This window comes from Furipterus horrens, unplaced genomic scaffold (genome assembly GCF_987537825.1).
Source record: "Furipterus horrens unplaced genomic scaffold, mFurHor1.1.pri manual_scaffold_5, whole genome shotgun sequence".
Classification (NCBI taxonomy): domain Eukaryota; kingdom Metazoa; phylum Chordata; class Mammalia; order Chiroptera; family Furipteridae; genus Furipterus; species Furipterus horrens.
Window position 1 is genome coordinate 122,718,468 of NW_028327175.1, and position 143,510 is coordinate 122,861,977.

Here is a 143,510-nt window from a genome sequence, read left to right on the forward strand (position 1 = left end):
CCATCAATCCCACCCCCCTTAGCTCATGTTCTTGGGTCGTGCATGTAAGTTCTTTGGCTTCACCCTTTCCTATATTATTTCCAACTTCTCCCTGTCTATTTTGTATCAACCGATAATGCTTCTTAGTCCCTGCACCATTTCCCCATTTCTCTCCCTTCGTCCCAGCTGATAACCATCCAAATGATCCCCATACCTATGATTCTGTTCCTATTCTGGTTTGCTTAGTTGGATTTTGTTTTCATTTTTTAGATTCAGTTGTTGATAGTTGTGAGTTTGTTGTCATTTTAGTGTTCATAGTTTTGATCTTCTTTTTCTTAAGTAAGTCTCTTTGACATTTTATATAATAATGGCTTGTTGATGATGAGGTCCTTTAGCTTCACCATGTCTGGGAAGCACTTCATCTGCCCTTCCATTCCAAATGATAGCTTTGCTGGATAAAGTAATCTTGGTTGTAGGTTGCTTTTCATCATATTGAATACTGCTTGCCAGTCCCTTCCTGCTTGCAAAGTGTCCCCTTAGAAATCAGCTGATAGTCCTATAGGCACCTCTCTGTAGACAACTCTCCGCCTCTCTCTTCTTGCCCCCAGGACACTGTCTTTATCTTTCACCTTTGGCATCTCAATCATGATGTACCCTGGTGTGATCCCTTCTGGGTCCAGCTCACCCAGGACCCTCTGTGCTTCCTGAACCTGTATGTCCATCTCCTTCACAAAATTTGGGAAGTTTTCCTCATTTTTTTCAATCCTTTCTTCCTCATTCTGCATTGGTTGACTGTTTTTTTCTTCTTCCTTATGTTCCAAATCATTGATTTGAACCCTGGCTTTCTTCCCTTCACCATTGCTTTTGTGTGGATTTTCCGTCATTTCACTTAGCATAGCCTTCACTTCTTCTCTTATGCGTTTGTCATACTCAAGCATATCTATCAAGCCTGTGAGCATCTTTATCACCACTGTTTTGAATTCTGCGTCTGTTATGTTGTCTATCTCCTCATCTATGAGGTTGGCTATCTCCTCGTCGCTTAGTTCTCCCACTGGAACCTTGATCTGTTTCTCCTTTTGGGCCATACTCCTCTGTCTCCTCAATCTGATAGGCTCCTCTGTTTGTTTGCCTCTGTGTCCCAGGTAGAGCTGTCACTCCTGTTACATTTAAGGGGCGGAGCCTTAGGGATTCATCAGTATAGGGTGACCTGCTTCACCAGGTTGTGGCACTGTATGTGGGGGAGGGGTCCGAGAGAGAGCAATGCCACCAGTCCAGCACTTGCCCCTTTTCCAGGCACCTTTTCCACTTCCTCAACTGACTGGCGCCTCTCTTGCTGCTGCCCTGGCTGTCATTCCCAGAGTGGGTGAGTCTGTGGACATTCTAGTACCGTGGGGTCCCTTTAAACTAGTGGACTCTGCTGAGATGGCAGTTTCTGCCTCCTCCCAACCTCCACTGGTCTGCACAGTCAAAAGCAATGCGGCTTGATTTTCCCCGGTGCTGGGACCGTGAGCTGCAAGGTCCAGTGAGGAGCTGGGAATGCTCCCCAGGTGTCCCTCCTGACTTTTTAAAACGTGGGACCGCACTTTTCGCTGGCTCGCCACCACTGCTGCCACTGCTGCCACCACACCGCATCCTCTCCACCCTGGCTCCGCCCCTCCTACCTGTCTGGATGAGTATTTCTTCTTTATATCTCTGTTTGCTGGACTTCCATGTAGTTTGATTTTTTGGAACTCCTGGTTGTTTTATAGTTTTGAGGTAGTTGCATTCCTTCTTAGTTGTGGAGGGAGATGCAGCATGCCTCGGCATTTTCTTGACTTCCTCAATATCTTCTTTTAGTTATTTGAGCATTGAGGTGGGGGAAGAGTTGTTTTAAAGTTTTTTGTCTAGTAGGTCTGCTATCTAGTCTTTCACTGGAACATTTTCTTTTTCTTTTATTCCTTGAATGAGCTATAATTTTACACTTCTTTGTATGCCTTGTGATATTTTTTAATTGAAAAGTAGACATTTGAATCTAATAATATAGTAATTCTGAAAATCAGATTCTTCCCTTTCCCCAGGGTTTGCTGTATTAGTTTTGTTTTACTTTGCTTGTTTTTAAAAATTATTATAGGCTGTCTACAATCAGCCTGAGATCTTAAAATTTTAAGATCCTAAGGTCTTAAGATCTTAGGGCATGTGTGGTCCCTTTCTAAATTTTTGTGTATGTTGTTCCTTTTGAATAGCCTAGGTCTTTTCTAAATTTTCTTTTTATTTATTGATTTGAGAGAGAGAGGCATATTGATTTGCCATTCTACCTATTTATGCTTTCATCGGTTGATTCTTGCATGTGCCCTCAGAAGGAATCAAACCGACAACCTTGGCATATCCAGATGACGCTCTAACCAGCTGAGCTACATGGCCAGGGCCTGAATGTCCCGGGTCTTTAATGTCTGGCTCGCAGAAGGGAAAATAGAGAAAAATAAAAGAGGGGTGGAAAAGGCACCAACCCTTTAAATCTCCTGGAATTTGCTTTAGCTAGGGGTGAAGGGGTTTTCACAATGGAGTGGGGCAACAATGGCTGCCTGTCTCTGTGCTTGGACCCCTGAGATCAAAAGTTGCAATCAATAGAGAGCACTGATCCCCATTATTTTGGGGATGGGGTCTTACTGCCCACTCTGGCCTCTGAAGTCTGCATGTAAACTACTCTTGAATGCACACACAGCTTCCTGACATGAGATTGGGGGAGTGGAGTATTGGCAGCTGCTGCAGTGCTAAAAGCTGAAATAGACTGAAATTAACTTCGAATACACTCCAGAGCTCACAAATAGTTACATCAGACAGATTATGCTAGTACAATTGCTATCTAGATGGGAAGAAGTATTTCCAGTGCTTCCCAATTTCCCCAGGATTCTTGCTCTAAAGCAGTTATTCATTTGGTTTCTTAGGTGGGCTCTGTAATGAACCAGGCAATGTCCTATGCTCTAGAAATAGAGTGATGAGCAAAAGAGACAAAAATTTCTGCTCTCATGGAGATTATTTATTCTTAGGAGTCAGACAATAGAAAAACTACATGAATACATAATATAACTTCATGTAATGATAAGTGCTTTAAAAAATATTTGAGTATCTGAAGCAGACACTGTGGTTGCCCCATTCGTGTCCATCAGTGTTTAACATTCTGATACAAGCTGACCTGATTTCTATCTTTCAGCACCTGCAGCTGATTGCATAATGGCTCTTTCTGGCTTCTGGAGCCTCCTCTGCCTCGGTGAAGGGAAGGTTGGTAGCTCCAGAGAATTAAGGCTTCTCAAGAGAGCACTCCTTAATGAATAGCTTATGTGAGCTGTGGATAAGAATCTAGCCCCCTTGCCTGTTGTCACTCAGGAGAATAATGCTGAGGCATGTTCTACACTGGCTTCCAGAGCTCCAGCTGTCCATGGTGGTAACTTGTTTCATCACACATCTTTTATGGGCTCCTTCCTGTCTTCAATTCCCTACCAATGTTTCCTGGATTATCTCCCAAATAAATTACTTGCACATGAATCCATGTCTCAGGGTCCAAGAGTAAGGGTAGGGGATGGGTGGGAGAGAATGACTGCAAGCCTATAGATAGATACCCACCTGCTGTCACCCAGTCACGTGAACACCATTGGCTGGTCATTGAGAAAGGCTCTACAGACTGGATAGCAATTCTCAGATTTTTACTTATGTCTTTAAAAATAGCGTGCCCTTGGCCAGCCTTCAGAGCAAAGAGGGGCCTTGATGTCTGAACTATAGCAGCTTCCTGTGATGATCATGATACCAGTAACCTGGCAAGTGCCAGTAGCCTGGCTGATGCCTGGAGTGTGAGCAGGACTGGAGTGGAGAAGATGCAGGAGAAGCATGGCATTGCCTGGGTAACCAGGCTATTGTGGCAGGTGATAAAAGATCCTTCCCACCCTCCATCCCAGGATGTGGTGGAAGGAAGTTGTTGGCTGATCATGCAGGGCTAGAAAGGGTGACTGGCTAAGGGAAAAAGTCCTTCTGTTCTCTTCTGGGAAGATGAAGACCTGTCAGTCTAACCTGGGAAAAAAAACAGACTGGTTGGGGTGCTGGACCCTCCTAAAGTGCACGGAAGTTTGAGCACTGGGCTGGTTCACAGGGGTAGCTTATATAAACCAAGGGAATAGAAATATACTCTCTTTTTAAAAAATATTTTAAAAATTTATTTTTAGAGAGAGGTGAAAGGAGGGAGAAAGAGAGGGCGAGAAACATAAATGTGTGGTTGCCTCTTGGGCGCCCCCAATCCAAGACCAAGCTTGCAACCCAGGCATGTGCCCCTAACTGGGGATTGAACCAGTGACCCTTCACTTTGCAGGCTGGTACTCAATCTATTGAGCCACACCAGCCAGGGTGATACTCTTTTGCACCCACAGCATGGATGTGTGTGCTGGTGCTTTGTGGGACCGGCTGGCTTTGGAAGCCGCATGGAAAATGGCGGCTCTGAAAAGGAGGGAGCCTGTGGTTTGACAGTGGCAGGAGAGAAGCTGAGCTGCTTGGAGGACGACTCAGTGGCCACTTACAAGTCTCAAAGGACAGTCTTTTGAATGGGAGAATGAGCTCTGGAGGCAACCTGGGACTGGTTTGACAGAGGGTGGTGGGATTTTCTCTGGATTTTCTGGAGGGGATGGGCTCGGAGGCAGGAGCCTGCTTATCCTCCCAGATTGTGCAGCTTCTGAATAAAAGGCCTCTTTCCTTTTCTCACCATATCTCTGCTTCCAAAATTTGTCTATGGCTGGCAATGGGCAGCCAAACCCCACTTTTGTTACATAACAATCAGAGTGTAAAAGCTTTTACCAAAAAAAAATCCCAGCTTATCCATTAAACTGCTCCCCCACACCCTGGTTGGTACACTCTCATCCTGGGATGGAAGCCTTATTCCTTTTTCCTCACCTCTTTTCCTGCTAACAAGTACAGGTACTTTGTTTTAAACTACTTACTGTGTTTTTCTTTCTTTTTGATCACAAACATCATTCATATTTTTGTATAATAGTTTTAAATACAAAAGATATATAGAAGAAAACTAAAATAATCCTGTAGCAGATTAAAATGGAACACAAATTCTTTGACACACCTCCCACTGATACATGGTATCAACAATGTCCTCTCTCTTTGAATGTGGATGAGTTCTGTGACTTTTTGACCAATTGAATATGGTGAAAGTGCTTTTGCAATAGTTTCCAAATTAGAACATTAAGAGAATGGAAACTTTCAATTCTTGTTTCTTGGAACACTTGCTCTTAAAATCTAACCACTATCCTGTGAGAAACCCAAGACACATAAAGAAGTCATATGTAGGTACTCCAGTTGACAGCCCCAACTGAGCTCCCCATCTGCACCCAGCACCAGCTACTGGCAGTGCAAGTGATTCATTTTGAAAGTCCAGCCCAACTAACCCTTGGATGACTCCAGCCCATCTCTAACTGACTGCAACCATGTGAAATCTTTTAGTGGGAACTGCAGAGGTCAGACAGCCCACAGGACCATGAGACAATAATAGTTGCTTTTTCAAGTTGTTAAGATTTGGAGTGGTTTGCTATGCAACAGTAGGTGATTGGAACACACCCAGAATCCTACCATCCAGAAATAACCACTATTAACATTTTGGTTTCCCCACACATGCATATTTTTAAACAGATAATTTTTTTAAATGTACAAAATTTTAATGATGTTTTTCAGAGAGCAAACATGTAGTTGCTTTGGTTATTAAGAAAGTAGAACTAGCCCTGACCAGTGTGGCTCACTTGGTTGGGCATCATCCTGCAAAGATAAAGTTTGCTGAATTGATTCCTGGTCAGGGTATGTGTGGGAGGCAGCCAATTGATGTTTCACTCTCACATTGATGTTTTTCTCCTTCTCTTTTCCCCTCCCTTTCCCTCTCTCTAAAAATAAAATCTTAAAAAAGTAAAACAGAACCAGGGGCAAGAGAAAATGTGTTAGAATAAAAAAATAATTGGCTTGGGGAAATACATTAGCAGTCACATACAAAGTATGGTTTGGTGTTCTATATATTTTATGAAAGTATGTTCCTGTGTCTTTTTTTTTTTTTTAAAGTATATTTTATTGATTATGTTGTTACAGTAGTTCCAATTTTTTCCCCTTTACTCCCCTCCACCCAGTATCTCCCTCCCCCAGCATCCCCCCCCAAGTCCGTACCCATGGTTCGTAAAAAATAACTATCCCTCCCTCTCAGATATTAAGACCCTTTGTAATCTTGTAAAGGACAATGGGCGAAGGTCTCAAGCTCCTCTAGCTGCTTCAAGCTGGACATGGTCGTCGTCCTACCTACCCTTGGGTCCAGAAATCCCTAATAATAGTGGGGGTGTGGAGGGGAGGGTGGCCTTCCCACATGGGGAAGGATTGTGCAGACTCCAGGTCAGTTGGCTGTCTCCGGACAACGGCGTGCTTGGTTTAGCAGGTTGGCATCCTTGTTGTGTTCTGGGGGAACAGATTTGGCAAAAAGGGTTAAAAAGCATCATTCAATCCATAACTACTAGGTGACAAAAGGCAGGGATTAATTTTTCAATGTTCCACATTAGGAGAAAAAAAAAGGTGGGGGGGCTTCTTTGGAGGAAGGTGTGCTAGGCACATCTCGCCTGTCCAAAACCCTTTTGCCCATTATATTTAGTTTGGGCTGAGGGAAATAGTTTATGTTTCCCCCTTCTCAGACCTCTGGGCCCTTTCTGTCCAAGCCATTAGGATAGAAAAGAGAATTCAGTTTTAAAGTGAAGCCCACAGACCACCCTATTCTTCATCAACCCAGCCATTTAGTTCAGCCAAACCGTTGAGTCTCAGGAGGCAGCGCTGCAGAGAGGATTAAGTGAGCCTTTTGCGTACAGACAATCACTCAGGTAATGCGGTCATAGGCTTATGCCCTTTGAAAACAGAAAACACATGTTAATTTATGTAACATAGCCAACAAACAAGTCTCTAAATCTGTAAGACTGTCTTATTGGGAAGACATCCAGTTGCAAGGCACTTGACATTCTACTTGCCTGCAACTTGAATCTCTTTGGTGATATCACAGATATGGTTTAATTTTCAAGTGAAACCATTTTTTAAGTGAGAAGAAACTTTTAAGACGGTTAGCTGCCCTACTTTACAGTCTGCCACTGATCATTGTGATTTTCCTTGAATAATGATTTTTCTCCCTAAGATTACTCTCCTTGTCTTTAAAGGGGCTACATTAAGTCCATTTTTAATTTATCCTGTTCGTTTGCATAAACATAACAAGAGCAGCAAATGATCACTTATGATCTTTAGTTCTGTTTTGCTGGAACTTACCCAAGGAACATTTAGGGTGGCCCTCAGTCTGCTCTTCAGGGCACAGAAGCTGGGCCACATACCTGGCATTCATCCTTGCCTGTACACACCTGTCCTTTCCAAGTCTTTATGGTTTTCCATTGTGCCTTAAGGTCCCTTCTAGCCATCTTTCAGGAAAACAACCTTCATTCTTTCCCTGGAGAGATTGCTGTGGACCGCACAACCAACCATGGCAGCAGGCCTTTTATTTCGCGGGCTTTTATTACCTTTGAAAGTCATTCCCAGTCATTCCCATGCCCATTTGCTTGAAATACTTTTTTCCATCCCTTTACTTTCAGTCTGTGTAGATCTTTTGTTCTAAGGTGGGTCTCTTGTAGACAGCATATATGTGGGTCATTCTTTCTAATCCATTCAGCTACCCTATGTCTTTTAATTGGAGCATTTAATGCATTTACATTTAAGGTTATTACCGATAAGTACTTATTCACTGTCATTTTTCCCCTTTGTACTTGTGTTCTTCTCTGTCTCTCTCTGTTTCTTTATCTTCTTAGAGCAGACCCTTTAGCATCTCTTGCATTGCTGGTTTGGTGGAGATGTATTCTTTTAGCCTTCTTTTGTCTTGGAAGCTCCTTATTTCACCCTCCATTTTGAATGAGAGTTTTGCTGGGTATAGTATTCTAGGTTGTAGACCTTTGTTTTTCATTGCTTGGAATATTTTTTGCCATTCCCTTCTGGCTTGTAGTGTTTCTGCTGAGAAATCTGATGATAGCCTTATTGGAGTACCCTTGTATGTTATTAGTTGTTTTTCTCTTGCTGCTTTTAGGATCCTCTCTTTGTCTTTGAATGTTGCCATTTTAATTATGATGTGTCTTGAGGTGGGCCTGTTGGGGTTCATCTTCATTGGGACCCTCTGTGCTTCCTGGACTTGCGTGACTCTTTCTCTCGTCATGTTAGGGAAGTTTTCTGTCATTAGTTTTTCAAAGAGGTTTTCTATCCCTTGCTCTTCTTCTTCTCCTTCTGGAATTCCTATGATACGGATATTATTACGTTTCATGTTGTCCTGCAGCTGTCTTAGAACCTCTTCAGTCTTGTTCAGTCTTTTTTCATTTTGTTGCATTGTCTGGGAGTTTTTGTGTAGGTTGTCCTCCAGCTCGCTGATCCGATCTTCTGCTTCCTCTAGCCTGCTTTTAATTCCTTCTACTGTGTTCTTCAATTCAGAGATCGTATTCTTCATTTCCTCCTGGCTCTTATTGATAGCTTCTATGTCCTTTTTCATGCTCACGTAATTTTCTGTGAGTTCCTTGTAGTTTTTCTGGAGTTCTTTGAAGTTTCCGCTGAGCTCATTCAGCTTCTCCATAATCCATGTTTTGAATTCCATATCTGATAGTTCGCTCCCCTCTATTTCATTTAGCACTCTTTCTGGGGATTCTACCTTTCCTTTTGATGGGAGGTTGTTTCTCTGTCTCCCCATTTTTTTGACTCTTATTGTTTGTTGGTGCTTCCTAGAATGATCTGCACTTCCTGGATCTGCCTCTGGTGGCGTCAGATCATGTACCAGTCTGGCCCTAGGCAGCCTGTTGGAGACTTCCAGGGATCTACTGCTGTTGTCTGTCTTCTTTGATTGTTAATCTGCTCAATCTGTGATTAGCTGTCAGGCTTAAGGACTGTGGGTGTGGCAGCTTAATTCCCGTCGGCAGGGCTTTTGCTTCCCCTCAGGCTGACGCCACTTGGAGGGGAATGGTCTACCCGCAGTACTGGGGATGAGTCAGCACTGGGACCCAGTCGGCTGCTCCTCCAGTTCTTCCCTCAAAGCCACCGTGCCAAACTCTCCCCAAGTGTCTCCAGTCCTCTCTGCCTTCCCTCTGCTTGAGCCCAGGGTAAGTGGTGGCCAAAATATTTTCGTATGTGATCCACTTAAGAGCTCTTTTTCTCCTGCTGTTTCTCTCCGGCTAGCAAGAAACCCTGTGGCTTTTCGCTTTTCACAGCTGATACTGTTTTACTTTCCACTCTGTTGCTGTAGACTGGGAAGCCCAGCTGGGGGTTTAGACCCTGCCCTTCTCAGGGGGAATCCCCGGCTGCTGAGCTGTTTCTCAGTCCCTTCAGCTGCCACCCATGTGAGCCCAGCCAGCCCTTCCGCGTCTCCGCACTCCCTACCGGTCACGTTGTGATGTAGCGGCCTTTTCTGTCTCTCCGTGGTTATAAGACTTCTTTCCAGCTAGTGTTCGTTGGTTGTTCCAGATGATTTCTCCAAAATTAAGTTGTAAACCCAGACTGGTCCTGGGAGGAGGTTAGTGTAGCTTCCATTTACTCCTCCGCCATCTTGGATCTCCCCTGTGTCTTTTAAAAAAAAGTATTATTTTTAATTCTCACCTGTGGGAGGCTATGTTCACTGATTTCAGAGAGGAAGGGAGGAGATAGAGAGAGAGAGAGAGAGAGAGAGAGAAACATCGGTCGGCTGCCTCCCATATGTGCCCTGACAAGAAGGTTAAACCCAAAACCTAGTTATGTGCCCTGACCAGGTATTGAATTCTCACACTTTTGGTGCAAAGGATGATGCTCCATCCAACTGAGCTACCTGGACAGGGCACTCCTGTGTCTTTAAAACAAATGTAGAAGAGACTATATGGAATGTAAAGATATATCACAGACTAAGACATCATTAAATTATTCCTTTGTTGTTGGATATTTAGGCTGTTCTAGTGTTGCACTATTAAGAACAATGCTGTAACGCACAAGCTTATACATGCATCTTTGTACTTATCAGCTATTTCTTAGGATAAATTCTTGGAAATGAAAATTCCTGGGCAAAGGGTTTGAGGCTTAAAAAAAAAACAGAACAAAATAATATTCAGAAAGCACTAGGTCTCAGACAGACATGCTGTGTCTCCTTCCACAACTAAGAAGGAATACAACTACCTAAAAACTAGAAACAACTAGAGGTTCCAGAAAATCAAAGTGCATGGAAACCCAGCAAACAAAGATATAAAGAAGAAATACTCATCGAGACAGGTAGGAGGGGCGGAGCTGGGCGGAGAGGACCCAGTGGGGTGGTGGCAGCCACGGCAACAGCAGCAGGCCAGCGGAAAGCACAGTTATATGTTTTAAAAAGTCAAGAGGGACACCTGGGGAGCATTCCCAGCTCCTCACGAGACCCGGCAGCTCACGGTCCCAGCACCGGGGAAAATCAAGCCTCATTGCTTTTGACTGTGCAAACCAGTGGGGGTTGGTATGGAGGCAGAAACTGCCGGTCTCTGAGCAGAGTCCGCTTATCTGAAGGGCCCCCACAGACCTAGAATGTTGGCAGACCCACCCACTCTGGGAACCACGGCCAGGGCAGCAGCTAGAGGGGTACCAGTCCGGTGCAGAAGTGGGAGAAGTGCCTGGAAAAGGGCGAGTGCTAGGCAAGCGGCATTGTTCCTTTTCAGACCCCACCCCCACATACAGTGCCACAACGTGGTGAAACAGGTCGTCCATTACTGATGAATACCTAAGGCTCCGCCCCTTACAACGTAATAGGAGTGACAGTTCTGCTTGGGATACGAAGCAAACAAACACAGGAGACTTCTGGCCAAGATGGAGGCCTAGACTGACATGCTCCATCTCCCTCCACAACTAAGAAGAAATACAACTACTGCAAAACCAGAAGTAACCAGAAGTTCCAGAAAATAAATGGAAGTCCGACGTATGAAGTTATAAAGAAGTGGTGCTCATTCAGACAGGTAGGAGGGGCGAAGTCAGGGAGGAGAGGACAAGCTGTGCTGTTCGTGGCAGCAGCAGTGATGGTGGCAGGACAACAGTAAGTACAGGTAGCTGTATTTAAGGGGAGGTGAGAAACGCTTGGGGAGCACCCCTGCTGCAGACCAGACCTGTCATCTTTCGATTCCAAAGCTGGGGAAGACAGACCTCCATTGCCTTGGACTGTGAGGCCTGGAGGGGGTGATGATGGAGGAGGAGGCTTCCAGTCTTTCAGTGGAGAATGAATGGCAGGAATCCATCTTGGACCTCCACCCCTGCAGAAAACGCCACAGCGTGGTGAGATGGGTTGCCTGGTTGTGACGAGTGCACGGGGCTCAGCCCCCTATAGCATAGGAGGTGTGGCAGCCCTGCCCAGGAAGCAAAGGTAAACACAAAACGGTCGGGATGGCATAGATCATGATAGAGATCCGGTGACGTAGCTGACCAGGCAGCAAATAGCTAATTTAACAAAGCAGCAGATAGAAAATCTTTCTGAGGCTCAGTTCAGAACTTTGGTTATAAAAATGCTTCCAGACCTAACAGCAGGTCTTAAACGAGATGGGGAAGGAATGAAGGCTAGTCCTGCTGAAATGAACAGAAATACATTCAAAACTAGAGGTGAGAGAAAGAAAACCAGGGATCAAATCAACAAATCGGAACATAGGGAAGGAACAAACAGTCAACCAGTGCAGAAAGAGGAAATGAGAAGTGAGGAAAACGAGGAGAGGCTCAGGAACTTATCAGACAGCTATAAGCGGGTCAACATCCGAATCATAGGGTTGCCGGAAGGTGAAGAAGAAGAACTAGAAATTGAAAAATTATGTAACAAATAATGAAGCAGAACTTCCTGAACTTGGGGAAGGAAATAGACTTACAGGTCCAAGAAGCCCAGAAAATTCCAAAAAAACTGGACCCAGGGAGAACCACACCAAGACACATTATAATCAAAACGTCAAAAATTAAGGATAAAGAGAATCTTAAAAGCAGCAAGAGAGAAGAAGAAAATTACATACAAAGGGGTCCCAATTAGACTATCAGCTGATTTTTCAAAAGAAACTCTGCAGGCAAGAAGGGACTGGCAAGAAATATTCAAAGTAATGAAAAGCAAAATCCTACCACCACATTACTCTATCAAGTGAAGCTGTCATTCAGAATAGAAGGGCAGAGAAAGTGCTTCCAGAACAAACTAAAACTGAAGGAGTTCATCAGATCCAAACCACTGTTATATGAAATGTTAAAAGGACATGTTTAGGAGAAAGAGGATCAAAACTATGAACATTAAAATGAAAACTGTATCACAACAACCAACAATAGAAACTAGGGAACCAAAACAAAGGCAAACTAAGTAGGCAATGAGAAAGGGAAAAGAATTATAAGTATGGGGAACATTTTGGGGGGAGGTCAGCCGGGAGGGGGAAGGGGGAAAGGAAAGGAGATGGTACAGGATTTAAGAAGCATAGTAGGAGGGAGTGGAGCAGATAGGAAGATGTTGAGAAGAACTATATGCCCAACCAACGGGCATGGACTAAGGTTGGGGGGGCACTGGCGGGAGGGATGTCACTGGGTGAAGTGGAACAAAGGGAAAAGAAATTGGGACAACTGTAACAGCATAATCAATAAAGCATATGTATATATATATAAAGCACTAGGTCTCTCTGTATCTGAGTTGTCCTTATTGATGGCTACAGTGGAGGAAAAGTCTGGTTGACGGGCACTCTTGTTTCCTTGGGCAGGAGGGAAAGACATTTTGCAAAGTGTGCTTTCAGGGAGACACAGAGGGGTGACCTCCCACACTTACATGGCCTGTATTAATGTTTAGAACACACATTCCAGGAGGCAGGCCCTAAGCCTATTCATCTTGCTTTTCATAATGCTTTAGCTAACCCAGAAGCAGGTGGGCAAGCAAACAACACCTTTGAAACAGTGCTTTCTCTGGTTTGGGCTAGGAAGCTGTGTAGGGAGGGAGCACAGGCTGTGTGCAGCCCCAGGAGGAAGGTCAAGCAAGGCCATGTGCTTACTCAGCCACACCCTCTTCCTTTGAGTCTCTTAACATATTTCTGCTCCTATTACTTCTCTTTTCAAGTCTTTCCTGGCGTTGGTGGTGCATGCAGCCATGGGGTTCTTCCTGCCTCCAGCCATGGCTCACAGAATCCTTCTGCTAACAGGTGCACCAGAACCTGGGGTGGGTAGGGGGTTGGATCTTAGGACGAGGAGGAGGGAAAATTTTGAGTCTGTGAGTAGGGAAAAGGGATGTAAAATATCTGGAGTTAGATTTGGGAGACACAAAGGGTATTTGGGGAAGAATAAGATTCGTGAAGAAGCAGAAAGTAGAGCTAGAACAAATTCAGGTTACCAGAGAAGTTTGGATGAGTGACTAAATTTATAGACTATGCAAGGTGTGTGTGTGTGTGGGGGTTGGCTGCCCCTTCACTTCACAGATGAGGAAACTGAGACCTAGAAAGCTGAAATGACATGCTAAAGGGTGCACCCTCCCACTTTACCTCCCGTTCTACTTTTCAAGGACCCAGGTATAAGCATTTGTTGAATGACAGATGGATCAAATAATTTCAGTTTGTTTCCTTTTATGCCCTTGTTTTGTGGTAAATGAGCCAAAGAAGGGAAAGAAATGCTTGAGAATCTCATAGGAAGGAAGTTGCCTAACTGAGAGGCTTTAGGAACTTGGGTATTAGGCAAATCAGCAGGGTAAGAACATAGGGTGGAGCTCAAAGAGGAGATGGAAGCACCCCACATTGGTGGTCTTAGGCCAGGGGTCAACAAACTATGGCCTATTGGCATAAGGCAAGGGTTCCACCACAAACTTTTGTGTATTCTGTGAGCCTTAGGTTGCAGATGAGCATTTGAAATAGATTCATGATTGGGAACACTAATTTTGAGTCCCAATGAAGTGAAATGTTATTCCCCCAAGAATTTCATTTGTGTCATTACAAACTTGTATTTAAAAAGTGTACTCAATTATTACATCTTGATTTCCTTAATGAAAAATTTGTGGAAATGCATCTGCTCTCTTGTTATATATGTGCCTACATAATGTACTCTGTTTGCTGATTGTCCCACAAAACCTAAAATATTTACTGTCTGGCCCTTTATAGAAGAAGTGTGCTGACCTCTGTTCCCAGCTATCAGAGGTGGATCTGGGAGGCAGACATCTCCATGCTGGTTTAGGATGAATCCTGGCTGGATGATGCATGATGCAGGAGGACGAACTGCTTTCTTAAATATGTCCTTATCTCCTGACACTCACCCCTTTGATTTCCCTCCAGCTTTGGCGTTATGCCATGGATTCAACTTGGACACTGAAAACGCGGTGATCTTTCAAGAGAACGCAAGGAGCTTTGGGCAGAGCATAGTCCAGCTTGAGGGATCCCGGTAAGGGTCACAGGTGGAGCTCTCTGTTGCACATGGTTTCCCTGTAAGAATTTATATCTCAAAAAAAAAAAAAAATTGCAATTTCCTTTTCTTCCTGTTTTTTTATTTTTTAAGTATATTTTATTGATTATGTTGTTACAGTAGTCCCAATATTTTCCCCCTTTGCTCCCACCTGCCCAGTACTCCCCTCCCCTCCATCAATCCCACCCCACTTAGTTCATATTCATGGTTTGTGCATATAAGTTCTTTGGCTTCACCCTTTTCTCTATCATTCTTAACGTTACACAGTCTATTTTGTACCAACCGATTATGCTTCTTAATCCCTGCATCATTTCCCCATTTCTTCCCCTTCCCCCTCCCAGCTGATAACCCTCCAGATGATCCCCATACCTATGATTCTGTCCTATTCTAGTTTGCTTAGTTGGATTTTGTTTTTAAATTTAGATTCAGTTGTTGATAGTTGCGAGTTTGTTGTCATAGTTTTGATGTTTTTCTTAAATAAATCCCTTGAACATTTCATATAATAAGGGCTTGGTGATGATGAACTCCTTTAGTTTTACCTTGTCTGGGAAGCACTTTACCTGCCCTTCCATTCTAAATGATGGCTTTTCTGGATAGAGTAATCTTGGTTGTAGGTCCTTGCTTTTCATCACACTGAATACTTCTTGGCAGCCCATTCTTGCTGCAAAGTTTCTTTTGAGAAATCAGCTGATAGTCTTATAGGCACCCCTTTGTAGGTAACTCTCTACATTTCTCTTGCTGCTTTTCAGATTCTCTCTTTTATCTTTCACCTTTGGCATTTTAATCATGATGTGTCTTGGTGTGGTCCTCTTTGGGGTTAGCTTGTTTGGGACTCTCTGTGCTTTCTGGACTTGTATGTCTATTTCCTTCACCAAATTTGTGATGTTTTCCTTCATCATTTTTTCACGTAAGCTTTCAATTTCTTGCTCTTTCTATTCTCCTTCTGGCACTCCTATGATCCAGATGTTGGCATGTTTAAAGTTGTCCCAGAGGTTCCTAAGCCTCTCCTTATTTTTTTCAATTTTTGTTTCCTCACTCTGTACTGGTTGAGTGTTTATTTACTTTTTAAAATGTTTTTATTTATTTATTTTTATTTTTTAAATGTATTTTTATTGTTTTTCTATTACAGTTGTCCCATTTTCCCCCATTGCTCCCCCCTCATCCAGCACACCCCTTCTCCCACAGTCAATCCCCACCCCGTTGTCTATGTCCATGAGTTATTTATATTAGTTCCTTTACTAAACCCTTCCCCTACTTACCACCCCCTGCCCCCGTGATAACTGTTACTCTGTTCCTTGTTTAATGTCTCTGGTTCCATTTTGTTCATTTGTTTTTGTTCTTCATTACTCTCCTGTATTAGGTGATATCATATGGTATTTTTCTTTCATTGCCTGGCTTATTTCGCTAAGCATAATTATCCCTAGTTCCATAAATGTTGTCGCAAATGGCAGGAGTTCCTTCTTTCTTTTTGTTGGATGGCATTCCATGGTTTAAATGTACCACAGTTTTTTGATCCACTCATCTACAGATGGCACTTAGGCTGTTGCCAGCACTTGGCTATTGTAAATAGCGCTGCTATGAACATAGGGTTGCATATGTTCTTCTGAATTGGGATTTCAGGATTCTTCAGGTATAATCCTAGCAGTGGAATTGCTGGTTAAAAAGGCAGTTCCATTTTTAGTTTTCTTTTTTAGGAAATTCCATACTGTTTTCCATAGTGGCTGTACCAGTCTGCATTCCCATCAATAGTGCACTAGGATTCCTGTTTCTCCACATCCTCATCAGCACTTGTTTGTTGATTTGTTGATGATGGCCTTTCAGACTGGTGTAAAGTGGTATCTCATTGTGGTTTTTATTTGCATCTCTCTGATGGCTAGTGATGTTGAGCATTACTTCATATGCCTATGAACTCTCTGTATATCCTTGGAGAAGTGTTTGTTCAGTTCCTTTGCCCATTTTTTGATTGGGCTGTCTGTCTTCTTGGTGTTGAGACTTGTAAGTTCCTTTTATACTTTAGAGATCAATCTCTTGTCTGATGTAGCATTGGCAAATATTTTTTCTCATACAGTTGGTTTTCTTTTCATTTTGCTGATGTTTTCTTTTGCTGAGCAGAAACTCTAGTTTGATGTAGTTCCGTTTGTTTATTCTTTCCTTTATTTCCCTTGCCTTAGGAGATATATTGGTGAAAATATTGCTATGTGGGATATCTGAAATTTTCCTGCTTATGTTTTCCTCTAGGACTTTATGGTGTCATGGCTTACATTTAAGACTTTGATCTGTCCTGAGTTTATTCTGGTGTATGGTGTAAGTTGGTGGTTTAGTTTCATTTTTTTGCACATCCCTGTCCAGTTCTCCCAACACCATTTGTTGAAGAGGCTCTTCTTACTCCATTTTATGTTTCTTCCCTCTTTGTCAAATATTATTTGACCATATAGACCTGGGTTTATTTCTGGGCTCTCTCTTTTGTTCCATTGATCTATATGTCTGTTCTTATGCCAGTACCAGGCTGTTTTGATTACAGTGGTTTTGTAGTATAGTTTCATGTCAGGTATTGTGATTTCTCCTACAGTGTTCTTCTGTCTCAAGATTGCTGTGTCTATTTGAGGTCTTTTTGGTTCTATATAAATTTTTGAAGTATTTGTTCTATGTTTGTGAATTATGTCACTGGTATTTTAATAGGGATTGCGTTGAATCTATACAGTATTCCCTCACTTATTGCGGATATTACCTTCTAGACATCTCCCCCTCTCCCCTCGCCCGTGATAGGTGAAAATCCGCTAAGTAGGAACCTTACATTTATTTTAGTATTTATATATTTTAAGGCTTTATAAACCCTTCCCACGCACTTATAAACTGTACCCAGTCCCTTATTAACCTTTCTCATTCTCTTATTAACCTTTTCCCCACTTTTATAAACACTACTTATGTTCTTAAACATATTCTACACTCTTAAACCTATGTAACTAACAACATATGTATGCAATACTGCAAAATCCCGCGATATAGCAAAAAATACGCGATAAATAATTAAATATAATATTTTAAAAACTCCTGTGAAACAGTGAGGCCACGATAAGTGAACCAGAATTTAGAGAGAAACTATTGTAAATTGCTTTGGGTAGTATCGACATTTTAATGATGTTGATTCTTCCCAACCACAAACATTGTATATGCTTCCATTTATTTGTATCTTCCTTAATTTCTTTCTTCAGTGTTTTTTTTTCTTTCTTTTATTTTTTGTTTTTTCAATTACAGTTGTCCCATTTTTCCCCCATTGCTCCCCCCACCCAGCCCATTCCTTCTCCCACAATCATATCCCTCCCCGTTGTCCATGCCCATGAGTCATTTATACACGTTCCTTGATTAGACCCTTCCCTTACTTATCCCCCTTCTCTCCCTCCCCCCTCCACCCTACTGACTACTATTCTAGTCTTTGTCCTATTTAGTTCGTTTGTTTGTGTTGCTCTTTAGTTTCCTGTATTAGGTGGTATCATATGATATTTTGCTTTCTTCACTAAGCACAATTCTCTCTAGTTCCATCCATGTTGTCACAAATGGCAGGAGTTCCTTCTTTCTTTCTGCTACATAGTATTCCATTGTGTAAATGTACTACAGTTTTTTGATCCACTCATCTACAGATGGGCACTTAGGCTGTTTCCAGCACTTAGCTATTTTAAACAGGGCTGCTATGAACATAGGGATGCATAAGTTTTTTTGAATTAGGGTTTTAGGGTTTTTCGGGTATAATCCTAGCAGTGGGATTGCTGGTTCAAAAGGCAGTTCCATTTTTAGTTTTTTGAGGTAATTCCATACTGTTTTCCATAGTGGCTGCACTAGTCTGCATTCCCACCAACAGTGTAGTAGGGTTCTTTAATCCGTCTTGAGTTTATTCTCATGTGTGGTGTAAGTTGGTGGTCTAGTTTCATTTTTTTGCACATCCCTGTCCAGTTCTCCCAGACCATTTGTTAAAGAGGCTCTTCTCACTCCATTTTATGTTCCTTCCTCCTTTATCAAATATTAGTTGACCATAGAGGCCTGGGTTTATTTCTGGGCTCTCTATTCTGTTCCACTGATCTATATGTCTGTTCTTATGCCAGTACCAGACTGTTTTGATCACAGTGGCTTTGTAGTATTGTTTGATGTCTGGTATCATGATTCCTCCTGCTGTGTTCTTCTGTTTCAAGATTGCTTTTGCTATTCGGGGTCTTTTTTGGTTTTATATGAATTTTTGGAGTATTTGTTCTAGGTCAGTAAAATATGTCATTGGTATTTTAATAGGGATTGCACTGAATCTGTAAATTACTTTGGGTAGTATGGTCATTTTGATGATGTTGATACTTCCCATCCAAGAATATGGTATTTGCTTCCATTTATTTGTATCTTCCTTAATTTCTTTCTTCAATGTTACATAATTTTCAGTGTACAGGTCTTTTATCTCTTTGGTTAAGTTTATTCCTAGGCACTTCATTTTTCTTGTTGCTATAGTAAATGGTATTTTCTTTTTTGCTTCTGTCTCTGATATTTTATTGTTGGTGTATAGAATGCCTTAGATTTCTGTATATTTACTTTGTACCCTGCTATTTTGCCAAATTCACTTATTATATCGAATAGTCTTTTAGTGGAGTTTATAGTGTTTTCTAGGTATACTATCATGTCATCTGCAAATAGTGATAGTTTTACTTTTTCTTTCCCAATTTGGATGCCTTCTTTTATTTCTTTTTCTTGTCTCATTGCTGTGGCTAGGACTTCCAACACTATGTTGAATAGAAGTGGAGAGAGTGGACAGCCTTGTCTTGTTCCTGATTTCAGGGGGAATGCTTTCAGTTTTTGTCCACTGAGTATGATGTTGGCTTCAGGATTCTTATATATAGCCTTAATTATGTTAAGGTATGCTCCCTCTATTCCCATTTTGCTGAGTGTTTTCAACATAAATGGGTGTTGTACTTTATCAAATGCTTTTTCTGCATCTATAGATATGATCATGTGATTTTTGTCTTTCATTTTGTTTAGGTGATGTATTATATTTATTGATTTGCGAATATTAAACCATCCTTGCATCCCTGGGATGAATCCCACTTGATCATGGTGTATGATCTTTTTGATGTATTGCTAGATCCTGTTTGCCAATATTTTATTGAGGATTTTAGCATCTATGTTCATCAGCGATATTGGCCTGTATTTTTCTTTCTTTGTTGTGTCTTGACCTGGTTTTGGGATTAGAGTAATACTGGCTTCATAGAAAGAGTTTGGGATTTTTCCCTCTTCTTGGATTTTCTGGAATAGTTTGAGGAGGGTAGGAGTTAGTTCTTCCCTAAATGTTCTGTAAAATTTGCCTGTGAAGCCATCGTGTCCAGGGCTTTTGTGTGCAGGGAGATTTTTGATTTCTGTTTCAATTTCCTTCTTTCTTATCGGTCTGTTGAGACTTTCTACTTCTTCTTGATTCAGTTTTGGAAGGTTATATGTTTCTAGAAATTTGTCCATTTCTTCTAGGTTGTCAAGTTCCTTGCCATACAGTTGTTTGTAGTAATTTCTTACAATTGTTTGTATTTCTGTGGTATCAGTCGTGATTTCTCCTCTTTCATTTCTGATTTTGTTTATTTGGGTCTTCTCTCTTTTTTTCTTGATGATCCTGGCTAGAGGCTTGTCGATTTTGTATATTTTTTCAGAGAACCAGCTCCTAGTTTTGTTGATTTTTTGGATTGTTTGTTTAGTATCTATGTCATTTAATTCTGCTTTGATCTTGATGATTTCCTTTCTTCTTCTTGCCCTAGTCTTTGTTTGTTGTTGTTGTTCTTGTTCTTGTAGCTTTAGGATTAGATTTTTTATTTGAGATTCTTCTATCCTTTTCAGATATGCCTGTATTGCTATGAACTTCCCTCTTAGGAGTGCTTTTGCTGTGTCCCATAGGTTTTGAGCTGTTGTGTGTTCATTGTCATTAGTTTCTAGAAATTTCTTGATTTCTTCTTTGATGTCATTGTTAACCCATTCATTATTTAATAGCATGTTACTCATTCTCCATGAGTTTGGGTGTCTTTGATTTTTTTTCTCTGAGGTTGGTTTTTAGTTTCAAGGGATTGTGGTCTGAAAAGATGCTTGATATGATTTCAATTTTCTTGAATTTCTTGAGGCTTGTTTTGTGTCTTATCATGTGGTCTATCTTTGAAAATGTCCCATTTGCCTTTGAAAAAAATGTATATTTTGCTTCTTTGGGGTGAAAGGTTCTATATATATCAGTTAAGTCCATGTGGTTTAGTGTGTTGTTCAATGCCTGTATATCCTTGGTTTTTCTTTGCTTCAATGATCTGTCTATTGTTGATAATGGAGTGTTGAAGTTCCCTACTATGAGTGTGTTGTTGTTAATATCCTTCTGGTGGTCTTCTAGTATTTTCTTTATGTATTTGGGTGCTCCTATGTTGGGTGCATATATGTTTATCAGTGTTTTATCTTCTCGATGGATTGTTCCTTTAAGTATTATGAAATGTCCTTCTTTGTCTCTTTTTATTGCCCTTGCTTTGAAATCCGTTTTGTCTGATATGAGGACTGCTACCCCAGCTTTTTTTTCTAGTCTGTTTGCTTGGAATATTTTTTTATATCCCTTTACTTTCAGTCTATGTAAATCTTCTGTTTTGAGGTGTGTTTCTTGTAGACAGCAAATATGTGGGTCCTGTTTTCTTATCCATTCCGTTACCCTATGTCTTTTAATTGCAGCGTTTAATCCATTTACATTTAAGGTTATTATTGACTTGTATTTATTCATTTCCTTTTGTACCTCTGTTCCTCTACTCTCTTTTTGTTTTTTCTCTTCTTTTTTCTTAGAATATTCCCTTTAGCATCTCTTGCAATGCTGGTTTTGTGGAGATGTATTCTTTTAGTCTTCCTTTGTCTTAGAAACTCCTCATTTCACCTTCTATTTTGAATGAGAGCCTTGCTGTGTAGGGTATTCTTGGTTGTAGGCCTTTGTTTTTCATTGCTTGAAATGTTTTTGACCATTCCCTTCTGTCTTGTAGTGTTTCTGTTGAGAAATCAGTCGATATCCTTATTGGTACTCCCTTGTAAGTTATTTGCTGTTTTTCTCTTGCTGCTTTTAGGATTCTCTCTGTCTTGGAATGTTGCCATTTTAACTATGATGTGCCTTGGAGTCGGTTTTTGGGGGTGCCTCTTTATTGGAACTCTCTGTGCTTCCTGGACTTGCGTAACTTTTTCTCTCATCAGGTTGGGAAAATTTTCTGTCACTATTTCTCCTATCAGTTTATGTATTCCTTGTTCTTCTGATCCCTCTTTAATTCCGATTACTCCTATATTGTTCTTCCTTATGCTATCCTGTAACTCCCTTACCTCTTCTTCATACTTTTTAAATCTTTTTTCATTTTGCTGTATCATCTGAGAATTTTTTCCTACATTATCTTCTAACTCACTAATACGATCCTCTGCTTCTTTTAGTCTGCTTTTGACAGATTCTACTGTGTTTTTCAGTTCAGAGATTGCATTCTTCATTTCTTCCTGGTTCTTGTTGATAGTTTCTATGTCTTTTTTTATGCTGGTGTAGTTCTCTGCAAGTTCCCTGTAATTTTCTTGGAGCTGTTGGTAACTTCCTTGGAGGCTGTCATAGTTGTTTTTGAGGTTGTCGAGTATATTGAGTTTCTTCACCACCATTGTTTTGAATTCCATGTCTGACATTTGGGCTATGTCTATTCCATCTACCTCTCTTTCTGGGGATTCCTCTTTTCTTTTCATTGAGAGGTTGTTTCTGCGTCTTACCATGTTGGATTCTTCTTGTTTGTTTTTGTTATTTGGATTTGTCTGCTTTGACTTCCTACCTTTGTGGTATGAGATTCTTTATAGGAGATCTGGGGGTTTCAGTGGTACAGTCTCTTTGATCTCCTGAGCCTGATGTTCTTGGGGTACCTTTTATGTCGTTCGTTTATGCTGTCTGGTTATATATTTCAGATGCTTTTTGTTAGGATCTTCCTTTTGGCTAGTTGATTGAGAGTCACTCTATCCACTTTATCTCAAATTCTTTTGTGGAGATTTCAGTTCAGCCTTTGTGTGTTGTCTTGTTTTTCTGTATCCACAGCTGGTCTAATGAGGTGGGTCAGAGGTTCCTGTTCCTTGCAGCAGTGGGCCCCTGCACAGCGCGTTCCTTCGGTGCCCCTTGGAGCTAGCTAAGGTGTCCTTGCAGGCACGCCTGTGAGCCGGTAAGGTGGCCCAGAGAGCTAGCCTCAGGCCTGCCGCGCAGTGCTCCGGGAGTTTCCCAAGGTGGCCGGGGAGCTAGCCTCAGGCCTGCCGCGATGCGCTCTGGGAGTTGGTCTCTCCCCTCTTAGGGTGGGGCCCCGAACACTTGTGCTCAGCAGAAGTGAGTGCCTGTGAGTCGCTGCTGCCTGCTGTTCCGGCGCCTCAGCCACCCATTGTTCTGGCAGCCGCCCACCGTTCCCGCACCTGCCTGGGTGGGCACAAGCAGAGCCTGAGCAAATGCTTTGCGCTCCACCCTGGCACTCTGGCCTGGCGCCCACTGGAGCTGGCCGGGGCGACTGTGCACAGTCTTCTGCTATCCAGTGGGCCCTCCCTGCGCCTGTTGGGGCACTGATCTTATGTCTGTTGGGGTGTGTCCGAGGGGCACCTGGACTCACGGCCCTGCGCACCTGGGCCAGTGAATGAGGGCACTTCCCTATGCGCACCCGTGACCCAAGTGGAGGGTTGGGGAGTGGGCGAGTGTACTTCTGCGCCTGCGCTCCTCAAGAATGTCCTATCACCCCCAAACTTTCCGCCACTCTCCGCAGTTCACAAGAGAAAAATACAAAGGAAAAATTACGATTTCACTTGCTCAGCAGAACACTGTCTCCCGTCTTCCAACGCCAATGCTGTCTGGTCGAGTCCCGTCTCGGCGTCTCTGCCAGCAGGCAGAGATCCGCTTTCCTCCTGACTCCCCTCTAGGGAAGTCTGTGGTCACCAAAAAGCCTTTGTGTCCTTTCAGCCACAGCTCATGCAGCCACCCCAGTTAGGAATCCTGTTTTGTCCCTTTTTCTTCCACTATCCTCACTAAACAGGTTGTTCCCAGATGGTTTTTCTCTAATCCAAGGCTCGACTCCTGCCAGTGTCCAGCTGCTCACTGAGATGTTCTGTCTGCAATTAGTCCAAACTACAGACGCATCTCAGGAGCCTGAGAGTGCAGCCTCCCCTCACTCCTCCGCCATCTTCCCTCCAATTTCTTTCTTCAGTGTTATGTAGTTTTCCAAGTACATGTCTTTTACCACTTTGGTTAAGTTTATTCCTAGGTACTTTATTTTTCTTGTTGCCAGTGTAAATGGATTTTTTTCTAGTTTCTATCTCATATTATATTTTTGTTGTACAGAAATCCCTTTGATTTCTGAATATTGACTTTGTACCCTGCTATTTTGTCAAATTCACTTATTATATCGAGTAGTATTTTAGTGGAGTCTATAGGGTTTTCTTTTTCTTTTTTTTAAGGTATATTTTATTGATTATGTTGTTACAGTAGTCCCAATATTTTCCCCTTTGCTCCCCTTTGCCCACTACCCACTTTCCCCCAGCAATGCCCCCCCAATTAAATTTAGATTCAGTTGTTGATAGTTGTGAGTTTGTTGTCACTTTAGTATTCATAGTTTTGATCTTCTTTTTCTTACATAAGTCCCTTTAACATTTCATATAATAAGGGTTTGGTGATGATGAACTCCTTTAGCTTTACCTTGTCTGGGAAGCACTTTATCTGCCCTTCCATTCTAAATGATAGCTTTACTGCATAGAGTAATATTGGTTATCTGACCTTGCTTTTCATCACATTGAATACTTCTTGGCAGCCCATTCTTGCTGCAAAATTTCTTTTGAGAAATCAGCTGTTAGTCTTATAGGCACTCCTTTGTAGGTAACTCTCCGCTTTCCTCTTGCTGCTTTTAAGATTCTCTCTTTTATCTTTCACCTTTGGTATTTTAATTATGATGTGTCTTGGTGTGGTCCTCTTTTGGTCAGGCTTGTTTGGGACTCTCTGTGCTTCCTGGTCTTGTATGTCTATTTCCTTGACCAAATTTGTGAAGTTTTCCTTCATTATTGTCTCACATAAGCTTTCAATTTCTTGCTCTTCCTCTTCTCCTTCTGGTACCCCTATGATTCGGATGTTGACATGCTTAAAGTTGTCCCAGAGGTTCCTAAGCCTCTCCTTATTTTTTTCAATTCTTGTTTCCTCATTCTGTACTGGTTGACTTTTTTTCTTCCTTATATTCCAAATCATTGATTTGAACCCTGGTTTCCTTCCTTTCATCATTGGTTTTGTGTGGATTTTCCTTCATTTCACTTACCATAGCCTTCACTTCTTCCCTTATGTGTTTGCCATATGCAAGCATATCTGTCAAGCCTGTGAGCATCTTTATCACCAGTGTTTTTAAATCTGCATCTGTAAGGTTGGCTATCTCCTTGTCACTTAGTTCTCCCGCTGGAATCTTGATTCATTCTCTTTTTTGGGCCTTATTTCTCTCTCTCCTCATTTTGACAGGCTCCTGTGTTTGTTTGCCTCTGTGTCTTAGGTAGAGCTGTCTCTCCTGTTACATTGTAAGGGGCGGAACCTTAGGTATTCATCAGTACAGGGCAGCCCATTTCACCACGTTGTGGTGTTGTGGGTGTGGGAGGGGTCTGAAAGGGAACAATGCCACTTGCTCAGCACTCACCTCCTTTCCAGGTACTTCTCCTCCTTCTGTATGGGACTGATGCCTCTCTAGCTGTTGCCCTGGCCCTTGTTCCCAGAGTGGGTGGGTCTGTGGATGTTCTATGACTGTGGTGGCCCTTTAAACAAGAGAAATCATCTGAAAGACTGGTGGTTTCTTCCTCTGCTGCAACCTAAATGGTTTGCACAGTCAGAAGCAATGATGCTTGATTTTTTCTGGCACTGGGACCATGAGCTGCATGGTCTGGTCAGGAGCTGGAAATGCTCCCCCGGTGTCCCTCCCCATTTTTTAAAATGTGTGACTGCGCTTTCTGTCAGTCTGCCACTGCCGCTACTGCTGCCGCAGCCCCATCGGCTGCTGACACCACACTGCATCCTCTCCACCCCGGCTCTGCCTCTCCTACCTGTCTGGATGAGTATTTCTTTTTTATATCTTTGTTTGTTGGACTTCAGTGCAGCTTGATTTTCTGGAACTTCTGGCTGTCTCTAGTTTTGAGGTAGTTGTATTCTTTCTTAGTTGTGGAGGGAGACCCAACATGTCTGCCTAGGCCTCCATTCCTGGCCAGAAGTCCTATAGGGTTTTCTATGTACACTATCATGTCATTGCAGATAATGATATTTTTATTTCCTCTTTTCCAATTTGGATGCCTTTTATTTCTTTTTCTTGTCTGATTGCTGTGGCTAGAACTTCCAAGACTATGTTGAGTAGGAGTGGAGAGAGTGGACATCTTTGTCTTGTTCCTGATCTCAGGGGGAATGCATTCAGTTTTTGTCCATTGAGTATGGTGTTGGCTTCAGGATTCTCATATGTGGCCTTTATTATGTTCAGGTATGCTCCCTCTGTTCCCATTTTGCTGAGTGTTTTCATCATAAATGGGTGTTGTACTTTATCAAATGCTTTTTCAGCATTTATTGATTTTATCATGTTATTTTTGTCATTCATTTTGTTTATGCTGTGATTATGTTTATTGATTTGTGAATATTAAACCATCCTTGCATCCCTGGAATGAATCCCACTTGATCATGGTGTATGATCTTTTTTTTTTTTTTTTTTTCAGATTTAATGTGTTTTATTGATTAAAATATTACATTTGTGCCAATTTCCCTTCCCTCTGCTCCCCTCCACCCGGTGGCCCCCCTCCCTCCAGTTGTCCCCCCCCTTTTAGATTATGTCCATTAGTTGTGCATACAGTTCCTCCCAATCTCTCTCCATCTATTCCATTCCCTCCTACCATGATCCCCAATTCCTATATCATCTCCCTCCCTCTCCCCACTCCCCCTCCCTGTTGACCTCCCCGCACTATGCTTCCCTTACCCACAGTTCCTTTTCCACTCTCGTTGCCTGTTTCGTTTGCCTTTGTTTCATCTCCCTAGCTTCTGTTTTTTAAACCAGTCCCTTTAACATCTCATATAACAGTGGTTTGGATCTAATGAACTCTTTCAGTTTTATTTTGTCCTGGAAACACTTTCTCTGTCCTTCTGTTCTGAATGACAATTTCGCTGGATAGAGTATTCGTGGTTGTAGGTTTTGGATTTTCATTACTTTGAATATTTCTTGCCAGTTCCTTCTTGCCTGTAGTGTTTCCCTTGAGAAGTCAGCTGATAGTCTAATTGGGACCCCTTTGTACATAATTCTTTTCTTCTCTCTTGCTGCTTTTAAGATTCTCTCTTTATCCTTAATTTTTGACATTTTGATTATAATGTGTCTTGGAGTGGTTCTCCCTGGGTCCAGTCTCTTGGGAACTCTCCTTGCTTCCTGGACCTGCATGTCTATTCCCTTCCCCAAGTCTGGGAAGTTCTCCTTTATTATATTTTCACTCAATTTTTCAAGTTCTAGTTCATCTTCCTCATTCTCTGGCAAACCAATGATTCTTATGTTGGGCCTTTTATAGCTGTCCCAGAGGTTTCTGATCCTCTCATTGTTGCTTCCTATTTCCTCTCGCTGCATTGGTTGACTGCTTGTTCCTTCTCCATATTCCAGTTTGTTGAAATGAACTCTGGATTCCTCACCATCTGTCTCGTATGTGGTTTTGTTCCTTTCGTTATGAAAGTTTTTCGCTTCTTTCATATCTTTTTCCTGCTCTTTTGTGAATTCTGTAAGCCACCTGATAACAATGGCCCAGAACTGAGCCTCTGACAGGTTTCTTATCTGTTCATCTGTCAGGTTCTCTATCTGCTGTCTGGTGAGTTGTGCCACCGGGATCTCTATATTTGTCTGCCACATTTTGACAGATGCGTTTTGTTTTCCTGGGCTGGCTGTCCGGGGCGGTGCCTGTGTACGCGTCACAAATTAGCGACCAGTGCCAGTCTGCGACCTATTTCGCAGCCCTGTGGTGCTTTCTGTGGGGGCGGGGGTCCAAGATGGATTCACACAGTTATTCAGCTAGGAGACCGGGATCCGTCCTCCCGCCCCCCTGGGCCTCACTGTTCAAGGCGATGCTGCGGCTGCTCTCCCCAGCGCTGGAGTCGCCCACGCCAGGGGCTTGATTGCCTCCGGGATTTTTCGCTGCCCCGCCCGCCGCTCTGCAAACAGCTTTGCCTTCTTTAACTCTTACCTGCCCAAATGGCACCGCTGGTTTATAACTTCATATGTTGAGCTTCCGTGTAGTTTTATTTTCTGGAATTTCTAGTTATCCTTTGTTTTGAAGTAGTTGTATTCCTTTATAGTTGTTGAGGGAGACCTAGCGTGTCCGTCTAAGCCTCCATCTTGGCCGGAAGTCCCCGGTGTATGATCTTTTAATGTGTTGCTGGAACCAGTTTGCCAATACTTTTTAAAGGATTTTAGCGTCTATGTTCATCAGTGATATTTCTTTGTTCATTGTGTCTTGACCTGGTTTTGAGATTAGGGTAATACTGGCTTTAGAGAAAGAGTTTGGGAGTCATCCCTCTTCTTGGATGTTTTGAAATAGTTTGAGAAGGATAGGCATGAATTCTTCCCTAAATGTTTTGTAAAATTTGCCTTTGAAGCCATCTGGTCCAGGGCTTTTGTGGGTCTGGAATTTGTTTGATTAGTGTTTCAATTTTCCTCTTTGTTATCAGTCTGTTCAGGCTTTTTGCTTCTTCTTGATTCAGTTTTGGAAGGTTATATGTTTCTAGAACCTTGTCCATTTCATCTAGGTTGTCAAGTTTCTTGTCATACAGTTGTTTGTAGTAATTTCTTATAATCCTTTGTATTTCTGTGGTATCGGTTGTGATTTCTCCTCTTTTATTTCTGATTTTGTTTGTTTGGGCCCTCTTATTTTTTTTGATGAGCCTGGCTAAAGGCTTGTCGATTTCAAAGAACCAGCTCCTACTTTTGTTGATCTCTTGAATTGTTTGTTTAGTCTCTGTCATTTAATTCTGCTTTCATCTTGAAGATTTCCTTCCCTCTACTTGCTCTGGGCTTTGTTTGTTGTTGTTATTCTAGTTCCTGTAGCTTTAGGGTTAGATTTTTTATTTGAGCTTCTTCTATCCTTTTTATGTAGGCCTGTATTGCTATAAACTTTCCTCTCAGGACTGCTTTTTCTGTGTCCCATAAGTCTTAAGCTGTTGTGTGCTCATTATCCTTTGTTTCCAGAAACTTCTTGATTTCTTCCTTGATGTCATTGTTAACTCATTTATTATTTAATATCATGTTATTTATTCGCCATGAATTTGAATATTTTTGAGTTTTTTTCTTGAGGTTGACTCCCAGTTTCAAGGCTCTGTGATCTGAGAAGATGCTTGATATAATTTCAATTTTCTTGAATTTGTTGAGGCTTGTTTTGCGGCCTACCATGTGGTCTATCTTTGAAAATGTTCGACGTGCACTTGAAAAAAATGCATATTTGCTTCTTTGGGGTGAAAATTTCTATATGTATCAACTAAGTCCATTAGATCTAGGGTGTTTTTCAATGCCTCAATATCCTTGGTGTTTCTTTGTTGACAATGGGGTGTTAAAGTCCCCTACTATGAGTGCGTTGCTGTTGATATTCTTCTTGTAGTTTTCCAAGATTTTCCTTATATATTTGGGTGCTCCTATGTTGGGTGCATATATGTTTACCAGGGTTATATCTTCTTGATGGATTGTTCTCTTAAGTATTATGAAATGTCCTTTATTGTCTCTTTTATGTATTTGCTGTGAAATCTGTTTTGTCTTATATAAGTATTGCTACTCCAGTTTATTTTTCATCTTCACTTGCTTGGAATACTTCTTTCCATCACTTCACTTTCAGTCTGTGTAGAGTTTTTGTTTTGAGGTGTGTCTCTTGTACACAGTGTATATGTGGGTCATGTTTTTCATATTCATTTTGCCACCCTGTGTCCTTTGATTGGAGCATTTAATTTATTTACACTTAGGGTTATTATTAACAGGTGTTTATTCATTTCCCTTTGTACCTGTGTTCTTCTCCCTTTCTCTTTTTCTTCTTTTTCTTTCTTTCTTTTTTTACTGTGTGGTTGCCTTTCATGTGCCCCTAACTGGGGAACTGATGTGCAACCTAATTATGTACCCCAACTGGGAATCAAACCAGCGGCACCTGGTTCGCAGGTCGACACTCAATCCACTGAGTCACAGCAGCCAGGGCTTTTTTCTTCTTTTTCTTAAAGCAGGCCCTCTAACATCTCTTGCAATGCTGGTTTGGTGGAGATGTATTTTTTTAGTTTTCCTTGGTCTGGGAAACTCCTCATTTCACCTTCCATTTTGAAAGAGAGCCTTGCTGGGTAGAGTAGTCTTGGTTGTAGGCCTTTGTTTTTCATTGCTTGAAATATTTTTGCCATTTCCTTCTGGATTGTAGTGTTTCTGTTGAGAAATCAGTTGATAGTCTTCTCGGAGCTCCCTTGTATGTTATTTGCTGTTTCTCTCTTGCTGCCTTTAGGATTCTCTCTTTGTCTTTGAATGTTGGCATTTTAATTATGATGCGCCTTGGAATGGGCCTTTTTGGGTTCATCTTCATTAGGACCCTCTGTGCTTCCTGGACTTGCATGATTTTTTCTCTCATGAAGTCAGGAAAATTTTCTGTCATTACTTTTTTCAATCAGGTTTTCAATCCCATGCTCCTCTTCTTCTTCTTGTATCTCTATGATACGGATATTGTTTTGTTTCATGTTCTCCTGCAGTTCTCATAAACTGTCTTCATTCTTTTTCAGTCTTTTTTCATGTTGTTGCAATGTCTGGGAATTTTTTCTATGTTGTCCTCTAATTCACTGATCTAATCCTCTGCTTCATTTAGCCTGTTTTTGATTGCTTCTACTGTGTTCTTCCGTTCAGAAGTTGTATTGTTCATTTCTTCCTGGTTCTTATTGTTAGTTTCTATGTCATTTTTTATGCTGCTGTAGTTCTCAGTAAGTTCCTTATAGCTTCCCTGGAGTTCTTTGTAGTTTCCCTGGAGCTCTTTGTAGTTCCCTTGGAATTCGTTGTAGTTTTCTTTGAGTTTGTCTAGTTCATTCAGCTTCCTCATTACTATTGTTTTGAATTCCAAGTTTGATGTATTGCTTGCCTCTATTTAATCTACCTCTCCTTCTGGGAATTCCTTCTTTCCTTTTGGTGAGGTGTTGTTTCTGTTTGGTGGCGTGTTATTCTGCCTCTCCATTTTGGGTGGTTGGTCTTGTTTTTTTCTGCTTCTTAGATTGATCTGCTTTTATTTTCTGTCTTTGTGTTGTGTTCTTCTTGTTTACAGTTGTTGAGCTGATGCCTCCCACTGGCACCACTTGGAGGGGAGTAGTCTGCTTAAGTGATTTCTCCCATAGCACTGGGGATGACTCTATACTGGGATCTAGTATGTTGCTCTCCTAGCCCTTTCTCTAGAGCCAGTACCCAAAACTTTTACAAAGTGCCTCTAGTTTACTTCACCCTCCTTTGGCCTCAGCCAGGCGTGAATGCACTCCCTCGCGCTGACCCATTTCACACTGGGTGGGTGGGTCTAAGGCTCTTCTGTGCACCCGTATCGGGGCCTGCAGTGGGCGGACTGGTTGTGCGAGTGTTCTGGCAGGCTGGGGGAACCTGGGCGCGCTGGCAGGCAGCTTTGTTGTGCGCCTGTTGGGGTGGGCTGGGTGCACATGGGCATGCCTGTTGGGGCGGGCTGGGGGCACCTTGGTGTGCCAGCAGGCGGGTTGGTTGTGCGCCTGGGTGGGCATACCAGGGCATTTTTGATGTGCAAGCTTGCATGACCCAAGGGGAGCATTGGGGAGTGGGCGAGTGTGTTTCTGCGTTCCTCAAGAATCTTGCCCCACACCTAGCCTCTCCTCCCCTGTCTGCAAAAAACAATCAAAAGAGAAAAATAAAAAAGAAAAACACATTCACAAACACACACACAAAAGTACGCTGTTCCTTGCCTCTCAGGGCCAGATGCCACCTGGCTCACTCCTAGCTCTGACAGTGGGCAGAGCCTTGCTCTCCTCCCATCTCTTCTCAGAGGAAACCTAGGGTCATTAAAAAATCTCTGCACACTGCCAGCTGCAGCGTGGGGAGCCTAGCCAGCCAGAAATCCTGTCTCATCCCTTTCTCTTCTGCTATCCTCACCAGACAGGTTGCTCCCAGACGGTCTTCTCTGATTCAGCAGTGCCAAGGCTCAACTCCTGCCAGTATCCAGATGTTAACTGAGACGTTCTGCCCACAATTAGGCCTAAACTACAGACAGGTCTTGGGACCAACCAAGCGCAGCCTCCCCTCACCCCTCTACCATCTTCCAAAGAAGTCTTTTATATCTATTTCTTCCTTATGTTCCAAATCATTGATTTGAAACCCGGTTTCCTTTCCTTCATCATTGGTTTTGTGTGGATTTTTCTTCATCTTATTTAGCATAGTCTTCACTTCTTCCCTTACCCGTTTGCCATCAGGGCAGACTGAGTTCGGTTGATGCCCTGGGCACAGAAGAAAATATTGGGCCCCTTAAAAAAAGAGAGAGACAGGGAATATAAAAATATTTATTTATATGCACAGGAAACTATTTTTTAAACCGTATATGAAACAAGTACATATCCACAAACTAATTTTCAGGGCCCTTCCTAAGTCAGGGCCCAGGGTGCATGCCCAGTGCACCTGCCATTAAATCTGCCTCCGTAAATTGCCATACTTATGCACACCTGTCAATCCTGCAAGCATCTTTATCACCAGTGTTTTGAACTCTGCGTCTGTTAGGTTGGCTATCTCTTCATCTCTTAGTTCTTCCACTGGAACCTTGATCCGTTCCTTCTTTTGGGCCATACTTCTCTGTCTCCTCATCTTGACAGGCTCCTGTGTTTGTTTGCTTCTGTGTCTTAGGTAGAGCTATTGCACCTGTTATATTTAAGGGGCAGAGCCTTAAGTATTCGTCAGTACAGGGTGACCTGTTTCACCACGTTGTGGCGCTGTATGTGGAGGAGGGGTCTGAGAGGGAACAATGTCACTTGCTCAGCACTCGCCCCTTTTTCAGGTGCTTCTCTCACTTCTGTATAGGACTGGCACCTCTGTAGCTGTTGCCTTGGCCATTGTTCCCAGAGTGGGTGGGTCCGTGGACATTGTAGGACCGTGGGGGTCCTTTAAACAAGTGGACTCTACTGATAGACTGGCAGTTTCTTCCTCTACCCCAATCCTCACTGGTTTTCACAGTCAGAAGCAATAATTTCCCTGGCGCTGAAACCGTAACAGTGCAGTCTGATCTGGTGCTGACAGTGCCCCCCAGGTGTCCCTCCCCACTTTTTAAAATGTGTGATTATGCTTTCCGCTGGCCTGCCACTGCCATCGCTGCCGCCGCCACTGCCACTGCTGCCACCACCACATCATGTCCTCTCTGCCCCGGCTCTGCCCCTCCTATCTGTCTGGATGAGTATTTCTTCTTCATATCTTTACTTGTTGGACTTCCATGCGGATTGATTTTCTGGAACTTCTGGTTGTTTCTAGTTTTGAGGTAGCTGTATTTCTTCTTAGTTGCGGAGGGAGAGGAAGCATGTCTGTCTAGGCCTCCATCTTGGCCGGAAGTCTGTGTATGTAATTTTAATAGATTTTTTCTAGATTGACCTCTATAGAGGTGGCAACAATTTACACTCACAACATAAATTTATGGAAACACTTACTTTACTGCCCATTTACCAATCCAGTGTATTATCAAACTCATTGTTCTTTGCAGATTGAACAAGTGAAAAATGGTATCACAATTTAGCGTTAAATTGCATTTCTTTATAAATGAGAGATTATTTTCTTTTCTGTGAACACTTAAAAAATCTGTTGTCCATTGTTCTACTGGATTATTATTATTATTATTACCATCATTTTTCCCTACTGGTTTGTAGGAAATATGACTATATTGAAAAAAGTAGGCTGGGGTATGAGTTGCTCATCTCTCCCCTACTAGTTTATCATTTGTATTTTAACTTTGCTCCTGGTAGTTAATTGCAGACAGAAATTTATTTAAAATGACTGTGTGGTTGAATTTAACCATATTTTTTTACTAATTTTTTTGATGTTTGATCTTATTTATTTGTTACTCTTAGAAAGCCTCAGTTTTGACTGGACTCAGACTTAGAGGTAGCTCTCAGAGAGGACAAACTACATATCGTGGCACTGTGTTTCTGGCATTTTTATTTGGTTTCCTTCATCCTTTTAGACAAAAGGCTCTTCTTTATTTTTCTTAGTACGTTGTTTCTTCAGAGCAATTTGCTGACGTTTGTGTTGCAGGACACATGGAGTAACAAGATGCTGAATCTTGGGTGCTTTGGTCCAATGTTTCTTACCTTCTTTGTTTAGGGACTTTCTCAAAACATATTGGTGGATATCATCTCATTTAGACAGATTGAAAAGTTTGTGGGTTCTGTTGGCTCTTTTGGGCTCCAGGCGATGAGGCACAATAATGTCAGTGAGACCAGAAATAATTTCCCCCCCATTTTTTTACAATGACCAAGCTGAGAAAACTAAGATCAACATCCACAATGCAACCCCAAACAGGTTTGTGCTTTCACTCTCCAGTTCTCCTTGGTCTATAACAGGAATGCCCTTTATTCAGTAGCAGATGAACACCATAATGGGTCGAGATGCCCTGTTTCATGGGGAAACCTTGTTTGTCATTCTCACTACTGATTGGAATGACAACTCATTCTTTCTTCACCCACAGCATCAGCAGCAACTTCTGTGGCTGTATGCTTCTCATAAAAGGTACAAAGTTTGCATTTATCATCCACTTCAATGAGTTTCCAGAAGCCAGTGGTTGGGAAAGAGATGTTCAGCTTCATCCTGAAGCAGCTGACCACCTCTGAGGTGCCACAAAAAAGAGAAAATTTAACCATTTTTAAATGATCTATTTGTTTTTGTAACCAAGCAAACTGGGGCTTGGCCACTTGGTTCCTTCAATCTATGTGACTCAACAATTTGTGCTGAAGGGAACAGGTTTTTATTAACAGCGTTCCATCCTTGGGAGGGGGGGCTGAGAGCACTCCTGTTCAGAGTCCTCGTCTCCCATCAGACCCAAAACTTCCCTTGCTCCCCAGAAGGCTACAAGCAAAAACCATGCCCCAGAGTTCCCCATCCCTTATCTGTCCATCAGCTGGTCACATGAACAGATCTCTAGCTTCTCTAGAACATGCATTTGTGGGTTTCAGCGTTGCCATACTCTCAGAGCAGCTCTCTCCTTCAGGATCTGTTGTGTGCTGTCCTCAGCCTCCATGTAGTGGTTCAGGAAACCATGTGCTATGTTACACTGGATCATGGTGGAGTCCAGGGTGGAACATGACCCAAGAGAGTGACTTCTCCAAATGTCTTTCAGAGAAGCGGAAGTCTGCAACTCAGCATTCCTGGTCACAGTTTAGTTCCAACTATCCCTCACGTGTCTGTGCTTGTCTTGGCTGGTCACCATGGCTCCATCAACTCTGCCCCCATCTTCTAAAGGCAGACTTCCTGGCAGATTCCCAGGCAGGCAGACCTTGTGGTTGCCTTCTCTGTAGACATCTTCTGAAGACCTCCTCTGACCTCGTGGCTCTCTCTTGACCTTTGGCCCACCATAATTTAAATTCTCTGCTTGGGACTTCCTATGTAACCTCATGTCTGGCCCTTCCTATGGCGCGTTAGTGTCCGCCATTTTTGTCAGGTCCCCAATGTCTTTGACCATCTTTCAGCTGCCATTTTTAGTTAGGGCAAGAGTTCCCAGTGATGCACAGGCATCCAGGGAAGGCATTGTGCACCACCCCCCTCCACTTCATGAGTCACTGGAAGTCACAGTCAAGCACAATTCTGCAGCTTCTGAGATCTTCCTTTCAGGAAGTCACGGCTATTAACTTGCCTTTGTTATGTAATGTTTCTTAAATGCTGTACCATCTGCTCTCCCTACTTCCAATCCTGCCTGTAGGCAGGATTACAGGGGTATTCCCCTATTATCAGGGGACCCGTGCTCTGTACCCCATTACATATTGTGGCATTCTTAGAGGGATCCTTCCCACTCTAAGATTTTAAAATTTCCAACTTTTTCCTTTGTTGAATCTTCCTCCTGTTTCTCAGAGTTGGGGAGTCTCTGAGGGTCTCACACTTTCCTTGGGGTGGCAGATATTCTTCTGTGATCTCCTTTTCTCTCCATATGCTAATTTTCTCTTATTCCTGTGCTGATCTGTACCCACTTCTCACCCCAGGGTGGTGGTTGGAGCCCCGCAGGAGATAAAGGCTGCCAACCAAACAGGAGGCCTCTATCTATGTGACTACAGCACAGCTACTTGTGGACCCATCCAACTGCAGGGTGAGTCACTGGCCCTCCCTAGCCCAGGGCAAGGGTTCTAGTTGTGCATATACCTGGACAGGCATTCCTTTTGTTCTGGGGAGTCTGTGGTGGGAGCCCCTGGGGTCCAGCTTCCCAGCCTCTGTGTTGTAGGTAGACCCTATCCCAGACACCCTCAGGTACTCCCTTCATGATCTTTTCCCATGACCTGGGTGCCCCCTTGACCTGTTAGACCTCTGTGTCTCCCAGGTTGAGGCGAACCCTGTTCAGCTCTTATATAGGCCCTTTATCTCCCTGAATGTAACCATGCACTTTTGTGTCTCCTCAGTACCTCCGGAGGCTGTGAACATGTCCTTGGGTCTGTCTCTGGCATTTGCCACCAACCCTTTCCGGTTGCTGGTAAGTTGCCTCTGGGTCACTGGAGTGTTCTGAGGGGAGGCGTGGACACCTGGGGATGTTGGGGCCGGGTTAGAGGGTGGATATGCTGAAGTAAAAAGGATAGGAAGTAGTGACCTACACACTGTCTCCCAGGCCTGCGGCCCCACCCTACACCAAACTTGCAAGGACAACACCTATGCAAATGGCTTATGCTTCCTGTTTGGATCCAACCTACTGCAGCCACCACAGAGGTTCCCAAAGGCCCTCAGAGGTAAGCTGTGTTTGGCATAGAATACAGATGGGCAACAGGAGACTGGAAGACAGGGGAAGAACTGAGCTGGAGACCACTCTGGGGTATGACTTAGTGGTCTAGGTGCAGAAGATTTCAATAGAGAAAGAGAGAAACTTGGGGGAAGTGCTAGGGTCTTGCACTTTAAGAAGTCCTGATGTAGTCAATTATCTTTGTGAGAAGATGTTGCAACCATTGTCCTTAGTCTCCTGACCATAGTGCTTGAAACTTAAATGATGAGGCCCCTGTCCACTTCTCTAATTTATCTCATATCTTCTACCTCAGTTGTTGCACTCTAGCCACTCTGGCTGTCTTTCTTCTCCAAGAACTACACAAAACTGTCCCTGCCTCATGGCCTTTGCACTTACTATTCCTTCAGCTTGGCATGTTCTTCCTTGAGATCTCAGCTGTCAATGCACTATTATCATTTTGTTACTGAGCAAAAGGGGGTTCTTTCACATGGTGCCTTGGTATATAACCCAACAGTTAATGCTGAGGAAAACAGGTCTTTATTTACAGCATTACAACCCTCGAGTGGGGTACTGTGAGCATTTCAACTTAGAGCCCAGTTTTCCCATGGGACCCAGCACTTCCCTTGCTCCCCAAAAAGCTATGAGCCAAAAAACATGCCTAGAAGTTCCCCATTCCTTATCTGTCAGCTCTCTCCTTCAGGATCTGGTGTACAATGTCATCAGCCTCCATAGAATAGTCCAGGATGTCATCAGACTCCCTGATCATTGTGAAGTCCAGGTTTTAACAGAATCCTTTCTGCCTATCCTGAGTTCTAAAATTTCAGGCTTTGGAGTCTGCTGAAGTAGGTATAAATAAAGCAGCAGCATGCTGGCTTTCTTACTAGCCCAGGCCACATGGCCTCCCTTTCCTTCTTTCAGACTACATGGCTCTCCTTTTCAAAACCACATGGTTCTTCTCCACCTCCTTGCAAATTGTGTGGCTTTCTCTTTTCAAAACTGCATGGCCTTCTCACGCTTAATGGCTGCTGCCTTATTTTTAAGTCCCTGACTGAGGCCTGTGATGCAGTGGGCAGGGTGACTGGTTATGACCATTAGTAGAATCTTGCACAGGCCCTGTAAGCTCTTTTGTCACCATTCTGTGACTAAAGCCCCTCCCATCTCCTTGGCACTTTGGAAAGACCAAAGCCATTTGCATAGTTAAGACACTAACTACTGTAAGAAAAAAGGACATAGTGACTCCCAAACCAGTGGAAAATCATTAGTAACAAAGGGAAAATGTAATTAAAGGATCTTAAGGGCAAATATAATTAGAGGGTCTCAAGGGCAAATGTAATTAGAGGATCTCTTGAGAAGGGAGTTGACAGTATTAGTATATTTATAAATCACAATAGGGGCATTTAGATAATCGAGTTAGATTGTAACTCTGGAGTAACCAGTAATGGAGAAATGGGGGAGAAGGAGAGGGGTGGGGGAGCTAATCATGTTAGGGAGGGGGAGCTAATCACATTACTATAAAACCAATTTTTCTTAGTCTACTTGCCGCACACATTCTCCTGGCTCAGGGTGCGCTCGACTCTGCAGACTCGTGAATAAACGCCTTGCTTTGCCGCTCAAGTCCTGTGTCCTGGTTTTTATTGTGAGCGTTTCTCACATTACCCACCATGGATATGCAAAGGCATCTCTTAAGAAAAATGGCTGTGCCCCACGGAGTTCCATCCCTCAAATTTGGGGGACCCCTTTCTTCACCTGTAAAAATCTCAGTTCAAATGTCATCTCTTCAAAGAGGCCTTCCCTGAGTGACCCTTCTAATCATTCCTACCTTCACTCCCTACCACATTGTCCTACTTTACCATTGTCATATCTACATTTCCATATTTTACATGTTTCTTGTCTGTCCTTTCTTCCGGAAGGTAGGCTCCATGATAGCAGGAATGTTGCCTAGCTTGTTCACTGCTTTATGCTCTTCTACCTACTGCTGCATAACAAATTGCCCCTGAATTTAACAGCTAAAAACAACAAGATTAATTATCTTGCAGCTTCTACAAATCAGGAATCTGGGCACACCTTAGCTGGGTGCCTCTGCCTCAGGGTCTCTCCTGAGATAGAAGTTGTCAAATTAGAGCTGTGATCTCATCTGAAGGCTTGACTGGGGGAAAAAATCCACTTCAAAGCTCACTTACAAGGTTGTTGGATTGAGGGATTCAGTCCTCACTGGCTGTTTGCTAGAGGCTTCACTTAGTTGTTTGTCATATGGGCCTCCCCAGACAGCAGCTCACACCATAGCAGCTGGCTTCCCTCAGGATAGGTGAACAAAGAGTGCGGGAGAAGAGAAAGCAGGCACCCACAACAGAAATCACAGTCTTTTTATAATCTAGTCACAGAAGTAACAGCTCATTACTTCTGCTATTCCTTTAAAGTGAGTCAAAAAGTCCAGCTAAAACTCAGAAGGAGATTATGCAAGGGTGTTACCAAACACCAGTTCTCCAAACATTGTTGATTGAAGGAGAGTGAGTGAGTGGGGTGGATCTTTTTTTAAAGCTGCTTTCTGCCACTGATTTCTTTAACTGCTTGGCCATCTTTTTGTCTACAAGTTGGTTCTGGAACCAAGTTCAGATAAGTCTTCTTTTTAGTTTTTTTCCCTTAAGCTCTGCTCCTTTGTCCCTCACTCTCAACAGATAACTTTACCTCCTTCTCCACCCTGGTAGTTCCATTTCCATTCCTGGATTCTGCCAGAATTCTTTTAGGCCCATCCCCTTTGTATCTGTCAGGATCTCTATTGGAACAGATAGCGCTGTCGGCTGTCGGCAGCCGTCCGTCTCGAGAGACGATGGTGTAGCTTCTTAAGAGTCTATCTGCACCGCTGAGAATGGCTGTGCAGTCCGACTCGGGAGTGACATGGTATCTGTCTCCTCCCGTGTTGAATCGACATCTTGCGATGACGCTGAAGCTACAGAGCCTGGGCAGGGTGATATGGAGGGTCTGCTGTTGCCCATGCAGCAGACCCCCCCTCTCTTCGCAGCTGAAGGGTCCAAGGGAAAGACGGAGTCGATACAGCTTGGCTTCAGGTGCGCCGCAGGAGTTGCCGGTGTTGACTACAACGTCAAACCGCCTTAGGGACTCCGGCTCCGGATTTTCTGTCGGGGTTTAATCCCTTAGCCTTTCCCCTGAAGAGGTATGCCGCAAGGCAGCGGAGGTTTTTTGGAGTCAGAGTTTTCCTTCTCTGATGTATGCAGAGGCTACAGAAAGACATAATGTACATGTTTATAGCACACTCCAGTTAAGATCATTTGAAGAGGGTTTATTTACACAGGGACTAATTATAAAGGTGTGGTAGGGTCTAAGGGAACTACAAGGGACAGTCCAGGAACCCAGGGCCAGCAGCATCAGAGCTGTTACCACCCCTAAACTGATAAGACAAGGAGAGGGAAAAGTCACCAGAACCCAGAGGAAAGAAAGTTGTGTGGAGTAGGCCTCCCTGAGAGGGGTGGTGATCTTCTGTTGAGGGACACAGCTGGCCTAGAACAACCTTGCAGGGAGGGAGCCAAGAGAATTCTCTGATCTCACTTTCTTCCCACCCTCCAGTCTCCTCTTGAGGCTCCTAATTGGGAAAATCCAACTAGAAGCCAGAGGGTATTAAAAAGAACATTAAAAAAAAAAGCCCTTTTTATATGGACCATGTGGGCCCACCTCCCAGGCTGCTGAGCAGAGTCGGGGAAGGTAGAAAGTGGATTGCTGAGGGGCAGAAGGGAGAATATCCAGCATACCTTTATATGTGATATTTCTTGTTTTCCCTGTAATTTGCTTCTTCCTTTGTATTCCTGGCAAATTATTTCTCTCGTTCTTCATGAGGTGGCTCTAATGTCACCACTTTCCCTGACTCTCTTGGGCAGAATTAACCATTTTTTTCTCATACCAATTTGTCCACATTTTTATTTAACTTGAATCATGGGTTGAATCTGTTTACCTTTTAATTTCAATGTTCATCAGATAATTGACATGCAGAACCTGAACCTGGAGACTCTAGTACTTAATCAATTCATACTCTTTTTTCTTTCCTCCAGATTGCCCCCAGCAGGATAGTGACATCGCCTTCTTGATTGATGGCTCTGGTAGCATCAGCCCATCTGATTTTCAGCAGATGAAGGAGTTCGTCTCGACTGTGATGAATCAATTCTCAAAGTCCAAAACTTTGGTGAGGGCCCATGGATAGGTTAGGTAATAGCCCATATAAGGCTGGCAAGGACATAGAAACCAGGCCGCCATTTCCCCCTTCTACTTCAGTTGCAGACTTTGACAAATTGCCAGTTGACCACAATTTTCTTTCGTGATTCTCTTTCTTGCTCTGTCTGGATGCGGCCTGAGTATTCTTCCAGGTCTCTGTAAATTGGGCGGCTCTGACTGATAGGGCTTAGCATGGGCGTTGAAACCCACATGTCATCTCTGACTGAGTTGTAGTACTGAGAGGTGAGAGCTAATGGCAGATCTTTTCCTGGTGAGACAGAAGGAGGGAGACAGTGTAGAATATGAAGGAATTTGGAGACTGGAGTGTTTTAAGATTTCTGTAGGGCTTTCTGGGAGATGGCTAAGGGGGAGAAGAAGCATCTTCTTCAGTGTAATGCCAGGTGCCCTTTCCCAGTTCTCTTTGATGCAGTACTCTGAAGCGTTCCGGACTCATTTCACCTTCAAAGATTTCAAGGATAACCCTAACCCTCAACAACTGGTGACGCCAGTAAGACAGCTGACTGGAAGGACATACACTGCCACAGGAATCCGCAAAGTAGTGTAAGGTCTTCCCCTCTTTGCTTAGGATGTAAGAAGGAGGTAATATATTTAGCTGGGTTTTTGAAGGATGGGGGCAGTTCTTCAGACAGGGTTGGCGTAAAGGATATTTCTGGTGGAGGGAACAGCATGAATAAATGTGTGGAGAAGGGACTGTTCATGACAAAAGAACTTGTGACTAAAGGTGGGAATAGAGCGGGAAAGGGAGAAGAAGGCTGGAGGGAGGCTAGAAAGACCAGTTGAGGCCAGGTCGCTATAAACAACTGAAAAGCCAGAGGGGATCCAATGAAGGTTTTAAGTAGTAGGGAGATGAAACCACACATTGTTTTGGAAAATTCATTCTGTGAATTTTCCGTGAAGTAAATTTTCTGAGGGTGAGTGTAGTGGCAAGGGTGGGGGTTGGGATAAAAATATGGAAGATGAGGTAGAGAGCTGTTGTATCAAACCAGGAGGTTTGATGAGGGTCCAATTTTGCTTATTTTAAAAAATATACATATATACTTTTTAATTTAAAAGGAATAATACTCAGTTAAAAAAACCAACCTATGCAAAAGTATGTAAAGGCAAAGTGAAGGTGTTTTCCCCCTCCACTCTTCTCTCCTTTCCTGCTGCCTTTCCAGGTGTGGGGAAGCCACATCTCAGTGTTCATCTCAGGGGAGCCCAAGCCTGTCCCAGGCAGTGCCCTGCTGCATCTGCATCTGTGACTGCTGCACTCCCTCCCTAGGATTAAGAGTATCTCCACCTGCTCCCATTTGACTTTTCCCTCCTCTTCCCTGGACAGAAGAGAGCTGTTTAACAGCAACAGCGGAGCCCGGGAGAATGCCCTTAAGATCTTAGTTGTCATCACAGATGGAGAAAAGTATGATGATCCCTTGGAGTACGAGCATGTCATCCCTGAGGCAGACAGAGAGGGTGTCATTCGCTACGTCATTGGGGTAGGAAATGTGGTTCTCTGGCCTGATGCTTCTGTGGAGGGTTTCTGCTCAGATACACTGTCCCTTCAATTAGCAAATGTCAATAAAATCAAAGTGGGGCAACAGTCACGTCTAGTCCATTTGTGTGTGTATCAGTTAACTATTGTCACAATGATGTGGTGTAAAAAACTAACCCGAAATTCAGTCATTTAAAACAATAAGTGTATATAAGCCAGCTGGACAATTTTTCTGGTCTCAGCTGGGTGCACTCGTGCACCTGCAACCAGTGCCAGGTTGGTTGGCAGCCCTGCTGATCTTGGCTAGGCTCTCTCCATTTCTGAATGTTTGTCTGCTGGACAGGAATGCTGGGAACAGCAGGGGTAACTTAGCTCTTCTGCTCTGTGTCTCGTCCTCCAGCGGGCTAGCCTGGGCATGTCCTCATGGTGAAGGCAGAGGAATAAAAGAGTAAGCGGAAGCATTGCGAGCACTTTTTCAAGCCTCTGTTTGCATCACATTTAATAACATGCAAAACATGTAGCTGAACTGAGGGACAATGGGGCGGGGGTAGATTACTCTGCCTATTCTGCCAAGAATAGGAGGGCACAGAAAAGTTTTGGGGAAATGGCTTGGATACAGGAATGGGTAAAGGGTTGGAATCACCAATGTAACTGAACTACCACATACAGTACCTTGTGTGACACAGAAAAAGGTGCGTGACTTGCTAAGTAGTAAACACCTTCATAGAAAGAAAAAGTCTCCCCTTCCTCTGGAGAAAGGTCAGCCAACACAGGAGGCATGGCACAGCAAATGGACCAAAGACTGGATTTCAGTCACCAGTTGCCCCCTTGACAGAATTCCTTGCATAGTGTACAACCTACTCTACTGTCCTTGGCAGCCCTGTCCCGGGGGACTTCTGGTATATTCCCTCTTGTGACACATATTGTTTCAGATACTTTTCCTGAGAATTTTCTTTGCTGGATAACATTTCTACCCTAGACAGTGTCTGATTCAGCCTCTGTTCCTTGACAACAGGTGGGATCTGCCTTCAACAATGTGAAATCCCGTGAAGAGCTTAATACCATTGCATCCAAGCCACCTCGTGATCACGTGTTCCGGGTGAATAACTTTGAAGCTCTGAAGACCATTCAGAACCAGCTTCAGGAAAAGATCTTTGCAATTGAAGGTAAGCTAAGGCTCTGTACTTCTGGAACAGCACCAGAGGGCAGCCCCTCACCCCAAAACACATATTTCTCTCTAGAAACTAGAACCTCCTAATCCTTAGTATCCTGACCCTCAGCATCAACTCTCGCTACTTCCTCCCAGTCCCAGCAGCTCTGGCTTCACTTGGTCTGTTCCTTTGGAATAGAAGAATTTAGGCTTTTCTCTCTAATTTTGCAAACTTGGCCACAGGCTGAAAAATTTGAGGGTAGAGGAGTCAAATCTGACACAGTGTTTTTCTAAAAATTTGGATATGTTGCCAGCGTTTGTTGGGTTCACTGCTGTTTTTCCAGTGCCTACAGTAGTGCCTGATGCATGGAGTGTCCTTGATAAGAGTTTGTTGAATAAAATGATTTAAAAATTGGGGAAGGTTCATATACAAACTGGATTTATGACTTCTCTTGAAAAGTTTGGAAGATTATATACCTTGAAGACCACATTCCCACTGGCAAAAAGTGGATGGAGCCAAAGAGCCACCATCCTTTTAAAAGGCGCATATGCTTTTCAGTTCAACATAGCTCTCACCTGAGCCTCCTTTTGTCTGGCCACCATAGAATTTGTGTGTGTGCGTATTTTTAAAAAAAGGAATATAAAACTATTGACCACTGTTTACCAGTATTTACAATAAAGTAAACACTACACAGTTGGGTAACATTCTGTTTACTACAAATTTTTATTTTCCTGGCTTCTGCTGAATGAGCAACCTAAATGCTGAGATTGAGCCCTACATGTCAAGAATGAGCTGGGGCAAAGAGAAAACATGCAGGTCAAGAGTTTGAATTATGAAAGTTTGTTCACCAATTCCAGCAGGTCTTATTTATTTATTTTTTAAATATGTTTTATTGATTATATTGTTACAGTTGTCCCAACTTCTTTTCCCTCTGCTCCCCTCCACCCAGTGACCGCCTTCCCTCCAGTTGTCCCCCCCTTTTAGTCCATGTCCATTGGTTGTGCATATAGTTCTTCTCAACCTCTTCCTGTCTACTCCATTCCCTCCTGCTATGCTTCTTAATTCCTGTACCACCTCCCTCCCTTTCCCCCTTCCCCCTCCCTGTTGACCTCCCCCTGATATGTTCCCCATACCTATAGTTCTTTTTCCACTCTCGTTGCCTGTTTAGTTTGCCTTTGTTTCAATTCCCTAGCTTCTGTTGTTGGTTCTTGTGATGCAGTTTTCATTTTAGATTTCATAGTTTTGATCCTCCTTCTTCTAAACCAGTCCCTTTAACATCTCATATAATAGTGGTTTGGATCTGATGAACTCCTTCAGTTTTACTTTGTCCTGGAAGCACTTTTTCTGCCCTTCTATTCTGAATGATAGTTTCACTGGATAGAGTAATCGTGGTTGTAGGTTTTTGCTTTTAATTACTTTGAGTATTTCTTGCCAGTCCCTTCTTGCCTACCGAGTCTCCTTTGAGAAATCAGCTGATAGTCTAATTGGGACCCCTTTGTAAATAATTCTTTTCTTCTCTCTTTATCTTTAATTTTTGACAGTTTGATTATAATGTGTCTTGGAGTGGTTCTCCCTGGGTCCAGTTTTTCTGGAACTCTCTGTGCTTCCTAGACCTGTAAGTCTATTTCCTTCCCCAAGTTAGGGAAGTTCTGCTTCATTATTTTTTCACATAATTTTTCTATTTCTAGTTCTTCTTCTTTGCCCTCTGGCAATCCTATAATTCGAATGTTCATTCCCTTATAGCTGTCCCAGAGGTTTCTGAGCCTCTCCCCATGTTCCTCACTTTTTGTTTCCTCTTTCTGCACTGGTTGACTGTTTGTTCCTTCCCTATGTTCTGATTTGTTGATTTGATCTTTGGATTTTATTTCCTCACCACTTGTCTCATATGTGTTTTTGTTCATTTGAGTATGACTAGCTTGCATTTCTTCCCTGTCTTGTTCCAAATCTTTTGTTAACTCTGTAAGCCACCTTATGACTATAGCTCTGAACTGAGCCTCAGAAAGATTTCCTATTTGCTCATCGGTTAGGTCCCTCATCTGCTGCCGGGTGAGCTGCATCACTGGGATTTCAATCATGGTCTGCTTCATCCTGACAGTTTTCTCTTTACCTTCGCTTCCTGGGAGGGCTGTAGGGGGCGGAACCCCGTGCATTCATCACTACCTGGCGACCGGGGACCTTTTTCACCGCTCTGTGGCGCTTTGTGTGGGGGTGGGGGTCCAAGATGGAGCCTCTTCCTCCATTCCCACGCCCTCTGGGCCTCACAGTCCGGGGCAATGAGGGTCTGCCTTCCCCAGTGCTGGAATCGTGAGCTCAGGGGTCTCATTTGCAGATGGGATTGCTCCCCTGGTGTTTCTCTCAGTCCCATCGCTATCCCCGCTGCTAGCACAGACAGCACCGCCCGACTTTTCTGCTCTGGTCGCCCCTCCTAGCCGTCCAGATGAGCACCGCTGGTTTATAACTTCATACGTTGGGCTTCCATGTTTTATTTTCTGGAATTTCTGGTTATCTTTGGTTTTGAGGTAGTTGTATTCCTACTTAGTTGTGGAGGGAGACAGAGTGTGTCAGTCTAAGTCTCCATCTTGGCCGGAAGTCCAGTTTTGCTTCTGATATGGTTACTTCTGAACTGTTCAATTTAAACTGCCTACATTATATTTAGATTGCCCAATTAATTAAAATTATCTATTTATATTTGAAGGTTAAAGCTTCAAGAAAGATTTCAATTGACCTTGAAGTGATTTATTTCTTAGGTTGCTGAAAATGATGGCATCCCAGAAACATGAGCTTATCTATATTGTGAAATGCTGTTTTGTTTTGGTAAATGTTTAAAAAAGAAAGAAATGAAAACTATTTACATATGTATTTTATGTGTACACATAAAAAATCCCCAAGTAAACAAAAAAACCAGAATGATTCTTAGTCATATATGAGTTAAATACAAATTGTGATGGAGTAATGACTATGGAGATTTTCCCCAACATTTAGAAAAACTATTTTCTAATGCAGAGGAAAAAATATACTATGGTATCTAATGTTCTTTTCTAATAAAGAAAGCAGCTACAGAAAGCTTTTGTTCAAAGGGGCCCATGCATAGATGCAGTCTCCCTATAAAAACTCCCCTAACACTACTTCAAAACAAACATACCAAACTTGATTTTCATTAGAATGTAGTTATTTCTTCGTGCTAACAAACCAAAAAACCAACACCCAGATTCATATGCACATAATTGCTTGCACTGGGGAAAGCAAAGCAAATAATTACTGGACAAGAATGCTAAGTTAGTCTCTCTTCATAAAAAGCAAGTATAATTTGAGGACACTTCACAGCTTGCCTTTTTTGCCAGCACCAAATCTGCCTCACCTGAATCTTTCTGTCTCTTGAGAACATAAATTCTCCTGTCTGTGGCACCAAGATTCCTTCAGCATCAAGACATTTGGCAAAGCCTCTTGGTTTATCAGCAGCATGTCTTCTCTTCTTTTTTTTAATTTTTTTAATTTTATTTTAATTTTTATTTTTTAATTTTATGTTTTGGTTATTCAATTACAGTGGTCCCATTTTTCCCCCATTGCTCCCCCCTCCCAGCCCATCCCTTCTCCCACAATTATATCCCTCTCGTTGTCCATGTCCATGAGTCATTCATATACGTTCCTTGACTAGCCCTTTCCCTTACTTATCCCCCTTCTCTCCCTCCCCCCTCCCTCCTACTGACTACTATTCTAGTCTTTGCCTATTTAGTTCGTTTGTTTGTGTTGCTCTTTAGTTTCCTGTATTGGGTGATATCATATGGTATTTTTCTTTCTTTGCCTGGCTTATTTCACTAAGCATAATTCTCTCTAGTTCCATCCATGTTGTTGCAAATGGCAGGAGTTCCTTCTTTCTTTCTGCTACATAGTATTCCATTGTGTAGATGTACCACAGTTTTTTGATCCACTCATCTACAGATGGGCACTTAGGCTGTTTCCAACAGGATCCAACAATACATCAAAAAGATCATACACCATGATCAAGTGGGATTCACCCCAGGGATGCAAGGATGGTTTAATATTCGCAAATCAATAAATATAATACATCACCTAAACAAAATGAAAGGCAAAAATCACATGATCATATCTATAGATGCAGAAAAAGCATTTGATAAAGTACAACACCCATTTATGTTGAAAACACTCAGCAAAATGGGAATAGAGGGAGCATAGCTTAACATCATTAAGGCTATATATGAGAAGCCTGAAGCCAACATCATACTCAATGGACAAAAACTGAAAGCATTCCCCCTGAAATCAGGAACTAGACAAGGCTGTCCACTCTCTCCACTCCTATTCAACATAGTGTTGGAAGTCCTAGCCACAGCAATCAGACAAGACAAAGAAATAAAAGGCATCCAAATTGGGAAAGAAGAAGTAAAACTATCACTATTTGCAGACGACATGATAGTATACCTAGAAAACCCTATAAACTCCACTAAAAGACTACTTGATATAATAAGTGAATTTGGCAAAATAGCAGGGTACAAAATAAATATACAGAAATCTAAGGCATTTCTGTACACCAACAATAAAATCTCAGGGACAGAAGCAAAAAAGAAAATACCATTTACTATAGCAACAAGAAAAATAAAGTATCTAGGAATAAACTTAACCAAAGAGATAAAAGACCTGTACACTGAAAATTATGCAACATTGAAGAAAGAAATTAAGGAAGATACAAATAAATGGAGGCAAATACCATGTTCTTGGATGGGAAGAATCAACATCATCAAAATGGCCATACTACCCAAAGCAATTTACAAATTCAATGCAATCCCTATTAAAATACCAATGTCATATTTCACTGACCTAGAATAAATCCTCCAAAAATTCATATGGAACCAAAAAAGACCCCGAATAGCAAAAGCAATCTTGAAACAGAAGAACACAGAAGGAGGAATCATGATACCAGACATCAAACAATACTACAAAGCCACTGTGATCAAAACAGTCTGGTACTGGCATAAGAACAGACATATAGATCAGTGGAACAGAATAGAGAGCCCAGAAATAAACCCAGGCCTCTATGGTCAACTAATATTTGATAAAGGAGGAAGGAACATAAAATGGAGTCAGAAGAGCCTCTTTAACAAATGGTGCTGGGAGAACTGAACAGGGACGTGCAAAGAAATGAAACTAGACCACCAACTTACACCACACACGAGAATAAACTCAAGATGGATTAAAGACTTAAATGTAAGCCGTGATACCATAAAAGTCCTAGAGGGAAACATGGGCAGGAAAATTTCAGATATCACACGTAACAATATCTTCATGGATACATCTCCTAAGGCAAGAGAAATAAAGGAAAAAATGAACAAATGGGACTAAGTCAAACTAAAAAGTTTCTGCTCATCAAAAGAAAACATCAGCAAGATGAAAAGGAAAGCAATCATATGGGAAAACATATTTGCCAATGATATCACAGACAGGGGACTGATCTCCAAAATATATAAAGAGCTTATACAACTCAACATCAAGAAAACAAACAACCCAATTAAAAAAGGTCTTCTCTTCTTTGATTTGCTGTCATCAGATTCACTGCGGATAAAGATTTTCTTTTGTACCGTCTTTTTTTTACCAGTGTTTTGAGAATTAAGAAATGCTTCAGTTAACTCAGGACAATCTAAATTTTCTTCAGGTTCCCAAGTATTGTCAGCATCTGTGAATCCCTTCCGCTCCAGGAAATACTCCATGGTCCCATTCATTAAGTGTCAGTCCAATACTTTCTCTGCTACTAATTCTTTAGGCTCTATCTCTACAACATTTTTACTTTTTCCATTTTGTTTCTTTCCTATTTTTGCAATATAGTTTTATCAAAGGCCATTTTTTGAATCCTCACTTGAGGACATGCTTATTGGTTTTAGAGAGCAGGGAGGCAGGGAGAGAGAGAGTAACATCATGTGATAGAGAAACATGGATTGGTTGCCTCCCATAAACACCACCACTGGGCATCGAACCCACAGCCTAGGCATGTGCCCTGACCGGTGATCCAATGTGCAACCTTTTAGTATACCAGAGGATGAGCCACACTGGCCAGGACTGCAATGTAGTTTTATTGGAGGAAATTTTTTTTCTTTTATTGATTCTAGAGAGAGGGGAAGGGAGGGAGAAGACAGGGAGAGAAACACGATGGGTTGCCTCTGGCATGCACCCGACCAGAGACAAACCACACCCATGCATGTGCCCTGATCGGAATTGAACTGGAGACCTTTCGATTTGCCAGACTTCATCCCACCAACTGAGCTGCACTGGTCAGAGCGGGAGGCCATTTTTTATTGCACACTTGAAGAGCTGCTATTTTCCACCTCTGAGTTGCTCCAGTCCCACTGAGTCTAGGGCTCTGCACGCCTTCAGCTCCAGCCACATCCGAGGGGGAGGGGGCTGCGGGCTGGCCACCATGGCATTTGAATTTCCAGCCCCTGTTCTAATGTAGAAAGTTCTCCTCCTTGCAGGTACTCAGACAGGAAGTACCAGCTCCTTTGAGTATGAGATGTCTCAGGAAGGCTTCAGTGCTTCCATAACCTCCGTAAGTGGTGCTTGTTAAGTTGTGGGAGTGATAAGAAGAAGGGGGAGAAGAGGCACAGGGTTGGGGGCTCTTCTTTGTAATGGCTATTTTGGGGAGGCACCTTTTTGGTAGGCAGCAGTGGCCCTTTCTTGATTCTTTGTCATTCTTGTTTGTTTGTTTTTTTTAACTTGAGATATAATGGATGTATGGCATGATATTAGCTTCTGGTGTACACCATAATGTTATAATCAGGTTGTTTTATAATATATATAAAAATCACCATAGTAAGTCTAGTTAACATCTGTCACCACACATAGTTATATTTTTTTTTCTTGGGATGAAAACCTTTAAGATTTATTCTCTTAGCAATATACAATAAAGTATTATTAACTGTAGTCACTATGCTATACATTACATTCCCAGGATTTATTTATTCTATAACTGGAATTTTGTATCTTTTGATCCTTTTCCCCATTTGGCCCACTTCCCATCCCTTGCCTTTGGCAACCATCAACTTGTTCTCTGTATCTATGAGTTATTATTATTATTTTTGATTCTACATATAAGTGAGACCATATAGTATTTATTTTTCTCTGTCTGACTTATTTTAGCCATGTTGTTGCAAATGACAGGATTTTCTTCTTTTTTTATTACTGAATAATATTCCATTGTGTATACCACAGTTTCTTTATCCATTCACCCACTGATGAACAATTCAGTTACTTCTATGTCTTGGCTATTGTAAATAATGCTGTAGTAAACATGGGGTGCAGCTATCTTTTTGAGTTAGTATTTTCATTTCCTTCAGATAAATACCTAGAAGTGGAATTGCCAGATCACATGGTAATTCTTCTTAAAATTTTTTGAGAACCCCCATACTGTTTTTTTTTTTATAATGATTCCACCAATACATTTTCACAACAGTGCACAGGGGTTTCCTTTTCTCCACATCCTCGCCAACACTTGTTTTTTGTTTTTGTTTTGTTTTTGTCTTTTTGATGATAACCATTGTAACAGGTGTGAGGTGATAGCTCATTGTGGTTTTGATTTTGTTGAGTTATGTTGAGCACTTTTTCATGTATCTCTTGGCCATCTGTATGTTTTCTTCTTGGAGTTTTATGATGTCAGGTCTTATGTTCAAATAGTTAATCCATTTTGAATTGATTTTTGTGTATGGTGTAAGATAGCGTTCCAGTTTTATTTTTCTTTTTTTGCATGTAGCTGTCCAGTTTTCCAAATACCATATTTTTTGAAGAGACTGTCCTTTCTCCACTGAATATTCTTGGTGTCTTTGTTGTACATTAGTTGACCACATATGCATGGGTTTATTTCTGGGCTCTCTGTTGTGTGCCACTTACCTATGCGTCTGTTTTTTGTCAGTTCCATACTGTTTTGATTACTAGAGCTTTGCAATATAGTTTGAAATCAGGAAATATAATGCCTCTAGCTTTGTTTTCTTTCTCAAAATTGTTTTAATTCTTTTTTTTTTTTTTTTGTAGTTCCATACAAATTTTAGGATTGTTTGTTCTAGTTCTGTGAAAAATGCCATCGCACTTTTGATAGGGATTGCACTGAAGCTGTAGAGTGTTCAACCCTGTTCTATTCTCTTTCCCAGAATGGTCCCTTGCTGGGTGCTGTGGGGAGCTTTGACTGGGCTGGTGGAGCCTTTCTGCATATGCCAGGAGATAAAATCACCTTCATCAACACAACCAGGGTAGATTCTGACATGAATGATGCTTACTTGGGTAAGTGGTGAGGACAGGGTTACTCTAAGAAAGGGCCAGGATGTGTTATAACTTAAATATGTTATTGGATCCTTCATCAGCCCTTGGAATAGTTTTAAAGACATGAATTTCAAAATTCTATTTTAATTATGTTAACAAAGAGGAATATAGTGCGGGGTCAAGTTACTCCAACCTACCAACACAGGGCTGCTGCTGCTCAAGGGACAGGCCTGCTAGAGGGGGCAGTATCTGCAAGTAAAAACTCTTCTCTTGGATCATCATCTTTAGGTTATGCTGCCGAAGTCATCTTGCGGAGTCGGGTGCAAACCTTGGTTCTGGGAGCACCTCGATATCAACACACTGGCCTGGTGGTAATGTTCAGACAGAACGCTGGAGCCTGGGAGACCAACGCTGTTATCAAGGGAAGCCAGGTGAGTTCAGAGCATGTGAATTATAAATGTGCAAATAGAGGTAACCTGGGGGCTGAGAGATTCTAGAATGCGCATTGCCAGGTGTCATGAGTGGCAGAGTTTTATAAAGGAGCCTTCAGAGGGCTTTGAGCTGGAGACTCACAGGCTCAGCTTTGCATTTGAGAATATTCTAACAAGAGTAAAGAATGACATTTGGCCTGTACAGAGCTCTCTATGAATCTGCCTATATCGTGGTTGGCAGCCGTCCGTCTCGAGAGACGATGGTGTAGCTTCTTAAGAGTCTATCTGCACCGCCGAGAATGGCTGTGCAGTCCGACTCGGGAGTGACACGGTATCTGTCTCCTCCCGTGTTGAATCGACATCTTGCGATGACGCTGGAGTGTCCTCTCCAGTGAAGCTGAAGCTACAGAGCCTGGGCAGGGTGATATGGAGGGTTTGCTGTTGCCCATGCAGCAGACCCCCCCTCTCTTCGCAGCTGAAGGGTCCAAGGGAAAGACGGAGTCAATACAGCTTGGCTTCAGGTGCGCCGCAGGAGTTGCCGGTGTTGACTACAACGTCAAACCGCCTTAGGGACTCCGGCTCTGGGTTTTCTGTCGGGGTTTACTCCCTTAGCCTTTCCCCTGAAGAGGTATGCCGCAAGGCAGCGGAGGTTTTTTGGAGTCAGAGTTTTCCTTCTCTGATGTGCCCTGACTGGGAGATCGAACCAGCGACACTTAGCTCACAGGCCGACGCTCAATCCACTGAGCCAAACCAGCCGGGAGCTGGTATTTAACAGTACATAGTCAATATAAACACGTTTGTTATTAAAACATTAAAATAATTAAAATAATTTCATATATGTCAGAAAATAGCTATTTTTGGCCCCCACCTTGCACATGTCTCCACTATTCTTTGAACTTCCCCAGCAACTATTAAGTCAGGCAGGGCACCTCAGGGAATCTCTAGGACCTACTCCAGCTAAGTCCCTGGTCAGTGCCTAAGCAATCTTAGGAGTTTAATGTTTTAAATATCACCCCTGCAAAATGCAGTGTGGTTGCATCTGATGTGCGGAATCTTATGTGGTGTGTGAGGCAAAAATATTTAATCAAAATCATCATTGCAAATTCCTGAAATAGAACTGTTCCCATGATATTGTGCCTGCAGCTCTTTGTGTGTTTCTTTAATTTTCATCTGTGGTTCTCTTTGACCTGCAATTAATGAAATGCATCATATGTGGTTGAAACCAGTTTGCTCTGATACCTGAACAATATTGTCATAATTCTTTGTCAATAGTCAAATTCTTTATATGCTCTTTAAAGGTTTTACCAAGACATATTAAAGATTGATGGCATCAGTGCCTGGCACATATAAGGGGTAGGATGGGGGAGAATGTGTAGGGGAATTCCACAAAGTCAAGTGTGGATGTGTTGCTTCTTCTTTGTTTTGTGTGTGTGACCCAGAATCACATGGGGAAGGCTGGGTGGTAAACTTCCCTACCACACATAAGTATTAAACATGCAAATTAAAATCAAGGATGATAAATACTTAAACTGGAACAGCCTGAGTGTATGAGAGCAAAGAGGAGGGGCACCCACACTGCATCCTCTCCACCCTGGCTTCACCCCTCCTACTTGTCTGGATAAGTATTTCTTCTTTATATATTTGTTTGTTGGACTTCCATGCAGCTTGATTTTCTGTACCTTCTGGTTGTCTCTAGTTTTGAGGTAGTTGTATTCCTTCTTAGTTGTGGAGGGAGGCACAGCATGTCTGTCTAGGTCTCCATCTTGGCCAGAAGTCGCACTTGTGAGATTTTAATGAACTCCCCTCCATGTGGCTTCAAGCTACCAGCACACAGGCCCCACCAACACTTTTAATCTTCAGCTCTTCTGCTGTAGAATTTGCCCTTCACAGTGACAGGCTGTTTTGGGAGCTTTCCCTTCCCCAGAACTTTGTAGTAGCCCGATCGCACCACATCAATGATGGGAGCAACTCCGGTCTTGCTTTTCGCAGCATTTACCCGTCTGCTCACTGACCAAGATCTACAGTTTGTCAAGGATGACAGTGGGGCAGAAGCTCTGGTTCCTCTTTAAGTGGTAATGCCTCATACCAACTTTCCCAAAGTAGCCTGGGTGATATTTGTCAAAGTTGATCCTGTGATGATGTTAACCACCAGCATTACCTCAGCCTCCCAGGTGCTTCCTGTGCTTGCCAATGTGGCCATGGCCATGGCTCATGTGGCCTCTAAGTTTCTGGGTCTTTCTCAGTCTGAGTGGCATGTTGGTGGCCAAGATACAAGAACTCCAGTACTATGTTGAATAAAAGTAGTGAAAGTGGACATCCTTCCCTTGTTCCTGATATTAAAGACAAAGCTTTCAGTTTTGCCCCTTTGAGTATGATGATATTTCTGGGTTTGTCATATATGGCCTTTATTATGTTGAGGTATGTTTTCTCTATCCCCACTTTGCTGAGAGTTTTTATCATAAATGGGTATTGGATTTTGTCAAATGTTTTTCTGCATCTATTGATTTGATTGTATGATTTTTATCCTTCATTTTTATATATGTTTCATGTTAATTGATTTGCAGATATTGAATCAAATTTGTATTCCAGGAATAAATCCCGCTTGGTCATGGTGTATGATACTTTTAAAGTATTGCTGGATTCAGTTTGCTAATATTTTCTTGAGGAATTTTGCACCTATATTCATCAGGGATAATGGTGTATAATTTTCTTTTTCTGTATATCTTTGTCTGGTTTTGGTATCAAGGTAATGCTGGCCTTGTAAAATGAGTTAATACCCAATGATTCCACTTCTGGGAATTTATCTTAAGAAACCTGAAACACTAATTCAAAAGAATATAATCACACCTATGTTCATTGCGGCATTGTTTACAATAGCCAAGATTTGGAAGCAGCCAAAGTGTCAATCAGTAGAGTACTGGATAAAACATTTATAGTACATTTACACTATGGAAAATTAGTCAGCCATAAAAAGAAGAGAATTTTACCCTTTGCAACAGCATGAATGGACCTGGAGAACATTATGCTAAGTGAACTAACCCAGACAAAGACAAATACCTCTTTTTTTCTTTTCTTTTTTAAAAATAATTTATTTATTTGTTTATTTATTTGTTTGTTTTTCAATTACAGTTGTCCCATTTTCCCCCCATTGCTCTCCCCCACCCAGCCCACCCCTTCTCCCACAATCATATCCCTCCCCGTTGTCCATCTCCATGAGTCATTTATACACATTCCTTGACTAAACCCTTCCCTTACTTATCCCCCTTCTCTCCCTCCCCCCTCCCCCCTATTGACTGCTATTCTGTTCTTTGTCCTATTTAATTTGTTTGTTTGTGTTGTTCTTTAGTTTCCTGTATTAGGTGATATCATATGGTATTTTTCTTTATTTGCCTGGCTTATTTCACTAAGCATAATTCTCTCTAGTTCCATCCATGTTGTCGCAAATGGCAGGAGTTCCTTCTTTCTTTCTACTACATAGTATTCCATTGTGTAAATGTACCACAGTTTTTTGATCCACTCATCTACAGATGGGCATTTAGGCTGTTTCCAGCACTTAGCTATTGTAAACAGTGCTGCTATGAACATAGGGGTGCATAAGTTATTACGAATTAGTGTTTTAGGATTTTGGGGGTATAATCCTAGCAGTGGAATCTCTGGTTCAAAAGGCAGTTCCATTTTTAGTTTTTTGAGGTAATTCCATACTGTTTTCCATAGTGGCTGCACCAGTCTGCATTCTCACCAACAGTGCACTAGGGTTCCCATTTCTCCACATCCTCGCCAGCACTTGTTTGTTGATTTGTTGGTGCTGGCCATTCTGACTGGTGTAAAATGGTATCTCATTGTGGTTTTTGTTTGCATCTCCCCATGGCTAATGATGTTGATCATTTTTTCATGTGTCTATGGACCTTCTGTAGGTCCTCTTCGGAGAAGTGTTTGTTCAGGTCCTTTGCCCATTTTTTAATTGGGTTGTTTGTTTTCTTGATGTTGAGTCATATAAGCTCTTTATATATTTTGGAGATCAGTCCTCTGTGATATCATTGGCAAATATGTTTTCCCATATGGTTGGTTTCCTTTTCATCTTGCTGATGTTTTCTTTTGATGAGCAGAAACTCTTTAGTTTGACGTAGTCCCGTTTGTTTATTTTTTCCTTTATTTCTCTTGCCTTAGGAGATGTATCTGTGAAGATATTGTTACGTGGGATATCTGAAATTTTCCTGCCCATGTTTTCCTCTAGTACTTTTATGGTGTCACCGCTTACATTTAAGTCTTTGATCCATCTTGAGTTTATTCTCGTGTGTGGTGTAAGTTGGTGGTCTAGTTTCATTTCTTTGCAAGTCCCTGTCCAGTTCTCCCAGCACCATTTGTTAAAAAGGCTCTTCTCACTCCATTTTATGTTCCTTCCTCCTTTATCAAATATTAGTTGACCAAAGAGGCCTGGGTTTATTTCTGAACTCTATTCTGTTCCACTGATCTATATGTCTGTTCTTATGCCAGTACCAGACTGTTTTGATCACAGTGGCTTTGTAGTATTGTTTGATGTCTGGTATCGTGATTCCTCCTGCTGTGTTCTTCTGTTTCAAGATTGCTTTTGCTATTCGGGGTCTTTTTTGGTTCCATATGAATTTTTGGAGGATTTGTTCTAGGTAAGTGAAATATGTCATTGGTATTTTAATAGGGATTGCATTGAATCTGTAAATTGCTTTGGGTAGTATGGCCATTTCGATTATGTTGATTCCTCCCATCCAAGAACATGGTATTTGCCTCCATTTATTTGTATCTTCCTTAATTTCTTTTTTCAATGTTATGTAATTTTTCAGAGTACAGGTCTTTTATCTCTTTGGTTAAGTTTACTTCTAGGTACTTTATTTTTCCTGTTGCTATAGTAAATGGTATTTTCTTTTTTGTCTCTTTCTCTGATATTTTATTGTTGGTGTACAGAAATGCCTTAGATTTCTGTATATTTATTTTGTACCCTGCTATTTTGCCAAATTCACTTATTATATCGAGTAGTTTTTTAGTGGAGTTTATAGGGTTTTCTATGTATACTATCATGTCGTCTGCATATAATGATAGTTTTACTTCTTTCCCAATTTGGATGCCTTTTATTTCTTTTTCTTGTCTGATTGCTGTGGCTAGGACTTCCAACACTATGTTGAATAGGAGTGGAGAGAGTGGACAGCCTTGTCTAGTTCCTGATTTCTGTGGGAATGCTTTCAGTTTTTGTCCATTGAGTATGATGTTGGCTTCAGGCTTCTCATTTATAGCCTTAATGATGTTAAGGTATGCTCCCTCTATTCCCATTTTGCTGAATGTTTTCATCATAAATGGGTGTTGTATTTTATCAACTGCTTTTTCAGCATCTATTGATATGATCATGTAATTTTTGTCTTTCATTTTGTTTCGGTGATGTATTTTATTTATTTATTTGCGAATATTAAACCATTCTTACATCCCTGGGATGAATCCCACTTGGTCATGGTGTATGATCTTTTTGATGTATTGCTGGATCCTGTTTGCCAATATTTTATTGAGGATTTTAGCATCTATGTTCATCAGTAATATTGGCCTGTAACTTTCTTTCTTTGTTGTGTCTTGACCTGGTTTTGGGATTAGGGTAATACTGGCTTCATAGAAAGTTTGGGATTTTTCCCTCTTCTTGGATTTTCTGGAATAGTTTGAGGAGGGTAGGAGTTAGTTCTTCCCTAAATGTTTTGTAAAATTCGCCTGTGAAGCCATCGTGTCCAGGGCTTTTGTGTGCAGGGAGATTTTTGATTACTGTTTCAATTTCCTTCTTTGTTATTGGTCTGTTGAGACTTTCTACTTCTTCTTGATTCAGTTTTGAAGGTTATATGTTTCTAGAAATTTGTCCATTGCTTCTAGGTTGTCAAATTTCTTGCCATACAGTTGTTTATAGTAATTTCTTACAATTGTTTGTATTTCTGAGGCATCAGTCGTGATTTCTCCTCTTTCATTTCTGATTTTGTTTATTTGGGTCTTCTCCCTTTTTTTTTCTTGATGATCCTGGCTAGAGGCTTGTCAATTTTGTTTATTTTTTCGAAGAACCAGCTTCTAGTTTCATTGATCTTTTGGATTGTTTGTTTAGTCTCCATGTCATTTAATTCTGCTCTGATCTTGATAATTTCCTTTCTTCTTCTTGCCCTAGGCTTTGTTTGTTGTTGTTGTTCTTGTTCTTGTAGCTGTAGGGTTAGATTTTTTATTTGAGATTCTTCTATCCTTTTCAGATATGCCTGTATTGCCATGAACTTCCCTCTTAGGACTGCTTTTGCTGTGTCCCATAGGTTTTGGGCTGTTGTGTGTTCATTGTCATTAGTTTCTAGAAATTTCTTGATTTCTTCTTTGATGTCATTGTTAACCCATTCATTATTTAATAGCATATTTTTCTCCATAAGTTTCGGTGTCTTTTTTTTTTTTCCCCTGAGGTTGGTTTTTAGTTTCAAGGCATTGTGGTTTGAAAAGATGCTTGATATGATTTCAATTTTCTTGAATTTCTTGAGGCTTGTTTTGTGTCCTATTATGTGGTCTATCTTTGAAAATGTCCCATGTACATTTGAAAAGAATATATATTTTGCTTCTTTGGGGTGAAAAGTTCTATATATATCAGTTAAGTCCATGTGGTTTAGTATGTTGTTCAATGCCTGTATATCCTTGGTGTTCCTTTGCTTCAATGATCTGTCTATTGTTGATAATGGAGTATTGAAGTCCCCTACTATGAGTGTGTTGTTGTTAATATCCTTCTTGTGGTCTTCTAGTATTTTCTTTATGTATTTGGGTGCTCCTATGTTGGGTGCATATATGTTCATCAGTGTTATATCTTCTTGATGGATTGTTCCTTTAAGTATTATGAAATGTCCTTCTTTGTCTCTTTTTATTGCCCTTGCTTTGAAATCCATTTTGTCTGATATGAGGACTGCTACCGCAGCTTTTTTTTCTAGTCCGTTTGCTTGGAATATTTTTTTATATCCCTTTACTTTCAGTCTATGTAAATCTTTTGTTTTGAGGTGTGTCTCTTGTAGACAGCAAATATGTGGGTCCTGTTTTCTTATCCATTCCATTACCCGATGTCTTTTAATTGGAGCATTTAATCCATTTACATTTAAGGTTATTATTGACAGGTGTTTATTCATTGCCCTTTGTACCTCTGTTCCTCTCCTCTTTTTTTCTTCTATTTTCTTAGAACATTTCCTTTAGCATATCTTGCAATGCTGGTTTGGTGGAGATGTATTCTTTTAGTCTTCCTTTGTCTGAGAAACTCCTTATTTCACCTTCCATTTTGAATGAGAGCCTTGCTCGGTAGAGTATTCTTGGTTGTAGGCTTTTGTTTTTCATTGCTTGAAATATTTTTGACCATTCCCTTCTGTCTTGTAGTGTTCCTGTTGAGAAATTGGTCAATAGCCTTATCTTAGTTCCCTTGTATATTATTTGCTGTTTTTCTCTTGCTGCTTTCAGGATTCTCTCTTTGTCTTTGAATGTTGCCATTTTAATTATGATGTGCCTTGGAGTGGGTTTTTTTGTTTGTTTGTTTGTTTTTTGGTTCCTCTTCATTGGAACTCTCTGTGCTTTCTGGACTTGCATAACTTTTTCTCTCAGCAGGATGGGAAAATTTTCTGTCACTATTTCTCCTATCAGTTTTTCTATTCCTTGTTCTTCTGATCCCTCTTTAATTCCAATGATTCTGATATTGTTTTACTTATGCTATCCTGTAATTTCCTTACTTCTTCTTCATAACTTTTCAATCTTTTTTCATTTTGCTGTATTGTCTGGGAATTTTTTTCTACATTATCTTCTAACTCACTAATACGATCCTCTGCTTTGTTTAGTCTGCTTTTGAGTGATTCTACTGTGTTTTTCAGTTCAGAGATTAAATTCTTCATTTCTTCCTGGTTCTTGTTGATAGTTTCTATGTCTTTTTTTATGCTGGTGTAGTTCTCTGCAAGTTCCCTGTAATTTTCTTGGAGCTGTTGGTAACTTCCTAGGAGGTTGTCATAGTTGTTTTTGAGGTTGTCGAGTATATTGAGCTTCTTCATCACCATTGTTTTGAATTCCGTGTCTGACATTTGGGCTATGTCTATTCCATCTACCTCTCTTTCTGGGGATTCCTCTTTTCTTTTCATTGAGAGGTTGTTTCTGCGTCTTACCATGTTGGATTTGTCTTGTTTGTTTTTGTTTTTTGAGTTTGTCTGCTTTGACTTCCCACCTTTGTGGTATGAGATTCTTTATAGGAGATCTGGGGGTTTCAGTGGTGCAGTCTCTTTGATCTCCTGAGCCTGACGTTCTTGGGTTATCCTTTATGTCGTTTGTTTATGCAGTCTGGTTATATTTCAGATGCTCCTTGGTAGGATCTTCCTTCTGGCTAGTTGATTGAGAGTCACTCTATCCACTTTGTCTTGAGTTCTTTTGTGGAGATGCTGTTAAAAACATAAACACACAGCCCAGGCAGCAGACTCACACCCTCAAAAATATCCCGCACCCTCTATCCCGCTATTGTCAGCCAACGAGCCAGTATTAATATAAATGTAGAGAGATTAGAGCTTTTATACTATAGATAAGAGTTGTTTTTAGGGAGGAAAAATATGATTTTTGAGAGAGGGGATGGTAGGTTAATAATAGTTGAGACTATGCAAGACAGTAGGTAATATTTACATTGTATGTTAATAATGATAGAAGAAAAGGAGGGAAGAATGCAGAATATAGTAAGAAAGTGGGATTGTATAGTATTGGATTTATATAGTAATTATATTCTATTTATTTAGAGTGAAAGGGAGGCTAAACTAGACACACAAACAAATAAACAAAAATTAAAGAGGAAGGATGAGAAGGAGAGATTGTATGAAACAAATTAGAAATATAGGTCCCCCCCTTAGGAAAGAAAAAAAATAAGAATTATAATTAAAATTAAATTTAGAATTAAAAATAAGAAATGAAAAAAATTTAGAGTAAAATAAAATACAAATAAAAAAACTAAGATAGAAATAGAAATTTAAAAAGTATATAAAAGGAATGTTTTTACTCAGTTCAGCCTTTGTGTGTCGTCTTCTTTCTCTGCGTCCACAGCTGGTCTAATGTGGCGGGTCAGAGATTCCTGTTCCTTGCAGCAGCGGTGTGCGCCCGCGGTGGCCAGCACGGCATGTTCCTTTGGCGCCTGTTGGAACTGGCCGAGGTGCTTTGGCGCGCGTGTGCCCCTGCATGCACAAGGCGGCCCAAGAGCTAGCCTCAGGCCTGCCGAGCTGCGCTCCCGGAGTTGGTCTCTCGCCTCTTAGGGCGGGGCCCCGGACACTTGTGCACAGTGGGAGAGAGCGTCTGTGAGTCGCTGCCACCCACTGTTCCTGCACCCACCTGGGTGGGCACAAGCAGAGCCTGAGCAAATGGTCTGCGCTCCGGCCTGGCGCCCACTGGAGCTGGCCAGGGGTGTCTGCGCACGGTGTTCTGCGTGTCCAGTGGACCCTCCCTGTGCCCATTGGGGCACTAATCTTATGTCTATTGGGGTGTGTCCAAGGGGCACCTGGATGCGCGGCCCCGCGCACCTGGGCCAGTGAATGAGGGCACTTCCCTATGCGCACCCCTGCGACCCAAGGGGAGGGTTGGGGAGTGGTTGAGCACACTTCTGCGCCTGCGCTCCTCAAGAATGTCCTATCACCCCCAAACTTTCCACCCCTCTCCGCAGTTCACAAGAGAAAAATATAAAGAAAAATTACATTCTCACATGCACAGCAGTATGCTGTTTCTTGTCTTTCAGCGCCAATGCCACCTGGTCGAGTCCCGTCTCTGCCAGCAGGCAGAGATCCGCTCTCCTCCCGATTCCTCTCTGGTGAAGTCTGTGGTCACCAAAAAGCCTTTGTGTACTTTCAGCCTCAGCTCGCAGCTCGGGTAGCCACCCCAGTCAGAAATCCCATCTTGTCCCTTTTTCCTCTGCCATCCTCACTAAACAGGTTGTTCCCAGATGGTTTTCTCTAATCCAGCAGTGCCAAGGCTTGACTCCTGCCAGTGTCCAGTTGCTCACTGAGATGTTCTGTCTGCAATTAGTCCAAACTACAGATGGGTCTCGGGAGCCTGAAAGCGTAGCCTCCCCTCACTCCTCTACCATCTTCCTATTTCCCTCTTTTTTTTTCTTGATGAGTCTGGGTAATGGTTTTTTTCCCCTCACCCAAGGATAGGTTTATTGATTTTAGAGTGAGAGAAGAATGGAAGGGGAATGAGGATGGGGAAAGAGAGAGAGAGAGAGAGAGAGAATGAAAAGACAGAAAGAGAGAGAGAGAAACATTGACACGACAGAAAAAAATCAATTGGTTGCCTCTTGTATGCATCTTGACTGGGGATTGAACCCACAGCGTAGGTATGTCTCCTGATGGTAATCAAACCCATGACCTTCTGGTGTATGAGATAATGCTCCAACCAACAGAGCCACCTGGCCAGGGTTGAAATTTTTCTTGTTTCTTGGGTAGGACTGTATTGCCATGAATTTTCCTCTTAGAACTACTTTGGCTGTTTCCCATAAATATTTTGATTGTTGTGTCTTCATCTTCATTTGTCTCAGGGTATTTTTTGTTCTCCCCTGATCTCATTGTTAACCCATTTATTGTTTAGTAGCATGTTACTTAGACTCCGTGGGTTTGTGTGTTTTTTAGTTTTCTTTTTGTAATTGATCTCTAATTTTATACCATCATGATTAGAGAAGATGCTTGATATGATTTCAATCTTAAATTTATTGAGACTTGTTTTGTGGCTTAACATGGGTTCTATCCTGAAAAACGTTCCATGTTCACTTGAAAAAAAATTATCTTCTGCTGCTCCTGATTCTAAAATATCAATTAATCCCATCTAGTTTAATGTGTCATTTAGGGCCACTGTTTTTTTGTGGACTTCCTGCCTGGATGATCTATTGATTTATGTCAGTGGGGTGTGCAAGTCCCTTACAATTACTATATTACTGTTGATCTTTCCCTTTATGTTCATCAATGTTTGCTTTAGATATTTTGGTGCTCATACATTGGATGCTTAGATGTTTATGAGAGTTACATCTTTTCATTTGAATTATCCACTTATCATTATGAAATGCCCTACTTTGTCTCTTGCTACAAGCTTTGTTTTAATGTATATTTTGTCTGGTATAAGTATTGCTATGCCAGTTTTAAAAATTTCCACTTTCATAAAGTATCTTTTTCTATACCTTTACTTTGTATGTCTTTTGATTCGAAGTGAGTCTGTTGTAGGCTGCATATTTTTTTAAATAATTTTTTTTTATTTATTGTTTTTTCTATTACAGTTGTCTCACTTTTTCCCCCATTGCTCCCCCCAGCCCTGCACACCCCTTCTCCCACAGTCAATCCCCACCCCGTTGTTCATGTCCATGAGTCATTTATACTAGTTCCTTGACTAGACCCTTTCCCTTTATTCCCCCTTCTCCCCTCCCCCCTCCCTGTAGGCAGCATATTTATGAGCCTTGTTTTATTTTTCTGTCTATTCAGCTATGATATATATTTTTATTGGAGCATTTAGTTCATTTACTTTTAAAGCAATTATTGATAGGTATGTAGTTATTGCCATTCTATTGTTTTCTGATTGTTTTTGTAGTTCTCTGTTCCTTTCCTATTTGCTTGCTCACTTCTTTTGTATGTTGATAACTTTCTATAATGTCATGTTTGGATTCCTTTCTCTTTATTTCTTGCATATCTCTTGTAGATTTTTGGTTTGTGGTTATTGTGTGTTTCATGTATACTAAGCTATATTTATAGCGGTCTATTTTAAGTTGATTGTCATTTAAGTTCAAACCCATTCTAAAATTACTACAATTTTTACTCAACCTGTGTGTCTTTGTTATTATTTTTTATTTCTTGTCTTTTTTTATCCCTTAATTTATTATTGTAATTATGCATGATCTTCCTACTTTTATCTTTTAACTTTGTGCTAGCTTTATAGTTGGTAGATAAACTGCTTTTACTAAATGTCTTTGTTTTGATCTTTTCTTAAAGAAGTTCCTTTAATATTTCTTGTAATAGTGGGTTAGTGGTGGTGAACTTTTTAAGGTTTTTCTTGTCTGGGAAATTCTTTATTTCTTCTTTGATTCTAAATGATAGCTTTGTTGGGTAGAGTAACCATGGTTGTAGGTCTTTGCTTTTCATCACCTTAAATATTTTGTGCTACTCCATTCTGGCCTGCTCCATTCTGTTAAGAAACCAGCTGACAATCTTATGGGAGCTCCGCTTTCTCTTGTTGCTTTTAAGATTCTCTTTTGTTTTTAACTTTTGGCATTTTAATTGTGATGTGTCTTGGTGTGGTCCTGTTTAGGTCTAACTTGTTTGGGACTCTCTGTACTTCCTGGACTTGTATGTCTATTTCCTTTGCCAGGTTAAGGAAGTTTTCATTCATTACTTCTCCAAACAGACTTTTAGTCCCTTCCTCTTTCTCTTCTTCTGGTACCCTTATGTTGTGAATGTTGGTATGCTTGATGTTGTCCCAGAGGTCCCTTAAACTATCCTTATTTTAAAATTCTTTTATCTTTCTGCTATTCCGATTGGATGTTTTCGGCTACCTTTCTTCCAGATTGCTGATTTGATCCTCTGCTTCATCTAATCTGTTCTTGATTCCCTCTAAAGTATTCTTCATTTCAATTATTGTATTCTTTATTTCTGACTAGTTCTTGTTTTCTGTCTCCTTGTTGGAGTTCTCACTGAATTAATCTATTCTTCTAAGTTCATTTTTTTGAACTCTGCATCTGATAGATTGCTTGTCTCCATTTTGATTCTTGATGTGGAGTTGTGTTCTGATTTTTTTCATCTGGAACATGTTTCATTAACACCTCATTTTGGCTGACTCCATGTTTGTTGCTATGTATTAGGTAGGGTTGCTGTGTCTCCCAATCTTGAGAGAATGGCTAATGTAGAAGGTGTTCTGTGGGCCTCAGTAGTGCAGTCTCCCTGGTCACTTTAATCAGGTGCTCCAGGTGTTTGTGTGTTCCTTCCTGCTGTAGTCGATCCTTGATTGCTGTTGGCATGTCTGTGTGTGGGGCTGACCCTTAGGTTGATTTTCTGTGAGGACTGGCTGTGACTACAATGGGTAGCTATTGTACTAAGGCTCGCCCCACAGAGTAGATGTCACTTTAGCAGGTCTCTGGTGCAAGCCTCATCTGCCCTTTGGATGTGTTATTTGTGTAATTGTTTTTGTGGTGCTCTGGTGTGTTCTGAAGCTAGCCACTGGGTGTGTTGGTTATGGAGCCTCTTGGGATGGGATCTAGTGTAGGCCAAAGTCAGCCTGCACTTGTGATGGCCTTGGGGTAACCTGGTAAGAGCTATAAAGTAATCTGCTGTTGGCTGCCACTTGTGCTGTGCTTGGAAGTGTTTGGGAGAGTCTATGTTGTGAACCAAGGCTGGTTGCTACTTGTATCAGGCTTGGGACCCTTTGGTGGGCATCATGATGCAAGCTGAGATAATCTGCCACTTGTGCTGGGCTTGTAGCTGCTTAGTTGAAACTATGTTTCAAACCAAGACTGGTTGTCCCTGTGCCAAGCTTGGGCCAGTTAGCAATAGGCAGAGGTATGCTTAATTTGTTTGGGGTTTGTGGATCTTTGAGAGAATTTGGAAAGTCCATAGCATGAGCTGAGATAGGCCACTTGTGGGGAGGAGCTGCTGGAGGAAGCTAGTGCCAGGTAGGTGAGTTGGGTGAGGCTGGTTCTCAGGGAGTCACCAGGGTTGGGGAACAGTGTTACGCAGGTTAATGGAAAGCTCATATTTGGTGCCTACCAGTGCTGAGCCCACTGGGTTGGAGGAGCCCTCAACAAGGAACAAGAGCGCCTATCTGCACTTCTGTCCCTGGAGAGAGTTGCCTTGACCCCTGCCTCTCCAGTCCTCACCCTGAAGTTAATTGATTTAGTTCCTTTTTATGTGTCATTGGCACTTCTGAGCTGCTTCCCCTATGCTGGAACTTAGAAGGGATGGTTTTGTGAGCAAGTGAGTTTGTGTATGGGTTGTTTAAGAGCAGTGTCTTGGTATCTAGCAGTTCTTTGTCTTTCTCGAACATAATCCAAAACTGGTTTTCACAGCCAGATATTGTAGGGGCTTCTCTTCCTGGCACCAGTGCCCCAGGCTGGGGCTGGGACCCCTCACTCTTCAGAGAAGACCTCCACAGACAAGATATCCCTCCCAATTCTTAATCACCACACCATGGGTGTGGGAACTGCCAATTCTGCATCTTCACCCCCACTACCAATTTTGACATGGCTTTTTCTTTATATCCTTAATTATAGGATATAACTTGTCTTCAGGTGGTTCAGCTAGTCTTCAGGTGATTCTCAGTGATGGTTGTTCTATAATTTAGTTGTATTTTTAAAAATATTTTAGTTATCTATTTTTAGAGAGAGGGAAAGGAAGGGAGAAAGAGAGGGAGAGAAATATCAATGTATGGTTGCTTCTTGCACACCCCCAGCCGGGGACCTGGCTTGCAACCCAGGCATGTGCCCTGACTGGGAATCGAACTGGTGACCCTTTGGTTCACAAGCCAGCACTCAATCTGCTGAGCCACACCAGCAGGGCTAATTTAGTTGTAATCTTGATGTGATCACAGGTGGAGGTGAGAACAAAGTTTAACTACTCTGCTATCTTGACCAAAAGCTTTTATTCAACTAATTTTCAATAAAGGCACAAACACAATTCAACGGATAGTTCAGTAGTGTTGGAATAATTGAACATGTATAGGAAAAAAACAAAATAAAATAAAAACCTCTACCCATATTTTATACCATATTAAGATTAATGTAAAATACATTGTAGAGCTTAATGTAGAATCTAAAACCACAATACTATAGTCAAGATCAGAGTGAAAATAAATGACATAGAGCCTTAAAAAAATCTAAAAGATCATGAATTTAGGAGCTGGTTCTTTGAAAAGATAAACAAAATTAATGAACCTTTAATTAGACTCATCAAGAAAAAGAGAGGACCCAAATTAGTAAAATAAGATACCACAGAAAACTCCCAGCAAACAAAAATCCTGAACTAGATGGTTTCACAGGCGAATTTTACCAATCATTCAGAGAACTAATACCTATTCTTCTCAAACTATTCCAAAAAGATTCAAGATGAGGCAAGGCTTCCAAGCTCTTTTTATGAGGCCAGTATTATCCTTATTCCAAAACCAGGTAAAGACAAAACAAAAAAAGAAAACTATCGCCTAGTATCCCTGATTAACATTGATGCTAAAGTCCTCAACAAAAACAAGATCTAGGAATACATATAAAAAAATCAGAGGCGATTCCTATGGGCCACCATGAGTGACCAAGAGTCTCTGTTCCCCACCTCCCCCTTTCCCCCTTTCTTGCTTCCCACTAAGCAAAAACCAAACCAAAACAAACCAAAACAGAACAAAAATCATAACACTATGATCCAGTGGGATTTGTTGTGGGGATGCAAGGTTGGTACAATAGTCACATATCAATAAATGTGATACATTACATAAACAAAAGGTAAGATAAAGGTCATGTGATCATATCAATAAATGCAGAAAAAGCATTTGATAAAACCCAGCACCCATTTATGATAAAAACTCTAAGCAAAGTGGGAATAGAGGAGTCATACCTCAACATAATAAAGGACATATATAAAAAAGCCTACAGCCAACATCATACTCAATGGGCAAAACTAAAAACATTTTCTTTAAGATCAGGAACAAGACAAGGATGTCCACTTTCACCACTCTTATTCAATATATCGCTGGAAGTCCTCAGCCAGATGATCGGACAAGAAGAAATAAAAGGCATCTAAACTGAAAAGGAGGAAGTAAAACTGTCCTTATTTGCAGATGACATGATAGTGTACATAGATAACTCTATAGGTTCCACCAAAAAATTACTAGACCTAATAAATGAATTTGACAAAGTAGTGGGTTACCAAATCAATACTCAGAAATCAATGGCATTTCTATATACCAATAATGAACTATCAGAAAGAGAAACTAAGAAAACAATTCTATTTACTACTGCAACAACAACAACAACAACAACAAAAAGAATGAGGTACCTAGAAATAAATTTAACCAAGGAGGTAAAAGACCTGTATTTAGAAAACAATAGGACATTGAAGAAAGAAATTAAGGAAGATATAAAAATAAATGGAAGCATATACTGTGTTCATGGATTGGAAGAATTAACATCATTAAAATGTCCATACTACCCAAAGCAATCTATAGATTCAATGCAATTCCTATTAAAATACTAATGGCATATTTCACAGATCTAGAACAAATATTCCAAAAATTTATATGGAACAAAAAAAGACCTGAATAGCCTCAGCAATCTAGAGAAAGAAGAACAAAGTTGGAAGTATTACACAATACCCGATATCAAACTATACTATAAGGCCAACTGTAATCAAAACAGTCTGGTACTGGCATAAGAACAGATACATAGATCAGTGAAACAGAATACTAGAGAGCCCAGAAATAAACCCAAGTCTTTATGGTCAGTTAATATTCAACAAAGGAGGCAAGAGTATACATGGAATAAAGGCAGTCTCTTCAATAAATGGTGTTGGGAGAACTGGACTAGTACACTAGTACTTGCAAAAAAAAAAAAAAAGGAAACTAGAACATCATCTCACACCATACACTAGGATAAATGAAAAATAAATAAAAGAGTTAAATATAAGTTACAATACCATAAAAATTATAGAAGAATACATAGGCAGCAAAATTTCAGATATCTTGTGTAGCAATATTTTTGCTGATGTATCTCCTAAGGCTCTGGAAACAAAGGAGAAAATTAATAAATGGGACTACACCAAATTAAAAAGCTTCTCACAGGTAAAGAAAATATCAGCAAGATAAAAAGGGAACCCACTGTGTGGGAGAACATATTTGCCAATGATACATTGGACAAGGGTCTAATCTCCAAAATAGATCAAGAGCTCATATGACTCAACACCAGAAAGACAAACAATTCAATTAAAAAATGGGCAAAGGACCTGAATAGACACTTCTCCAAGGAGGACATATAGAGGGCCCATAGACATATGAAAAAATTCTCAACATCACTAGCAATCAGAGAGATGCAAATAAAAACCACAACGAGATACCACCTCATACAAGTCAGAATGGCCATCATTAACAAATCAACAAACGACAAATTCTGGCAAGTACATGGAGAAAAGGGAACCCTAGTGCACTATTGGTGGGAATGAAGATTGGTGCAACCACTCTGGAAAACAGTATGGAGTTTCCTCACAAAATTAAAAATGGTCCAGCAATTCCACTTCTGGGAATATACCCAAAGAATCCCAAAACACTAATTCAAAAGAATATTTGCACCCCTATGTTCATAGCAGCATTATTTATAATAGCAAAGATTTGGAAACAGCCTAAGTGCCCATCAGTATATGAATGGATAAAAAAGCTGTGGTACATTTGCACAAAGGAATACTATCAAGCAGTAAAAAAGAAAGCATTCTTACCATTTGCGACAGCATGGATGGAACTGGAGACTATATGCTGAGTGAAATAAGCCAGTCAATGAAGGACACATACCATACGATTTCACTTATAACTGGAATCTAATGAAAAAAAATAAATGAGTGAGCAAAATAGAATCAGCGGCACAGAAACATGGAACAGACTGACGGCAGTAAGAGGGGAAGTGGGAGGTGGGTACTGGTTGAAAGAAGGTGAGGGGATTAGACAAAGGACATATATGCATGGCCCATGGATATGAAAAATGATGTGGGAATTGACTGTGGGAATCAGGTGGGCTGGGGGGAGGGAGGAGAAAGGTGGAAAATTGGGGCAACTGTAATAGCATAAACAATTAAAAAGACTAAAAAACTAAATAAACTAACTCTTTCTTGAAAAAAAAAACACTACAATACTTGTGGAAGAAAACATAGGAGGAAATCTTCATGGCCTGTGTTATGCAAAGCATGGTCTAGAAAGACACTGTTAAGAGAATGAACAGATAAGCTACAGACTGGGAAAAGTATTTGTAAGTTTTATTTTTTATTATATGTCTGACAAAGGACATATGTAGAATATATAAAGGACTCTTAAAATTTAACAATAAGAAACAATCTAAAAAATAAGCAAAATATTTGAACAGATACCTCACCAAAAAAAGACATATGAATGGCAAATAAGCACCTGAACACGTGTTCCATGCTATTAGTCATTAAGGAGATGCAATTAAAATTGCAATAAGATACTACTGCTCATGTATTAGAATAGTTGACATAAAAACAATAAACTGGCAAGGATGTGCAGCAACTAAAACTCTCTTACTTTGCTGTCAGAACAGAAAATGGCATGCCTATTTTGGAAAAGTTTGTCAATATCTTATAAAGTTCAATATGCAGTTACCACACCAGGAATCCTTCTCTTAGATATTTACTACTTACCTAGGAGAAATAAGAACAGATATTTGCATGAAAACCTTTGTGTGAATGTTTATAGTGGATCTATTTATAATCACCCAAAACTAGAAACAACCCTTGTGTCACTCTGCTGGGGAATACCAATCAGAAGTAAAAAGGAATGGATTATTGGTACACGCTACACCATGGATAAATATTTTTAAAAATAAGTTAAAGGAAGATTTTGTTTATTTATTTTTAGAGAAAAGGGAAGGTAGGGAGAAAGAGAGGGAGAGGAACATCAATCGGCTGCCTCCTGCACACTCCCTGACTGGTGACCACATCTGCAATCCAGGCGTGTGCCCTGACGGGGACTCAAGCTGGCAACTTTTTGCTTTGCAGGATAAGGCCCAACCAACTGAACCACACTGGTCAGGGCACCATGGATGAATCTTAAATGCATTAGTCTAGTGAAACAAGCCAGACCTGATAGGCTACCTACTCTATAATTTCATTTATAATGACATTTTGGAAAAGGAGAAGCTATAGGAATGGAAAAAAGATCAGTGGTTTCCAGGGATTGAGGGAAGAGGTTGATTACAGTGGGGCATGAGGGAATACTTTTGGGATGAGGAGACTGTTCTATATCTTGATCATGGTGGTGGATACGTGACTATGTGTTTTGTCAAAACTCATAAAACTACTCTAAAAACACTGAATTTTATAGTAAGTTGTACCCCCCAAAACCTGACCTAAAAACATAAAAATCTTACTGACTTTAGGATGAAGCTTAAATGCCTTTGTTGGTCTGTCAGGCCTCTCTCAATGCTGTGTGGGGCAGGAGTCAGATTGCAGTGAGCCACATCTTCGTCTCCTGCAGTTTTCCTTCCTAGATCTTGCCCCAGTTTGAAATTGCTGTAGACACCTCCCTGTTTACCTGTTACTATTCCCTATGCTCCACCCTGCTGCATCGAGTGCCCTGAAAGGCTCTGTGTCTCCAAACCCTTGTCTGTTGAATGAATGAATGAATGAATGAATGAGTGAATGACTAAACTGATGAATCCTGTGGGTGAATTCTACATATTGACATTGAACATAATTTTAAAAGGTAGACATTATTTTTCAATGTCACACAAAAATATTCCTGTAGTAAGTTATTTTTAATCCAAGCCAGTTGATTCCTTATTAGCCAGACTGCCAACTTTGATTTATTACCTCCACCAAAGACTTCCGAAGTACAGTTATTGAAAATATATCCTATCTGCTCTTCCAAGGCTTTTCTGTCTGTAGTTTCCAATCCAACTTCTCCTTTGCTATCTTAATAATCTCCCTGCAACACCATTTGGGGTAAAATCCTTACCCACAGCCCATCATCTCTATAATATGCCACTCTCTCTGTCAGCACATTCAGATGAGATTTTATCATGAATCATATAGAGGATCTCACATTTACTCCAAAGGGCTTTCCCCAGCAGGCATGATATTTCTTCACAGGGAGAAAACTCCCACCCTCTGACTTACGTGGGAAGAGTTACACGATCCTGGCCTCATCTCTTTCAGATTGGCTCCTACTTTGGGGCCTCCCTCTGCTCCGTGGATGTGGACAGAGATGGCAGCTCCGACCTGGTCCTCATCGGGGCTCCCCATTACTATGAGCCAACCCGGGGGGGGCAGGTGTCGGTGTGCCCCTTGCCCCGGGGGGTGAGTGGCTGATGATGAGACGTGGGCTGGGTGGGGCCTGGGTGTGGGGTGGAGGGGCTGCCCACGTTGGGAACTGACGCTGGTTTTGTTCTGCAGAGGGCTAAGTGGCGGTGTGAGGTCATTCTCCGTGGGGAGCAGGGACACCCCTGGGGCCGCTTTGGGGCAGCCCTGACAGTGCTGGGGGACGTGAATGGGGACAAGCTGACAGATGTGGCCATCGGGGCCCCGGGAGAACAGGAGAACCAGGGTGCGGTCTACCTGTTTCATGGAACCTTGGGACTGGTCATCAGCTTCTCCCACAGTCAGGTAAGACCCCACCACTGTCCCTGTCAGGACAGTAACCTCTTTACTGACCTGTCCCTTATAATTCAATGTTCCCACAGCTGCCAGATTCGTTCTCCCATTACTTCTTTTAGAACCTTTAAAAATAATAACACACTTCACAGAAACCTCAAGAACTCCTCAATTCTAGATTAATTCTTACCACAATGACAGGAGGTGCATGGGGGCACCAACACTCGCACTGTACACTGAGTAGATTAAGACGTGGGGGTGATAAATGGCAAGCTGGAAGTGTTGGGATGGAGGCATTCCTTTTTTTCTGAGTCTCAGTCTTGGAAGGGTAACCAACAGTCCTGGCTTGCTTACATCTGTCCTGGTTTTCGACTGAAAGTCTTTCATCTCAGGAAACCCTTGCAGTTGGTCATCCTCGCATGGCTGCATGCTTCATGGGGTTGTGACCTGTGCAGTCATGCAGGGCTCCGCTCTCAGGAAATTTAGAAAAATTTCAAATTTACAAGCAAAGTTGAAAGAATTGAACACTGAACACCCATATTTACAGTCTAGACTGTACAATGAACATTTTCCTAGATTTACTTGATCACATACCCACTCTTTTCAAAGTAAGTTGTAACATCAATCCACTTCACCTGCAAATATTTCAGCATGTACATCATTAACTAGAAGTCAGTATTTGTTTACTGTTATTTTTATTTTTTATTTATTTTTATTTTATTTTTTAAATTTATTTTTATTGTTTTTCTATTGCAGTTGTCCCACTTTTTCCCCCATTGCTCCTCCCCTACCTAGCCCTCCCTTCTCCCACAGTTAATCTCCACCTCGGTGTCCATGTCCATGGGTTATTTATACTAGTTCCTTTACTAAGCCCTTCCCCTACTTACCCCCTGCTCTCCCTCCCCTTCCCCCCTTATAACTGTTACTCTGTTCCTTGTTTACATGCCTCTGGTTCCATTTTGTTCATTTGTTTGTGGTGTTCATTAGTCTCCTGTAATAGGTGATAGCATATGGTATTTTTCTTTCATTGCCTGGATTCGCTAGCATAATTCTCTCTAGTTCCATCTATGTTATCGCAAATGGTAGGAGTTCCTTCTTTCTTTCTGCTGCATAGTATTCCATTGTGTAAATGTACCACAGTTTTTTAATCCATTCATCCACAGATGGGCACTTAGGCTGTTGCCAGCACTTGGCTATTGTAAATAGTGCTGCTATGAACATAGGGGCGCATAGGTTCTTTTGAATTGGGATTTCAGGATTTTTGGGGTATAATCCTAGCAGTGGAATTGCTGGTTAAAAAGGCAGTTCCATTTTTAGTTTTTTTTTTTTTTAGGAAATTCCATACTGTTTTCCATAGTGGCTGCACCAGTCTGCATTCCCACCAGCAGTGCACTAGGGTTCCCATTTCTCCACATCCTTGCCAGCACTTGTTTGTTGATTTGTTGATGCTTGCCATTCTGACTGGTGTAAAGTGGTATCTCATTGTGGTTTTTATTTGCATCTCTCTGATGGCTAGTGATGTTGAGCATTCTTTCATAAGCCTATGGACCCTCTGTATATCCTCCTTGGAGATGTGTTTGTTCAGGTCCTTTGCCCATTTTTTAATTGGGCTGTCTGTATTCCTGGTGATGAGACATGTAAGTTCTTTATATATTTTGGAGATCAGTCCCTTGTCTGAGGTATCATTGGCAAATATGTTTTCCCATACAGTTGGTTCCCTTTTCATCTTGCTGATGTTTTCTTTTGCTGAGCAGAAACTCTAGTTTGATGTAGTCCCATTTGTTTATTCTTTCCTTTATCTTCCTTGCCTTAGGAGATGTATTGGTGAACATATTGCTACATGGGATCTCAAATTTTCCTGCCTATGTTTTCCTCTGGGACTTTTATAGTGTCATGGCTTATATTTAAGTCTTTGATCCATCTTGAGTTAACTCTGGTGTGTGGTGTAAGTTGGTGGTCTAGTTTTGTTTTTTTTGCACATCCCTGTCCAGTTCTCCCAGCACCATTTGTTGAAGAGGCTCTTCTCATTCCATTTTATGTTCCTTCTACTTTTGTCGACTGTTACTTGACCATATAGACTGGGGTTTATTTCTGGGCTCTCTCTTCTGTTCCATTGATCTATATGTCTGTTCTTATGCCAGTACCAGGCTGTTTTGATTACAGTGGCTTTGTAGTATAGTTTGATGTCAGGTATTGTAATTCCTGCTACTGTGTTCTTCTGTCTCAAAATTGCTGAGGCTATTCAAGGTCTTTTTTGGTTCCATATAAATTTTTGAAGTATTTGTTCTAGGTCTGTGAAATATGTCACGGGTATTTTAATAGGGATTGCGTTGAATCTATAAATTGCTTTGGGTAGTATGGACATTGTAATGATGTTGATTCTTCCCATCCATAAACATGGTATATGCTTCCATTTATTTGTATCTTCTTTAATTTCTTTCTTCAGTGTTATGTAGTTTTCTGAGTACAGGTCTTTTATCTCTTTGGTTAAGTTTATTCCTACGTACTTTATTTTTCTTGTTGCTATAAAAAATGGGATTTTTTTCTAGTTTCTATCTCTGAGATTTTATTGTTGGTGTACAGAAATGGCTTTGATTTCTGAATATTGACTTTGTACTCTGCTATTTTGCCAAATTCACTTATTAGGTCCAGTAGTTTTTTAGTGAAGTCTATAGGGTTTTCATTTCATGCTATCATGTCATCTGCAAATAATGACAGTTTTACTTCCTCTTTTCCAATTTGGATGCCTTTTATTTCTTTTTCTTGTCTGATTTCTGTGGCTAGAACTTCCAAGACTATGTTGAATAGGAGTGGAGAGAGTGGACATTGTTGTTTTGTTCCTGTTCTCAGGAGGAATGCTTTCAGTTTTTGTCCATTGAGTATGATGTTGGCTTCAGGTTTCTCCTATATAGCCTTAATTATGTTGAGGTATGCTCCCTCTATTCCCATTTTGCTGAGTGTTTTCATCATAAATGGGTGTTATACTTTATCAAATGCTTTTTCAGCATCTACTGATATGGTCATGTGATTTTTGTCTCTCATTTTGTCTATGTGGTGTATTACTTTTATTGATTTGCGAATATTAAACCATCCTTGCATCCCTGGGATGAATCCCACTTGATTGTGGTGTATGATGTTTCTAATGTGTTGCTGGATCTGGTTTGCCAATGTTTCATTGAGGATTTTAGCCTCTATGTTCATCAGCGATATTGGCCTGTAGTTTTCTTTCTTTGTTGTGTCTTGACCTAATTTTGGAATTAGGGTAATAGTGGCTTCATAGAAAGAGTTTGGGAGTCTTCTCTCTTCTTGGATTTTTTGGAATAGTGTGAGAAGGATAGGCATTAGTTTTTTCCTTAATGTTTTGTAAAATTTGCCTGTGAAGCCATCCAATCCAGGGCTTTTGTGTGCTGGGAGTTTTTGATTACTGCTTCAATTTCACTCTTTGTTATCAGTCTGTTCAGGCTTTCTGCTTCTTCTTGATTCAGTTTTGGAAGACTATATGTTTCTAGAGATTTGTCCATTTCATCTAAGTTGTCAAGTTTCTTGCCGTACAGCTCTTTGTAGTAATTTCTTACAATCCTTTGTATTTCTGTGATATCACTTGTGATTTTTCCTCTTTCATTTCTGATTTTGTTTATTTGGGTCCTCTCTCTTTTTTTCTTGATGAGTCTGGCTAAAGGCTTGTCAATTTTGTTTATCTTTTCAAAGAACAAGCTCCTACTTTTGTTGATTTTTTGAATTGTTTGTTTAGTCTCTATGTCATTTAATTCTGCTCTGATCTTGATTATTTCCTTCAATCTACTCGCTCTGGGCTGTGTTTGTTGTTGTTCCTCTAGGTCTTGTAGCTGTAGGGTTAGATTTTTTATTTGAGATTCTTCTATCCTTTTCAGATATGCCCGTATTGCTATGAACTTTCCTCTCAGGACTGCTTTCGCTGTGTCCCATAGGTTTTGGGTTGTTGTGTGTTCATTATCCTTTGTTTCCAGAAACTTTTTTATTTCTTCCTTGATGTAATTGTTAACCCACTCATTAATTAATAGCATGTTATTCATGCTCCATGAGTCTGAATGTCTGAGTTTTTTTCCTTGAGGTTGATTTCTAGTTTCAAGGCATTGTGATCTGAGAAGATGCTTGATATAATTTCAATTTTCTTGAATTTGTGGGGGCTTGTTTTGTGTCCTACCACATGGTTTTTCTTTAAAAATGTTCCATGTGCACTTGAAAAGAATGTATATTTTTCTTCTTTGGGGAGAAAAGTTCTATATATATCAACTAAGTCCATTTGATCTAGGGTGTTGTTCAATGCCTGCATATCCTTGGTGTTTCTTTGCTTCAAAGACCTGTCCATCATTCACAATGGGTGTTAAATTCCCTGTTGTTATTCTTCTTGTAGTCTTCCAAGATTTTCCTTATATATTTGGGTGCTCCTATGTTGGGTGCATATATGTTTACCAGGGTTATATCTTCTTGATGGATTGTTCCCTTGAGTATTATGAAATGTCCTTCTTTGTCTCTTTTTATGGCCTTTGCTTTGAAATATGTTTTGTCTGATATAAGTATTGCTATCCCAACTTATTTTTCATGTCTATTTGCCTGGAATACTTTTTTCCTTCACTTCACTTTCAGTCTGCATAGATCTTTTGTTTTGAGGTATGTCTCTTGTAGACAGCATATATGTGGGTCATGTTTTCGTATCCATTCTGCTACTCTATGTCTTTTGATTGGAGCATTTAATCCATTTACATTTATTACATTATTATTGACAGGTGTTTATTCATTTCCCTTTGTACCTCTGTTCCTCTCCCTCTCTCTTGTTATTCTTTTTCTTAAAACATTCCCTTTAGCATCTCTTGCAATGCTGGTTTAATTATTATGTGACTTGGAGTGGACCTCTTTGGGTTCATCTTTATTGGGACCCTCTGTCCTTCCTGGACTTGCATGACTTTTTCTCTCCTCAAGTTAGGGAAATTCTCTGTCATTACTTTTTAAATCAGGTTTTCAATCCCATGCTCCTCTTCTTCTCCTTCTTGTATCTCTATGATATGGATATTGTTTTGTTTCATGTTGTCCTGAAGTTCTCTTAAGCCCTATTTATTCTTTTTAAGTATTTTTTCATGTTGTGCATTGTCTGGGAATTTTTTTCTACATTGTCCTGTAACTTACTGTAATTCTCTGCTTTGTTTAGCCTGCTTTTGGTTGTTTCTACTGTGTTCTTTAATTCAGAAATTGTATTCTTCATTTTTTCCTGGTTCTTATTGATAGATTCTATGTCCTTTTTTTATGCTGGTGTAGTCCTCAGTAAGTTCCATGTAGCTTCCCTGGAATTCTTTGTAGTTTTCTTTGAGTTTGTTGAGTTCATTGAGCTTCCTCATTACTGTTGTTTTGAATTCCATGTCTGATAGTTTTCTTGCCTCTATTTCATCTATCCCTCCTTCTGGGAATTTCTCCTTTCCTTTTTGTGGAGTGTTGTTTCTGTTTGTTTGGGTGTTATTTCATCTTGCCATTTTGGGCACTGGTCTTGTTTGTTTCTGCTTCTTAGATTGATCTGCTTTTATTTCATGCCTTTGTGGTGAGACCTTCTGTGGTAGGAGTCTGTGTGATTCAGTGGTGCAGACTCCTTGATCTCCTTAACTTGATGCTCTTGGGATGCCCTTTATGCCTTTTATTTGGAGTCTCTAGTAGTATTTAGTTTTGTTCGTTGTGTTGCTCTTTGGTGGGTTCTTTCCTTAAATTAGCCGACAAGAGTCACTCTGCCCACTTCTGACAGTTGTTGAGCTGCCTCTGGCTGATGCCTCTTAGAGGGGAGTAGTCTGCTTATGAGATTTCTCCTGTAGCACAGAGGTTGAGTCTGCTCTAGGATCTGGTCTGCTGCTCCTCTAGTTTTTTTTTCCAGAACCAGTGTAAAATTTTCCAAAGCTCCCCTAGTTCATTTCACCTTCTTTCAGCTGCAGCCCAGTCGAGCGTGGCAAGTGCACTTTTTCCTGCCAGTCGGCAGGTATGTCGGGGCTGCAGGATGGGTGTGAGGATGGGTGGGCATTCCCTTGTGCTGGTATGCAGGCTGGGGGGCATTCCTCTGTGTGCCAGCAGGCAGGCCAGGGGTGTTCTTCCATGCTGGCTGGGGCTGTGTGGGTTGGTGATGTTTCCCTGCGCTGGTGGTGCGCAGGCCGAAGGCGTTCCCTCATGCTGGCTGGCATGTGCATGGGCCGGTAGCTATCCCCTGTTCCTGTTTACTGTTATTTTTAATATTAAATTTACAAACAGGAAATGCACAAATCTTTAGGCATTCAATGATTTTTGACAAATGCATGCACCTGTTATAACTCACCTATCAAAATACAGAACACCGTCATCACTCCAGAAAGTTCCCTCCTGCTTCTTCCCAGTCAATTTCTGACCCCACTCTGTTCCAGCAGAAACTACTGTTTTGATTATTTTTTTCCACAGATTAGAATTTCCCATTCAAGAACTATGTAGGCCTCAGTACTTTTTTTACAGGCTCTTTAGTTGCAGCCAAAGACCTCTGCCTTACCTATTTCTCTCTCTGCCTTGGAGCCTCTTTTCACAATTGTGTGAATATTATAATTATGCCTCTTCTCATTGGTACCTGTTGCTTCTCTGTGTAAATGGAGTTTGAAGGCTCTGGTTTGACTTTGTTTTTATTACAAAAGCTTTACATACTTGTATAAATTTATACATCTAAAGTAAACAGTGAAAGCCCTACTTCCCCTCATCTGTACCATAACTCACTTCACAAAGGAAAACAAGAGTAAGGGGAGGGTACTTTATGTGTCTGAACGCATGCACACATACCTCACAGATTTTGGAATTAAAAACAAATGCAAAAAGGATCATGCTATCCTATTGTTCTATTGTTTGTGTTTTTCACTTGCTTTTTCCCCTATGATTGGGGCAGTGAGGGAGTGCTTGGTGTCTGGACAAGCAAATAGGCTGTGGATTTCCCAATTACCATGTTATATATAATTTCAAAACAAAACTCCACCCCAACAGAATACAATAGTTTCTTCCTCAAAAAATTTGAGTTATGATATACGTGAAGTAAACACACAAATCTTAACTGATGAATTTTTACATATCTGTGAACCTGAGTAAGAACCGCTTAATATTAAGATAGAGTAAATTTCCAGCACCCCATGCTTCCTTTCAGTTGACAAAACCACTTTAAAAATCAAGGTAAAGTATACATGACATAAAATTTACCATTTTAGAGTGTATAGTTCAGTGGCATGAAATACATGACAAAAACACTAAATTTCTTTTTATTTGGCTGTTAGTCTTTCAGTGTAACTCTTACACATAGACTAGTGAGTCAAAATTGTTTTAAAGGCTGATTATGAAAAACAACAATTTTCACACCTACGGTGTGATTTCCTCTTTATTTCCTCTAGTCTTGAAGAAACCACTTTTAGCTCTTTCAGTGATTCTCCATACTTGACATGATTATTTTGCTACTTCTTGATTTTTGTTTTAGCATTGACTTCTCACCACAGGAGTTGAGGACTGAGCTCTTTCAGACCACTTTGCCACATATTCACATGCCTTCCACCCCTCCCCCACTCCTTATATTTATGTGATAATTTTGGTTAAATCAATATTCAATGTTTGCGCTATCCTGACCATGTAAATGAGATTCAGCTGAGTCAAATGGTATGCTTATGCTATGCTACTTTTTTCCTGTAAACTATTTGCTTTCTCTCAAAAACCCAGGTAATTAATGGAAACTTTGGGTGCCTTCTCAAGACTGTGGTTTAAAGCTAAATACTTGACTTGATTCCTGAGAAATTGTGGGAAATGAGACTTGACTGGAGCCCAGACAATCTCTCCTTGAGTCATCCTGGGCAACCGAGCTACACACTTCCCTTTTTTTCCCATTCCCTTTCTCCCCTCCTCTTTTCTATTCTCAGCGAATTACAGGTTCCCAGCTGTCCCCCAGGATCCAGTATTTTGGTCAGTCACTGAGTGGGGGCCAGGACCTCACAATGGATGGATTGGTGGACCTGGCTGTAGGGGCGCAGGGACATGCGCTGCTGCTCAGGTGAGAACCTCTTTCGGAGCATACCAGGTTACTTTCCTTTTAAGGAGCAGCTTCACTGTCTGAAGATCCTTGATGGCTCTTTGGTGTCTCTACAGGTCCCAGCCTGTGCTGAGAGTTGAGGTGACCATGGACTTCACACCCAGGGAATTGGTGAGGAGTGTATTTGAGTGTCAGGAACATGTGGTGAAAGGCCGGAATGCTGGGGAGGTCAGAGTCTGCCTCCGTGTCCACAAGAACACACAGGGCCGACTGAGAGAAGGTGAGACCGGGGGGCTAAGTCTCAATAGGTTAAAAGACTGGAGGCATTAACAGGTAGCCCAGCCTTCTCAACCATTTTGGCAGTTCAGAGCAAAGTGCTCACAGGCTCCAACAGCCTTCTCCAAGCTTGGCTGGAGTAAGCAGCTGATTCCCCTGCTGGGTTGGGAGGCCCAGCAAACCCATTGAACAAGTGAGCATGTAGCACTCCCTTATTGTCTTCAGTTCTCCAGATAACCAAGGGCCCCACACTTGTGAATTAACTGGGATATTTTTTATTTTTTAACTGAGAACTCATTTAAAGGAGAGTTGGTGTTGATGAAGATAAATACAAATCCACAAAGCATTCAGACATGCATTTTATCACAACAAACTTGTCTTCTTCCTTTGTTTTTATTTCTAAGGACTGATATTGTGCTTAAGGTAGGGGAATAGTAGTGGTAGTACTAGAGAGAAATAGGGGGAAGTCATAAAAGTAGGTTTCTAGCAGTAATCTTACTGGGCTGAGGAGACAGCAGTCAGAATTTGGGGCAGCCAGCATGGCTAGAAATTGAGAGCAAAGTCTTGGCGAGTAGAGGATTGCAGAGAAAGAATCCCCAAATCTACATAGAAATTCCTCTCAAAGCATCGGCTGACTCTTAAGCCATGCATATTCAGGCCAATACTCCAAGGACCTCAGTAGAAGACAGCAACTTCAGAGCTAAAGAGTTGAGCAGAAATTCAGCAGCTTCCCATTGCTGGGGAAACAGAGATTTGGGAGGGGCCTTTATAAACAACTTAGTCTTTCTCTTGGGACAATGTCCATTATATTCATCAATCAGGAGAAACAACAGACAATAAAAAGAGACTCACAGGTGCTTCATAAGTTAGAGTTATCAGATAGGAGTTTAAAAATAACTCCAATTAACGTCTTCAAGAAAAAAGTGGAAATGATGTAGAACTTCAGAAAAAACTTGAAATTCATAAAATAGAGTCAAATGGAAACTCTAGCATGGGAAAAACACACTGACTGGAATTAAGAATTCAGTAAATAAAAAAAAATTCAGTAAATAAATTTAATAGGAGATTAGAAGCAGAACAGAGAATTAGTGAACTGGAAGGTAAACCAATTTAAAGCATCCAGATTAACATACAGAGAGAAAAAAGAAAACTATGGGAAGAAACCATTGGAGACATATGGGATATGGTGAAAGATCTAATACACATGTAATTGGAATTTCAAAAGGAGGAGAGAGAGAGAGAGAGGGAGAGAATAAGGAAGAAACAACAGTTAAAGAAATAATGGTGAAATTTTTTCTAAAACTGATGAAAGACATCAAGATTTGCTACCAAATCAAAGCAGGATAAATATAAGGAAATCATACCATGTACATCACACTGGTGTACGCACATTATACAATGTACTATGCCAAGACACAAACTGCTGAAGACCAAAGACAAAGAAAAAATTTAAAAACAGCCAGAAAATTTATGCTTAATTTTCTAGTATGTATCAGAATAGCTACCATTTATTGAGTACTTACTATGTGGCACTGTGCTAAGTGCTTTATAGACACTATTTCATTTCATTCTCACCACTGGGAAGGTACAATTATTGCCCTCAGTTTAAAAATAAGAAATTGAAACTTGAAGTGGTCTTCTCTGGCCAAGGTCATACAGCTGGGGGCAGAGGAGCTGGGCCTCACACTGCTGCCTGCCTGACTTCCAAGTCAGGCTTCTCACCACGGTGATGCCCTGCCCCTTCAGGAGAGATCCAGAGCACCATCACTTATGACCTGGCTCTGGACCCAAGTCGCCAACATCCTCGGGCCATTTTTGATGAGACGAAGAACAGCACACGCAGACAGACACAGACCTTGAGACTGAGTCAGAAATGTGAGACACTGAAGCTACAGTTACCGGTGAGCCGCCACACTCCTGGGTCCTCCAAGCATGGGGTGGGCTGGGAAGCTGAGAAGGCAGACCCGCCAAACCACCACTGTCTCTCAGGATTGTGTGGAGGACTCAGTGACCCCCATTATCCTACGCCTCAACTTCTCCCTGGTGGGGCAGCCCTTGTCCTTTTTCGGGAACCTCCGGCCAGTGCTGGCTGTGGATGCCCAGAGACTCTTCACAGCCTTGGTGAGTCTGTGTTGCAGGGACATGGAAGGGACCAGAAGCCAAGATTGTTGAAATTCATTTTATTTCATTTCAAATAATTTTATTTCAATGTTTTGTTTTATGGTTTCATTTCACATTACTTCATTATTTCCTTTCATTACATTTTATCATATTCTACTTTTGCAGTTTCCCTTTGAGAAGAATTGTGGCAATGACAGCATCTGTCAGGATGACCTCAGCATCAACTTTAATTTCATGAAGTGAGCGTCTTTTCCTCGTTGCTTCCTCTGAGCCTGCAGCAGGACTCGGTGCCCTGTGTTCTCCTGGCTGCGGAGGGAGCCTGGCACAGAGCAGCTGTTTGGGGAGTGTTTGTGTAGCTGCCCCATCCACTGTCTTCTCTTTCCAAGTGCCCACGCCTCCTTCCTGCCAAAGCAGGCTTCCTGCAGGGAAGTCCTCAGCTTCTCATATCCTGGCTTGTTCCCCCCAACAGCCTGGACACCCTGGTGGTGGGTGGTCCCCGAGACTTCAACGTGACGCTGACTGTGAGAAATCAAGGTGAGGACTCCTACAGGACTCAGGCTGCCTTCTTCTACCCACCTGGCTTGTCCTATCGGACAGTGTCAGGGATCCAGGTAACTAAATTCTTCTCAGACTCCATCTGACTTTGCTTTCCTGGTCCCCATGGCTGCTGGTTGATACCCCTACCCCTGCCTCCCTTGCCTTCCAGAACCAGCACTCATGGCGATCCTGGCGTGTGACCTGCGAGTCTGACCCCTCCACCAAAGGGCCTGGGACCTTGCAAAGCAGCATATGCAACATAAACTACCCCATCTTCCCAGGCAACTCAGAGGTCAGATTGAGGACTCCTCACCCTTTCTCCTTTGTCTTCTTCTGAGTTCTCCTCTTCTTCTTTTTTTAAGTAGAGTTTCCCTTTCCCCCCCTGAGAAACAGCTTTATTGAGATATAATTCATATACCACACAATCCACCCATTTAAAGTGTACAAACTCAGCAGCTCTTAGGTTGTACACAGAGTTGTGCACCTATTACCGCAATCAATTTTAGAATATTTTCTTACCCTAGGAAATGACTCTGCTCCCCTTAGTCATCAGCCACAGTCCTTCTATTTCTTCGAGCCCTAGGCAACCACAAACCTACTTTCTGTCTCTAGATTCACCTATTCTGAAAATTTCATATAAGTGGGACCATATGGTGTGTGGTCCTTTGTGATTGGCTTTTCAGTCAGCATCATGTTTTCAAGATTCATCCATATTGCAGAACTTCATTCCTCTTTACTGCTGAGTAATATTCTCTTTTATGGATGCACCACACTTTATTTATTCATTTTTCAGTTAATAACCATTTGGGTTGTTTCGTCTCTCCTATTCTTGTTGGTCTCTCCTTTTTCCAACTCCAGGTCACCTTTAATATCACATTGGACGTGGACTCTCGTGCTTCCCTTGGAAACAGACTACTTCTCAAGGCCAATGTGAGCAGGTACACTGTGCTCGGCCTCCCACAGGTGTCCTCTGCTTTGGAGTCACAGCCCTTTGCCCAGGGTGAACCAATGCTCTCTCCCCACTGATTCTTCCTTTGGCTCGTTCATTCAATACACACGGAATGAACACGCATGTGCCAGGCATTGTGCCCAGTGCTGGTGGGACGTGGATAGACAAAACAGCTATGGTTACTGACCTCACAGAGGTTATAATTTGGTGGCAAAGACAGACAGGAAAGCTGATGATTACAATGCAGCATGAAATGAACTATGTCCTGTATTCTTGAGGGCTTGGTATTCAGAGGAGATTCCCAGAGAAGGTATATTTAGGCTATGAATTAGTCAAATAAAGACATACATTGAAGGTAGGCATGAAGACAGAGCGAAGAAAGAGTGTACCAAGCAAAGCCTGGAGACTGGGAAGACCGGGCTGTGTTTAAGTGTGGCCTGAGCACACGATGCAGGGTTTAAAGGGCTGGTGAGGTTCTGGCAGCGTCATAAACTGGCTGAGGGGTGCTGTTAGGAAATTTGCATTTTAACCTGGGAGTGACATGATCACATTTGCATGGTAGAAAGATCGTTCTCCAGGAGGGCTGGGATGTGAGGTGGGAGCTGTTTTGCATTCAGGGACAAGTGAGAAGAAGGCATCTCAGACATGCAGGTGGGTAGGAATGGGCCTGGGCCAGGTAGAGGAAGCAAGTAGAAAATAGAGGTGTTTAGGGCGCACAAAGAACAGAACCTGGTGGTTGGTTTGAGGGTAAGGGAGGGGGAGAGGGAGAAAAAAAAGAGCTCTCTCTTTCCCTTCAGTGAGAACAACATGCCGAGGACCAACAGAACTGAATTCCAGTTGGAGCTGCCTGTGAAATACACTGTCTACGTGGTGGTCATCAGGTGCCGGCTTCCAGAGCTTTACCTCTGCCTTCACTACAGGGCTGGACACGGCCCACTGTGTATCTGTGTGTGTCTGAGGATATATGTGCATGTGTGTGTGCATGGGTATTTGTGTGTATGTACTTGTGCATGTGTGTGTGTGGCCCAAACTGGCACACACATCACCTCCTACACACCATCCTGCTTGCACCCTCTCAGGGCGCATTCCCCATGTGTCTGTTTATCCCCTTACACACTTAGCCCAAGACCCCTCTGTCAGAACACTCCTGATGTTCTGTCACGTCCTGCCCCTTCTTCTTTCTGTCATCAGCCATGAGGATTCCACCAAATATCTCAACTTCACAGCTTCAGAGAACACCAGCCATGTTATAAAGCATCAATATCAGGTGAGGAGCTGAGGAGGCCGGGAAGTGAAACCAATGTGCTGGAAAGCAGAAATTGATGGGAAGCAGGCATCAATCAGGTGGTTGCTATGTGCAAGGCTCTGTTCCAAGCTTGCTCTCTATACACACACAAGCACATGCATATGTATGTACATACAGGCATTCCTTGGTATCCACAGGGGATTAGTTCCAGGACTCTCCCCCTATTACCAAGATCCACGGATGCTCAAATCCCTCAGGTACAATGACCTATAGACATCTTCCTGTATACTTTAAACTGTCTCTAGATTAGTTATAATACCCAATAAAATGTAAATGCTGTGTAAAGTTATTACACTGTGTTGCTTAGGGACTCGTCGTCGTCAGCAGCCGTCCGTCTCGAGAGACGATGGTGTAGCTTCTTAAGAGTCTATCTGCACCGCCGAGAATGGTTGTGCAGTCCGACTCGGGAGTGACACGGTATCTGTCTCCTCCCGTGTTGAATCGACATCTTGCGATGACGCTGGAGTGTCCTCTCCAGTGAAGCTGAAGCTACAGAGCCTGGGCAGGGTGATATGGAGGGTCTGCTGTTGCCCATGCAGCAGACCCCTCCTCTCTTCGCAGCTGAAGGGTCCAAGGGAAAGACGGAGTCAATACAGCTTGGCTTCAGGTGCGCCACAGGAGTTGCCGGTGTTGACTACAATGTCAAACCACCTTAGGGACTCCGGCTCCGGATTTTCTGTCGGGGTTTACTCCCTTAGCCTTTCCCCTGAAGAGGTATGCTGCAAGGCAGCGGAGGTTTTTTGGAGTCAGAGTTTTCCTTCTCTGATGTGCCCTGACTGGAAGATCGAACCAGCGACAATTAGCTCGCAGGCCGACGCTCAATCCACTGAGCCAAACCAGCCAGGGGGAGGTCATATCATTAATACTTTAAAAATCACTAGGCACTAATCTGCTGGTTTTGAAGGAACATCTGCTTTTTAACTGAAATTAGTACAAATCACTATATACTTATTCACCAATTTACAGTATTCCCTCACTTATCATGGGTATTACATTCAAGACACGTCCCCCCTCCCCCCGTGATAGGTGAAAATCCGCCAAGTAGGAACCTTACATTTATTTTAGTATTTATATATATTGTAAGGCTTTATAAACCTTTGCCACACACTTATAAACCATTCCCAGTCCCTTATTAACCTTTCCCACTCCCTAACTTTTTTCACTTTTATAAACACTTATGTTCTTAAAACATATTCTACACTCTTAAAACTACGTAACTTTAACAACATACGTATACAATACTGCAAAATCCTGTGATATAGCAAAAATCCGTGATAAATAATTACATATAATAGTTTTTAAAATCCTGCGATACAGTGAGGCCACGATAAGTGATCCGCGATATAGAGGGACTACCGTATGTCGTTTTAGTTTGAAGGCCAATGTACTGCTAACAAAAAATAACAGCTAGAATAAAGCGTATACAGTACTGTATTGACACCGCATGAATTATTTTTATAAAAATAAGCCCCTGTGTTAAAGCCATTTAGAAATGGCAGACACTGAGGCATGAAAACAAAGAGAGAACATTCTCTAAGAGTTTACAGTGCTTAATAAGTAACTTATATAACCACAAATGGACTTTCTGAAAGAAAACAATACATACCTATAACAAATTATTTTCTATTTATCAATTTTACAATAATCACAAAACCACCAAGTCCATAAATCAAACGACTACAATAGTCAAAACTATTTGAAAACACTAATTCCACTATATTAAAAGTAAAATATTGGGAGAACCAAAAAGTCTGTATGGTTTTTTCTGCAAAATAAAAGACACAATTTTTATTTTCACCAGAAACTTGACTGATTTGGGTATTTGAGTATGTTGGCTATCTCCCACTATTGGCTTCTAGTGCATAGAGGCCAGGGGTGCTGCTAAACACCTTCCAATGCATAAGATAGACCCGCAGCAATGAATTATTTGGCCAAAAGGTCAAGAATACCACAGAACTTCACAAACCACTTCTGACACATGCAATCAGTCACAGCACTTTCTCCATACACTGCACAATCTTTTTATTGCATTTCAGTTGCATTTTACCTTTCCTGAAATAAGAAAGTATAATATGCCGAAAACATTGTGTATTTTCTTCCATCTTCAATATTAAAATGGATGCACAGAAATTCACCAATTTTGACAAATTTTTATTAAGATGCACACCGATATGACAGCTGTCACAATACAAGCTCACAAAATTGTTTCAAATGAAATTAATGACAACAAAGTACTATCAGAGCCATCGTACATAAAAAACCAAATGAACTTTTTGGCCAACCCAATAAATCAATGATATCCTTCTAATTTATAAAAGGATCTCTACTACATAATATAATTTTAACCTAGTTATTAATTCAACATCACTGTTTTTCAAAATGCAGACTACTGGGCCCCACCCCAAATCTGCTGCATCAGAATTTCAGAGGCAATGCCAGGGAATATGCACATTCATTAACTCCTCCAGGTGATCTTCATGCACACTAATGCTGAAGAACCACTGCCTTCCTTGTGAGATTTATAATAAGGTTTTGCATTTCAAGAACTAAAATCTCCTGGCTTCAGACTTTTTAAACTAAATTTCATTACATAAGTTAATATTTCAAAAAGATTTAGGTAATAAACAAGTAAATAAAAATTACAGCAGGAATTAAAAGAAGAAACTTATAGGCCATTTATTTTTTTAAAGATTTAAGACATGCCAAAATTGTTTCAGAGACCAACAGGTCTTTGAAAACAGAATTGCTACCTTAAAAATAATCCAATCCCCAATATTAAAAACATAGTATTTCAAATATGTTCATATTAATTCACTCAGCTGTTAAGTAAATCAGGGTATGAATTGTTTCGTCGTCGGCAGCCGTCCGTCTCGAGAGACGATGGTGTAGCCTCTTAAGAGTCCATCTGCACCGCCGAGAATGGCTGTGCAGTCCGACTCGGGAGTGACATGGTATCTGTCTCCTCCCGTGTTGAATCGACATCTTGTGATGACGCTGAAGCTACAGAGCCTGGGCAGGGTAATATGGAGGGTCTGCTGTTGCCCATGCAGCAGACCCCCCCTCTCTTCGCAGCTGAAGGGTCCAAGGGAAAGACGGAGTCAATACAGCTTGGCTTCAGGTGCGCCGCAGGAGTTGCCGGTGTTGACTACAACGTCAAACCGCCTTAGGGACTCCGGCTCCGGATTTTCTGTCGGGGTTTACTCCCTTAGCCTTTCCCCTGAAGAGGTATGCCGCAAGGCAGCGGAGGTTTTTTGGAGTCAGAGTTTTCCTTCTCTGATGTACCCTGACTGGAAGATCGAACCAGCGACACTTAGCTCGCAGGCCGACGCTCAATCCACTGAGCTAAACCAGCCAGGGCTTGTATTATACCAAATACAAGCAATAATTAAATTTATAAAGCTAAGCCCAAACAAATCTGTTTATATCCCACTATAAAATGTACTCTGATCATAAACTGATTTTTCATAAATTTATATAACTTTAACAAACTCACATAAACATATATAATGGAAAGAGCAATGGAGCAAAAACTAGTCACCTAAAGTCTAGTTCTGCTTAGGGACTAACGACAAGAAAAAGAAGTGCACATGTTAGGCAGCCATCCTAGGCCTAACTACACAGTACACATCAGCAACAATGTAACATTTTTTTTCTGAATATCTTCAATCTGCACTTGGTTTAATCCAAGGATGCAGAATATGTATGTCCATTCATTTTTATCTTCATAATGACTCTGTGGCAGAGGCACTGTCATTATCCCATTTACAGATAAAGAAATGAGCTCAGATTTAAAAAACATGCCCATGGCCTCACCACCAATAAGTGGATGAGCCACTACTTAGGACTAGCCTGTCTGGCTCTTGAATGTGTGTTTAACTTACACTTGGCTGCCTCCCAGACAGTGTCAAGTGGCAGGGCACCTGGGTCTCTGAGGCCTTCCTCAGGTGTCCTGGGCTGTCGGGAATGGGAGGCTGACTACAGCTGCAGAAAGGCCAGAGCCCTGATACCCAGCTCCCCAACACCTTGCAGTTCAGCAACCTGGGCCAGAGGAGCCTCCCCATCAGTGTGGTCTTCTGGATCCCCGTCCAGCTGAACAAGGTGACCGTGTGGGATGAACCCCAGGTCATCTTCTCCCAGGTAAGCCCAGCTGGGCCTGGGGAGCAGGCTCCACTCTTTTCTCCACAGAGCTTTCGTAAAATCTCTGGGACTATGGAGGCATTTCTGACCCTCTCCTGAGCCTAGGACATCTCACCCTTCTTCAGGGTGGACCTAGGAGATTTCATTTCTCTCTCTTCAGAGTGTCTCTCTTTTCTCAGAACCTAACCAGTGCCCGCCACACTGAAGAGAGGGCCCCCCCTCACTCTGACTTCCTGGCTGAGCTTAGGAAGACCCCAGTGGTGGTAAGAATAAGTGTAACCACAGCTTTGGGACTACATGCAGATTTGGCACTGTACCCTGTTGGCGCCCAGTGGGTGGAGTGCATGGACTGTTTCCTGCATTCAGCTCTTAGTCTCACTCCTCTCTCCTCCCTTCCCCAGAACTGCTCCATTGCTGTCTGTCAGAGAATCCAGTATGACATCGAGTCCTTTAGCAGCCAGGAAGAATTCAAGGTCACCCTCAAAGGCAACCTCTTGTCTGACTGGTATATCAAGGTATGTGGGGCCCTGAGGCTCAGCTGGTCTGGATGTGATGTTGTGGGGAGCTCCAGCCCCAGCTCCCACCCTCTCTCTCCCACAGACTCTGCATAATTACCTCCAAGTTGTGAGCACAGTGGAGATCTTGTTTAATGACTCGATATTTGCCCTGCTTCCAGGACAGGGGGCATTTGTGAGGGCCCAGGTATCTGTCTTGGGTACAGGGGGACTATTAGAAGGAGGCGGGAGGCTGGGTTTGTGCAGATGTCTGGGTAAAGAGAGTGTTTGAGAGAGGTGGGGAGGAGGAGGGGCGAGTGAGGGCTAAGGCTGAGGGCATAGGGAGGGGTTAGTTATTAGGTTCAGAGTGTGCACAAGTCTGGCTGGGGAAACCCCAGAAATCCAGCTTGTCTCTCCTGATGCACCCCTCTTCCCCTCTCCCTGCCCCAGACAGAGACCAAAGTGGAGCCATATGAAGTGCATGACCCTGTACCGCTTATCGTGGGCAGCTCTGTTGGGGGGCTGGTGCTGCTGGCCCTCATCACCGCTGGACTGTACAAGGTATTCCCTTGAGGCCCTCCTCCCACCTGCTCCTGCCCCCTCACCACTTCTCACTCAGCAGCTTCATTACTGGACTTGACTCCCAGCAGTGCTGCTTGCTTTGTGCCCTGAGCAAGTCACAGCTCAGTTTCTTCAGCTGTAAAATGGTAATGTAAATACTCATTTTGTGAAGGTAATCGAGTTAATATATGCAGATCAGTTAGAGTGCTCCCTAGTACAGGGTGACCATTATAAGGATCTTCTTCTTATATTTCTTTCTTTCCTGGCCCCAATATTGATGCCATCTCTCTCCCTGCTCCACTTTCCCCAGGTCTTCTCTACACCCTGCCACATTATTCTTTGTATCTCTTGGTCTCTCTGTCTCCCCTCCTGGCCTACATGGCCCTTGCCTGCTCCCCTGGCTTTGGTGGTCTCTACCCCTCTGTCCCTGCCTCCACAGCTCGGCTTCTTCAAACGGCAGTACAAGGACATGATGAATGAAGCTGCTCCAGAAGCTGCCCCGCCCCAGTAACAGCTCCTTCTCCACTGAGTGGCCTCTCCGGAAGCAAGCAGGACCTTGGTTAGACCAACATGCAGGCTGCTAGACAGACACGTTTGTCCAGTAGGAGGCCGGGGTGGTGGTGTCTCACTCAGAAAAGACCTGATTAGGTTTTCATTTCCATTCATGTGTGTGTGCAAGCATACATGTGAGTGTGTGTGGGCTATGTGTGTGACTCAGATGTCTCTGGCAAGTGGCTTCAGCAAACGCTCTCAGGCACAGGAAATTACTAGGACTTGCTTCTGTGTGGGTGAAGGTGCCATTCAGCCTTCCTCTTGGCAGCTCTTGTGGGTGAACTTAAAAGGGAAGCAACAGAGCCCTCTCTGCTGACGGGTACGAGAACTTCCTTTGCGGGTGAGCACAGAGACCCGCAGAAACCTGTACAGCTTGGACCAAGGCCGCATGGAGAAGCCATGCTGGAACCAGGGCCTGTCCAAACCCGTTCTACACTAGAGCTAAATATGTCTATTAAGCAATGATACACTTCCCTTTATCTATTCATTTATTTATTATGTTAGTGTTATTTTTATTTTTCAAATTGATAAACCTGTTCATAGAGCAAAAATCAAAAGATGTGCAAGGGTGTGTGGTGAAAATTCTCCCTTCTATTCTAGTTGCTTCAGCCATTTAAGTCATTTCTAAAGGGCAGTCAAGTCTATGTGTTTTCAGGTCTCCTTCACGAAGACTCTAGGCTTATGCAAACACACACAATACACACAAGCTTTTTACACAAACAATAGCACATGTTATTTATACAGTTCTGCATCTTGCTTTTTTCATTAATATAGCTTAGATATTGTTTCATAACAATTACACTTTCACTCTTTTATGCAGCTCAATAGTTTTCATTGTGTTGGTGAATCATAATGTATTCAATCAGTCTCCTTTTGAGATATTATTTCCAATCTTGTGATTAAAACAGTGGTGAATTAATTAATTGAATATGTGATTTTTGCACATGTGTAAAGATAATTTATAGGGTATATTCCCAGATGTTTGAATACTCCCAGAAGCAAACCCAAGATAAAAATTTGAGTGAAAGGGCCATAGCTGGTGTGGCTCAGTGGACTGAGCACCGGCCTGTGAACCAAAGGGTTGCTGGTTCAATTCCCAGTGTGGGCACATGCCTGGGTTATGGGCCAGGTTCCCATTTGGGGGTGCAAGAGAGGCAACTGCACATTGTTGTTTGTTTCTTTCCCTCTCTTTCTCCCTCCATTCCCCTCTCTCTAAAAATAAATAAATGAAATTAAAAAGAAAATTTTTTTAAATTTTATTTTTTGGTTTTTCAATTACAGTTGTCCCATTTTTTCCCCATTGCTCCCCCCCACCCAGCCCACCCCTTCTCCCACAATCATATCCCTCCCCATTGTCCATGTCCATGAGTCATTTATACACGTTCCTTGACTAAACCCTTCCCTTACTTATCCCTCTTCTTTCCCTTCCCCCTCCCCCCTATTGACTGTTATTTTTAAATTTTTAAAAAAATTTTTTGAGTGAAAGAATTTTGTTTGAGTTGCATCAAGAAATACCAAAAGGAATAGAAATCTTGGAACTAAGGATTTATAGAAGAAGCCACATCAAGACTTGGTAGAAAGGGTGGAGACACAGAAAGGGTTGGCCCCACTCCCACGGGTGGCAGCTGAGATTCTGAAGGGATATCTCAGCCGCAAAGGTCCCTCCTGAGGAGCATGGGGTCTCAAACTCCACACTAAGCTCCCTAGCCCAGAGCACCAGAGCCAGAAAGAGGCACCCACATAACATCTGGCTGTGAAAATAAGTGGGTATTTGTCTTCCAGGGAGAGATATGAGTCTGTTAGAGACAAAGGCACTCTCTTAAAGGGCCAAAGTGCAAAATCTTGTTTACAGCTCCTTACCCTGGGCTCTGGCAGAGGGAAGGTGAAGCAGACTGGAGTTGTGTGAGGAAACTGGGGTTTGTGGCTCTGGGTAGGGAGCTGAGGGGACAGCTGCCAGGACTCCTGTTCTGAGTCTCTCTCCCACACAGCAAATACCATCTTTCTTGGGTGGAGCACTCTCTTCTTTACAGCATCAACTTGGGGGAAAAGCAATAGCCCACTATCTGGACTCCCTGTTGCCCAACCCTGAAGAGCTCATGCCCTGCTGATGTGTAGACATCTGGGTAGACTCAAGGGGTGTTAGTGACTGAGTGGTGTAGGTTTGGGACAAGAGCCATTCCCCCCCTTTCCAGTGAACCTGACTGGCACCTCTTCCTCAAAGAGGACCCTTTAGTCCCACCCTCCAGGCTCCAGGTGGCCTCACCCTCTCAGCTCCTGGTGGCCCTGCCATGCTGTGGTCTGAGCAGAATCTTGGACAGACTAAGTTGTGTGGCTTTAGGACAGGACTCATTTTTCCCTTGCATGCCTGACTGATGCAGAGCTCTCCCTTCACGGCTAAATCTTGGTCTGTTAGTGCCTGATAAACTTTGCTGGCCTCACCCTGATGACTCCGAGACCCCACCTCACCACAAAGGTCTGTTGGCACTTGGCAGGGAGTAGCTAGACTTGCTATACCCTGGGACATTTACTGAGTAGCCTCAGACCCAGCACTGAGTTTGAACCTGTATCCATCTGGTGAACACCACTTACCCCTACCTGGTGACTCACTGAGAACCTACCTCATGGAACTCGAGTACCACCAGAGGCTCTTTCAGTGACTGAGCCTATCAGGCAGCCAGCAGGTGGAGGCAGGTCTTAGGGCGCATTGGGACTTTTGCTGACCTGCTCCTGGGCCTGGTACTGGTAGAAGCTAGGTCCTTCCATGCACACTCAAGCCCAGCAGAAACAGCCACAAACTGTAGATTGCTTTGTAGCTCCAAACAGGTTGCCCGGGGTCAGTCACAGGCAGGATCTGACACTGGCCTACATCATATTCCCTTCCAAAAAGCCCCAGAATCAACACACCTAGTGGCCAGCTTCAAACAACATCAGTGCAGGATTCAATTAGCTTCACCAGTGGCATATCAAATAGGAGATCTTGGCAGGCACTAGACCCTGCTGAGGCAAATTCTGCTTCATGTGGTCAGCACCTGTGCAGCAGCTCATGCACTGTGATTGGGATCAGTCCTCATGGTCAGCCAGCCTGAGGGTTGACCCCTCACACACAAGCAGACCAATAGCAATCATAAAAAACAGTAGGTTGGATGAAGCAGAGGATCAAATCAGCAATTTGAAAGACAAGGTAGCAGAAAACACCCAATCAGAGCAGCAAAAAGAAAAAAATAATTTTTAAAAATGAGGATAGTTTAAGAAATCTTTGGGACAATATGAAGTGTAACAACATTCTCATCATAGGAGTACCAGAAGGAGAATAGAGAGAGCAAGGAATTGAGACCCTATTTGAAGAAACAATGATTTAAAACTGCTCTAATCTGGTGGGGAAAAAAAAAAAAAAAGACACCTAAATTCAGGAAGCACAGAGAGTCCCAAACAGGATGAACCTAAAGAGACCCACACCAAGACACATCATAAATAAAATGGCACATATTAAGGACAAAGAGAGAATCTTAAAAGCAGCAAGAGAAAGACAGTTACCTACAGTGGAGTTCCCATAAGACTGTCAGAAGATTCTGAATAGGAACATTTCAGGTCAGAAGGGATTGGTGTGAAATATTCAAAGTGACAAAAGTCAAGGACCTACAACCAAGGCTACTTTACCCAGCAAGGCTATCATTTAAAATTAAAGGAGAAATAAAGAGATTTCCAGACAAGAAAAAGCTAAAGGAGTTTATTACCACCAAACCAATATAACAAGAAATATTAAAGGGTCTTCCAGAAAGAGGAGAAGGAGAAGGACGAGGACGAGGAAGAGGAGGAGACATAGTTGTAAAGAATAGAATGACAATAAATACATATGTATCAATAATTGCTTTAAGGTAAATGGTTTAAATGCTCCGATTAAAAGACATAGGGTAGCAGAATGGATAAGAAAATAAGACCTCTATCGATGCTGTCTACAAGAGATCAACCTCAAAACAGTAAAGGCATGGAAAGATATTTCATGTAAATGAAAAAGCTAAGTAGCATACTTATATCAGACAAAATAGAATTCAAAACAAAGTCCATAACAAGAGACAAAGAAGAACATTACATAATGCTAAAGGGATCACTCCAACAAGAGCATATAACCCCTGTAAACAATTATGCGCCCAACATATGAGCACCTAAATATATAAAATAAATCTTGATGGACATAAAGGGAGAGATCAACAGTAATATAGTCAAAGTGGGGGATTTAAATACCTGGTTGACATCAATGGATAGATCTTCCAGACAGAAACTCAAAAAGGAAACAGCAGCCTTAAATGACACACCAGACCAGATGAATTTAATTAATATATTCAGAGCAGTTCACCTCAGAGCAGTAGAATATACATTCTTTTAAAGAGCATATGGAACATTTTCTAGGATAGACCACATGTTAGAACACAAACAAGTCTCAATAAGTTTAAGATGATTGAAATCATATCAAGCATCTTCTCTGGCTGCAATAATATGATACTAGAAATCAATCACTAGGAAAAAACTGAAAAACACAAAGACATATTACTAAACAATGAATGGGTTAACAATGAGATCAAGGAAGAAATAAAAAGATACCTTAAAACAAAGGAAAATGAAAACACAAAAACCCTAAATCTATGGAACACAGTGAAAGCAATCATAAGAGGTAAATTCATAGCATTACAGGTCTATCTCAAGAAACAAGAAAAATTTCAAATGAACAATTTTTTACACTTAAAGGAACTAGAAAAAGACAGCAAAACAAACAAACAAACAAACAAAAAACCCAAAGTGAGTAGGAGAAAGGGAATAATAAAGTTCAGAGCAGAAAATTTTTCTTTTAAAGTTTAAAAAATACAAAAGATTATTGAAACCTAGAATGAGTTTTTTGAAAAGATAAACAAGACTGACACACCTTTAACCAGATTCATCAAGAAAAAAAGAGAGAGGGCCTAATTAAATAAAATTAGAAGTGAAGTAGCAACTATCTCCACAGAAATACAAGAGATTATAAGAAAATATTATGAACAACTATATGCTAACAAATTGAACAATCTGGATGAAATGGATACATTCCTAGAAAAATGCAATCTTCCAAATTGAATCAGAAAATCTGAAAAGACCAATTACAACTAATGAAATTAAAGTAGTAATCAAAATACTCCCAACAGACCAAAATCTTAGACCACATGGCTTACAGGTGAATTTTACAAAATATTTAAAGAAGATCTAACACCTATTTTTCTCAAATTATTTTTTTTAAGAATTCAATAGAAGGCAAGACTCCCAAGATATTTTACAAAGTGAGCATTACCCTAATTCAAAATCAAATAAGGACAAAGAAAATTATAGCCAATATCTCTGATGAACATAGATGCTAAAATCCTCAACAAAATACTAGCAAACCAAATCCAGCAATACATTAAAAAATCATATACTGTGATAAAGTGGGCTTTATTCCAGGGATGCAAGCTTGGTACAATATCCATGAATCGATAAACGTGATCCACAACAAAAACAAAATGAAGAATAAAACAGCAATTGGTATGACCTCTAAGCCTTTGTTTCCTCAGATGGGAAATTCAGTTGCTATTAAATAGCAAGTGGGAGCCACTTAGCAGAACTGGTGTGAGAATTCTTTCCATGTTCCAAAGTATTGATTTGAACCCCAACTTTCTTCTCTTCACTGTTGGTTCCCTGTGGATTTTTCTTTATTTCACATGGGGTAGCCTTCATTTCTTCCCTTATGCTTTTGCCATACTCAGTGAGTTCTCTGAGCATCCTTATCACCAGTGTTTTGAACTCTACATCTGTTAGGTTGGCTATCTCCATTTCGTTCAGTTCTTTTTCTTAGGTTTTGTTTTGTTCTTTCATTTGGGCCATATTTCTTTGTCTTCTCATTTTGGCAGCCTCCCTGTGTTTGTTTCAGTGTATTAGGTAGCGCTGCTTTGACTCCCTGTCTTAACTCACCTGTTAAGTTGTATAGGGAAGAGCATTAGGTATTCTCCAGGGCAGTGCAATGCGTTTCACCGCTTTTTGGCTCTATATGTAGGGGAGGGGCCGAAGAGGGGACAATGCCATTGTCTGGCTTCTGGGGGCTTGCTTGACCCTCACCCCATTTCCAGTCACTTCACCCCCTTCCCATATGCAACTGGTGCCCTTCTAGCTGTTGCCCTGGTGGTCGTTCCCAGAGTGAGTGGGTTTGTGTATGTTCTAGGACCATGTGGGAGCTTTAAGCAGACTCTCCCGAGAGGCTGGCAGTTTCTCCCACCACCACAACCCCCACTGGTTTTCACAGCTAGAAGTTATAAAGCTTTATTTTCCTGCTCTGGAACTGTGGGCTGTGCAGTCTTGTCTGGGGCTAGGATCACTCACTCCCAAGGTATCCCTTCCAATTTTTATCCACCACACATGAATGTAGGACAACCTGTTCCACTGGCCACTGCCGCTGCTGCCTTACAGCCACCACACTGCCACACCAGCTCCCTGTCTCTGCCCCTCCTACCTGTCTGGATGAATACAGCTTCTTTAAATCCTTGGTTGTCAGACTTCCATACAGTTCGATTTTCTGGCAGTTCTGGGTGTTTTTTTGTTTTGAGGTTAGTTATTGTCAGAACACGATGGCTGGACTGAGCGCCCGGACTTTTCCATATGCAAATGAACTTATGCAAATTAACCTGGTCTCAGCTTCCCCCATAAGAAATGAAAGTGGACTTTGCTCATTCCCAGAAAAAAATGTTGATAGACCTAGCATGACATATTGACTAGGAAAAAGCAGGGAGATGTAAATAACCTGTCGAATGTGTTGATGGGTAAACTCACCCTAACTGCAATGTGTGTTCAGAAAAGTATGGAGTTGGTGCCTGCAGGCCCATAGGCAGATGTTTCCTAGAGCCTTTCTGGGTGACTGGCAGTCTCTTCTTCCCCCTTCTTTCTCCTCTTCCCCCGTGCCCCTTTCTTCTTTTCCCCTTGCCTTGCTCCTACAGGCCCCTGAGTTGGACTGTGAGTTTCCCTCTTACCTCTAACCTCTTTTCCTCCTCCCACAGTTCCTCTGCGTTGACAAATTCTCCTGATCCCGCCACCCCCATGCCCGCTTCATCCTCTTCTTTTACAGAAGCACACCCCTCAGATCTTGGACACCCTTTCCCTACCCCGTATGCCCCCTCCCAGTCAACAGCTTTACCCCCGTGGTAAACCCTTCTCCCTCATACCCCTCCCCTCCTGACTCACCGGCCAAAGACAAGCCATTGCCACCCCTGGACTCTACCCTTCTCATTTCACCTCCCCACACCCGTTCTTGGGCTGCCCTTGCATTGTCATTCTCCCCACTGTCACCGGGCCTGTATCCTCTTCGTGAGGTAGCAGGAGCTGAGGGCATCATCTGGGTACATGTCCCCTTTTCCCTCATGGATTTAGCCCAAATTGAGCGCCATCCAGGGTCTTATACTGCAGATCCTACCCACTTTTGCAAGTAGTTCCAATATATAACTCAGACCTATTCATTAACATATCAGAATATCTATGTCATCCTAACCTCCTTCACCACCCCAGAGGAAAATGATGGTATTCTCTCCACCACCTCTACATTTGCTGACACCCTACATGTCCGGAATCCTAAAAGAAACCCAGCGAAATCCCCTAAAGTTTCAGCTGCAGATCCTCACTGTAACTATCAGTCAGGGTCCCCTGATTTAGCTAAGATGTCTCATTTTCTCACGTGCCTAGTTGAAGGCATGCATAGGGCTTCCCTTAAGGGGGTCTATTATGACAAAATCCTAGAAATTACACAGGAGGCCTCTGAGAACCCAGCCTCATTCCTGAGCCACTTTACAGAGGCCATTCTCAAGTACACCAACTTGGACCCCAACTTGGAAAAGGCAGGGTCTATCTTAATACCCATTTTATTGCACACTCTGCCCCCAATTCTAGAAGAAAGTTACAGAAGCTGGAGGATGGACCTAAAATTCACCAAAGGGACCTAATTCAGATTGCCTTCTGAATCTTTAATAACAGAGAGGAGGAGGAAAAACAACAAAAATTAAAAAGGGACCAGCAGAAATGCCTTATGCTAGCTACTGCCATTAAGGGTCAGCCGATGAGAGGTCAGGTAACCAAGGCTTGCCGAAGCCTCCGCAAGAACTGTACTTCAGGTGTAAGTGGACAGGTCATTGGGCATGACAATGCCCCCAACTGCAGCCCCTGCTGGGTCCCTGTCCATCCTGTGGACAGAAGGGACATTGGAGTGTCAACTGTCCTATGGCCTCTAACCAGGGGGCCAGTAGACCACTGCAGTCCAGTTTGGCTCAACCTCAGAAGGATGAAGACTTCAGCATCCCCAATATGTTGGGGCTTGCCACGGATGACTGATGGTGCCCAAGCTCAGAGTTCCTGTCTCTGACCATCTCGATGGCTGAACCCAGGGTAATCATGGCAATGACAGGTACATTGGTCTCCTTTCTTGTGGACATGGGGGTGACCTATTCCATCCTTATTGAATATGCGGGTGTTTTACACCCATCCCCTATCTCTGTTATTGGAGTTAATGTGGTCCGTACTAAAACCTTAGCTACCAAATCCCTCACATGTACATTAGGGTCCTTAACCTTTGTACATTCTTTCCTAGTTATGCCTGAATGCCCAGTCTCCCTCTTGGGAAGAAACATCCTGGACAAACTAGTGGCATCCCTGTCTCTTAATCTAGATGGAGGGGCTAAGACTGACTCCATTTTCCTTTTGGCTTTAGCAAAAGAAGCTTCTCAGGGGGATACCCTCATCAGCAGCACCACTGTAGTGGGAATGTTAACCCCCTTGTTTGGGATACTGAGAACCCAGCAAAGGCCAGACACCACCAGCCAGTATGGGTCACCCTCAAGCCTGGGGCTTCATACCTCAGTTGGTCTCAGTATCCTCTCAGTGCACAAGCTATGCAGGGTCTGCAGCTGATCATTCACCGCCTGCTCAAAGCCAGACTCCTACAGCCAGCAAACTCTCCCGCCAACACTCCCATCGTAGCTGTTAAGAAACCCAATGGGTCTTTTTGCCTAGTCCAGGATCTTCGGGCAGTCAATGAAGTTACTATCTCGATCACTCCCATCGTCCCCAAATGAAAGAAGGACGTGGCAAGTGGAAAAGAAATAAGAAGGAAAAATAAGCACATGGTTAAATATGAAAGAGTAAAAGGTATTTAGAAAGTTTGTGAATGTTGCAGAAGGTCTGTGGAAAGTTGTAAAGATAAATGGAAAAGAGTGTGAAAGTTTGAAAGCTTCACACTAAGTAGGAAATTCAACAAGAGAAAGTGTAAGGCATGGAAATAAAGAAGGTTTGTGATAGAAGTTTTGTTAGATGGTTTTAGCAATGGCAAGTATAGGGCATGGAGATGCAATTTTAGTGAGTATTAGAATTTTCCTTCCTGATTTTTCTTTGCATGAAACTAATAAGACTCCTGGGACCTAAGGCTCTCACTAATCTGTTGGCACCCACCCTACATAACACCCAACTTCTTAGCACCCTCATCAAGATCACTCATCAATGCTACATTTGATAAAAGGAGACAGCTCAAGGGCGAGTTAGACCTCCACCATTTCCTACTCACCAGACCAGGGGACAAATTCCAGGACAAGATTGGTAAATTGACTTCACTCACATGCCACCAGTTAAGAAGGTCAAGTATGTACTAGTGTGAGTGGATACCTTTTCTGGTTGGGTGGAAGCTCTTCCCACTACATCGGAAGGAGCAAATGAGGTTGTTTGCGCTTTGCTAACAGAAATTATTCCTACGTTCGGACTGCCTCAATCTCTATAATCTGATAATGGCCTGGCATTTATTTCTAAAATTACCTCACAGGTCAGCACAACTTTGGGAATTACCTGGAAATTGCATGTTCCCTACCAGCCTCAGTCCTCAGGGGAGATAGAATGTATGAGTGGCCTTCTTAAAAGCCACTTAACTCAGCTTGCTTTACAGGTCTGGGAATCCAGGTCCCACTTGCTGCCCGTAGCTCTCCTCTGCATTCCTGCAGCCCCCTGTGAACCGCACTTATTTAGCCAACCAATATCTGAAAAACCTCTCAACTTATGTTTCTAAGTCCTTATCTATTGCAGGACCCGTCTTCACCGAGGTCTCCATCCCCCAAGGCCAGCGAGTACCCATTCGTGTTTCCTGTACTCAACATTCAGGATCTTCTAGCCCGGTAGGTCACCTGCCAGCTCTTCTATGTGACTTGACGATCAATATAACACATCAGGAGCAACATGAAAATCACCCGGCCTCTTGTCTGAACCTGGCGTCAAAATTTACATACCTTCTCTGGTTCACCACCCCTCTCCTATAGGTGATGCCACTGAACTTGGAGATTCCTATTCGCCTTTCTATGGCAATAAGAGTAAAGTGAGCTCCAGTACTAATCCCCATCCTGGCAGCCCTTGGCATTACTACTGGAGTCATAACAGGAGTGACTGGGCTAGGAACTTCCCTCAAATATCACCAGGAGTTATCCCTAGCACTTGAACAGAGCTTAGAAGATACAGCACAGGCTATTTTCTAAATAAAATATCAGGTAAACTCCTTAGCCGGAGTTGTCCTTCAGAATAGAAGGGCTTTAGACCTCCTTACTGCCTATAAAGGGGGTCCCTGTGCTTTTTTTGGAGGAAGACTGCTGTTTTTATATTAACCAATTTGGAATACCACAAGATATAGTTAAGAGGCTAACAGATCAAGTTGCCCAATTAAGGGATAAGATAAGTAGCTCATCAGATTCATGGTTTGACTTAACCGAAGTCCATCCTACTATCCCCACCTCGCACCTTTGCTAACACTACTTTTAGCTCTCATTCTAGGACCTTTCCTCCTGTGACTCCTTGTCAGCTTTATCGAAAGAACCGTCAATACAGCTACAGTACAGACAGCCCATACCCTCATGCTCCCATCCACTCCTTAGTACCAACCCCTGCCAGCACAAGAAACATTGGAGATATAGACACGGAGGGGAATGTACACTCTAACTACGCCCCCATGTCAGCAGGAAGTAGAACGACTGTGATGCCCTTTTTCCTTAAAACCCTCCATCCTTGACACTGGACCTCAGCGTCATTCTTTTTATTACAAACAAAAGACTGGAAATGTCAGAACATGGCAGCTGGACCACCTGCCTGGACTTTTGACATATGCAAATGAACATATGCAAATTAACCTGGTCCCAGCTTTCCCCCTAAGAAATGAAAGTGGGCTTTGCTCATTCCCAGAAGAAATGTTGATGAACCTAGCATGACATATTGACTGGGGAAAAGCAGGGAGATGTAAATAACCTGTTGAATGTGTTGATGGGTAAACTCACCCTAACCGAAATGTGTGTTTAAAGAAGTGTGGCATCGGTGCCTGCAGGTGTGAAGACAGGAGGTGACTCCTAAAGGCCTTTTCAAGAAACCAGGGGTCTCCTTCCTTCCTTCCTTTCTCCTTCCTCCTTTCTTTCTACTTCCCCTTTTTCCTCTTTTCTTGCTCTTATGGGTCTTTGAATTGGACTGGGAGCTTCTCTCTTACTTCTAACCTTTTTGCTTCCCTTCTTTCAATAAGTCTAGTGTAGAATCCTAGATTGTTCTCTGGGTGGTGTCTTGGAGTAAAGGCAGCCTGACAGTTATGATCCTTCTTATGGTTGCACAAGAAGGTGAAGTGTGTCTACCTATGCCTTCATCTTGACTGCAAGTCTCTGGTTTTTCTTCCTTTTTAAGTTGAAAGGTAAAAGAGGTCAAGATCTACAGAAGTCCTTAATTGACTCAGGAAAAGAGAAGGCACCTGAGTCTGAAGGTACCTGTTCTTGGATAGGCAGTTAACATCCTGTAGGCTCAGAGTCCACTTGGGTATCTTTGAATTGGAGGCTTGTGCTGAGTTGAGCTAGATAAGAGCTTTATAATGGATTAGAAAAAAAAAAAAAAAAAAACACTTTTAGTGACAAATTAACCTAGATAAGCACGAAGTTACTAACAAGGCCACAAATCTGCTGATAAGGAGCCAAACCCAGGAAAGTCTGCCCCAGCTTTTACTTTTTGAGGCCCCTTACTTCAGAACAAGACTTCAGTCTCCAGTTTCTTTATCTTACTTGGAAATAGGTTCTTATCTGGGCCACCATGGTAGATTGTTATAATTGTGACTTCCAATGAATTGTTCCTCCCTCTATCCCACTCCTTTGTAATATGACTTTGCTACTTCTCCCATCAAGTGATGGGGCCTGCTCCCTACACCCTTGAATCAGGGCTGGTCTCATGGCTTGCTTCAACCAATGGAATGTGGTAGGAGGGTCAGAATGCCCACAGCTTCTCCTCTCACCCTCTTACAACCCTATAACTACCATGCCGAGACCCATCTAACCCAATGATTTTCAATCTTTTTCATCTCATGGCACACATAAGCTAATTACTAAAATTCTGTGGCACACCAAAATATATGTTTTCTTGTTTTTGTTTGTTTGTTTGTTTTTGCCAATCTGACAAAAGAAAATATTTTTTAAAGCTATAATTTTGATTCATTTACCCCAGACGGCTATCGTTGTGTTGGCTGTTGCTATTTTTTATTTGAAAAGAGCTGTGTGCCCCTGACTAAATAGTCAGGTATTGCATATTTTAAAAATTCTTGCCACACACCTGTTGAAAATCGCTGCTCTAGCCCACTGGTGACTGTGTGGCCACACAAGGAGATGACTGAGGCTCCTAGCTGACAGCCAGCACAACGACATGCACGAGGCCACCATGGGCCTTCTCGTCCCGGCAAACTCAAAAGAAGAACTGCCCAGATTGTCACCTCACAGAAACTGTGAGAAATAATAAATTGTTTCAGTTCACTGCATTTGGAGTGATTTGTTATGCTGCAATGGATAACTAATACAGCCTCCCAGTTAAAGAGGACATTTCCCAGTTTTCTTTGCACCTAGAGATGGTCATATAGCTAGGTTCTGGCTTGTAGAATGTGAGTAGAGCCAGTGAACTTTAGAGTTGGGTCCTCCAAGAGAAGGAGTGTCCTCCTTTTCTCCTCACCCTCTTTGCATCAGCTGGAGCATAAATGTCATGGTGCACCATTTGGTACCTTGCAGACAGATGAGGACAATACCCAAGAAGGTCAGAGTGAGGCAGAAGGAGCCTACTCCATATTCATACATAAGCATGAAACAGAAATAAACACTGATCTCATTTAAGACATTGGTTTTCCAAGCCTCTGATACAGCAGCTGCCTTTGTTTGTAACTAATACCACTACCTTTCCAAAGGTTCTGTTTTCCTACTTGGTGCAAGAAACTAAACTCATGGTAAAGTCTGAAGTCTTCTTGATGGTGTTGCTACCCCAAGTCCTAGCATTTCAGTCCCCTTCTTCTTGTGATAACTCATGACATGGCTGGCACCCAAAATCTGGGGGTCAGGAGTGTTCCCCTCCATCCATCCTTGGGATGGTCACAGGCTTTAGTTACATTTCTTCATCTGTAAGACCCTCCTGATGAGTCCACTTGGTTTAGTCTTCAAGAATTTATCCTCAACCTCTGAGAACACCATGGGGAGGGTCCTATCCCTCTATCCCTTTCCACCTGGGAGCAAAATGACCTGATGGAGAAATTTGGGAGTGAGGTGAGGAACTGTCCTTTAAAGACAGAGAGGTGAGACAGATTGCATGTAGCAAGAGGAGGAGCAGAAACTTTCTGGAAGACCTGTTCAGGCCCTGTGGGTGGCTGTGGGGTGGAAATGGACTGAGAAATCCAAGGATTGCTGTACACCAGATTTCTGTTCTCTTCTTGCCATGGAAAAAAACATCCCAGGAGACAGATCCCAAATTATTCAGTTCCATTTAGCTTTGGCAAGTCATATCTGAATTAAATCAGCTCCTGTCCTGGTTTCTTCACCCACCCACCCTACCCTCAATACGTGGCAGATCAGATTCAGATGCAGCCCCTCGAGCCCCACCACATTGCTGGAATCTTCTTCAGTCAGTACCTCTGGGCAGAAACTTATTAAGTCAGGAGTGCCAGCAGTGGGACAGGCTGGCTATCCTCCAAACTTCTCCAGGCCTTTTCTTGGCCTTTGACCTCTTGCCACAGGCTCAGCCCTAGGAGTACCAGATGGACAGAGCTGGATATAACTGACTCATGAAACTGCTGGGCTGAGGAGATGAGTAACTCGGGTGTCTACCCCTTCCTTGCTTATATCACCTCCCGCCTTAGCTGCCATCCTTTTTCTGGAAATGTCATGCATGATTCAGTGAAATGATGCTATGGGTTTTACACACCCTAAGATTCTGGCTGGAGCCTCAGTGCCTTCATATAAAAAAATGGGTGGGTTGAATTAAGGATACATCCTGTTGTATACTTTTATGATCCAAGTTATCCTTTCCAAAGGTGAGGTGTCTTACCTTGGTTTCTCTCTGAAGTATCACTGAAGGCTTTTGGGCACTTGGGAGAGGAAATGAAGTCTTATTCATCCAGTATTCCCATCTTGTCCACCTTCACCCTCCAAGTGTGGAACCCAAGTCTGAGGAAAGGAAGCAATGGCAAGGCCAGAATTCAGGGCACCTGCAAGGCCTGAGGCCACTCTGGTATCTGCCCTGTCCATTAGATCAACCCTGAACCTCTCAGACTTCTGGCCTGAGTCATTTCTGGTTCATTATTTATCCTCTCCAGAATCTGAACCAATTCTTTCTCTTACTGGGTTTTTCTGTCACCATTTCCTTCTTAGAAATTACCACAGCCCTACCCTACCTTTCTTTCTCTTTCAAAGTTTCTTCATCTCTAAGAATATCAGGACTTTTCCCAGCCACATGGTGTCTGAGGTCTTCAGAGCTGCTTGTCTCTAGGTGATATTGCTGCACACATTTCTATGCCCAGGCCCCCAGCCCCCAAGCCCCACCATGCTGGCTCGCCCAGGGCCACCAGCAGCAGCCTCCATTGTCATATCTGGGGACTTTCTTGTTTCTGACCTCACTTGATGTCTGTTGACCTGTGACACTGCTCCCATTCTTCTCTAGGCTGCCCTTCTCACTCCTTCTCAACCCCTACAGGTGCCTGCTCTGCTGCCAACATTAGCATTTCCCTGGCACATCTTTCTCTTCCCTCTTCACACTCCCACCAGGATCTCATCCAGCACTTCTGCTGATGGTTCCAAGACTCATCTCCAACCCAGACTTTTCTCCTGAAATCCAGCCCACATACCCAACTGCCTCCCAGAGCCCTTGGGGCCCCTTTTACCTAATGCCACGGTTAACACAGCATAGTGATGATAACAGCTAGGAATTAAAGCTCTCACACACTCTTCTAAATATTTCACTCTTACTGACTCAACCTTCCCAGCAACCATAGAAAGTGCATACTTTCATTATCACCCCAATTTTGCAGATGAACAAACTAAGGCATAGAGAAGTTGAAAGAATCCAAACTTTTAAACACTACGTTTTGGCTGTCTCAATACCAAAGTTGGTCTAGCCAATCACCCCTCCCCTTCTCTGGTGCTCTCTAGCTCAGGCACTGGCACCACTGTCCTCTCCTCAGTGACCGGCCACCTTCTGGCCCGTCGCCATGGCCCCTAGATCACTCCACAGGCCCCCATCATCTCCCTGCTCATCAGTCCCTCCTTTTAGCATCCTAAAATATAAGTTTGAATGACAATGCTTCCCTATGTCCTCAGGATAAAATCACATGCCTTAAAGGGGGTTTCCAGGCCTGGGATGTGGGTTGCTTCCCCTTACTTTCCTCCCACACAGCACTGACCTCATTTCTTGCTACTTCTCACCTCCCACTCTGGTTTCCGTCATCTATTTCCCCAGAGTTTCTCCTGTCTCATGCCTCCTCCACATTTGCCCATTCCTTCTGAAATACACTCTCCTGTAGTCAGGTGCCTTCAAGATTTAACTCAAATGTGACCTCCTCCAGGATGCCTTGCCTATTGTGCCCCTCTCAGCCTGGGTAAGATTCTCCATGGTCAATGGGTTTCTCCTCATAGCAAAATCATGTTTACACATTTGCCTTCTCCAGTGATCCTGCAGCTGGGCCTGATAGAGGGCATGCATAATCAGCCTGAAGTTAGACTTATTGAATAAATGATAAATAAGCGAGTGAATACCTACCCTGTACTCCTCTGAGGGCCCAGATGCTTGATTCCTTGGCCCGGAGGTTTCCAGGCCAGAAGTGGAGGGTTCCCACCAGTCTCCGTTCGGGTCCTAACCCTACCCTGACATCTTCCCTTCCCTCTCCCCAGGCTAAAAAAAGTTTCAAAGTCAAGGGGAACCTTCAGCCAGTACATCAAGCAAAATTGGGAGAGGGTAGGGACTGGCGTCCACATAAGTCTGGACTGGTGAGGTGAAAGAAGCAAGTTGTCATCTCTGGTCAGAAAGACTCCTGGGTGGGAATATGTGGCTGCCTCGGCCCCTTTCTCTGCTTATTTTAGTCATATTCTCCGCCCTTCACTCCTTAGTCATTTTGACAACTTCCCTTTCTACCACCAGCCTCTTGACCACCTCTCTGCTCACTTGGTCCCGTGGCATCTTGGAACGTCCAGCTGTTCCTCAAGGCTCAGGAGTTTGGAAGCCCATGTCTGACCTTCCAGTCATGACCAGGACCAGAACATCCCTTCTCCTGTTGATGGGTAAGCTGGGGGCTGCGATGAAGGGGGATGAGGGACTTGGGGTCTGGGTAGGAAGGGAGCTGAGAAACATATGCTTTGGACTTAGACATTAGGAGAGGGATCTAGGGTTTGAGATCTGGAGTTTGTGGAGAGAGAGGAGATTGAAGAATAAATCTAGGGGGAGTTTAAAAGATGCTGGAAGAGAGGCCAGTTTCCTGGACAATCCAGAGAGTTCTCAAGTAGGCAGAACAAGTTAACTTTGTGCTCTGCCCACAGTGCCCCATTGGCCCCAAGTTTTCCTGGACTCTTCTTCTTAGGAGCCCCAGGGTAAGGGTGGGGTAGGCGCACATTTAGAGCTTGGGTGTTGTTTGGCAGAAATGGAGAACTGAAATTTGCCAGTAGGCCATTGGGCGAAGAACTGTCTCTGGACCATCTGAAAGAGAGACGCAAGGGTGAAGGAGGTCCCAGCCTCGGAGTCCAGAAGATCAGGAGACACTGGGGCACTGGGCCTGCAGGGGAGGGTGGGGGTCGGGCGTGGGGAGATGGAACAGAAAGACCTTTTTCCAAAGCTCTCCTCACTCTCTTCTCCAGGCTTGGCTTCCTCTCTCTGCTTCAATTTGGACACAGACAAGCCAACAACTTTCCTTATGGACAGTGCTGGGTTTGGACACAGTGTGGTCCAGTACGCTGACTCCTGGTGAGGACCAAGTGGTGACTGGCCTTTGGCTCTTATCAACTCCTCTTCCTGCACAGTGTTCTGTCCGCCGCCCCCCCTCCCTTTATCCACAAGCTTTTCTTTCTTTCTGATAAGGCTATTCCCCCAAGGTTATGAAGAGCTGAAATGAAAGCGAAAGCTGCCTTACCATCTCAATGATCACAGCTAACACATATTGAGCACTTACTAGTGCAAGGCACTGTGCCAAGCATCCTTTATATTTGTATTGATTTAGTCTTCAATCCAAAAATTACTGTATGCTCAGGAGCCAAGCATATACCAGATAATAAAACAGAAAAAAAATTCTTTCCATGCAGAACTTAAGTTGTTATTAATCTTCACTTGACAGATGAGGAAACTGAGGCACAGAGAGCTGAAGCAAACTTGCTGGAGTGGCAGTCTGGCTTTAGTGTCCACAACATAGTGGTTAGATAATTATATAACTTACAAAGTGATCCTCCTGATAATTCTAGTACCCACCTGACACCTTGCTATATTATTGCCTACACTCCCTGTGCTGCACTTCACAGCCTGTGACTGTTCTGTAACCACCAAGCTGCACTTCTCAATCCCTTCACCTTCCTCATCCAGCTCCCTCAGCCCCCTCCCATCTGGCAACTGTCTGTTCGCTGTATCTATGAGTCTGTTTCTGTTATGTTTTGTTTTTTAGCTTTCACATATAAGTGAAATCATATGGTATTTGTCTTGGTCTGTAGTGTCCACACTCTTTTTTAATTTTTAAAATTGTTTTTCAATTATAGTTGTCTCATTTTCCCCCCATTGTTCCCCCTACCCAGCCCACCCCTTCTCCCACAGTCATTCCCCACCCTGTTGTCCATGTCCATGGGCCATTTATACACATTCTTTGACTAGACCCTTCCTCTACTTATCCCCCTTCTCTCCCTCCCTCCTCCCCCCCGATAACTGTTTCTCTGTTCCTTGTTCAGTTTTGTTCATTTGGTTGTTCATTAGTCTCCTGTATCAGGTGATATCATATGGTATTTTTCTTTCTTTCACTAAGCATAATTCTTTCTAGTCCCACCCATGTTGTTGCAAATGGCAGGAGTTCTTTCTTTCTGCTACATAGAATTCCATTGTGTAAATGTACCACAGTTTTTTGATCCACTCATCTACAGATGGGCACTTAGGCTGTTCCCAGCACTTGGCTATTGTAAATAGTGCTGCTATGAACATAGGGGTGCACAAGTTATTTGAATTGGTGTTTCAGGATTTTGGGGGTATAATCCTAGCAGTGGAATTGCTGGTTAAAAAGGCAGTTCCATTTTTAGTTTTGTTTTGTTTTTAGAAAATTCCATACTGTTTCCATAGTGGCTGCACCAGTCTGCATTCCCACCAACAGTGCACTAGGGTTCCCATTTCTTCACATCCTCACCAGCATTTGTTGTTTATTGATTTGTTGATGATGGCCATTCTGACTGGTGTAAACTGGTATCTCATTGTGGTTTTAATTTGCATCTCTCTGATGGCTAGTGATGTTGAGCATTCTTTCATGTGTCTATGGACCCTCTGTGTATCCTCCTTGGAGAAATGTTTGTTCACGTCCTTTGCCCATTTTTTAATTGGGCTTTCCGTCTTCTTGATGTTGAGTCGTATAATCTCTTTATATATTTTGGAGATCAATCCCTTGTCTGAGGTATTGTCGCGGACCTCTGACCAGCAGAGTCCATGGCATTGTGGATGAGGGAATAAATGCACAGCGACTGCAAGAATCCTGTGGGGAAGAGGGGACAGAACTGGCCACTTTCTAGAGGAGAAAGTGCAGTTTGCCCCTGCCTTATCAGGCTTTTATTGATTTCTTAGGTGGATTACATCCAAGAAAATTGTGAATCATAATGCCAATTATTGCCTTATATGATTATTACTTTTAAATATTAGAGAAAAGAATGTTATACATGCATGGATGATAAGAATAACTTGTCTAGCCACATCCTATTCTTACAAATTGGCCCAGAATAAGCTCTAAGAGGCTGGTTCAAGGTTACACGCTGAACATCTATTGTTCTCAGCCCAGGATGAGGGATCCTCTAGCAGAAAGCAAGCTTTTTAACTGTTATATAAGTGCAGGCCTGATTGCCCACGGGAAAACCGGTATGTGGAGTGGGTCCTGCGTGCCACCATGCTCCCAGTGGTTTTCCACTCTGGGGCTGAGCTACATTTGCCACCACCAAGCACCCCAGCTTCCCATACCTCCCCTCTTGTTTTTAGTTAGATTGGTCTTAGTAGTGAGACCTACAAAGCTTGCTACTAGGTATCATTGGCAAATATGTTTTCCCATACAGTTGGTTTCCTTTTCACCTTGCTGATGTTTTCTTTTGCTGAGCAGAAACTCTAGTTTGATGTAGTCCTATTTGTTTACTCTTTCCTTTATTTCCCTTGCCTTAGGAGATATATCAGTGAAAATATTGCTATGTGGGACATCTGAAATTTTCCTGCCTATGTTTTCCTCTAGGACTTCTATGGTGTCACAGTTTACATTTAAGTCTTTGATCCATCTTGAGTTTATTCTGGTGTGTGGCATAAGTTGGTGGTCTAGTTTCATTTTTTTTGCACGTCCCTGTCCAGTTCTCCCAGCACCATTTGTTGAAGAGGCTCTTCTCACTCCATTTATGCTCCTTCACACTTTGTCAAATGTTAGTTGGCCATATAGACCTGGGTTTATTTCTGGGCTCTCTATCCTGTTCCACTGATCTATATGTCTGTTCTTATACCAGTACCAGACTGTTTTGATCACAGTGGCTTTGTAGTATAGTTTGATGTTTGGTATTTTGATTTCTCCTACTGTGTTCTTCTGTCTCAAGATTGCTTTGGCTATTTGGGGTCTTTTTTGGTTTCATACAAAGTTTTGAAGTATTTATTCTAGGTCTGTGAAATATGTCATTGGTATTTTAGTAGGGATTGCATTGAATCTGTAAATTGCTTTGGATAGTATGGACATTTTTTTAAAACATATTTTATTGATTATGTTGTTACAGTAGTTCCAATTTTTCCCCCTTTGTTCCCCTCTGCCCAATACCCCCCTTCGCTCCAGCAATGCCACCCCCTCTTAGTTCATGTCCATGGGTTGTGCATATAAGTTCTTTGGCTTCACCGTTTTCTATATTATTCTTAACACCCCCCTGTCTATCTTGTACCAACTGATTATGCTTCTTAGTCCCTGCACCATTTCCCCATTTGTCCTCCTCCCGCCTCCCAGCTGATAAACCTCCAAATGATCCCCATGCCTATCATTCTGTCCCTATTCTGGTTTGTTTAGTTGGATTTTGTTTTTATTTTTTAGATTCAGTTGTTGATAGTTGTGAGTTTGTTGTCATTTTAGTGTTCATAGTTTTGATCTTCTTTTTCTTAAGTAAGTCCCCTTGACATTTTATATAATAATGGCTTGGTGATGATGAACTCTTTCAGCTTTACTTTGTCTGGGAAGCACTTGATCTGCCCTTCCATTCTAAATGATAGCTTTGCTGGATAGAGTAATCTTGGGTGCAGGTTGCTTTTCATCACATTGAATACTGCTTGCCAGTCCCTTCCTGCTTGCAAAGTGTCCCCTTAGAAATCAGCTGATAGTCCTATAGGCAGCCCCCTGTAGGCAACTCTCCACCTCTTGCTGCCCCCAGGACTCTCTCTTTATCTTTCACCTTTGGCATTTCAATCATGATGCATCCTGGTGTGGTCCCCTTTGGGTCCAGCTCACCTGGGACCCTTCATGCTTCCTGGACCTGTATGTCCATCTCCTTCACAAAATTTGGGAAGTTTTCCTCATTATTTTCAATTCTTGCTTCCTCATTCTGCACTGGTTGACTGTTTTCTTTTCTTCCTTATGTTCCAAAACATTGATTTGAACCCCAGTTTCCTTCTCTTCACCATTGGTTTTGTTTGAATTTTCCTTCGTTTCACTTAGCATAGCTTTCACTTATTCTCTTATGTGTTTGCTGTACTCAAGCATATCTGTCAAGCCTGTGAGCATCTTTATCACCAGGATTTTGAATTCTGCATCTGTTAGGTTGTCTATGTCCTCATCACTTATTTCTCCCCCTGGAACCTTGATCCGTTCCCCGTTTTGGGCCATACTTCTCTGTCTCCTCATCTTGACAGGCTCCTATGTTTGTTTGCCTCCATGTCCTAGGTAGAGCTGTTGCTCCTGTTACATTGTAAGGGGCGGAGCCTTAGGCATTTGTCAGTACAAGGCAACCTGTTTCACCACGTTGTGGCGCTGTATGTGGGGGAGGGGTCATAGAGGGAACAATGCCACCCGCTCAGCACTCGCCCCTTTTCCAGGTACCTCTCCCACTTCCATACCGAACTGGTGCCCCTCTAGCTGCTGCTCTGGCCGTCGTTCCCAGAGTGGGTGGGTCTGCAGATGTTCTAGGACTGTGGGGGCCCTTTAAACAAGTGGACTCTGCTGAGACCGGCAGTTTCTGCCTCCACCCCAACCCCCACTGGTCTGCACAGTCAGAAGCAATGAGGCTTGATTTTCCCTGGTGCTGGGACTGTGAGCTGCAAGGTCCAGTGAGGAGCTGGGAATGCTCCTCAGGTGTCCCTCCTGACTTTTTAAAATGTGTGACTGCGCTTTCTGCTGGCCTGCTGCTGCTGCCACTACTGCCATCACCACACCGCGTCCTCTCTGCCCTGGCTCCACCCCTCCTACCTGTCTGGATGAGTATTTCTTCTTTATATCTTTGTTTGCTGGACTTCAATATAGTTTGATTTTCTGGAACTTCTGGTTGTTTCTAGTTTTGAGGTATTTGTATTTCTTCTTAGTTGTGGAGGGAAATGCAGTGTGTCTGTCTATGCCTTTATCTTGCCTGGAAATCTTGGACATTTTAATGATGTTGATTCTTCCCATTCATGAACATGGTACATGCTTCCATTTCTTTGTATCTTTCTTAATTTCTTTCTTCAGTGTTATGTAGTTTTCTGACTACAGGTCTTTTATCTCTTTGGTTAAGTTTATTCCTACGTACTCTATTTTTCTTGTTGCTATAGCAAATGGTATGTATATATATATAGTTTCTATCTCTGATATTTTATTGTTGGTGTACAGAAATGCCTTCAATTTCTCTATATTGACTTTGTACACTGCTATTTTGCCAAATTCGCTTATTATGTCCAGTAGTTTTTTAGTGGAGTCTATAGGGTTTTCTGTGTACATTATCATGTCATCTGCAAATAATGACAGTTTTACTTCCTCTTTCTCAATTTGGGTGCCTTTTATTTCTTTTTCTTGTCTGCTTGCTGTGGCTAGAAGTTCCAACACTATGTTGAATAGGAGTGGAGAGACTAGACATCCTTGTCCTGTTCCTGATCTCAGGGGGAATGCTTTCAGTTTTTGTCCATTAAGTATGACGTTGGCTTCAGGTTTCTTGTATATGGCCTTTATTATGTTGAGGTATGCTCCCTCTGTTCCCATTTTGCTTAGTGTTTTTTATCATAAATGGGTGTTGTACTTTATCAAATGCTTTTTCAACATCTATTGATATGATCATGTGATTTTTGTCTTTCATTTTTTCCTGTGGTGTATTATGTTTATTGCTTTGTGAATATTAAACCATCCTTGCATCCCTGGAATGAATTCCACTTGATCGTGGTGTATGATCTTTTTAATGTGTTGCTGGATCCCGTTTGCCAATATTTTGTTGAGGATTTTAGCCTCTATGTTCATCAGTGATATTGGCCTATAGTTTTCTTTCTTTGTTGTATAGTGTCCACACTCTTAACTGCAGGGCTCTTTGTTTCCCCTGAGGGTGGTGGTTGGAGCCCCCCAGGAGACAAAGGCTGCCAATCAAACAGGAGGCCTCTACCGGTGTGACTACAGCACGGCTACCTGTCAGCCCATTGACCTGCAGGGTGAGTCACTGGTTCTCCCTGGGACCATGGTCCCTGTCCCCATGCTCTGCGGGGTCTGTGGAGGGCTCAGGGGACCCACTTCTTAAGTTCATCTCTGCCTGCAAACTCTTACCCTCAGACAGGCTTCTTGATACCCTGAAGACCTCCCCACCCATTACACCCCTGCACCCCCATAGCTCCATCAAGACCGAGAAGCCCCCTTCATGTGCCAGACCTCTTTGTCTCCCAGGAATGAGCTGACCCCTTCCCAGATGTACACAGCCCCCACTTCCCTGAGGGTGACCACACACATATATATACCTTCAGTCCCCACAGAGGCTGTGAACATGTCCCTGGGCCTGTCCCTGACAGCTGTCACCAAGCCGTCTCAGCTGCTGGTGAGTTTCCCTGGGTCACAGGAGCAACCTGAGAGAAGGAGTGGGGACCTGGGGTTGCTGGAGGTGGGGCTCTTGTGGGGGATGGAGATAATGGAATGGGGGGGCAGAGGCAGGGGCACCCCCTCTCACTAGCCCCCTCTATCCCCAGGCCTGTGGCCCCACTGTGCACCATGCATGCAAGGAGAACATGCACTTGACAGGATTCTGCTTCCTGTTGACCTCCCCTTCCTGGCAGGCCCAGAGGCTTCCAGCTGCCCTGCAGGGTGAGTGTTTGGGCCACTGGGTCTGTTGAGGAGCCCACGTACATCTGACTGGGGATGCAGTGGGTCCAGAGACACTCTTACCAGAGTAGATAAAAAAGAGGGATCTGGAAAAAAATTGTACTGGATTGTGGAGTCATTCATATGTGGGCTGGAGAGTCATAGTTCCTGCTTTCACATCCTGATCTTACCCTCCCTGGGCCTTAGTTCCTTCATCTGTCAGGTGGGTATACACACCCAACACTGAGAATGACATTAGATGTTCCATGGCCTCGGTTAGCACAGTGCCTGGCATGTAGTGAGGGCTAAATTAATGCCAATTGCTATTAGTTTTAGAGAGAAGGGGACTCATTTTCACCCAGTGTACCCTGATGTGTGTGCACATGCACACTTGCATGCAGGTTTAGTCACAGGGCCTGGCTTTCCCGGTGCTGATGGAAATGAGAGATGAGGAGGTGGAACAGTGAGTTCTTCACACATGGCCCATGGCAAAGCCTGGCTTCACATTCATGTTCAGGCCCTTGGGGAGTTGACATCTGGACACTGAATGAAGTGCCCCTTTCAGCACCTCCACGGTTCTACACTTCACCTGCATGCACTTTCATGAGGACATCCAAGACATCACTCTCTTTGGTGGGAGGCCTCTGGGGCAGAAAGGGGTACTGAGAGCTGGGAGGGCTTCCCTTCCTGAGGGCAGATTCTGTACTAACCTAGGAGGGGAGGGGAGACCTGTGTTTAAGCTGAGAACAAAATAGGGCCCATGTGTGGTGATCATGCAGGGTGACATTAAAATTATTTAACAAAGCTTTGCACAGTGGCAGTATTATTGCCAATGAGGTTTATCTGAGGCGCAATTATTGCTAACTGAAAACTTTTCCCAATACCCTGCCATGATGACTTGAAATATAGTTGGCAGTGGCAATTAAAAATTTTTTAAAGTTTTATTTATTTATTTTTAGATAGAAGGGAAAGGAGGGAGAAAGAGAGAGAGAGAAACATCGGTTGCTTCTTGCCTGATTTCTTACATGTCCCCAACTGGGGACCTGACCTGCAACCCAGGCATGTATCCTGACATGGAACTGAACCAATGACCTTTCAGTCCAGTGACCTTTCAGTCTGCAGGCCAACACTCAATCCACTGAGCCATACCAGTCAAGGCAGCAGTTGCAATTTTTGACAGTCTCTTTGGAGACTAAATTTTTTAAAAAGTTAACAGAAGTTCAGTTCAGCACTGACCAATGAGGAGAGACCCTGGCCAGGGACTGGAGCAGAGGGAGATGTTGTGGAAAGGGATGTGGTGGGGCCCTGGGGAGGGATACAGACCACTGAGGTAGCAGGGGTGAGCAGATTCTTACCATCTGGATTGGAGGAACTTGTTAAAAAAAAATCAACCAAGCTGGCTGAGCAAGTGTGAACAGCTGTGAACAGCTGATTCACAGATGTAGCCTCTTCAGAGATTTCAGGAGACCTAGGGACCCTGTTCTGGGCAGGGGTTAAGGAAGCCCCTGGGGATGAAGGGGTGAGTTCTTGTCACCAGAAGGCTGAGGCCCTGGGTTCTGGGGGTGTCCCTCAGAGGACCAATGCCACCTCCTTCCCCAGAGTGCCCAAGGCAGGAGCATGACATCGTTTTCCTGATTGACGGCTCAAGCAGCATTTCTTCCAGCAATTTTGTCAAGATGCTGAGCTTTGTGAAGGCTGTGATGAGCCAGTTCCAGAGACCCAGCACCCAGGTGTGTCCTTGGGGCAGGGAAGGCAATTGTGCCAGGCCCGCTGGGGGAGCTTGTAAGAGGCGCGCTGGAGGTTCTGGTGGAGTGGCCTTGGTGCCAGCCCCCCGCGCTTCTCCCAGTTCTCCCTCATGCAGTTCTCCCAAGTCTTCCAGATTCAATTCACTTTCAAAGACTTCATGTACAACACAGACCCACTAGGACTGTTGGATTCTGTGCATCAGCTGGGCGGGTACACTCACACGGCCACAGCCATCCTGAAGGTCATGTGAGTCCTGATTTCTTTCAGGTCCTTCCCCAGAATGTCTGGTCTTCCTCTGAGCCTCATCTGTCTCCACGGAAAAGGGACAGATGGGACTGATTTTCCACCTGTGGTCTCCTCACCAAGTCGGGGGGCCTCTGGACAGGACCAGTTCCTCCCAGAGGAAGGGTCACCTCTTCCTGCTCACAAAGGCATCGGGGGCTGACAGCAGCTCTGTTCAAGGGCCTCTGAACCCTCTTCTTCCCCGACAGAAACCAACTATTCAGTGCCTCAAACGGGGCCCGAAAGTATGCCTCCAAGATCCTCATTGTCATCACTGATGGGCAGAAACAAGGCGACCCTCTGAGTTATCAGAATGTCATCCCCATGGCTGAAGAAGCAGGCGTCATCCGCTATGCGGTTGGGGTAGGAGGGGATGCCCTCCTACAGCTTCCTCTTAAAGCAACTTCCCTCTCAAAGAAAGAAACCCCCAGCTCTCTTGGCTTCTACTACATTCAGGATAAAAACTGTTTTAGCCTGGGGAACCTGTTTCTTTTCCCTAAACTCCTTGCTATTTTCTGAGCCTCATTTTTCTCTCCCGTGCACTGGGTGTAATAATATTGACCTTGCAGTGTTATTGGAGGACATCAGTACCCAGGGAAAGGTAGGCATATCAGGTTTGTGACTATTTTCACTGAATTGGTTTTGTTTGGGACAGGTGGGATCGGCATTTCGAAAGACACATTCCTGGAGAGAACTGAACAGCATTGCTTCGATGCCCTCCAGTGAACATATATTTAAAGTGGAGAACTTCGATGCTTTGAGAGACATTCAAAACCAACTAAAAGAGAAGATCTTTGCCATTGAGGGTAAGTCAGAGAGGGAACTACTCACTTCAGAAGCCCTCATTTCATTCCATAAGTGCCTTTCCTTCTTGAACCTGGATCTCCAGGTCATTGACACCAATCCCCTACTATGGATATGGGTCTCCAACATTAGATCCTCTTAAAGCTGAGGTGTCTTCAGACTGGGCAAAGCCAGTATTCCCCCCGGAACCCAAGTATCATGGCTTCCCCTAGGTACACAGACAATAAGCAGTAGTTCCTTCGAATTGGAGATGTCCCAGGAGGGCTTCAGCGCTGTGTTCACACCTGTGAGTGGGGTCCCTTTGAAACCACTAATGTAAGATGAGAAAAAGCAGGGAGGAGAGAAGGCGAGGGTGGATGTCGGATGAGTGAGTGGAATTGGTAGCGGGCATTGCTTTGGAATTGCTGTCTCTTCTCACTCCCCCTGCTCAATCACAGGCTCCTTTCTTCCCAGGATGGGCCAGTTCTGGGGGCTGTGGGAAGCTTCAGCTGGTCGGGTGGTGCCTTCCTGTACCCCCCAAACATGAGCCCCACCTTCATCAACATGTCTCAGGAGAATGTGGACATGAGGGACTCTTACCTGGGTGAGCAAAGGCTTTGGTGGTGAGGACAGGTGGGAGGTGAGCTGCCTGGGAGGGGCAGGAGCCTGGGTGGCAGGAGAGGGGGCTTTTGTGCTGAGGCCTGGCCCCCTCAGGTTACGCCACCGAGCTGTCCCTTTGGAAGGGGGTTCAGAGCTTGGTCCTGGGGGCCCCCCGCCATCAGCACACCGGGAAGGTTGTCATCTTCACCCAGGCGTCCGGGCAATGGAGGCCGAAGGCTGAAGTCACAGGGACCCAGGTTGGGTGTACAGGAACGTGCGGGTGGCAGGGTCTCCAAGGGTAGAGAGGGAGGAGATGAAGGAGTTTGGGGCTTGTAGGGGGAGGTTTCTGATGCCTGGGAAGAGGCTGAACCTGCCCCAAAAGGGTGCCCCTCTGCCGGGGGCAGACAGGTGACTTCAGGCTCTGCCCTGCAGATTGGCTCCTACTTCGGGGCCTCCCTCTGCTCCGTGGATGTGGACAGAGATGGCAGCTCCGACCTGGTCCTCATCGGGGCTCCCCATTACTACGAGCCGACCCGGGGGGGCCAGGTGTCGGTGTGCCCCTTGCCCCGGGGGGTGAGTGGCTGGTGACGAGACGTGGGCTGGCTGTGGGGTGGAGGGGCTGCCCAGGCTGGGAACTGACGCTGGTTTTGTTCTGCAGAGAGCTAGGTGGCGGTGTGAGGTCATTCTCTGTGGGGAGCAGGGACACCCCTGGGGCCGCTTTGGGGCAGCCCTGACCGTGCTGGGAGATGTGAACGGGGACAAGCTGACAGACGTGGCCATCGGGGCCCCGGGAGAACAGGAGAACCAGGGTGCAGTCTACCTGTTTCATGGAGCCTCAGGACTGGGCATCAGCCCTTCCCACAGCCAGGTGAGGCCCCGCTGCAGATCCTGTCACTACAACAACCTTCTCCTGCTTCTGCCAGCCTTCCACGCTGCCACCTAGAAGATTCTCTGTTACCACGTCTTGCCTCCTTTGCCCACTACTGGATATCTTATTGGCGGCAAGCAAGCAAAATCTGTGGGATTCTAGAAATAGAAATACTGACTGGTACATCCTCTGCTTTGTACAGATACTTGATAGTTGAGTAGGTTCTCCACCCAGGGCTTTTAATCCCCCCGCAGCTTTACCAGGTACACTGGCCGGGCATTAGCAAACCCATTTTAGAGAGAAAATCTGAGGCCTAGAGTAGATAAGTGACTTGACTTGCCCCAGGTTTATAGTGGATCAGGAATGGTGATGGAGGGTTCCAGTCTCCTGACTTCTAACGCACTGCCCAGTCTCTTGGCGGCTCCCTGTTGCCAATCATTTTAGGTCCGGATGCTGAGTCTGCCTGTCCACTCACCCCTGCATGTCCCTGGATGCTACACGACTGCATTCCCCACTGCCATCAATAAGTCTGCCAAACACCCATCTAGGCAGCAGCCTTCACCCAGTGGGGCAGGGTTGCCTGAGAAGAGAGGGCTGCTTCCCTTGGAAAAGTCAAGGAAGCCCCAATTAAATCATAGGCAAAGGACCTGAGTAGACATTTCTCCAAAGATGATATACAAAGGACTGAGGTGCACATGGAAAGATGGTGAACATCACTGGTCGTCAGTCTTGAGCAAATTAAAACCACAACGAGACACCCCTCACACCCACTAGGATGGCTAGAATAAAAACGACAGGTAATAACAAGGTGGGGAGGCGGGAAGGTGGCGCCCTCATACACCGCTAGTGGGAACGCGAAACAGCGCAGCTGCTTTGGAAAACAGTCCTCAAAAGGTTAAACGTTGGAGTTACCGTATGACCCAGCAATCCCACCCAAGAGAAGTGAGAACATATGTTCACACCAAAAGTTACACACAGGTGTCCATAGTAGCATTATGCATAAAAACCGAAGGTGGAAACTCCCCAAATGTCCATCAACTAAGGCGGTATAGCCATACGATGGAATATTATGCAGCTGGGAAAAGGAATGAAGGACTGACAGGTGCTACAATATGAATGAAACTTGAAACTATTCAGCTGAGAGAAAGAAGCCAGGAACAAAAGGCCACTTATTGAAGATTCCATTTATAATAGATCTGCAGGCTAGGCCAATCCCAAGAGACAGGAAGTAGGTTAGTGGTTGTCAGGGGCTGGCGGTGGAAGGAAACGAGGGGCAAAGGGGTGACTGCTAAAGAGTAAGAGGGCCTTTTGGGTGATGAAAATGCTCTAAAGCTGATTTGTTGATGGTTGTATAACTCTGTGAGCTTCCTGAGTTGTCAACATTAAAAGGGTAAATTGTACAGTATGTGAATTGTATCTCAAAAAGTTGTTAGAAAAAGAGTCAGAGGAGATCGCTGAAGTTCTGTCACTTCCCAGCTGTGTGATCTTGGTCATTACTCACGTGTCTGTGCTGAGTTTCCTCTTCTGTACAATGGTGGTAGTAACAAACCTTGTCAGGCTGCTGCTGTGGGGATTAAATTAGTTAGTACATGTGCGTATGTATAGTACGTATATAGCACACATATACATATGGGCCTGGCACATAATAGGTGTTACATTATACCCAATTCCTGTTGCCACAGTTTAACAACTGAATGGGGTTTGAAAGAACTGGGAACTATAAGAAGAGGGTGAAAGGCTTTGTTGAGGATCGTGAGAGTCCACCTGTTGCCATGAAACTCCATTCAGTTCACACTAAATTCTGTAACTTCCCCTTGCTGCAGGGGCTAAGAGGCCCTTGATTGCTGATACCTCTAGGGTTATACCTACAAGGCCTGATTCCAGGAGAAGGCCTTTCCAGATCCACATCAGTCATGGTCTTCCTTCTGGACTCCAAGACGTATCTCACCGCACACTTGACTGGGAAAGTTTTGCCTTGTTCCCCAGGAACCCACGCATCAACGTGAGGACTGCTGGTGAAATCAGTTTTCCTGAGGGCCAGGCCGTTTGACTGCATCTGCGCTGTTTCTACGCCCCTTTTCCTCTCTATACTCCCTTGGTAATTGGTACATTGCTCTTTCATTCTATTATTACTGCTCTTAAAGCCTGCCAGTCCCAACAGTGCCCAAAGATTTATAGGACACGTCTCTGCAAGGGATTGCTCCTTACATGAACTATGGAAATAAAGGAGAAGGGACCCACAGGTGAGGCAGGGTCCCTCAGCACAGGACCTGTGTTTGGGAGTAGCCGCTCCCCATTCGAACTTGATCCTTCCTTGTCCTCCAAGGAGACTGGGAGCAACGAGGGGCCTTGGGAACGGAGTTGGAGGATCAGACTTCGGGTCTGGAGGTTGCCTTTTCAAGGCTGTGTGGCATAGGCATCGTCTGCCAGGAGGAAGGTGGGACTGAGGTCCCTTTCAGCACTAATACTCATCATCATCAGTCATTGACTAGTGACCCTATTGCAGGTGCTGTTCTCAGAACTATATGAGTTAATTCACTTGCTACTTACAGCTAAACTACGGCAGTGTTACCTCCATGTGAAAGATGAGGAAAATGAGGCACAGAAAGGTTGAATCCAGGTCCAAGGTCTCAGGGCTCATAGGTGGAGGAGCCAGAATTGGAACCTGAGACTAGATGAATGAGTCAATGAAATTCAGGTCACCAGGCCAGTCTTTCAATCCCCACTTCTTCATCTGTGTCTTAGGAATCTTTCGTTTTCTCTCAGTGTCATTGCCACGCCCCACCTCCTCTTTTTCAGGAACTTCTGGTGACAGCTTTTCACCACTCAGCCCTCCCGTCTCCCACATTTCTACTTCCCCATTCCCCTCTCCGCTGATTTCTAACTTGTTTCTCTCACCCCCAAACTGGCTTGTCTTTCCTTCTCTGTCCAGAGGATCGCCGGGTCCCAGTTCTCCCCTAGACTCCAGCATTTCGGGCAGGCACTGAGTGGGGGTCAAGATCTCACCCTCGACGGACTTGTGGACCTGGCCGTGGGAGCCCAGGGGCACGCCCTGCTGCTCAGGTAAGAACAGCCTTCCCCAGACACTCCCCAGAGGGTCCCCTGGTCCACCTAGGACACCAGTCTCCTTGCCCCCATCCCAGGTCACCCTCCTGAGACCAAGGGCTTGTCCTCAGCTCAGCACTCTGCCCACAGGACGAGGCCTGTGCTGAGGGTGTGGACGAGCATCTACATAACACCTGCAGAGATTGCTAGGCCTGTGTACGAGTGTCGGGAGCACACGTCCTCTGTCCAGGAACTGGGCGATGCCAATGTCTGCCTTCACGTTTACGGAGGTCCCGACAACAAGCTGGGTGAGGCCTCTCTGACTCAGGACAACCTGACCCCACGAGTCCTTCAGCTGAGGACCCCTGTCTCCTGCCTTGCCCTTTTGGCCACCTGGCGAGTTCCTGTTTCTCTCAGCCCTCCCCATCCCCTACTTTCCTCTATAGGTGACCTCCAAAGCTCTGTGACCTTTGACTTGACCCTTGACCCTGGCCATCTGAATCCCCGTGCCATTTTCAAGGAGACGAACACTCGGAGTCTCACTCGTGTCAGAGTTCTTGGGCTGAGACGGCACTGCGAGGATGTGAAGTTACTCCTCCCGGTGAGGGGCCTCGGAGTCCTGGGGCTGGGGGCGGTTCGGAGGCTGGCAGTGGGCTGGGCAGGGAAAGAGCAAGGTGTGTTCTGGTCCTTGCGCTGGCTCAGTGCCAGCATGGCACCTGCGTGCGGGAGGGGCTTCACACTCTAGCCCGATGAGTGAGCAGATTAGTAGGTGAATGAATGAATATATGGATGGGTTGGCCGAAACTGCCGGGAATGACACAGCTGGTTTCAGAAGAGCGTGGCTGCGTCAGAGAGCTGCGGGGCCATGGCTGAGCTTCTTCTATTGACAGAATACAGACTCTGTCCACGGTGCCAGGGACACAGCAGTGGATAAAACAGTCCATGGCCAGAGGGAGTGCTGGAGAAACAGCAAACACAACTGAGTTTCTAGACAACAAGAGTCAGGTAGCGATGAATGCTAGGAAGAAAGAAGAAGCCAGGGAGAGGAGGGAGGGGTGTTCAGAGGCCTCTAGGAGCCAGTGAAGTCTGAGAAGACCCTCAATAGACTGAGCCTGTGGGAGGCTGGGGGAAGGGGAGTCGAGGCAGAGGACCACCACAGCAGAGGGTCCTCAGGACAGAATCAGCAATGAGTGTTTAACAAGTGCAGGTGGGTATCACTGATACCCCACTTTACAGGTGAGGAGATGGGACACAGCTAGTGATCATGAGGGTGCCTTCCGTAGCCACCTGCTCTCTTCAATGTCTGACTTCTAGGCTTGTGTGGAGGACTCGGTGACCCCCATCACCTTGCGTCTCAATTTCTCCCTGGTGGGCATTCCCATCCCTTCCTTTGGAAACCTCCAGCCTATGCTGGCTGTGGATGCTTCCAGATACTACACGGCCTCTGTGAGTCCTGGTGTTGGGGTCTTCAGGAGGGAGTGGAGGTGTGGAGTCCAGACCCTGGAGAAAACCTTGCTTTGCCTTCCCTCTCAGCTCCCCTTTGAGAAGAACTGTGGAGCTGACCATGTCTGCCAGGATGACCTTGGCATCTCCTTCAGTTTCTCAGGGTGAGCTTCCACCTCCATAGACCTGTTCTGGTCTCCCAGTGCCCCTCCTGGAATCCAGAGCTCCTGTGTGGCTGTCGCTAACGTTTCTATCCTGTGCTCAGAAAAGCAGACACCCTACCCCCGTGTCTTCCTACCTCCACCCTCTGTGTGTCACCCCAGACCATTTCCGGCCCCAGGCACAGAACTATCCCCTGCCCTCTACCCCAACACTAGCTTGAAGACCCTGGTGGTGGGGAGTCACCTGGAGCTGAACGTGGAAGTGAAAGTGTGGAATGATGGTGAGGACTCCTATGGAACCACAGTCACCTTCTCCTACCCACCAGGGCTTTCTTATCGACGCGCGGCGGGGAGCCAGGTACTATTCCCTCTGGGGGAGGAAGCAGCTTATGCCTGGGGATCAGCAGGGACTCCTGTGCTGGGTTCAAAGCTCAGGCTGGGGCTGCCATTGCTTAGCAGCCTCTCAAAAACCAGGAGGTCTGGGCTGATCGCGGTTGGACACACATGGCTGTGCTGTCTGGGGCTTGCCTCAGCTCGTCTTGTGTTCGGCTCTGGGAGTCACATTTTTAAGGACGCTGAGCATTAGGAATGAGTTCCTAGAAGGCCGCTAATGTAGACAGAGAGGGGACCATGCCTTAAATTTCTTCATATTCCACATCATATCAATAGTCTTTGTTTAAAGGGAAACATATCTTGGCCTTCAAGCATTTTTAAACACTGTCCTGTTAAATGTATTGGTTCCTCTAGATCACGTCTTGGCATACTTTCTCTATAAAGGGCTAGAAAGTAAATATTTCGGCTTTGTGGGCCATACAGTGTCTCTCACGTCTACTCAGTTCTGCTGCTGTGGAGTGAAGGCAGCCATTGACAGTATTAATGAATGCACGTGGCTGTGTTCCGATAAAAAACCACATCTATAAAAATCGGTGGTGGGCTATCATTTGGTGATTTTGTTCTAGAAGACAGATTCAGGACCATGGCAGTCAAAGCAAAACAGATTTTTAGCAAAGCTTTTATGAAAAATGTTAAAATTTCCAAAAGTAGAGAATAGATCAACAAACCTCTCCAAAGCTGTTCACCCAGTTCATCCATTATGGACATTTTGCTACAGATATTTCATCTGGCTTTCCCCCCTCATTTCTGAAGTATTTTAAGATAAATCCCAGGCATCATGTCACTCCTCCCTATTTCACCCTATCGCTCTGGACAGTCCCCACTTCCTACATGACACAAGGCCAACATCACACCCATTGAGATGAACTATTCATTGGTATTTAGACCATAATAAAACTTCTTTAATGGACTCAAAATATCTTTCACACATGATTTATTTGAACCAGTATGTGAACTAGGTCTACACGTTGCATTTTTGGTTGGTCTCTTGTGTCTCTCTGTGGCTAGTATTACCAAAGGGATCATACTTTGGTTAACATTGGAAGGACTCTCCCAGAAATGGCAAGATGCAGCTGCATGAGGGGTGACTGCACCGTCATTGAAAGTACTCCTAGACATATCACCCAAATGCAACAAGTGGAGCTCTGTTGGATATTTACTTTAAAAATGAGCTGTAAAATAGCAGTTTAGGAGACAAAGTAAGGAAGAGTGAACATGACCTGGATATCAGCTGATATTAAGGACTTACTGTTAATTTTGCTGGGTGTGATTTGTTGAGTCTTGTGGTTATGTTAAGGAAAAAAAAAAAAAGCCTTATCTGTTCGTGGTATACATCGACGTATTTGTGGATAAAATGACGAGATATTCAAAATGTGCTTTAAATTGTCCAGAAAAAAGAAAGTTGGAAGCAGCTGAATAAAACGAAAGTAGAGCCCTGACCAGTGTGGCTCAGTGGGGTGGGTGTCATCCTACAAGGCAAAAGGTCGCTGGTTTGGTTCCTGGTCAGGGCACGTGCCTGGGAGTTCAGTCCCCAGTCAGGGTGCATATGAGAAGCAGCCAACCGATGTGTCTCTCCCTCTCCTTCTCCTTCCCTTCCCCTCTTCCGAACTACTTGATTAATTAATTAAAAAAAGAAAAGTGAAAAAATGTTGGTGATTATTGCTGAGGGAGGGTACATGGGGGTTGATCTATCTAGCCTCTCTGCTTTTGAGTATGTTTGAAACTATTCACTATAGAAAGCCTTTTAGAAATATCAACAAATCAAAAGGGGGGAAACTTGATAAATCTGTGATTTCTACATGAGGAAGAAGTTTGACCAGATAGTATGTAAGGATTTTTTAAAAACGTAACCTTCGAGTGGATTCCAGGAAACTGTCACCACTCTATGGAGTCTCTTTGGACACTAACAAATGCTCACCTGGCTTTTTTCACCTGCCCTTGCTTAGAGCCAGCTGCATCCACGCTTCCTGCACCTGACCTGTGACAGCGCCCCAGCAGCAAGCCAGGACACCTGGAGCACCCGCTGCAGCTTCAAACACCTCATCTTCCGCGAGGGTGCTCAGGTCAGCTTTATCTCCTACTTGGCTGCCCCTACCCAGTCTCACTGCTCGGTGACCTCTCCGCGCCCAACCCCTGTGCCTGCCTCTTCCTCAGATCACCTTCATGGCCACCTTTGACGTCTCCCCCAAGGCCATGCTGGGAGACTGCCTGCTTCTGATGGCCAATGTGAGCAGGTGAGCAGGACCAGGTGAGCAGGGCCAGGCTCGGGGCAACGCCACCTCGAGCCCAGCCCCCGCTTCAGGAGCACTTGGCAACGGCTCCTCCTCTTTCTCCAGTGAGAATAACACACCTAGGACCAGCAAGACCACCTCCCAGCTGGAACTCCCGGTGAAGTATGCCGTCTACACTGTGATCAGCAGGTGCCAAACCAAGACCTGAAAAGGGCTCTTCTCCATCATTCTGATGGGGCCCTGGGAGAGTCTCAGGCCCTGCAGCCACTGAACATCTGGGATATTTAGGTTTCATCACTACCATTTCCATCATTAGATGATAACTGCCAGTACCACTTATTAGTCAATCTTTGAGTGTCTATAGTGGGCGAGCTACGACAATATAGTGTGATGTTAACATTACACTGTACATGTAATAGAGGTTACAGGTCTCAGAAGGCTTTCTCCAGAGCCCCACGATTGTCCTGGATTCCATAAGACACGTGAGAAATGTCTCTGTCTTCAAGGTTTTACAGCCTTATTGAGGAGCAAGGTTATCCTGATCTAAAGCAAAATCTTACCAAGGGCCTCTCTGTTGTCCTGCAGCCTGAGGCTATGTAAGTTTCTAAGAGGCGGGTAGGGTCACCTATCAGGGGAAACCTCAGCTAAATGTTGAAGGGTTCTGTGGCATTGGGCTTGGGCCTGGGCTTTAGGGTGGGGCAGTTCTTCTTTGCAAGGAACAGATTTACAACTTGCAGGGCTTTTAGAGCCCCATTTTCCTCCCCCCTTTCCCAGTCTCCTTTGGAAGGATAGGGAGAAAACCTGCCGGCTTTTGAGGTGAGGTGTCAAGGAAAAGCTTAAAATGCTGCCCAAGGCAGGGTAGATGAGATGTTTGAAACTAGGAGTCAAGTCAAATGTTTGAGCAGACACCCTTCTAGCATGTGGTGTTTCAGGAACAGTGATGTGGTTGTTTCCATAAACGTATTTGACATGAGCTAAGATTTATTGAGCCTCTATCACGTGTAATCAAATCCAGACACAAACCCCTGTCCTTGTGGGATGTCTGCACTTGTGAGATGTAATAGGCCCATGTGACTTAGCCTGGATGTAATCCCCCACTGCTTCCACACATGTACCTCCTTGGATGTCCTCCTGCTGCCCAGAGCTCCACACCATCGTTCACACCTGCACACTGGGCTCTCTCAGCAGCCCAGCCAGCTTCATGCTCTGAGCTTGTCTGCGGGAGCCTGCACGGGGGTTAGCACACTTTGCAGGGCACTCACAGGTAGAGCACACAATGTCTAAGCATGTGTGGCCCTACGGCTCAGCTGTCCTCTGCAGATGTGACTCTATGGGAAGGGGCACTCAGTGGGGCCCCCAGGATGAGACTGGGGCATTGAGGGGGAGCCCCTTGGCAGAGCAGGGATGCGACTTCAGAGTAGGAATGGTAGTCGAGAATTTGAACTGTGCAGGCAACGGACGGGTACCTAAGGAGCGAGGGAGAGGGGCAGAACTGGAATCAGCATTCATGTGAGGGGCCAGGTTGACCACTGGGTCTCCAGGCACGGGCCTCGGCGGGCCTGAGGAGGCATCGTTACATGGGACTCAGTGAAGAACCCACTGTGGGTTCTTTCCCACCTCTAAGCCCCAGGTCCAGAAAAGCCAAGGAGACAGCAGAGAAGGGCCCCAAGGAAGGCCCATGGGAGACCAGACAGGCACAGTGACCAGCAAACATTTGTCAACAGTGTTAGCCTGAGTCTCCCCAAACCTGTGCCGTGTCCCACATGCCTAGCCACAGCCTCCATGCCCATGAAGGCCTGGAAGGTAAACTGAGGCATGGAGAGGACAGGCCCTGGCTGCCACTCCCCCAGTGATTCAGTGGCATAACTCTCAGTCCCTTTCACTGCACCCCCTGCCCAACCCCACCTTGGCAGTTTCCTCAGTGGCAGTTTCTGCAAGCACCTTGCACCCAGCTAAAGCCCAGCCTTGTTCCCCAAATCCTCCCATTACTCCAGGTCAGCCACAGGCCTCACTCCAGGGTACCCCAAGACCCCACTGACCACCTGTCCTGCTGTGCTCTAAGCCACAGCCTCCTCGGGAGGCCTCCATAGAACTTCAGACCCACCCATGCCTCTTGTCCCCCCAGCCATGAAGAATCCACCAAGTACCTCAATTTCTCGGCCTCAGAGGAGAAGGGAAGCGCTGTGGCCCAGCACAGATACCAGGCGAGTGACGGCGGTGCAGGAGCATGGGCTGCGGCAGTGGCCCAGGAGCTCGAGATTAGGGAGGGGTGTGGGATTTGGTGTGGTCTTTGCCCTCACTGCCCTCTGTGCAGGTGAACAACCTGGGACAGAGGGACCTGCCTGTCAGCATCAACTTCTTGGTGCCTGTGGAGCTGAACCAGGTGACTGTGTGGACAGGGCTGAACATCGTCCACCCCCAGGTACTTAAGGGCCGTGTGCGACTCCTTCACTAATGCCTTTTTCTAGATTTCTTGTGTCCCTCACGAATCTCTCTCTGGTGACCCCACTGAGATGCTTGCTCTCTGTGTCTTCCTAGAACCCATCTATTCAGTGCTCTTCAGAGAGAACAGTGCCCACAGAGTCCAACTTCCTGGCCCGCATTCAGAAGAACAGCGTGCTGGTGAGCAGGGCTCTGGCTGTCTCCCTCTTTCAGCCGCACATCAGAGGAGTTTAACTCAGGAATGCGTGTGACAGTCAGATGCATGTCTGCTGAACAACTCTCCTGAATTCAGACGTGGCTGCTCCCCTGTCTTCTGCCTTCTCACCCATCTCTCTCTGGCCTGATGCTACTTCTCGGTCCCTAGGACTGCTCCATTGCTGACTGCCTGAGGTTCCGCTGTGACATCCCCTCCTTCGGCATCCAGGAGGAACTTGACTTCACCCTGAAGGGCAACCTCAGCTTCAGCTGGGTCAGCCAGGTGTGCAGGCCCAACAAGCACAGTCCCGCCCCCAGACGCAGGTGGTGCCCGATATGTCTGTGCCTGTCCTCCATCAAGCTAGGGCATTTCTTTGACTCTGAGCTCTCCCCAGAGCAGTTCCCCGCTCTCCTGCTCTCTCTTGCAGACATTGCAGAAGAAAGTATCGCTCGTGAGTGTGGCTGAAATCACGTTCAACAGATCTGTGTACTCCCAGCTTCCAGGACAAGAGGCATTTTTGAGAGCCCAGGTAGTGACTGTGTGGTAGACAGTAGCCGGGTTGGTGAGAGGGCTTCTGACGCTAAATCTGTGATGCTGGGTCGGGGCCTCACAAGCCTGGAGGGAGGGAGGGTGAAGGTCCCTAGGCAGGACAGTTGCCCCTAAACCCATGAGTGCTTCTGTATTTCACCTCTTGGAGTTTGGCCTGGGGAAGCAGGGGAGATTGTTAAAGGTTAGAGAACCTAGGTGGAGTCTGGGACAGCCAGAGGCTTGATCTTGGTGCGATCACCTTCACTCCAGATGAAGATGGTGCTGGAGAAGCATGAGGTCCACAATCCCACGCCCCTCATTGTGGGCAGCTCTGTGGGAGGACTACTGCTGCTGGCTCTCCTCACAGCGCTGCTGCACAAGGTGAGCATTTTCATCCTATTCTTGCCAGCACCAGCATTTGATCTCACTCTTTACTCTATAAGAAAGAGCTCACCTTGGAATAGGGCACACATTCTTACTAAGTTACGGCACGTGGGAGATCAGCGATGGCATTAGCAGTGCTCACCAGTCCCCCATGTTCATGCCTTCCTGTCTGATTTTCAAGTCTCCTCGAGTCTCTCCCTTTTTTTCCCACTCTTCTCTGCCTTTTTACATGTTTCCCTTGACAGCAAATTAAAACATTAAAAAGCACCACCCTGGATTTGGTGTTGACACCACCATCAATTCTTTCTGTAACTGCAGGCAAGTGCCCGGTCTGTGCTGGGTCTTGGTTTCTCATTCTTAAACTAATTCTACCCGGCTCACAGACTGTGTAAAGTCTAAATGTAACAATGCACATAAAATTATTACTGCACTGCTTGAACATAGTAGGTGTTCTAAAATGGTGACTCCTTCCCCTTCTCCATAATCTCTTTTCCCCTCTTCCAGTGGACTTTCTGACTTTCCTCTCCTTCCTCCTCTACAGGTTGGCTTCTTCAGACGTCAGTACAAAGAGATGATGCAGGAAGCAAATGAATAAACTGTCCCAGATAATGGGACATCAGACCCACAAGTTGGCCAATAAAAACCTACCTCCTGCTTTCTTTTGCACCTGCTCTGCCTTGAGAGGTTTCCTGACCCTTTTAATCTTACCCACATTAGGCTTGAGGGAGAAAAATGTTCCACACAAGGAAGGCTGGGCTCAGGCTGCTTTCTCTCTTTGGGAAGATTCAGTTTATTTACAGAAAGTGTCTTACCTGGGAAGAGCCTTTTGTCTTGTCAAGGTTCCAAATGGCAACTCTAGGACAGATTCCTTGCTATGCCCCTACCCACAGAGCACTTGACTTGAAATTTCTACCTGGATATACATGGATAATCAATCGTCTCAGGCTCCATTCTCCCTTCCTTCACTAGCCACCAATAATCTTTCTAAAATACAGTACTGAACAAGCCACTCCTCACCCATCTTCAGTGGCTCCCCATCAATGACAGGATAACATCTGAACTATTCAGCTTGATGTTAAGAATCCATTTCCATTTCCAAAAAATGGGCTTTGGAGCGCACAGTATGAGAAGTTCTGTGCCTTTCTGTCATCCTTATTTCCAGTAAAATACTGTCAGAATCTGCTCTTAGCTTTGTCTTGGGAATCTCAGTCCAGATTTCCCAAATGGAGTTGGGAATAAAATGCCTTCACATTAGAATTTGTGAACTTGGCTTCCAGCATTGCTTGGCATTGCCGGCCACAAGGGAAGCGTGGCTCCTTTGCTGAGGAACATTGCCCCAATGCCACTTTGGCTCATAGCTTCAGGCTCTCTCAGAGATGAAAAGAGGCTCAGACCACCTGCACTTTTTTTTTTTTTTAATATGCTTTATTTATTATGCTGTTACAGTTGTCCCAATTCCTCTTCCCTTTGTTCCCCTCCAACCAGTGACTCCCCTCCCTCTAGTTACCCCCCGCCCCCACTTAGTCCATGCCCATTAGTTGTGCACATAGTTCTTCTCAACATCTTCCTATCTACTCCATTCCCTCCTACTATGCTTCTTAATTCCTGTACCACCTCCCTCCCTCTCCCCCTTCTCCCTCCCTGCTGACCTCCCCCCTATATGTTCCCCATACCTATAATTCTTTTCCCACTCTTGTTGCCTACTTAGTTTGCCTTTGTTTCAGTTCCCTAGCTTCTGTTGTTGGTTGTTGTGATGTAGTTTTCATTTTAATGTTCATAGTTTTGATCCTCCTTCTCCTAAACAAGTCCCTTTAACATGTCATATAATAGTGGTTTGGATCTGATGAACTCCTTCAGTTTTACTTTGTCCTGGAAGCACGTTCTTTGCCCTTCTATTCTAAATGACAGCTTTGCTGGATAGAGTATTCATGGCTGTAGGTTTTTGATTTTCATTACTTTGAATATTTCTTGCCAGTCCCTTCTTGCCTGCAGAATTTCTTTTGAGAAATTCGCTGATAGTCTTATTTGGACCCCTTTGCATGTAATTCTCTTCTTCTCTCTTGCTGCTTTTAAGATTCTCTCTTTATTCTTAATTTCTGACATTTTGATTATAATGTGTCTTGGTGTGATTCTCCCTGGGTCCAGTTTTTTTGGAACTCTCTGTGCTTCCTAGACCTGTTAGTCTATTTCCTTCCCCAAGTTTGGGAAGTTCTGCTTCATTATTTTTTCACATAAATTTTCCATTTCTAGTTCTTCTTCTTCACCTTCTGGCAATCCTATAATTCAAATGCTTGTTCGCTTATAGCTGTCCCAGAGGTTTCTGAGCCTCTCCTCATTTTCCTCACTTTTCTTTCCTTTTTCTACACTGGTTGTCTGTTTGTTCCTTCTCTGTGTTCCAATTTGTTGATTTGACCCCTGATTTTCTTTCCCTCACCACTAGTTTTGTATGTGTTTTTGTTCGTTTCAGCAGGACTAGCCTTCATTCCTTCCCCATCTTGTTTAAGATCTGCTGTTAGGCCCGTAAGCATTTGTATAACCAAAGCTCTGAACTGTGCCTCAGAAAGATTTCCTATCTGCTGACCCGTTAGATTAGATATTTGCTGCCTGGTCAGCTGCGTCACTGGGATCTCTATCATGATCTCTGCTATCCTGACAGTTTTGTGTTTACCTTTGCTTCCTGGGTGGAGCTGTCACACCTCCTACGTTACGCTATAGGGGGTGGAACCCTGTGCACTCGTTACTACTGGGCGACCCTTCTCACCATGTTGTAGTGTTTTCTGTGGGGGCGGGGGTCCAAGATGGATTCCTACCACTCACTCTCTGCTGAGAGACCGGGAGCCTCCTCCTCTGTCTCCACACCCTGTGGGCCTCACAGTCCAAGGCAATGAGGGTCTGCCTTCCCAGCGTTGGGATCGCGAGCTGGCGGTTTTGGCTTGCAGCTGGGGGTACTCCGCAGGCGCTTCTCGCGTCCCCTTAAATACGGGCATCTGTGCTTACCGCAGTCCCACCGCTGTCGCCTCTGCTGCTGCCAGGACAGTTTGAGCTCTCTGCCCCGGCTTCACCCCTCCTACCCATCCGGACGAGCACCACTTCTTTATAACTTCATACGTTGGACTTCCATTTATTTTCTGGAACTTCTGGTTATTTCTGGTTTTGCAGTAGTTGTAGTCCTTCTTAGTTGTGGAGGGAGATGGAGCATGTCAGTGTAGGCCTCCATCTTGGTTGGAAGTCCACTTGCACTTTTTGAGGCTCTAAAGATAGCAAATGAATAAATGCCAGAGCATGATTATAAAAATTGTGCACTTTAGATATTTACATTAATAAATTAACACATTGTACGGTAAACCCTGGCCAGCCCTGAGGCCTAGGGCCAGAACAAGAAAGTTAAACAGATTAGGGATCATAAGCATCCCTTATTGGGGGTAACCTGACCTCTTAATCATTCCCTTCTCAGGGATGTCACTGATAGAAATGATAGGGCTGTGGGGGAGGAGATGGCAAGGAGAAGGGGCAGCCCTCAGTGGCTACTTTTTCAGCTGGAAAGGTCATTAGAGTGAACCAATGCACAGATGCTTCTTACAGACCCAGAGATGTGTTGACATTGTTTGCATACGATCAGTGATTGGAGAGCTCTTTGAAGTCCTATATCAGGGACTGTTGCCTCCAGTAAGGCCATCTTATTATTGTGCCAATCATTTCGGCATAGAGCTCAAAGTAGTGCCTGGCACTGACTGAGCTGGGAGTCAGCACAGTCCTGCCCTGGAGAGATCCCCCTGTTGCTACCACCACAAAGGTGCTCAAGCCTTGTGAGTATTTTAATTAGAAAAAAGGAAGGGAAAGCAGCTGATTATGTGATTTGAGGGAATGCTAGAAAGTGCCATGTTACCTCCACTCAGCAACATCTCCCCATCCACCATCTTAGGATCCAAACTCCTTTGTATTTTGAAGCTTTGGAGTCTCTAGAAGGGCTAATTATAATACAATAGTCTCAAGTAGGGCTCAAGACTAGATGTTAGGAGAATCTGGCTTTAGAGTGTTTTTCTTAAAATGTGTTCCACAAACCACCAGTGGTCTCCTGTGATCTCCCAAGTGCTAAGTTTTACAAAGGAAAAGCAAACAAAAAAAGAACAAGAGCCCTAGCTGGGTGGCTCATTTGGTTGGAGCATCATCCCATACACCAAACAGTGGCAGGTTTGGTCCCAGGTTGGAGCACGTATGGGAGGCAACCGATTGATGTTTCTCTCTCACATTGATGTTTTTCTCTCTTTCTGTCTCTCTTCCTCTCTCTCTAAAAAAAAAAAAATTAATAAACATATCCTTGGGTGAGAATTTTTTAAAAAGAGCAAGAAACAAAGGGGTCCAAGACCCTGAGCTCACCTCCTCTCAAGGGCACACCAAATCTACAGCTCTCCACGGATCATTTCCCTCTGAAAAAGATCTAAAAAGTAGATGTTGGGGATCCCCGGCCTGCCAAGATCCCCTGGTGTCACGGATGAAATGGAGACTCCCCAGGCAGCTTGTGCTAGGGGAGAGAAGGAAGGCAAATGTTTGAGAGACAAATGCCTCGATTGCCTTCCTCCAAGGTCTTTTATTGAGTGCAGTGAGCTTAAGGGCATGTAAAGCTCATCAATCAATGTTAAACAGTGCTGATTACAGAAAACAGATATTGTTTGGGGATAACAATTGAAGGAACATTGAGATCTCCCTCAGGCCAGGGTGTGTTGGACACAAAGACTTCAGATGGACATAAAATAGGGAGGGTGAGTTCATTTTGAGTTAAAGTTAAAACCTCTGCTGCTGGTATGATAAAGTGATCAAGCAAGGTAAAAGAGCAGGGCAAGATTCAAAGGACATAAAGCATTTTCTCATGGCCCGATTCCCACCAGCGCCCTCTGGCTATAGCATCAAGGCACATATGCACCCAGCTTTCCTGGTTTTCCAGTCAGGTCTTACAGGCTTCGTTTCCTTTGCCTGGCCTGCATGAGGCTCCAAGTCTCGATACTTTCCAGGGGGGACCCCGACAAGTAGATGAACTGCTCCTCCATGACCAAAGATAAAAGGACCACATCAAGATGGGTATGAGAGGCAGAGACATGCTGTTGCTCCCCCAAAACCCCACCAGGGTGGCGCTTCCATTAAAGGAATGATGGGTTTGTGCCTCACATCAGGCTCCCACCAGTGGGATCTACACCGAAGAGACCAGCCCCAAAACATTTGACTTAGAAAACCAATAGGGCTGATATCCAAAAGTCCCAAAGAATTATAGGGAACTGAGATTCTCCTTTTAGAGGACTGACCTGTGGTCTCACTCTCCCCAGGACCCAGCACAAAAGCAGAAGTCTGCATAGCACTTAAGCTATTTGTTAAACTTAAAGCATCTGCTGCACCAGGGGACAGCTGAAACTCTTCCAAGACAGAGGTGCTTGTGAATGCCATTTTTTTTACTCTTGGCCTGCCCTGCTAACACAGGCAGGTGAGCTGGGACATAGCACCCTGTCACTGCCTTGCTAGGACAGATGGAATGTGTGGTTGTGGCAGTTTCCCACTGCCCTGCTGAAACCAGAGAGCATGGGATTTTGTAGCCTTCCCCCCCTCCCTTGCCAACGTTGGTGGGTACGGGCAATTGCAGCACTTCCCCACTCCATGGCTGGCACCTGAGAGCACAAGTGATTATGACATTCTATGGCTGCCTCCCTGAAGCTGGCATGCAGGTGACAAGACACTCCAGCTGTATCACTGAAACCTAAGCGTGTGTGAAGTCAAGGCATTTTTCAGCTGTCTTTCTGAAGACTGCAAGTTTACTCCATCCCTTACATTCTCTAGCTGCTTTGCTAAAACCAGTGGGCACGTGCAGTCCACACAGGAGGTGCTTCTTGATCACCTGCCCCTGGTGGCTGATGGGGCTGTTGCTCCTTGGCTCCACAGAATGGTAATAATCAGGAAGGAAGTTCTTGGCAGCCTATCAAACAGCAGACTAAAACACCCTCAGTCCCCCCATGAAAAAGCCTGTTGACTTATTCTGGAGCTTCAGCCTGAAGGAAAGGCTTTCTGTTTCCCACACATCTAGAGGCTACAGAGGTGCTCCCAGGGAAGACAAGCAGGAAGACACGATGTTGCACACCACCTTGGTCTTGCTACCACATGATGATGTCTCCCGGAAAGAAGCTTATAAACTCATCTGGAGCCCCAATTTTTGCAACTGTCCACCAGGGGACACCTCCAGGTCCCCTGATCTGGAGACTGGCAGAGTTTCTGGTTGAAGCCCCATAGAGGTGAGCTGCTGCCTGAGGGTCTAGCTTCCAATCAGACTGAAACTAACCACTAAATGAGATTTCTCCCCATGGAATGCTGACAGGTCTTGGCACATTCTCAACAATGGGGATCTATGAAGAGTAAATCAAGCTGTTTAAACAGTCACAAAGGTTGGAGAGATAACCAAGAGCTAGGGCAAGGTTGAATAATAAATTTCATCACTTACACAAGGCCACTTCTTCAAGACAGACAGGTAGCTGTATCACCTAACACATAGAAACGATCTTGGATATCCACATCAAGACACAATATAATTAAAATGTCAAAAGTTAAAGGTAGAGAATCATAAAAGCATTAAGAGAAAAACAACCGGTTATGTGCAAGGGAAACCCCATAATGCTATAAGCATATTTTCCAGCAAAAAAAAAAAAAAATTTTATCCTCAATCGAGGACATTTTTTTTCATTGCTTTTTTAGAGAGAGGGGAAGGGAGAGAAAGAGAAAGAAAGAAACATTGATTGGCTGCCTTCTCATATAAACCATGACTGGGGTACGCACCCCAACCAGGAATCAAACCCGTGGCCCTTTGGTCTGTGAGACAATGCTCCAACCAACTGAGCCACACTAGCTAAGGTTCAGCAAAACATTTGAAGGCCAGAGGGAATGGTATTACATATTCAAAGTGCTGAAAGGGGAAAACTTCCACCAAGACTACTCTACCTAGAAAATTTGTCATTCAGAATTGAAGGAGACATAGAGTCTTCCAGAGAAGCAAAAGCTAAAGGAGTTAAGCACCACTAGACCAGCCATACAAGAAATGTTAAAGGAACTTCTTTAAGCTGAAAAAAAAATGGCACTAATTAATGACAAAGCAAATATACAAAAGTAAAATTCTCTCTGGTAAGGTAATATGTAGTAAAAGTAGTGGAATAATCACTTACAAAGCTAGTATAAAGGTTGTAAGACAAAATAGTAAAATTAACTAAATCTACAATAATTAGATAAGGGATACATAAATAGATGTAAAATGTAACATCAAAAACAAAACATGAGGAGGGAGAGTAAAAATACAGAACTTTGAAACGTGTTCAAATTTAAATTGTTGTCAACTTAAAATAAAATAACCTAAGTGTCCATCAATGGGTAAATGGATAAAGAAAATGTAGTACACACACACACACACACACACACACACACACACACACTCGAATATTATTCAACCATAAATATTTTTAAAAAATGAAATCTTGCAGTTTGCGACAACATAGATGGACTTGGAGGGCAGTGCATTAAGTAAAATAAGTTAGAGAAAGATAAGTACTGCATTATTTCACTTATATTGAAACCTAAAAAACAAGACAAACAAAACAAAGCTGACTCATAAATAGAACAGATTGGTGGTTGCTAGAGGAGGAGTGTTGGGGGGCAAACTAGGTGCTGGGGATTAAGAGGTACAAACTTCCAGAAATAAAGTGAATAAATCGTGGGGAAGTAATGTACAGCAGGGAGAACAAGGTCAATAACAGTGAATTAACTTTGTATGATGACAGATAGTAACTAGATTGATTGTGGTGATCCTTTGCAATGTATACAAATGTAAAATCACTGTTATACACATGAAACTAATGTAATATTGTATGCCATCATACTTCAATTCAAAAAAGAGCAAGAAACAGTTTTAAATCCTTACATCTCACCCATTTGAAACTGGTGACTTTCACAGAACTCCTCATATGTGTGTGTGTGTATATATATATACATATATATATATATTTAAGTATATTTTATTGATTATGCTGTTTCAGTTGTCCCAATTTTTCCTCTTTTGACCCCTCCACCTGGTACCCCCTTCCCTCCAGCAATCCCCTCCTTAGTATATTTATATTTAATAACTGTGTTCTTAAACGTTGTCCATGAATTCCAAGAACTGCAGTGGGCTCTTGTATAGCAATGCAGGTGACAGGTGCTATTTTCACATAATTTTCCTTTGTGCACAATTGCTTGCATTCATGATATTTGCATTTTTCAGGGCTACTATTGTGTTGTATTTTGTGATCTCCAATACAGAATGAATCAATGGCTCAAAAATTATTCATTGAAGCATAAAAGTTGTGATAAAAATAAAACCAGCCCTGGCTGGTGTGGCCAGTGGATTGAGTGCCAGCCTGCAAACTGAAAGATTGCTGGTTCGAGTCCAGTCAGGGCACATTCCTGGGTTGCAGGCCAGGTCTCCAGTTGGGGGTGTGTGAGAGGCAACTGATTGATATATCTCTCACACATTGATGTTTCTCTTCCTCTATTTCTCCCTCCTTTCTCCTCTCTTTAAAAATAAATAAATAAAATATTTTAAAATAAATAAACAAATAAATAAAACCATCATTGCAAGTTAAATTTTGACATTCATCAAGATCAATGCTGAATGAGATTCCAGTGCACATTTAGTACACAGATGTAGGAACGCTGGGATGACTGTTTGTGAGCCAGATGTTAAAATGTATCAGGAAATATTATATTATCTGAAAATTAGATTTTATTGTCAGTTATGTGTTTGTTCTTATGCTGTTGTCCATTAGAAAACCTTGTTAAATAGTAGCGTGAAGCTAAAAAAGTTCTTGTGTCAGATTCAAAAAAGTATAATGACCTCTTAGATGAAAAAAAAAGCAATTTCTTAGAATTGCAACATATCACTTTCTCATCCGAAATCAATACATTTTATCATTAAGTACCAAGGAAGCAGAAGAACTATAGTGGCATAAATCAAGTTACTCTTACATCAAGATCATGTACAAGTCACATAATTTCCAAGAAGCTTAAAAATCAGCAGTGAGGTTAATATCTGTACTGGAAGATTGCTTTTGTCTGTAAGTAACAGGAAACAATGAAAGTGCATAAGGACATATAAAAGGACTTCCAAAGAAGAAAAAGAAAAAGAAAAAAACAACCTTCACACATGATGTCCAGTACACCAATAATGAACTACCAGAAAAGGAAACTAAAACAAACAGACAAAAAATTAGAAAAACTGTTAACCAGACTCATCAAGAAAAAAAGAGAGAGGACCCAAATAAACTCAGAAATGAAAGAGAAGAAATAAAAACTGATACCATGGAAATACAAAGGATTGTAAAAAATTACTGTGAACAACTATATGTCCAGCAATTGGACAACGTGGGTGAAATGGATAAATTTCTAGAAACATATTACTTTCCAAAGCTGAATCAAGAAGAAGCAGAAAGCCTGAATAGACCGATAACAACAAACAAAATTGAAGCAGTCATCAAAAAACTCCCAGCACACAAAAGCCCTGGACCAGGGCTTTTTCACAGGTGAATTTTACCAAAAAGTCAAAGAACTAACACCAATTCTTCTCAAACAGTTCCAAAAAACTCAAGAAGAGGGAAGACTCTCAAACCCTATTCATGAGGCCAATGTTATCCTAATGCCAAAACCAGGTAAAGACACCATAAAGAAAGAAAATTACAGGCCAATATCTCTGATGACATAGATGCTAAAATCCTCAACAAAATACTAGCAAACTTGATCCAATAATACATTTAAAAAGACCATACACCATGATCAAGTAGGATTTATTCCAGGGATGCAAGGATGGTACAATATTTGCAAATCAATAAGTGTAATACACCACATAAACAAAATGGAAGACAAAAATCACATGATCATATCAACAGATGCAGAAAAAATATATGATAAAATCCAGCACTCATTTATGATAAAAATACTCAGAAAAGTGGGAATAGAGGGACCATTCCTCAACATAATAAAGGCCATATATGAAGTACCTACTGTCAACATCATAGTCAATGGGCAAAAACTAGATGCATCCCCCTTAACTTCAGGGACAAGACAAGGGTGTCTGCTTTCACCACTCTTCTTCAACATAGTACTGAAAGTTCTAGACATAGTAATCAGACAGGAAAAAAAAAGCATCCAAATTGAAAAGGAGGAAGTAAAACTGTCCTTATTTGCAGAGGACATGATAGTGTACATGGAAAGCCTTATAGGCTCCACCAAAAAATTACTAGACCTAAGAAATAAATTTGACAAAGTAGTGGGATACAAAGTCAATAGTCAGAAATTGATGGCATTTCTGTACACAAACAATGAACTCTCAGAAAGAGAAACTAAGAAAAAAGAAACCGTTTACTATAGCAACAAAAAGAATGAGGTACCTAAGAATAAATTTAACCAAGGATGTAAAAGACCTGTACTCAGAAAATTATAGAATACTGGAGAAAGAAATTGAGGAAAATATAAATAAATGGAAGCATATAACCTGTTCATAAATTGCAAGGATTAATATCATTAAAATGTCTGTACTACCCAAAGCAATCTATAGATTCAACACAATTCTTATTAAAATACCAATGAAGTATTTCAAATCTAGAAAAAAATACTTCAAAAATTTATATGGAACCAAAAAAAGACCCCAAAATAGCCTCAGAAGTCTTGAGAAAGAAGTTGAAGAGATCACAATACCTGATATCCGACTGTACTACAAGGCCAACTGTAATCAAGACAGCCTGGTACTGGCATAAGAACAGACACATAGATCAATAGAACAGAGTAGAGGGCCCAGAAGTAAACTCATGTCTCTATGGTTAATTAATATTTGACAAAAGGGGAAGAAACATAAAATGGAGTAAAAATAACCTATTCGACAAATGGTGTTCAGAGAAGTGGACAGGTACATGCAAAAAATGAAACTAGACCAGCAACTTACACTATACACCAGAATAAACTCAAAATGGATAAAAGACTTAAATATAAGTCATGATACTGTAAAAGTTATAATGGAAAATATAGACAGTAAAATTTCATATGTTCCATGTAGTAATGTTTTTGCCAATACATCTCCTAGAGAAAGGGAAATAAAGGAAAAAAATAAATAGATGGGACTACATCAGATTAAAAAACTTCTGCACAGCTAAAGAAATCATCATCAAAACAAAAAGTGAACTGACTATATGAGAGAACATATTTGCCAATGATACATTGGACAAGGGTTTAATCTCCAAAATATATAAAGAACTACAACTTAACACCAACAAACAAACCAATTAAAAAATGGACCTGAACAGGCACTTCTCCAAAGAGGACATACAGATGGCCCATAGACATACGAAAAAATGCTCAACATCACCAGCCATCAGATATATGCAAATTAAAACCACAATGAGATATCACCTCGCACCTGTCAGAATAGCTATCATTAATAAATCAACAAACAATAAGTGCTCTTGAGGATGTGGAGAAAAGGAAATCCTAGTGCACTGTTGGTGGGAATGCAGACTGGTGCAGCCACTGTGAAAAACAGTATGAAATTTCCTCAAAACATTAAAAATGGAATTGCCTTTTGACCCAGTTATTCCACTGCTAGGATTATACCCTAAGAAGCTTGAAACACCAACTCGAAAGAACTTATGCACCCCTATGTTCACAGCAGCACTATTTACAATAGCCAAGTGTTGGAAACAGCAGAACTACCCATCAGTAGATGGATAGATTTAAAAAACTGATACATTTACACGATGGAATACTATGCACCAAAAAGCAGAAGAAATTTCTACCCTTTGCGACAGCATAGATGGAACTGGACACTATTATGCTGAGTGAAATAAGCCAGTTGCTGAAAGACAAATACCATATGATCTTACTCATAAGAGGAATCTAATGAACAAAATAAACTAATGAACAAAACAGAACCTGAGACATGGAAACAGGGACTAGACCAACAGCTGCTAGAGGAGAAGTGGAGAGGGGGGGTGTGGTGGAAAGAAAGGGAAGGGATTAGTCAAAGAACATGTATGAATGACCCATGGACATGGACAACAGGGTGGGGATAGACTCTGAGAGCTGGGAGTGAGCTAGGCAGAGGAGGGCAAAGGGGGACAAATTGAGACAACTGTAATAGAATAAACAAAAATTAAAAAGTAAACTCAGAAAATTTAAAAAAAATACAATTTCACTTACAGTTAAATCAAAAAGTAAAATAAAATGCCTAGGAATAAGTTTAACCAAGGATGTAAATGATCTGTAGTTGGAAAATTATAGGACACTGAAGAAGGATGTCAAAGAAGATACAAATAAATGGAAGCATGTACAGTGTTCATGGATATGAATAATTAACATCATTAATTAGTATGCCCATACTACCCAAAGCAATCTACAGATTCAATGAAATTCTTATCAAGATACTAATGGCATATTTCATAGAACCAGAATAAACATTCCAAAATTTTATATGGAACCACAAAAGATCCTGAAAAGCCAGTCACAGCAATCTTGAGAAAGAAGAACAAAGTTGGAGGAATCATGCTACCTCATATCAAACTATTCTACAAGGCCATAGTAATCAAAATAACATGGTACTTGCATAAAAACAGATATATAGATCAATGGAACAGAGTAGAGAGCCCAGAAATAAACTCATGCTTTTATGGTCAATTAATATTTGATAAAGGAGGCAAAAACATTCAATGGGGGTAAAGATCAAAACCTACCCTGCCGGCATGTCCACATACTAGCCTGTTCCCCCTCATGCCTTAAAACTCACCTGAACCCTGGAGTGGGGAGACATATTTGAGCTGTGACTCTTCTCTCCTTGCTGGTCAACTTAGTAATAAAAGCTTTCTTTACTTCCGGCCAAGATGGAGGCTTAGACTGACACGCTCAGTCTCCCTGTACAACTAAGAAGGAATACAACTACCTCAAAACAAAAGATAACTAGAAATTCCAGAAAATAAAACTGCATGGAAGCCCAACGTATGAAGTTATAAACCAGCGATGCTTGTCTGGACGGGTAGGAGGGGCGAGATCTGAATTGGGATGGAAGTGTCGGGCTGAGCTGTCCGAGGTAGCAGCGGGAATAGCGGCGGGACTGCGAGAAACGCCAGGGGAGCAATCCTGGCTGCAGTTGAGACCCGGCAGCTCCTGATTCCAACGCTGGGGAAGGCAGACCCCCCATTGCCTTGGACGATGAGACTGTGGGGAAGGAGCCTCCCAGTCTCTTGGTGGAGAGTAATGGCAGGAATCCCTCTTGGACCCCTGCCCCCACACAAAGAGCCGAAGAGCGGCGAAAAAGGTCGCTGATCGCCACCAGTCGCGGGGCAGTGACAGTGCACGGGGCTCCGCCCCCTAT

At 43.2% G+C, this 143,510-nt stretch overlaps 2 protein-coding genes, 1 non-coding gene and 3 pseudogenes across 3 annotated transcripts; 3 read left to right on the forward strand and 3 right to left on the reverse strand.

Moving 5' to 3' along the window:
- The window catches only part of LOC150009713 (small ribosomal subunit protein uS11 pseudogene), a 1,293-nt pseudogene extending 667 nt beyond the window's left edge, over positions 1-626 (reverse strand).
- A 12,464-nt stretch (positions 627-13,090) lies between these two features.
- On the forward strand, positions 13,091-92,367 carry ITGAM (integrin subunit alpha M). The gene is made up of 30 exons (XM_090277681.1): positions 13,091-13,160; positions 14,277-14,382; positions 35,624-35,727; positions 36,035-36,105; positions 36,238-36,355; positions 40,407-40,537; positions 40,982-41,127; positions 41,906-42,059; positions 43,071-43,221; positions 49,686-49,759; positions 51,354-51,483; positions 51,751-51,893; positions 71,795-71,935; positions 72,032-72,241; positions 80,152-80,282; positions 80,378-80,541; positions 82,284-82,438; positions 82,527-82,658; positions 82,824-82,897; positions 83,128-83,269; positions 83,365-83,487; positions 84,054-84,133; positions 84,942-85,025; positions 85,336-85,411; positions 89,480-89,587; positions 89,767-89,850; positions 89,989-90,102; positions 90,188-90,289; positions 90,532-90,642; positions 91,082-92,367. The coding sequence occupies exons 1-30, from the start codon at positions 13,109-13,111 to the stop codon at positions 91,151-91,153; spliced, it is 3,483 nt and encodes a 1,160-aa protein (XP_090133807.1). The 5' UTR covers positions 13,091-13,108; the 3' UTR covers positions 91,154-92,367.
- LOC150009715 (chromobox protein homolog 3-like) lies at positions 43,411-49,632 on the reverse strand (annotated as a pseudogene).
- LOC150009716 (large ribosomal subunit protein uL15 pseudogene) lies at positions 53,666-54,148 on the reverse strand (annotated as a pseudogene).
- Positions 92,368-101,339: 8,972 nt separating the features above from the next.
- ITGAX (integrin subunit alpha X) lies at positions 101,340-130,756 on the forward strand. The gene is made up of 31 exons (XM_090277682.1): positions 101,340-101,387; positions 107,665-107,804; positions 108,375-108,480; positions 114,257-114,360; positions 114,667-114,737; positions 114,886-115,000; positions 116,597-116,727; positions 116,844-116,989; positions 117,235-117,388; positions 117,681-117,831; positions 118,042-118,115; positions 118,283-118,412; positions 118,523-118,665; positions 118,841-118,981; positions 119,067-119,276; positions 122,209-122,339; positions 122,472-122,629; positions 122,768-122,922; positions 123,636-123,767; positions 123,855-123,928; positions 124,142-124,283; positions 126,265-126,381; positions 126,473-126,552; positions 126,655-126,738; positions 128,675-128,753; positions 128,864-128,971; positions 129,088-129,171; positions 129,356-129,469; positions 129,615-129,716; positions 129,986-130,096; positions 130,641-130,756. The coding sequence occupies exons 2-31, from the start codon at positions 107,750-107,752 to the stop codon at positions 130,692-130,694; spliced, it is 3,456 nt and encodes a 1,151-aa protein (XP_090133808.1). The 5' UTR covers positions 101,340-101,387; positions 107,665-107,749; the 3' UTR covers positions 130,695-130,756.
- Positions 115,801-115,937, forward strand: LOC150009718 (U4 spliceosomal RNA). The gene has a single exon (XR_016511523.1). It is a non-coding gene; the product is annotated as a U4 spliceosomal RNA (small nuclear RNA).
- Positions 130,757-143,510: the final 12,754 nt, after the last annotated feature.

Coding starts and splice junctions, on each gene's coding strand:
- ITGAM (XM_090277681.1), top strand. CDS start 13,109: ATGGGGTTCTTCCTGCCTCCAGCCATGGCTCACAGAATCCTTCTGCTA. Junction 72,242..80,151: donor TCAGCTTCTCCCACAGTCAG/GTAAGACCCCAC, acceptor TTCTATTCTCAG/CGAATTACAGGTTCCCAGCT. Junction 82,439..82,526: donor CACTGAAGCTACAGTTACCG/GTGAGCCGCCAC, acceptor ACTGTCTCTCAG/GATTGTGTGGAGGACTCAGT.
- ITGAX (XM_090277682.1), top strand. CDS start 107,750: ATGTCTGACCTTCCAGTCATGACCAGGACCAGAACATCCCTTCTCCTG. Junction 114,361..114,666: donor TCAGCCCATTGACCTGCAGG/GTGAGTCACTGG, acceptor ATATACCTTCAG/TCCCCACAGAGGCTGTGAAC. Junction 119,277..122,208: donor TCAGCCCTTCCCACAGCCAG/GTGAGGCCCCGC, acceptor TTCTCTGTCCAG/AGGATCGCCGGGTCCCAGTT.